The following is a 144,179-nucleotide window of genomic DNA, read 5'->3' as shown; positions in this document are numbered from 1 at the left end:
CAATTATATAAATATGAAAGAAATATTCCTTACAAAATTGTTTTGCAGATAGCTAAACAAAATATATTTTTAAAGTGAATTTTGAAAGTTTTGGGGGTTTTAATACTCTAACCTCGTACTTTAAGTTATCATAGGAATTTTTCATCCGCACACCATGACCCTCAATTTGTTACATAGTATTATTCTCTTTACTACATTTTATGAGTATCGATTCACAATTAACCGCCACCTTTTTATATCCTACACCACGTTAGTGGGGAGGGTACATTTAGCTATATCCGTCCGTCTGTTCGTCCGTCCATGTAAACCTTATATTGAAACGACAGATCGTATTTTAAAATAATTTTAATAAAATTTGATACATAATATTCTATTATCCAAGAGACAAAGGCAATTGAAAATGATTAAGATCGGTCCATTATTTCACCTAGCCCCAAACACAACTGAATAGGGCTTGTTAACCTGGTAATCAAACTACAGGTCGCAATTTTGAAGATAATTCAATGAAATTTGGCACTGATGGTACCGTAGACGAAGTCTATTGAAAATGGTTAATATTGATCCATTATTTCACCTAGCCCCCATACAACTGAACCCGCCGAATAGGGCTTTTAGGTTTATAATTATATTTAATATACTCGCTGCAAAACCAAGTTCCATATTAGCCTTTATTTCCCTGATGACTTTTATAATTATAGTCATCAGGGTAATAAAGGCCTGATGACTACAATGTGTCTTAAATGTCCACAGTTTTATTCAACCATAAATGGCTTATGTATATCTGAGCAAGGTACGATTCAACTTAAATGTTTTATTATGAAAACTAATTCACATTTTACTTTTGTAACAGGTGTATGGTTTTATATCGCAGCCTCGCCCAACTATATTTTTTTTAAAGAATCAGTTTGTTGTTAACAATACTTTTAAACTTTTTTTTAAATTTAATCACTATATAAAATTATGTATAACTCAACACAATAGTAAGTATGTATTAAGTAATCGAATTGTAATCCCCACTGAAGAGCAATATTTAATAATACAGAAGGTTTAAGATTCTGTGTATATATGTAACACTCTTAAAGGCCAAATAGACTACATGTTCATACAATTTTCATTTTTCCAAACCTGTTGTATAGTGTGAAAGGGTGTTTCGAGTTTGAACAGCCGCTTGTGATTTGGGGAATTTGAACAAAAATAAAAAAATTTTATTTGTAACCAAACATATTGAATTTTTATCAGTTTGTATTGTTTATATTAAAATGGATCACAAAATTTATATTTCTAAGCTAAATTGACGACTTCATTATTGCGTAAAAAATCGGTATTTTAACGACAACGTTTATGCAATCAGTTTGCAAGTGAAAAAATTGTATTTATCAAGCCGCTTGTGTAGTAGAATGCACAGTGGGGCAGAATGGAAATTTTTTGGAAATAAATCTGGCATTTCTAAACGGCTGATCCGATCGGCATAAAATTTGGCGTGAGCGTAACTCGTATTCGAGTTTAAGTTTTGAAGATGAACCCCGCAGATGCCCCAGGGACGGAGCTGTGGCGGCTCAAAGTAGGGTACCTACGACATGTAAAATTTTTAAACTCGTGCCATTTTTTTGTTTTTCACCCAAATACAAAGATTTTTATATTTTCTGAAAGCGCTCGACGAGATGTTGAAAAACATGCATTATCTCTTATAATATCCGAGTTATAGGCATTTAAAAATTTAGTGATACAAAATTTACCATACCTTGGTCCGCCTTTTTTTGAATACCGGGCGTAATTTTAAACCAAATGGACTCAATTTTTTCTTGTCAGTTAGACAACAGTTAGACAAATTTCCAACAATATACAAAAAATTTCAGATCAATATCATTAACAGATCCAAAAATATACGTTTTTTAATTTAAAAATTCAAAAAATTTTAGATTCTTGCCGTTTTTTTTTTTGCCCAAAATGTGTCTTAACTCTTTTATTAATAAAATAAAACTTTCTTTAAGAATATATAACAATTTAATAGTTTTCTTTGGCGTAAAAAACTTGTCCTATTTTTTGAAAATGTTGCCACTGCGTCCTTTCGAATATGACCTATTTTTTATCAAAACTTCAACTTTGGGTGACATGTTCTAAAATCCCAAAGCTGGGATCAGAAAACTGAAAGCAGTTTTGGAAACCTCAATATGTTTTCTATTTACTCCAAAATTATTTTCCCAGCCCTGAGAGAAATGTGGACCCTATGGGCAAAAATGTAAAAAATCCCATTTTTGGGATTTTCATTTCTATTTTTGGGAATTGCGGGATGCTCTTTGACTTTTATTTTGCATTTTCTTATTTGAAATGACAAATTTAACAAGCGTTGAAGTTTTCGTTGAGTTTTGTTCATAAATAAAGATTTTGTCATATATTACATATTTGTTAAATTTCTAAAACTATGATTTATATCAAAATTTTAATAGGGTCGCTGATAGCTACAACAATTTAGTCCATATTTATCCCTTAATATATTTTTTAGTTAGATATGGAAATTCTCGACCCTTTACAAAAAATTTCAAGCCAATATCTCAATTACATTCAAAAATATGTTCATTTAAACCTGTGTCCTTTAATTTCATCTTTTTCATATTTTAGTATTAAGTATGACAGAACATACATTTGGTGTTGAATAAAATATTTGGACAATTTTTAAAAATTATTTAGTTAATTATTTTATTAAAGACTATAACATTGTATATACAATAAAAAAAATATAATTTTATTATGAGCCACGCACAACAACACCTAAATCACCTCACACAAACCACCTTTCCCGCCAACCGAAATATAAAACACAATTTAATACAATATCATCAGTTAGTATAATAGCTTTTTTTATTTGAACTGTTTATCTTAAACATAATACAATTAATTCTTACAACCTACTTATATAGTTAATTCCTAACACTACTTATTTTCTATAAAATAATCTGTCATATCGGTATACATATCCAGAAGGTAATATAAGTCCTTTAAATCCTCCTCGTTTTGAGATGATAGAGTTTCATAACAAATCCATCTTTTTCGCATAGTTGAAAGAACAGGATCAGAAGATAGAAGTAAACTATTAAAAATATCTTCATTCTGTGATTGCCTGGAGCATTTTCTTGAGCTGAAAAGTTGACCATGCTTAAAATCTCGATTCTTCGCTTCCTGGGCTTCTTCCGTTAACTCTCCAAGTGGAAGAATATTCGATTCAATTATTATTTGACCATGACACAATACTTTGTGTACTGTTGGTGTTAGTTCCCTCCATGGATACAGAGATACAAGAAATTTAGAAATTTCAGATGTATATTCCCCAAATCGATTTCCATTAATTTTATGTTTACTATTCAGTGCCATTAAAATAGTGTTAACTCTTCGAAGGAACTCCTTGTCGATTCCAGTTATTTTTGAAGTAATTTCAAAATCACGAAAAAACCTTCTCGCCGTATTACCGTCATTTGTACTACCGCAACTTGGAAGTGGTTTGTCAATGTTTAATCCCATCTGAACTTTAAATTCTTCTTGGATTCTGCTTTTTTCCGCAGCTCTCAGTACTTTCATATTGAGCATCTCCAGAAGGAAGAAGTTTCTGTTATGGCATTGCTGACCTTTCCATCAATCATTGTTAAGCTTAGCTGATATGATACGTTAATAGAGAATTCCTTTATTTTTATGCAAATGGGCTCCAGTGCATTTATTTCTTCTTTTAAATATTCCACTAAATCTTTTGTTGTTTTCTTTGACTCCTTTATATATTCAAATCCAATGGGTCTACAAAAATTTTTTGAACCCGGAGTTGTATTGGTCCATATATCTTCAAATGAATTTCCGATGCTTGACGATGATGGATTAAGGGAATATGAACGAATTCGAAATGGCACTAATGATGATATAAATACACTTTTGTAGTCTGCTAATGTCCGACTTCCACAAGCTTGTTTGTATTCTGGAAGTGCTGATAAACCGTCACATCCCCACTCACACATTAAGACAACACACAGTTATGAATTTTCCTTAGTTGGTCTTCTGAAAAGTCGGACACAATTCTTGATGCTGTGTTTTCAAAACAGAACGAAATGATCTGTCGAAAAAATTTAGGTTAAAAATAGTTATAAATTTCTGAAAATAATAATAAGCATAATAGGACCTTTCAATTATAAGGATAAGCAAACAAATAGAAAATAGGTAAATATAAGATTTAAACATGTTCTGTCATATTTAATACTAAAATATGAAAAATATGAAATTAAAGGATACAGGTTTAAATGAACATATTTTTGAATGTAATTGAGATATTGGCTTGAAATTTTTTGTAAAGGGTCGAGAATTTCCATATCTAACTAAAAAAAGATATTAAGGGATAAATATGGACTAAATTGCTGCAGCTATCTTCGACCCTATTAAAATTTTGATATAAATCATAGTTTTAGAAATTTAACAAATATGTAATATATGACAAAATCTTTATTTATGAACAAAACTCAATGAAATCTTCAACGCTTATTAAATTTGTCATTTCAAATAAGAAATTGCAAAAAAAGAAAACTGAAAAGGTCAAAGGGCATCCCGCAATTCCCTAAAATAGGAATGAAAATCCCAAAAATGGGATTTTATACATTTTTGCCCATAGGGTCCACATTTCTCTCAGGGCTGGAAAAATACTTTTGGAGTAAATAGAAAACATATTGAGGTTTCCAAAACTGCTTTCAGTTTTCTGATCCCAGCTTTGGGATTTTAAAATATGTCGCCCAAAGTTGAAGTTTTGATAAAAAATAGGTCATATTCGGAAGGACGCAGTGGCAAAATTTTCAAAAAATAGGATAAGTCTTTTACGCCAAAGCGTTCTGCGTAAAGATACCTTTTAGAAAACTATAAAATTGTTATATGTTTTATAAAATTGTTATAGTATTTTATTTAATTAATAAAAGAGTTAAGACACATTTTGGGCAAAAAAACGGCAAAAATCTAAAATTTTTTGAATTTTTAAATTAAAAAACGTATATTTTTGGATCTGTAAATGATATTGATCTGAAATTTTTTGTATATTATTGGAAATTTTGTTGTCTAACTAACAAGAAAAAGTTGAGTCCATTTGGTTTAAAATTACACCCGGTATTCAAAAAAAGGCGGACCAAGGTATGGTAAATTTTGTATCACTAAATTTTTATATATTATAAGAGATAAGTAGTATGTCCAAGCATGTTTTTCAAGATCTCGTCGAGCGCTTTCAGAAAATATAAAAATCTTTGTATTTGGGTGAAAAAAAAATGGCGCGATTTTAAAAATTTTACATGTCGTAGGTACAGTTCCGTCCTGGGGCATCTGCGGGGTTCATCTTCAAAATTTAAACTCGAATACTCTTTGGCTACGCTCACGCCAAATTTTATCCCGATCGGATCAGCCGTTTAGAAATGCCAGATTTATTTCCAAAAAATTTCCATTCTGCCCCACTGTGCGAATGTTTCGTGGACCGTGGGCGTGAATACGAAAAAAAATATTTTTTATATATTCAATAACTGCGATTGAAAATCTTTATCTTAATGGAAGAAAAATAGTTAAATTTTTTCTACAGTATTTCTGGTCCGTATATAAAATCCAAAATAATCTAAAAAATTCTGAAAGAACTAAATCAAATGCCAAAGAATTTCTTCAATATGATTCTGTATAGGCTAAAATTTACCCTAGTTTTAATACCTATTTCGAAAAAAAAACAAAAATACTATGGGTCTTATTCATAGACTTTTATCAAAGTTTTATAAATCAAAATTTCATACAAAATTTGTTCAATAAAACTTTGATAAATGTTTATGAATAAGGCTCTATATCTCTTCAAGCCACATAAAAATAAAAAAAATTTAAATTTTTTGAATTTTTAAGACCCATTTTAAAAAAATGGAGATATTTTATTTTTCACAAGTTATACTGAGATCAGGATTTTCAATCAATGGTAGGGAACTTAAGACCCTTACGAAATAATATTTTTTTCTCATGTTTAGTAACTTTTTATTGGTTTTAATGCATTTTTATACCCTACACCAGTATAGTGAAAGAGTACTATGCGGAATTAATTTCTGAGACGATTTAGATATGTCCGTCTATCCATCCGTCTATGTAAAGCTTGTGCGCAATTTGCAATATAATTTGACGAAATTTGGCTCATGCTCAAAAAAGAACACAATTGATAACGGTCGAAATCGGTCCATTAACTTGGATAGAACTTATACAACCATACCCCTTGAATAGGGCTTTTAAACCCTACCCACTTATGAGCTCTCTTGTAGAAAAATCTCTTTTGTAATTTCTAACATACTGACTGGTGTAGGTTATCATATGGTCGTCCATGCCCGACTATGCTTTCCTACTTGTTTATTATTACCGTTATAAATACCAATTACTTTTAACTATTACTTTTATACCGATACCGTTAAATTAAAATGGCGATACCGAAGTAATAAAATATTTGTTACCGATACCGTTATTCGTTTCGGTTGCCAATCTTGTTTTTACTTATTACACAATGAACCAAATTTTGAGTCTTCAAATCTTTCCCGAACAAGACCAACGGAAAATGAAAGTAAACAATTAATAGACCCAACTCCCAAAGGGTTTTAAAAGGTTATCTCGTATTGTTAATTTATACACGCAAAGAAAAAACATGGTTGTACATTTTCATTGCGATCAAAATATATTCCTAAATGTTTCATATGACTATTACAATAAAACCTTAATTTATATAACAATTTAACAAATCATATTATATAATTACATGATCCTCAATTATGAAATTTATTTTATTTTTCTATCAAACATTTCAAATTATTCCTATAAAAATTAATTTATTTTTCAAATTTGTAAACATATTTTAATTAAAATTTACTCTTTTAAAGAGTAAACAGTGTGTATGTTCTCAAATTAATTTAATATTAAAAGTAAAAATTAAATAAAACAAGTATGAATGTATAGTCGGGCGAGGCCGACCATATGATACCCTACACCAGTCAGTATGTATGTTAAAAATGGGGATTATTTAAAAAAAATAAAGCATTTGGTTTATTTTTTTAACTTTATTTCGGAATTTTTTTACTTTTTTTTTTTGGCAAAAAAAGAGATTTTTTAAGAGGGCTTAAAGGGGAGTAGGGCAAAATATGGCCCTATCCTTAAAAATGTTGGAAGGGGGAGTTAAGTCTTCTTCAATATTATTTATGTAGAATTTAAAAGTGTTATTAGTGTTTGTAAGTGAATTTTGACCTTTAAGTCATTTTCTGAAGGGGAGTTTGTATGGGGGATAGGGTCAAATGAAGCCCGATCATTAAAAAAATCGGTAGTGTCATTTAAAGTTCTATAAAACTAAGTTTTGTCGACTTTTGTTAACATAATGGATCATTTAAATTAATTATAAGCCAAAAGGCCATATTTGGGGGGTACGGTTGTATGGGGGCTAGTCGAAATAATGGACCGATTTTAACCATTTTCAATAGGCTTCGTCCTTGGGCCAAAAGAAGCGTGTTTGCCAAATTATCTTGAAAATTGCGGCCTGTACCTTGCGCACAATCGACTCAGAAAATGATTCTAAGCCGATTGGTATACTTTAAGGTGGGTATAGGACGAATATTTTTGTATGTTACAAACATCAGCACAAACCCAATATACCCTCCCCACTAAAGTGGTGTAGGGTATAACAAAATATATGTTATTAAAGGTAAGTATAAATGTGAATTTAAAATAGCGATTGCGTTTCCTATTCCTTTCATTTGTTTAGATAAATAACTTAAAAGGGCACCTTTTCTTATTTGAAGAGAAAAAAATGTATATTTGAGTTTAATTGACATTTTTACTGTGACTTCATTGTTAAAACAAAAAAAGTTGAAGTTCAAACATGTATTGCTTACTGTTTTTATGTATTTTCAATATTAAACTTTCAATATTTATACGAATCATTTAATTTTTGAAGGCACAACATCATTGTTGAATATGCCATTTTTCTCTCTAAAACGCCACAGAGCGTCATTTGATAATAAGAACTTGAAGATTAAAGAGGTGTAAGAAACAAGTAATTGAAATTAAAATAAAAAAACTAATTGAATTAAAAAAATACATATTCTTATAAAACTATGTGAGTGTAAAATATAAAAGGTGATTATTTAATTAATAAAGTATAAGAAATTTTCTATTTTTACATATTTTATAATTTTTCTTTTTAATTGTTGTAAACATATCTTTTTTGTGAAATGTCACAAAATTATTTTTTTAATATCCATAGTCAACGAGTAAATCTAATTTGGATGTATTTTTCGTGTCCGCAGAACAAAAGAATCGTATAACAGACTCGTATACCAGACCGTTTGATCACCTTTAATCAGTTTAAGCAGAAGTACCACTTTACTACGAATAGGTATATCGACATTACAAATGTTAGCAGATCTTCCATATATTGATGGTAATGTAATACTGTACGTATAAATTACGTAATTAAAATAAATTAAAAAAGCTGTTTTTGATTTTTGTTTTTGATTCAGATGTTTTCAACGTCAATCAAATCAACTATTTAATGGACTTGGTCAGATAAATTCAATAAAATAAGAGACTGAAAAAATATACATATAAAAACATTTTTTATTTTTTTACGAAGAAAACCAAATTCCCCAAATTAGTTTCATTTTCTGATGGAAAAAATAAAATTCCTCAAATAATTTTTATTTTATGACGGAAAATAAATAAAGCTCATTTTTATACTGTTTCAATCAGACTTTTGTTTTCCGTTAAAAAATAACAGTTATTTGTGGAGCTAAGATCGTTTTTTTAAATCACCATATATTTTGAAAAAGCACATCAATACGAGTATATTGGTATATAATAGTATAGGTCTACGTTGACTCCAACATAGAGATTTTTTGGGTTAAAAATTCAGAATAACAGTTATTTACAGTCCCTGAAATAGACAACTAAAAATCAGCTGCCTTAACAATTCCGTCTTAAGGCCCAACTATAATGACAAAAGCGAACGAAAAGTTCCCGATTTTTGTAATGATCGGGCCATACAAACTCCCTTCAGAAAATAACTTGAAGGTCAAAACTCTCCTATAAACACTAATAAGACTTTCAAATTCTACATAAATAACTTTGAAGAAGACGTGAATTCCACTACCAATATTTATAAGGATAGGCCCATATTTTCCCCTACTCCCCTTTGAGCCCTCTTGTAAAAAGTCTCTTATACTTGTTTTACTTGTAAAACGTTATATATAAAAATGTATGGCTGATGTACACAGAAAAAAGTTTTAGCATAAATATTATGAACTGCTCTCATTGACAAAAGTAAATAATATTTAAGAATAAGTTTCTAAATTGTATGAATGTTTTCATATTAATGTTTTTAAACAAAATCTAGAAGACTTGACTTTAAATATTTGAAATTTAAATTATATTTTTCTTTTTGTTAAAAATGTTTGAAATTTTCTATGGAATTATTTTTTTATTTATTCATGATTTTTAAATTGAAATCGATTAAATATTCGCGAAATTAGCCGGATGTTTTGTTGTTTTAAGAATTTGTTTTTCAACATTTTAATTTATATTTTTTATTATACAAAATTTCTTAATATAGGATTACTATCTACTAAAATTGGAAACATATTAGTAGATAATGGACTTCTTTTGCAATCTTTTCATAAATATTGTAGAAAAAAGTGAAAATTAAAAAAAATCCGTCATGTACAAAATCGTACATTTTATGAACATTTAATATTCTGAATGAAAATGGTTTGGGAAAAAATACATGTTCAATTCATAATACTTATTACCAAATTCATTCCAGATATAAATTAATTTTTTCTGTGTACAAAATTTCTGAGATATATTTTATTTATTAAGAAATTATTTGGTTTGAATATGTATTTAGATTTCAATAAGGAGTAAACCAAAGTGTTTAAACGCGTTGATGTGTTGGAAAAAATTGCAATTATTTTATTGTGCCATAACTTGCCCATTTAATAAAAATACACATTATTTAAACATAGTTTTCGCTTAAAATTTTATTTTTTTTCAAAAATAATTTTTGGTTCGAATTTTTAAATTAAGAATAAATCAAACCGGTTACAATGTTAAGAAAAATATAAAAATTGAAATTATATCAATATTTTGGCAAATATTTTCCATCAATTAATTTTTATATATCTTGCCAGTTTAGTTAAAAATTTAAATAATAATAATATAATTTAAAAAAAATCAAAATTAGACCATTCTGTTGGAAAATTATTGTCATCAATTAGTTTTAACATAACTTGTTCGTTGAGTTAATAATTTACATTTAAAAAAATATTTTTTAGAGATTTTAATTACGTATAAAACTAATATTTTTAAAAACCAGAAATTGGGTCAAAATATTGCCATATAAACTTGCCTGAGTAATTGAAATATGCATTTACAAATATATTGCAATATTTTTTTGGTTCGAATTCTTATAGGGTCTTTAATTAAAAATAAAACAAAATGGTTAAAAGTGTTGAGAAAAATATAATAAATCCAAATTAGACCAATTTGTTTGGAAATATTTACCATTAATTAATTTCAGCAATAGACTGTTTTAAAAGCAAATTTTTGCTTAAAAAACAAATTTTATCAAAAAACTTCAAATAATTTAATTGGTCACAAAGGGGTTAAAAACGCGAAAATTTATATAAACCTAGTTTTGGCCAAAAAAACATGATAAGTCAGATAGGTTAGTGATAGACCAGAGGTAGTGGTTTCAATTATCATCTGAGGCCAAGGCGTATTTCTTCGGATTTGATGTATGTACATACATACGTGTGTATTAGAGTATTCAAACGATTAATCGTTGTTCGGTTAATCGATTAATTTTTGACGATTAATCGTTCGAATAAATGAAAATTGTCAAATTTCAAATAACGAATAATCCGAATAATTTCTATCAATTAACCGATTAAGAAAAACTCACTATTTAGCAGTAAAATTACTATGTATTTTCTACAAATTTAAAATTTTTAAAATAAATTTTTTTCATAATTTCTTAATCAATTTTCTATAATAAAGAAAATATATTTGATGATTTTTGAAAAGAAATCATGGAAATAATTATATCGCTTTATTTTTTACAACCAATTTTTTTGGGAACATTGTTGTGTTCTTAAGGATTTCTAATAAGTTTTTAGCAACAGTTATAGTTGAACTAGTGTTCAATGGAACGTATGAATTCTAGAACTCGTTGAAAATCTTAAAAACAGTAATGTCTTTGTATAGAAAAGCATTTCACATAAACTGAAATAATTTCTAGTATTTGATAAAAAACTAAACAAATAATTGAAGTGAAAATAATATTTTTGTTTATAAACCGTGAAAAAGTTATTTTCAAACATGAAAAAATCTATGCGTACAGGAAACTGTGGACCATTAGTATTAGCTCTGTGTACTTAGTTTTTCATAATCAGCTGTTATGCTCCTGTAAAATGACTTTAAAGTTTAAAAGACATCCAATTTCAAAAAATGGAATTCCAAATTTATATTAAAAAGTTGGTATTAATATTAATTTCAAATGAAGCTGAGTTCCTCTGCTTCGAAATAATATAATTTATTTCAAATCATCAAGATCATCAAGAAAGAATTGGAAATCTTAAATAAAATTTGTCACAAAAAAGTAGTTAAAAGTTTTTGAATCGAAAATGAAACATTTTTGTATTTAATTTATTTTTCCTTTTTCTCTAAGTGATACCAATATTAGCATTATAAAATACATATAAATATTTTAAATATACGTTTGTAATCCTTTAAACTTTGAAATCCTTGTATAAGGTCATAAAAATCGGAGTACGCAATTCTGTAAGTGGAATTTATATTCACATGCCTATCAACTTTTCCATGTGTGAATGCTTTTTTCAAAACTGTTACATGGAGAAAATTATTGTTAAAAGCAATAATAACATCTAGTTTCCTTTTATTCGAATAACCGAATAATTTTTAATTATCCGATTATTAACCGGCTAACGTAAAACCTCAAATAATTATTTGTCAAATAAACCGAATAAGACAAAATCCGAATAATTGAATACTCTAGTGTGTATATAAGTAAATTTAAATTTTAGATAATATAATATTTAAAAAAAACAAGATTTATGCGAATTAAAATTGGCCTTAGTCCACTGCCAAAAGTAACAGCTTAAACTAGAACAACCACAACAACAGCAACTACAATGAAAAACACAACCACTAGATAAAATATGTATAAAATAACAGATGCAACTAACTTTACCACACATTTTAGCACACACATACATACTTAAGAACAGTATGGTAGCCCCAATAAGAAATTTTTAAAATATTTTTAAGTGCATTAACTAAAATTAATATAAATTATCATAAACGAAACGTTTAAATTAAAACTGCCAAAAACAGTCCCTGCAGGAAATGGAACTAGAACCAAACTAGTATTTAAATAGTACCAAAATCACCAGTACTAGTTCTCAACTGTAAACTTTCCTATACCATCGTAATGTTAAAATTAACATTGAGTGTGTTTGAAAAATTACTAGTACCATTAGTTCTAGACTCATACTAGTACACTTGGACCCAATTGGGTTCTTTAGAACCAGTTTGATACTAGTTCTAATATTCATAAAAAGTCGCCATAATTGGTGGTTTGCTCTTCTGCAATCCTCCTGCATAATTCCAAGGGAAAATTACTTCACAACAATTTTTTATACGGCTTTATTTCTAAAGATAAAAAATGCTATAAAAAATGTTGTAAACACATTTACCTAACAAGTCAACATGAAAGTTTGAAGAAATTCTGGTTCTATCGGATTTTATTGTGTCCAAAAATCCTATTCAATTACTTATCTCCATTTCATAATAAAAACATTTGCTGTACGATAAAACAAATATTCAACTTATTGCAGTTTTTATATTTAATAGACGCAACTGGACCTAAATTTGAATGCACTATTTATTCTCTCATTTGAAGGGATATATTTGAAAATATCGTTTTTATGCAAAATTTTTCAAAATTATATATTAATAATTTAAAAAAATTAATTTATTCCAACACATTTCAAACAAAAATTAGTCTACAAGTGGTGCCATTCAACTACTGCTAGTACTAGTATTTTTCCATATAAACTCTAACCCGATTTGTCTGCTGTTCTAGTAATAGTACTAGTGGCATTAAGACAATTATCGCTTCATTTCCTTTAGGGGTGTTATAAATTTTTGTATGGTAAATGATGTAAATACTTCAATAAAATGCAAACAGACTGTACAAAGTATACAAGGGTCTCAATTTTGACATTCAAAAATGTCGAAAATACACTTTTTTTATTTGCTAATTTTCGTCATTGTTCCATGTTTTGTCTAGAATTTTCAGCCTCTCTTTCACCGTTAAGGTTTCTGCAAACTATTCCAGAATATGGCATTATACTATGTAGGGTCTTAGCACCTTCCTTAAGATTTTTATTGAAACAATTTTAACAAAACTTTCATGGCCTTAAAAAATATCTTTACTCTGCCAGTTGATATTTTTAATTCTCAATCTTTAGAATCTTTTAACTCGACTCTTAAACACTTTAATGCTACGAAATTATTAAAGATAGACAAATCTGTGGGTATATCAAAAATTAAGTCAACCTTGGATACAAAATGAGTAAATATTTTAGGCATGTATCTATCCTGTTTAAAACGTTTATCATAAGCGAAGCTGTTTGTCAAATTTCATTGTTTGATGGTCACCTTACAACGTCGATAACCTATTTTCAAAAAATCAGTTATAAATTCAATTTTATATTTTTTCAATATTCTATTTAGGGAGATTATATTAGTGGGCTTACGGGAAACTGAAGGATCAACTGCATCAACATAAACTATGAAAGGTTCTCGCTATTCGTGTTACTAGAGCTTATATCACAGAAAGTGAGCCCCAGTCTCGACTCTTTCTATGTTCTAACGGGGTGCAGGTCCTTATATGCTATGGTGGACCACTTTTTGGGAGGAATACCTCTAAAACGATGAGTTTTAATGTACTAAAAACAAGCAAATTAAAAAGCGATGTTCAAAAAATTGTTTGTTGAATTGGCTGTTAAAAATTCAGTAATTTTGAACTTTTCGCGGGGAAGATAATTAACATTTTAGTTAGTCAAAAAAAACTACTTTTGTTATTACAAAAGGCACATAAATTTAAAAAAATTCTAAAAAAAATCTGAAATGGGCTAAATCAAATGCCAAACTATTTGTTAACTAATATTCTGCATGAGCTAAAAATTACGACAATTTTAACATCCATTTCGATAAAAAGAGAAAACTTTGCGAAAATAAGCCACTAAAAATCATATTGTGGACCATTTATATTCTACAAAATTTTTTTAAATTTTTTTGGCCGTAGTCAGCTCAAGATTACGGAATTTTTTAGATCCTTTTCGAAAAAATCTAAAATATTTTATTTTTCCAAAATTATACTGAAGTCTGTATTTTCAATCGCTGGTAGAGAACTAAGGATCATTCCAAAAATAATATTTTTTTATTTTTCTCGTGTTAAGTACATTAAAACTCATCAATTTAGTGGTATTCCTACATGAAATTCTTAAAAAGGCTGTTCCTCGGGACACATAAAACGAAACTTTCAAAAAAAATTGTATGGAAAAAATATAAATTTAAAAAAGTTTTCCAGTATTCTTTATAAAAATTTGTTACGTTAACGAAAGATTCCTTTTATAAAATGAGGGGGCAATGAACACCTTGAGACCCTTAGTTTTTTTAAACTGAAAATTGTAAAAATACAATTTATAAATTTTAAGCAATGTTCCCAAATAAAAACAAGTAAGAGTTCTATATTCGGCTGTGCCGAATCTTATATACCCTTCACCATGATGTGTTTAAAGCCTTTTGTACCTTTTGAAGAACGAAAAAGTACCTTAAATAATGTTAGAATATTTCTTTAACACTAACTAAATTTATTTTTGAATCCAATTTGTTTCAATTATTTTTTATAATTTGAATTCATTTTTAGTTCAGCGATTAGAAATTTTTATTATATGCAAATTATATAAAAAATTGCCAACAAATTAATCTATATATATAAAATTCTAACGTTACTGACTGACTGACTGATTGACTGATTCATCATCGCACAGCCTAAACGGTTAAAGCTAAAGAGCTGAAATTTGGACAGGGGGTTGGTCTCCCACCAAATAGATCCACTAAGGCGGGATTTTTGGAAATTCGAATGTTTAGGGGGCCAAAAATGGTAAAAACGGGTAAAATCGGTAACCTTATATCTCCTAAACTAGAAAAGATACAAAAATAGTTTTAAAGCTTATCGTCGTTCATTTAAAAAATAAGCGGACAGGTGTCTGGTACTTTTTTCAATTTCGGCCCCTTTAGGGAATAAACGGGTAAAAACTGTATTTTGGTACTTTTTTTGCACCCCATGTATCTTTTAAACCAGTGAACATTCAAACAATATTTTTGACTCCTTCATAACTTGACGAAAAAATAAAAATACAAATTTAGTACTTTTTGGTTATTCGGATGTTTAAGGGGTGAAAATTGTACCTATTTTGGTACTTTTTTCATAAAACATTGATTTTGGTTTATTAACTTATATACATAAATACGTAATAACGGGCTCCCACTACGATGTTGCATCATTTTGGAATAGAATTTTTATTTCGTTACTTTTTGAATTTCCTATAATATTGAACCTAGAAACATGAAATTAAGTATGTAGAGGATGGATTAAGTGAGAACCTATAAAAGGGGACTTTTGGTACTTTTTCGTTCTTCAAAAGGTACTTTTTGGATTTTTGTATAATATTGAACCTAGAAACATGAAATTAAGCATGTAGAGCCCGGAGTAAATGAGAATATATAAAAGGAGACTTTTTGGTACTGTTTCGTTCTACAAAGGTACTTTTTATGAGAATCTATAAAAGGGGACTTTTTGGTATTTTTTCGTTCTTCAAAAGGTACTTTTTGAATTTCCTATAATATTGAACCTAGAAACATGAAATTAAGTATGTAGAGTATGGATTAAGTGAGAACATATAAAAGTCCCCTTTTGAAACCTTTTCGTTCTTCAAATGGTACTTTTTGGATTTTTGTATAATATTGAACCTAGAAACATGAAATTAAGCACGTAGAGCCCGTAGTAAATGAGAATCTATAAAATGAGACTTTTTGGTACTGTTTCGTTCTACAAAAGGTACTTTTTGAGTTTTTCTATAAAATTTAACCTAGAAACATGAAATTAAGCATGTAGAGCCCGGAGTAAATGAGAATCTATAAAAGGGGACTTTTTGGTACTTTTTCGTTCTTCAAAAGGTACTTTTTGAATTTCCTATAATATTGAACCTAGAAACATGAAATTAAGTATGTAGAGCCGGAGTAAATGAGAATCTATAAAAGGGGACTTTTTGGTACATTTTCCTTATCGTCGTTCATTTAAAAAATAAGCGAACAGGTGTCTGGTACTTTTTTCAATTTCGGCCCCTTTAGGGAATAAACGGGTAAAAACTGTATTTTGGTACTTTTTTTTGCACCGTATGTATCTTTTAAACCAGTGAACATCCAAACAATATTTTTGACTCCTTCATAACTTGACGAAAAAATAAAAATATAAATTTAGTACTTTTGGTTATTCGGATGTTTAAGGGATGAAAAAAAGTACCAAAAGGGGTAAAAACTGGAAATTTGATTTTATTCAAACACAATGATCCAGTTTAGATAAAATTTTTAGATTTAGAAACTCTAAATATGCTAATGAGGTGTTATTTGGAAACCCGGTACCAAGTGATATTTTTTGGTACTTTTTCATTCTCCATCTGGTAGTTTTTGAGTTTTCTTTGATATTGAAATCGAAACATGAAATTAATAATAAAGAGACTTTTCGGTACTTTTTCGTTCTACACAGGTATTTTCTTGAGTTTTCTTTAAAATTAAACCTAGAAGCATGAAATTAAGCATGTAGAGCCCGGAGTAAGTGAGAATCTATAAAAGGGGACTTTTTAGTACTTTTTCGTACTTCGACTGGTACTTTTTGAATTTTCTATAATATTGAACCTAGAAACATGAAATTAAGCATGTAGAGCACGTAGTAAATGAGAATCTATAAAAGCGGACTTTTTGGTACTTTTTCGTTCTACAAAAGGTACTTTTTGAGTTTTCTATAAAATTTAACCTAGAAAAATGAAATTAAGCATGTAGAGCCCGGAGTAAATAAGAATCTATAAAAGGGGACATTTTGGTACTTTTTCGTTCTTCAAAAGGTACTTTTTGAATTTCCTATAATATTGAACCTAGAAACATGAAATTAAGTATGTAGAGCCCGGGGTAAATGAGAATCTATAAAAGAGGACTTTTTGGTACTTTTTCGTTCTTCAAAAGGTACTTTTTGAATTTCCTATAATATTGAACCTAGAAACATGAAATTAAGCATGTAGAGCCCGGAGTAAGTGAGAATCTATAAAAGGGGACTTTTTGGTACTTTTTCGTTCTTCAAAAGGTACTTTTTGGATTTTTGTATAATATTGAACCTAGCAATATGAAATTAAGCATGTAGAGCCCGGAGTAAATGAGAATCTATAAAAGGAGACTTTTTGGTACTGTTTCGTTCTACAAAAGGTACTTTTTGAGTTTTATATAAAATTTAACCTAGAAACATGAAATTAAGCATGTAGCCTGGAGTAAATGAGAATCTATAAAAGGGGACTTTTTGTACTTTTTCGTTCTTCAAAAGGTACTTTTTGAATTTCCTATAATATTGAACCAAGAAACATGAAATTAAGAATGTAGAGCCGGAGTAAATGAGAATCTATAAAAGGGACTTTTTGGTATTTTTTCATTCTTCAAAAGGTACTTTTTGAATTTCTATAATATTGAACCTAGAAACATGAAATTAAGTATGTAGAGGATGGATTAAGTGAAAACCTATAAAAGGGGACTTTTGGTACTTTTTCGTTCTTCAAAAGGTACTTTTTGGATTTTTGTATAATATTGAACCTAGAAACATGAAATTAAGCATGTAGAGCCCGGAGTAAATGAGAATCTATAAAAAGGGGATTTTTTGGTACTTTTTCGTTCTTCAAAAGATACTTTTTGAATTTCCTATAATATTGAACCAAGAAACATGAAATTAAGAATGTAGAGCCCGGAGTAAATGAGAATCTATAAAAGGGGACTTTTTGGTATTTTTTCGTTCTACAAAAGGTACCTTCCATTTTTACACCTAATTCGCCGAAAAAAGGAAAAATGGAAGAACACATTTCTTTAAAAAATACCCCATCCTCAAAAGGTCGACCTTTTTTCGCCAATGCCAAAGGATCAGCGTAAGTTGCCTTTGCTTGGCTATTTGGTAAAAAAATTGTATCCTTGTAATTATAATTATTCAATATTTCCTTGTTTTTAATTTCCAAATCTTTTTTTAATTTTGAAATTAATTGATTTCTATCAATTCCAACTACTGCGTGAAGATTCGAATGTAACTATCATGTCGCTTAAGTGTGTATGCAGTAATCTTTTTTAATTTTTTATTGCATACAAGGCATTCAGCGTCCTTAAATATATTAAAAAAATTCTTTTCCCATTCAATATTCCACATATTGGCTTGTTTTATTATATTTAAGTATAATAATAACAAAAGCATTCATAAAAATGTTTACTTGTAACGGTTTTTGATTGAATGCTTGAATTGTTTTGAATTGAATTGTTTTTGTTTTGTGTTTACTGAGTGATTTTGCTGAGAAAATTCGTATTGCATGTGTATAAGTGAGAATAACACATTGCCCGCAAGGGCATGTTTGGCCGCCTATGATCTATACGTACAAAAAACTGTGGGCCGACGATTTCAAGAAAAAAAATTACACATTTATGTAATTAATTTTATATTAACGGAGAGAAAAAACTGTAAAATTACAAAAAAATAAAAAGGGACCTTTTTTGTAATCGCCCCAAATCACGAACTTATTCATTTTTCTAAACGTCTCTGTCAACTACTTTAACAAACCATTTTATATGAGTTTATGAGGGGCACCTTGTATGGAGTAGAGTCAATTGTTTGGCTATCCTTATAAAATTACTCAGAGAGATTTTGACTCGTAAGAAACTTGCTTATGCGAAATTTCAGAGCTATACTCTTAAAACATTATATGATGGTTATGGAGCAATTTGGCTTATTTATGGCGAATTTCATTGCTATACTCGCATTTATAAAACAGTTATCACTGTTAAAGCCGATTTTTGGGGATAATAAACATATCTGATATTTCCACCAATTTTTAATTCTTTAGTACAACTGTCGAGAATTTTTATTAATTAATTTCGATTGATTTTAGTTGGTATTGTCTGCATAATTTGACAAATATACTTAAAAATTTCTTATATTAAATTCTTGTAAACTAAGATATGATATTCAGCGAATATGTGTATATGCGATTTTTTTAAATCTTTTTGCTGGCGCTGCGATAAATGATAGCAGAAAAAATTAACCCAAAGACAAAATCGAAAAATTGTCCCAAATAATATACAAGTTACATAAACACGAAACATAAAATTTTTTTAATTTATATTATTATTTTGTTATTACTTTAGATGAAATAAAATAAGGGCCCTAAAATTGTATAATGAAAAAATACCCGAATTTGCGTATTTAATTTTAAAATTTAATAAAATTGTTATATTTTTGAGAATGTAAAATTTTCCAAAAACTTTCTCAAAAAAAGCATACAAAAATTTTAGGTGAAATTTCTTTACATATACGAAATATTTTCCTAAAATTGGTATCACTTTATTCTTGGGGCAATATTTCACTTACATTGCCGTAAAGTTTCATTTAAAAAATGGGCGTTTGTTTCATAAAGCAATATTGCCCTAAAACTAGGGCTAGTTTTTCATAAATAAATAAGTACGCATATTTTTTTCTTAGAATATTTCAAATGTAACTAGATTTTCTTTTAGATAATTCAATGAAATTTGGTACATGATATTCGATTGTTCCAGGGACAAAGCCTATTGAAAATGATTAATTATTTTTATTTCACCTGACCCCCATACAACTGTTAACCTTGTAATCAAACTTGTTAACCTTGTAATCAAACTGCAGGCAATTTTGGATGTAAGTCAATGAAATTTGCACATAATCTTTTATTGTACCATAGAAGAAGCCTATTGAAAATAGTTAACATCGGTCCATTATGTCACCTAGGCCCCATACAAAAAAAAGCTGCAAAACCAATTTCTATACTAGCCTTGATGACCCTCATGAATTTTATAATTATAGGGCCTCATTTGACTCTAGTGCCTATAAAAATGCTTTATTTACAGGTGTAGTGTATTATATGGTCGGCCTCGCCTGACTATAATTTCTTACTTGTTTTAAATTATATGTAACACCACTGGATTTCTTACACTTACAAACCAAAGAATAATAAGAAATTAGACTATGACATTGTTTTACAGCAATAATATATCCTCTCCACACAGACGAGTTCTGTGAGAATTTAACACACTGGTGAAAGCATAGCAGAAATATAGAAGGTAGTGTCAATCTCTGATTATTTTTTTAAATTCTCTATCTGACATGCTTAAGGATTTTGAAGTTTTCGTTAAATTAGTGATACCATATACATTTTAATTTTTCCCATTTTATAATGAAATTTCTATATATACTTTGAAGTTTATGTAAAAAATTTATAAAAATAATTTCAATTCAGTTAGAAAATATTATAAAAATTGTTCTTTTGAATAAAATCACATTTATATTAAAATCTTTGAAAACTAATTTATAAAATTAATTAGAAAATAAATATGAGCTGCATTTTCCCGAACTGCGAAAATACGAAATACTTCTGCAAAATTCCAATGCAAGATTTTTTAAAGTCCCTATATTACCTGGTAAACGCCAACAGTGGCTTGAAAGATGCAAAACCAACGAAGAAAATTTGCCAAAAGAGCCTATGGTCTGTTCAGATCATTTCTTTAAAAGTGACATTACAATCAATTCAAAACGTGCAAGATTGGATAGAGATGCTATCCCAATAACTACTAAGTATATTATATAAGCCAAATACCAACTTTTTGAACCATTTGGAATACTTAAATTCAATTTTTTTAAGATATAATGAAAATTCACTGTCAAGTAATGCAAATTATATATCAAATTTGTTAAATTTATCTAAAATTGATTTAGATAAGAAAATTGTTAAACGATTTTATCTAGGCCGGACATTTTTCCGAATTAGGTTTTTAAACAGTCATTTAAAAGAAAACAAAAATTCACACATCAATAAAAAAAAATGAAAAAAATTCTCACTTAATAAACTTGAAATGTGTTTTATTTATAAGTTTGTAGAGGAAATCAGCAATTTAATTAACTTCCTTTAATATAACATAAATTTTATTTAGATAAATTAACTACACATTTTTTGTAAAATATTTCTTGAAATCCATTATTATTTTTAACATGTGGCAACTCTGTATATAAAGTTTAAAATAAGGAAATCGTCAAAAAACCTTATTTAAATTTAATTTTTTGATTGAGACTACCTTCTACATATAGTAGTATATAGGCGAAACTAATTGTCAAGGACCTAAGTCCTGGGGTTCTATAGTTGAAACGAAAAGTCGACTTTTTGCATTTAGTTAAAAGTCGACTTTTCGACTTTTTGCATTTAGTTAAAAGTCGACTTTTCGACTTTTTGCATTTTATGAAAAGTCGACTTTTCGACTTTTGCATTTTATGAAAAGTCGACTTTTCAACTTTTCGACTTTTTGCATTTAATTAAAAGTCGACTTTTTCCGACTTTTCGACTTTTTTTGACTTTTCGAATATTTTCGACTTTTCCGACTATTTTCGACTTTTCGACTTTTTCCGACTTTTTTCGACCTTTTTCGACTTTTCGACTTTTCGACTTTTTCCGACTTTTTTGACTTTTCGACTTTTTCCGATTTTTCGACTTTTTTCGACTATTTTCGACTTTTTCCGACTTTTCGACTTTTTTCGACATTTCGACTTTTTCCGACTTTTCGACTTTTAATTCATTAATTTTTTAATTTTAATTCATTAATTTGCAAAGTGGCCAGAGTTAAAAATTTGTAATGTTGCCAGAAGCGTAAATTTATAATGTTGCCATTTATATATTATATTATTAATAATAATAATAATAATAATAATAATAATATGTTATTATTATTATTATTATTAATAATAATAATAATACAAAATTTTATTTATATTTTTTCTATTTGTTGCAACTTTTCGAGTTTTTCAGACTTTTTTCCGACTTCTTCCGACTTTTCGACTATTTTCGATATTTTTCGACTTTTCGACTATTTTCGATATTCCGACATTTCTAGTTTTTTCGACTTTTCTAGTTTTTTCGACTATTTTCGACTTTTTTCTACTTCTAGACTTTTTTCGACTTTTTCCGACTTTTCGACTATTTTCGACTTTTCGACTTTTCGAATATTTTTGACTTTTCCGACTATTTTCGACTTTTTCCGACTTTTTACGACTTTTCGACTTTTTTCGACTTTTCGACTTTTCCGACTATTTTCGACTTTTTCCGACTTTTTTCGACCTTTTTCGACTTTTTTCGACTTTTTTCAACTTTTTCCGACTTTTCGACTATTTCCGACTTTTCGACTCTTTCGGCTTTCCGACTTTTCGACTTTTATTTACAAAGTCGACTTTTCGACTTTTTTCATAGACGATAGTCGAGTTATCGACTTTTTTGGAACAAAATAGTCGACTTCGACTTTTCGACTTTTTTCGACAAAAAGTCGATTGTTCGATTATTCGAAAGTCGATTTATAGAACCCTACTAAGTCTCCTGTCAAAAACTTAACTGGTGAGAATGTATTAGTAGAAGCACAAATATAAACACAGTTGTTCAAAAGGTGCTAAATAAAAAATGTATTTCTTGGACGTTATCCTTTGTGTGTTATTAATGAAATTTTATATGGTAGTGAATGAAAATATTAGTTATTTATTTTTTTGAAAAGATATTTTATCTCAAAACATATTATAAACACGTTTTTTTTTGTAATTTTTTTGTTGAATTAAAAAAAGTATGTAAAATACTTTTTTAATTTTCAATACTAAAATGTACAGCTTTTCATTTTTCAATTTTAATTAAAATAAAATGTCAAAGAATAAAAAATATTTTTTTTCGTTTGTAAAATATAAATTATTTTCGAGGTTTTAAATAAATGAATAGTGTTGAAAAAATAATAAATATTAAGTTTAAGTGATAAGAAAAACTAATAAGTGGTAATATCCTCGCAATTTTGCGAAGAAAATTTGATGTTTAGTGAGTGTGTTTAGTTCTCTTTTATTCTCTCAGAGCTCGTCTGTGTGAAGAGAATAAAAATTTTTCTTTGAAAACCCCTTCAGTTTCGCCTATATGTACTACTATATGACCTTCCTTATGCTATGGGTAAAAGTCCGACTCTCTCACAATACGTCAAAACTTTTTCGCGAAAATATAAAGATAATTTACCCTCTTGCACCTTTTCTTAAGACTTAAACACACAACAGATTCTTTATTTTTTTGCACACTTTTACACTATTAAAGAGCCCGAAATTGTCGTATTTTTTGTAAACGAGAAATATATTTTTTTAATTTTTTGACAATTAATTTTTGAGGAATTTTAATAAAACTAGAAAAAAACGAAGTTGTAAATTTTGGTATTGAAAATGGGAAATAAATAAACATAATGTTTAGCAAATATGAGAATAAACAAATTAAAAAATATATTTATTAAATGTTTACAGATCAAATAAAAAGAAAAAAATCTGCGAAAGTATACATTTAAATGTTTTATATTTTTCCTAAAAAATAAGTACGTTTTTATGCAACAACGTAGGTTTGAATCCTCATCTAAATTTTCTTATTTGAAAACTTTTTATAAACATTTTAAATCATAAATTAATTTTTGTTTCTTTAAAAACCCAAATATATTTTTGAAAATCTTAAAAACAGTAATGTCTGTTTTAAGACATTACAGGAATAATTTCTAGTATTTGATAAAAAACTAAACAAAGAATTGAAGTGAAAATAATATTTTTGTGTATAAACCGTGAAAAAGTTATTTTCAAACATGAAAAAATCTATGCGTGCAGGAAACTGTGGACCATTAGTATTATCTCTGTTCTCAGTTTTTCATAATCAGCTCTTATGCTCCTGTAAAAGGACTTCAAAGTTTAAAAGACATCCAATTTCAAAAGATGGAATTCCAAATTTATATTAAAAAGTTGGTGTTAATATTAATTTCAAATGAAGCTGAGTTCCTCTGCTTCGAAATAATATAATTTATTTCAAATTATCAAGAAAGAATTGGAAATCTTAAAGAAAATTTGTCACAAAAAAGTAGTTAAAAGTTTTTGAGTCGATAATGAAACCTTTTTATATATAATTTCTTTTACGTTTTTTCTCTAAGTGAGACAGATAAATTATATAGATAGAATGTACAGATTCCCCGCTTTCATTTGATACCAATATTAGCATTATAAAATACACATAAATATTTTAAATATTCGTTTGTAGTCCTTTAAACTTTGAAATATTTTTATAAGGACATAAAAATCGGAGTACGCAATTCTATAAGAGGAATTTATTTTCACATGCTTATCAACATTTCCATGTGCGATCAACATTTCAAGCTGTATATGAAGAAAATTATTGTTAAAAGTAATAATAACATCTAGATTCCTTTTATTCGAATAACCGAATAATTTTTAATTATCCGATTATTAACCGGCTAACGTAAAACCTCAAATAATTATTTGTCGAATAAACCGAATAAGGTTAGGCCCATATTTACAATTACCCCCATATTAGCCCTCTTTTAGAAAATCTCTTATTTGGTCAACAATAAGTAAAAATAAACACTTTTACTGTTTGAAAAACCAAAATTTTAAGTTTATTAAATTTTATGTGTCCATTTCATAGCTCGTTTGCGAAGACTGAAAATACACACATTCTTATTCTCTTTGTTGAGTCGTCCCTCAGCCAGTGACTAAAGGCCCAAACCACTGAACACTAAGAAGTGAAACGCTGTAATTTTTTTACAACAACAACGTTACGCTCTTCTCACAGACGAGTTCTGTGTAACTCCAACACATATGTAAGAAACTTACTCTCTCTCCAAACTTCAAAACTTTGTCGCGAAAATTCGTGGCTTATAGAACTTGAAAATATTTTTTATCACTTAACGTTATATTTTATTATTTTTTTGCACACTTTAAATATATTTAATAGCCCGAAAAGATTTAATTTTTTACAAACGAAAAAAATATTTTTTATTTTTTTGACATTTAATTTTTTTGGTTGAAATTAAAAAGAAAAAAGAACAATGTTGTAAATTTTCGTATGGTACAAGAAAAAAATATTTCAACTAACTTAATTATTATTTCAATATTGCAGATTAAAAAGCAAAGATACGTTCATATATAATGTTTATAGATAAATTATGTTGCAAAATATTTAAAGAAATCTTTTAAAATAGAAATTCAAATGAAATATTTTTTTTTTTTAAATTTTTAAATCCGTTTTTTGCAACTATGTTGGCTTGAGAATTCTACTAATACATTCTTAGAGTTATGTACCGACTGACAGTAGACTTAGGTACTTTTTGACAGCGTTTCACTTCTTATTTATTCTTTGGCCCAAACACACAATACTTTGCGTCGAACTGCAACTGACAGGTCATGTTTACTGTGTGTGTTTAATTGATAGCGGTCACAATCAAAACGTCAAACTTGTGCATGATGTACAAAAGTTAAAAAATATTCAACTTTGGCGTACGAAATAGAAATGAAAGAGAAAATCAAAACAAAACTGTCAAAAATATTGTTTATAATTTTTAATTGTGATTTGAGCGTGTGAAAAACACCATTTTTAAATTAAATATTTTTATATTAAATATTGAATTTTTTATATAATTTAAACATATTTAATTATTTTTTACACTTTATCAACGCAACGTTGCGTAGCTATCAGTCGCAGTTCGACGCAAAGTATTGTATGTGTTTGGGCCTTAATGCACATGCGTAGCGGGTGTAATATTTTTAATATTTTGTAATATTTTTTGTTTAAAGCACCGAAAAACTTTTACTATGTCATATGAAAAATATTTTATGATAAAACATGCATTTGGTGATGCTCAATGTATTTTATGTAAACATTGAAGAAATGTAGAGAATATCTTTAAAAAGGCACTTTTGTTCATTTTCATTTCACAGTGATATGGATAATGATGATGATTTAAATTTTTAAATTTTATAAAAATATATAGATATTTTTCTTAAAGCTACTTTATACATATTTTGTTATTAACAAAATTCAGAATCATTAAAATAAATTTTTATTTTTCACAAAATATGTAGTTGTTTTCCATTTTTATTTTCATTTTTTATTTATACATACATATATTTCAACTTTTATTGTAAATTCCGCTTTTTGGTATTTTTTCGGTACATTTTATTTCAGTTTACACAACTTTTCGTTCAGTGCAGTTCTCTCTCGCTCACCAGCCTTGGACATCCCTGTTATAAAACGAAACTTTCGTAAAAAAATTTATCAAGAATACTGGGAAATGGTTAAAAATAAAAGAAAAATCAATTTACAAATTAAAATCCAAAAGAAAATTACAAATAAATTGTGTATTTTGTACAGAAATAGATTTTAAAAATTTTTTAAAAGCTTAATACATTTCAAACTACAAATAATACTTTGTATTAATATAAAATCAGATAATGTAAAGTACCTTTAATTATAAATTTCATGTTTTGTGTACCAATACTTAATAATAAAAATTTGTAACATAATCACTGGTAGGGTTCTATAGTTGAAACGAAAAGTCGACTTTTCGACTTTTTGCATTTTATAAAAAGTCGATTTTTCGACTTTTTTCATTTAATTTAAAGTCGACTTTTAGACTTTTCGACTATAAGTATTTTATAAATAGTCGACTTTTTTCGACTTATCGACTTTTTCCAATTTTAGACTATTTTCGACTTTTTTCAACTATTTTTGACTTTTTTCGAGTTTTTCCGACTATTTTAGACTTTTTGACATTTTATCCACTTTTTTAAAATTGTCGACTATTTTTGAGTTTTCAACTTTTTCCGACTTTTCGACTTTTTCCGATTTTTCGACTTTTTACGACTTTTCGACTTTTTTCGACTTTCAGACTTTTTTCGACTTTTCACTGCTGTAGTAATTTTTACTAGTTTATTACTGTTAATAATTGTTTTATTGTGTAATAACGACCATTATGGTTGTACTTGTGCCACCCAGTGTAAAACAGCTGTTTCAATAATATTTTTGACATTTATTCACTTTTGTACCTTGACATCATAATACAGTATTCTTATTTTTTATTATTACGAAAAAATTTTATGTGCACGCGCTGGGAAATTGTAAATGAGCTTTACAATAAATTAATTTAATTGAAATAAGTAATTAATTTCCCACAACATCAGGATTGCTTGAGTGTACATGAATGCGATTGCTTTTTCCATCCAGAGAACAGTTGTAACCCAGTTCGGTTTTGGGGCTTCGAATAGAAAATGTTACGCTTGATTGTGAACAATTGCGGGCGCAGTGATAACAGGTGAGTGGATATGAAAATATGAATGAATTGTTTACACACAATGGAATGTTTACTATTGCACTTGTTATGTCACAACCAGTAAATATAAAACATTGATTTATCTATCATTTTTGAAACTTTAGTCGCCTTTTATTGCAACAAATTCCAAAGTTTCATATCAACACAACTCTAGTAAAGAAATCTTTAAAAGATTGCACACAACTGAAGAACATCCACAGTACAGTGCGAAATGCTGAACTGAGAAGTAGTTGTCCAAAGTCCACATCAAAATCTGCTAAAAATGCTGCAAAAATCAGAGCACTCTTACTGGGAGGTGGAGGTGTTACTGTTGGTTTGGCAGCACGCACCCTCTTACAGCAGAGCCGTAATAGAGTTCAGTGTGAAGGAAACCGATTGGCCGGCGTCATACAGAAAACTCTACAACAAGAAGATGGAAAATTTGATTGGAAACGTTTTTGGTCTTATCTTGAACCCCATTTGTGGCAGTTTCTTGGTGCTATTGCGGTAAGTTCTAAGATAATAAATAGGAAGACACTACGCAAATCAGGCCGGATATATTGTAATCTAATCTTTAACATTTTAAAATAAATTTCCCTATTATAATTTATCAACTCATACCTACATATATACATATTTATATTGAACTGTTTGTTGTGTAAAATTTATCAGTAAGATTAATTTAGTTTTAATTTTAGGCAGCCCTTGTAGTGGCCTTCATCAATATACGCATACCAAATTTGTTGGGTGATTTAATAAATATATTAGCACGATATGCCAATACTTATGTCAAGGATCCCTTGAATAATTCCTTTTTTAAGGATGTGAGTAAGCCTGCCTCAAATCTACTCAGTTTATATGTAATGCAATCGGGTTTCACGTTCCTCTATATCTACCTCTTAAGTCGTATTGGAGAGCAAATGGCTGCAAAGTTGCGCCAAGATCTTTTCCGTCAAATTATTATACAAGACATTGAATTTTTCGATAAGAATCGCACTGGCGAGCTGGTTAATCGTTTGACAGCCGATGTTCAAGATTTCAAATCGTGCTTTAAACAATTCGTGTCACAAGGTTTGCGCAGCGTGGCGCAACTAATTGGTGGAGGCGTGTCACTATTTATGATTTCGCCCCATATGGCAGCTATTGCGTTGGCTTCAGTACCCTGTGTTGTCATGTTTATGACATATTTAGGCAAAAAGCTGCGCCACTTGAGTAAAAATTCTCAAGCCCAATCAGAGCGTGCAACATCTGTGTGTGAAGAGGCTTTATCGAATGTGCGCACAGTACGTTCAAGTGCTTGTGAATATCGTGAAATGGAGTTGTTTGAACATGAAACCAACGAGGCTGCCCTCTTAGCTCAAGAGCTGGGCTATGGTATAGCTGTATTCCAGGGTCTGACAAACTTCTTCCTAAATGGTCTAGTTCTTTCAACATTGTTTATGGGTGGACATTTAATGTCAACTGAAAGCTTAACGCCAGGTTCCCTAATGGCTTTCTTAGTAGCAGCTCAAGGCGTTCAACGCTCTCTAGCCCAGGGTTCTGTGTTATTGGGTACAATGATTCGTGGCATGACTGCTGGATCACGAGTATTTGAGGTATAATTTCTTAAATATTTCACAGAGAAATTAATTAATTTATTTGTTTTAATTATTTCATTAGTATTTACAACTTCAGCCTAAAGTTGAGCTTTTAAGAGGTTATGAAATTCCCACAGAACGTTTAAAGGGCGAAATACGCTTTGAAAACGTTTCTTTTGCATATCCAACCAGGCCAGATCATGTAAGTTTATGATTAAATATCACTTTATAATGTAAACAAAAGTCATTCTATTTCCTTACAGATTGTCCTTAAAAACTTCAGTTTGACACTTCGACCTGGGGAAACAGTTGCTTTAGTAGGAGCCAGTGGTTCTGGCAAATCAACTATAGCATCTTTAGTAGAACGTTTCTACGAACCCACTTCAGGTACCATTAAAATCGATGGCTATAAATTAGAAGACATTTCACCTCATTGGTTACGAGGTAATGTTTTGGGTTTCATAGAACAACAACCTGTTTTGTTTGCCACCACTATTTTGGAAAATATACGTTACGGTAGACCTGGATCGAAAGAAGACGAAGTATATGCCGCTGCCAAATTGTCACAATCGCATGATTTTGTTTCGGCCCTTCCGGACGGCTATCAGACCAACGTAGGTGAACGTGGTACACAATTAAGTGGTGGTCAACGTCAGCGCATTGCTATAGCCCGTGCTCTCCTAAAAAATCCAAAAGTTTTAATACTTGACGAAGCTACCAGTGCTTTAGATGCTACAAGTGAGGCTGAAGTCCAAAAGGCTTTGGACACAGCTGTTTTGAATCGTACCACCTTAGTTATTGCCCATCGTCTGTCTACCATACGCAACGCTGACCTAATAGTTGTATTAGACAATGGATGCGTAGTGGAGGTAGGTTTAATTAAAGCTAACAATAATATTTTAAGATTTCAAAATGTTTTTCTTTTAAATTCTTCAGACTGGAAAACATGATGAACTTATGGCTAAGCGGGGACTTTACTATGATTTAGTGCGACAACAAGAAAGACATAGTAAAAACGAAGAAATTTCTCTTACCACCCAAAATACTGCCGACAGTGAAAATGCCAGAGAATCGTTTAATACTAGCAGAGGAAATAGTCCTAATCATATCGATTCACGGCAAGAAACGGCTTACGCTTTTGATTCTCAAAGTACTGCCAATAGTAGGAATATTAACAGTGACACCAGTAGTGATTATAAAACTCACCAACGTCCCAATATGACCCAGGGTTAAAAGAGTTCTACCCTTAGACAATAATAAATAAATTTAGTTAATTTTTTTAAGCTTAAATTTATTTTTTTGTTTTTATTTAATCTTAATTTCCCTTTTTAATATATTAATTTGATTTCTTTGAAAATATGTAAAATTTTAATTGAAACTAAAAACGTAAAGTGCAGGAGAAATTTTATTTATGTAAATTGTACATGCATACATATGTTTGTATAAATATCCTAATAAATTGTTGGTCATTTGTTGAAATTGAAAATAAAAACAAAGATGTTTAATACTTATGCTTAAAAATAAAACTTGGGTATTGTTTAATAAATTGTCTTGCATATATGTATAATATAATCCTAGCTGTAAAATTTCGATTACGATTAATAATCAATTAACAATTACTTACTGAAAATAAGCAAAAAATAATCAGAATTAAATAATTAATATGACTATTTTCAAGGATTAATTTTGATTAATTTCAATATATTTGGTGCAATTCTCTATCTTTTTACATTACGTGTAATGGAAAACTATTTTTCAAGTTACACACTGTTCGATTTATAGCTGTAAAATTGCGATTACGATCAATAATCAATTAAATTATTTTTCAAAAATAATCGTAATGATTAATTAATTCTCTGGTATAAAATTTCTGACTATTAATTGATTACGATTAAAATTAATCTAAAAATAATCAGGATTAATTAAAATTAATGAAAATAATCAAAAATAATCAGAATTACCTACTATTCGAATTTATGACTGTTTTATTGAAAACAATATATTTATCAAGTTTAATTCGATTGAAAATATTGATCTCAGTACAAGATATTATAAAAAATTACTGCAATCATCTCGAAATGGGTCTCAAAAAATCCGTAATTTTTAGCGGATTGCCGGAAAAATAATTAAATTTTTCTTAGAGTTTTTCTTGGAGGAAATTGTACTAAATATATGGAAAATAATCAAAATTAATCCTTAAAAAAATCAACCAAATTTTTGATAAATTTTGATTTTTTTATTATTTTCATTAATTCCAATTAATCCCTGATTATTTTTAATCGTAATCAATAACTAATTAAAAAAAATTGAAAATAATCGTTAATTAATCATTAATTTTACCTATTTAATAAAAATAATCTAATTACTGAAGTTTACGATTATTAATCATTATTTTACATTATGAATATAATTATAATTATGAATATAATTATAATTATTGAAGCAGAAATTGTATCAAAATATATGTATGTACATTGTTCGGCTTTTTATATCGTAATCCTATATTCAATAAGGGCCAACTAAAATACAGGCCTGACACAGAATTCCATTTCGAAATTGATATTATTTGCGTATATTCTTCAGAAAAATAAAACAAAAAATTCGTTCTTAATGAAAAACACTTTCAGTTTTTAAAGTGAATTGAATTATTTTTTCAATAACAATAAACTTTACTACGATTCTAGCTTTAATAATCTAAACGGAATCAATTTTAAATAAAATCAATATAATTTTAATTAGTTTGTAAACTAAATACAAAATTCGGAATTAAGAGAAACTAAAACAAAATTGACCGGAATAATAATACAGAATTGAAACTATTCCGATCGAATGTGTGACATATCTGATTGTGAAATTTTAATTCGTGAAATATTATATAAATTGAAAATGTTAATTCCATAATTCTTAAAATGATGGTTTATTTCATTAGAGTGTCCCGAAAACAGTTTTTTTAAGAATTTCATTTAGGAATACCTCTCGATTAATACGTATAAATATTAATATCAAATAAAGCTTAGAACCTCTACTTCAAAATAACATGATTTATTTCAATTCATCGGAATTAAAAAAAATGATGCTTAAAGAAAATTTGTCGCAAAAAGAAGTTAAACATTTTTGTTTTGAAAATAAGACCTTTATTAAATTTAATATCTTTTTCGATTTTTTTAAGTGAGTCAAATATGTAGAATGTACAGATACATTTTTATTTGATACCAATATTAGCATCATCATACAATAAATATGTATAAATATTTTAAATAATCGTTTGAAATTGTAAGTACTTTCAATATTGAAGTACTTTTATAGAGACATATGAGCTGATTATAAAAATAGTAGTATGCTGAATTGCTATAAATGGAATCTATTTTCACATGCATATCAACTTTTCCATGTGTGAAAGCTTTTTTCAAAATTGTTACATGGTGTTATAATACACTTACCTCGAATATCTGGTTATATTTTATCGTAAGGTTAAATTGACAATTTTTATACAAAAAATATTTTGACAATATCTAAAGGTTAAACGATTTTAAATCATCCATTCTTATATACATACATGTATTAGCTTTTGTACATTTTATATTATTCATATATTCTAGAAATGTACAACTTCAAAATTAGAATTATTCTTTTTATAACAAATGGCTTCCGGGCAGCATATTACTATATCATTATGGTTTAACTCTAAAATATTGATATCTGGGTCCAATTTCTGGCATTCGAATAATAAAGTATTTTAAAATTCTATTGAGGTTTCGATCAATATCGAATGCCAAAATTTGCCGTGCTACGAAAATATAACAAAAATTATTATTTTTAAATACCTTATCGGATTTTATATCAGATATGTCATCGCGCAGTGATAATTTCACCAAAAAACTAATATAATGGATAAATTCTGAGGACATTTTAACTTAGCAATTTAATTTGAATTTCGGCAACGACGGTTATAAATGTCTTCGGCGGCTAAACTAAGTCTTCAGCTATAATAAGATGCAGGCTTCTGAACAGCTGTTGTCCAGTGTTGTATTTTTCAATCTATTGTTGTTTCCTCTTGTTTTTTATTCAACACACTCACACACACCTTCCTTCCCTGTTTTCACCATATTTTTCAACATTCATTTGTCAATTTGTTGTTGGTGTCGTTGCGTCTCGTCTCGTTTGTATTTCTGCACAGAAATGGCAAAGTATTTTAGAAAATTAAACGGGAAATAAATCAAAATATTTAATTAATTTCGTTTTTTGTTTATTTTTGTGGAGTAAATTATAATTAAAGTTATTGTGAGTTGAGAACATAAATAGCATTTTTTAGTTAATTTTCTTGTGTATAATGAGTGATTGTGTGTATGTGAGTGCGTATGTGTTTGACAGAGTATGAGGTGGAGCAACGTATCTGCTAAATGGCACAATAAGAAGAAACATAGAAAAATTAAAGAAAAGAAAATTAAAATAGAATAGCGACATCAAAAAGAAATAAAAAATTAAAAAACCAAAAAGCACAATATAAAAATAATAAAAATTGTGCCTGTGTGTGAAGAAAGTGAAATAAAAATTAGTTTTTATGTATGCGTCCGTAAAAAAATTTTTTTTAATAAAAAAAAACAACAATTGTCCAAAAAATAAAAACTTATACAGAAATTAAATTGTGCTTACAAAATTAATATGAAATAATATTGTGCATTAAAATGTATGAACAAGTTTCACTTGTCTATGTTTATGGCCCTCCTGTTTTTCTTTTACAACAACAAAAAACAACCGACGAGGAGTCAACTGATGCATCATCAAATTTATTGAGAATTAGAAATGAAATACAAATATGAAAACATTGATAAAGAACCATCAACATAAAAAATATTTTATTATGGATATCTCTTTGTGTTGTTTTTTTTTAGTTTGATGTGCAATAATTGATTTAATGTAAAAGAATTCTTACACTCTATTGTGAATGATTTATTCCTTTTACTTTTTCATTTTGCCTGTTTTTCTTTCTCCCTTCTTCTACCTCCATAAAATAGACTTGAATTAAAGTTGTGCTTTTGTAGCAACAACTAGTTTTTTTAGTTTATTTTACCACTTGTCTTTGTTGTGTATTTGGAATTTTTAGTGTAGAAACCAATAACAGAAGTAAAATATTTGAATTTCATTCATTTATGATAATTTTAATTTGTGTTGCCTTTTATGTTTTTAAACATGTTTATTCTGCAATATTAGATATACATTAATAAATTGAAATATTTAGCATAGGAGGTACCTATTTAAAATTTTTCATATCAAAAATTTTTGTTTAATATTATGAAAAACAAATTAGGAAAAACATTGCGGCGAAATTTAAATTTGTACGTAATGTTCTTTGAATTCAGGTCAAAATATTAGCACAACTTCTGCAATTTTATCTATTACTCTGTAACACTTTTCAAATAATGTCATACCTCCTATTGCATATTTTTACTTAATTTTAAAAAAACAAGTTTCTTATTTTGTATACAATATATTGTATCTTTGTAAAGACAAAATTAAAATAAAAAACTTGTATTTATTATATGTAGATATACTTTTATATACATATCCATACATATGTATGTACATACTCTATGTTTGATTTCCAAAATATTAACAATTTTTGATACCTAGGAGGAAGTAAAAGTAAATACTGAATTATCAGTGATATTTTTTTCAAAATATAGATATATGTATCTATCTTCAACTATGAGTTGGTAGGTTAATAGAACTGCCCATCCAAAAAAAAAATCGTTCTATTTTAACCACCTCTTTTGAACATAAGTACCTACATAAATATATTTTCTAAAGGAACTTAATTATTAGCCTGTTGTCAAGTTTATTAATGACTAAGTCCACATTAAACAAGTCCCGAAGAAACTCGATTATGTTTTTTTATATACATATTTGCTAAAATTCAATTTCCAATCAGATTACTTCGATACCCTTTACCTTTATAAGACGATTATTATGCATATGTACATACATCTATTATGTAATTATGTATATGTACATTTGTCATTGCGCTTGTAATTTTTATAATTTTTGTAATTCATTAATTAATTAAAAAATGTTAAAAACTAACAAGCAAATGATACTGATCTGTCTAAAAAATATAAATCAGATTTATACCAAAAAAGCATTTTCTACTTTAGCTATATTGTCACATTGCACAAATACCTATGTATTTTTTATCATTTGAAATTTTCAAGAAATAAATAGGAAAAATATATATTTATAATCAATCACCCCGCATCTTTTTTCCAGAGTAAAAATATAAAATTAAAACAATGCAAGTTTAAACTTACAATTTAAATCAAATGAGAAAAAACAGAACTAATTTAAATTGTTTACAATAAATAGAAACAAAATAAAGAATAAAAATAAAAAATAAAACAAAATAAATGGAAACTAAAATTAAACATCCGGAATTATATCGACAACAACATCAATTACAACAAAAACAAGCAGATAAATACAACAAAGTGCCAACACCCTAGTAGGAAACAAATCAAATCTTCAAATCATTAGAGTCATCAAAGTCACCATCATTAACAAGTATAACAAAATAACAAAACAACAATAATATCACAATCAAAAATACAAAATAAGAAAAAGACAACAACGACAACATTCTCTCAAGTGCTTCTATTTGTGTCTCCTAGTATTTACATATATTTTTTAATTGTTGTAAACAAGGTTAGGTTTTACTTAGTTAGACTTGTGTTCTAATCTAAACTATTCTGTAATAAAGTGCATTTTTCTATTTTTGGATCTACATAGACTCTTTTTTTACACTTCCTTACCACGGCTATTTAAGTTTATTGTCGTTATCAACGATATTGTTATCTTTGTTGGTTGTTGTCGCTCGTTCGCCATTTCTAATCATTCATAATGGGCAACTGTTTACGCACAGAAAAATCCGACATCGATAAGACGCATGTCGATCAACGTATACCACTTGATGATGCTGCTGCTGTTGGTGTAACGGGTGTTCCTCAAATAGCGTTGCCTATAGGTCAGCCACAGGAGCAGATTCGTCCTGTGCCTCAGATACCGGAGAATGAGACTTCGAATGCGAATGCAAAGATATTTGTTGCTTTGTACGATTATGATGCTCGTACCGATGAGGATTTAAGTTTCCGCAAAGGAGAACATTTGGAAATTTTAAACGATACACAGGTAAGTTAAACATACAGAAAATATATGTATTTCATTTTAAGTAGGATACAATAAAAATTATTATTAATTAATATTTATTTTAATTAAATCAAAAGCCTTTATTATGAAGCGATATAAATTTGACTCTTTCATATTTTATTTCTATCAGAGAATTAAATAAAATAACATTTATATAAATAAGTATGGAAAAACTTTAATTGTTGGTGCTATTTGGCAGGGCACATTTTTATCTTATCATTTGTTGTATTAAAAGTTACATTTTTGGTTAATTGTTATACAAAAACTAGAAAGAACGCTATTGTTATTTAATCAAATTATCTACCATGTTTTACAATAATTAAATTTTATTATTATTCAAATTGTACACAGAAATTTAAGGAAAGGTGATGAAATTGGGAAATTTTAGATATTTTTTGCATAATCATTTATTATAGAACAAATTTTGTATGAAAAATTGTTTTTTAAACCTGTGATAGAATGCAGAATTTTTATTTTGATGCCAACTTTGACTCATGATTTCACGTTACACCCATACAAGTGCTCCTGGAGTATAGATCCGTACACATAAGTACATATACCGCCTTCCGAAAATCATTAGTACAAATGAGCAAAATCAAAAATTTTTAAGACTGAATTAAATTGCCTCGTATTTTGTTTTCCTTTTAAAATATGTAAATGTTTTGATACATTTTCTTATAATATACCGTATAATTAAGAACATTTAAAATTTTAAAAATTAAAAAAAGCTTTGAAATTTATCAGAGTTTGTTGATTTATTTCAAAACTGTATTTTTAGTTTATAACTTATAGAGCGATGCTTTATAAACAAGAGTCCATGTGCGCGCATTAACACCTTCAAGACAAATGTGCATTAAAAAATTTTAAATGCAAACTTTTAATGATAATTTTTGCAAAATTAAAATTTATTCTTGTAGATATTGCGAAATAAAAATAAAATTTCTTCTTTATAGAGGTCCTAGCAGCGTTTATCTGAAAAAAATTTTGCTTTCAGACAACTATAGTGCCATTTGATTTGCGGAAATATTAGTGGCAGATAAAAGACTTATTTTTGTATTATTCGAAAATCAGGTCCGCATTAAAATATTTTATCAATCTACAATTTTACGACCTGAATACCGATTTTATAACCTCAAAAATAAATTCACATATATAGCAACATTTTTAGTAACTTCAACATTAACTATGTAATATAAGACTATATTAATATTTTAAATTAAATCGAAATAAAAATACACGAGAAAGCTACTTCAAATACTTATTTTTTTCAAATCGACTGAGATATTACTTAGTTCATTTTGCAATGCATTGAAAATCATCTCGAATTTTAGGACAATTTTTTCGATTTTTTTATTTGCAAAATTTTGAGTTTGTAAAGAAGTTGCAAAAAAATTAAAATAATTTTTTTAAATGAATAGTATATTTTCTGAAATTAGAAATTTTCAATAACTATTTAACATACGATGATAGTACTTTGTAATGTTTACTAACAGGTTCTTATTTTATTTGTAAATAGCTAAACCCAGATTTTTAACGATTTTTTTAATTTCATTGTTTTAAAACGCTATAACTTTTGCGCGCACGAATAATACCTCTTATTCTCTCCTATATATAAAATATGCAAAAGGGAATAAACTTTAGGCAAATTATTTTTTTATATAAAATGTTTTAACTGTAATTTATTTCAGAACTATTAGTAGTAGTATAAAGAACGTAGTTTTTTCGAACAGTTTTTTATTTTTATTATTAATAATTTTCCATGAAATTAGTATTTTTTACTAAATTATCTTCAGTGAAAATCAATCCTATAAGTAATAAATAAAACCCAAAGTATTATTAATTATAAATTTATATAAACTATAACTAATTAGTATTTTTTTCTATTAATTTCACTTTGAATTTAATTTGAAATGTATGTAAGTTAAGTTAGCTGGCTGTTCGGTTGGTTTATAATATTGGAAACATTCGTTTTTACGTACATATTTACTTATAGTTATATTGTATCTGTTTAAGTACTTAATAATCATACTTGTATATGTTAGTTCGTTTGTATTGTTTTAAGTAATACAATAAATAACGTTAATTTTTTTGTTAGTTTCCATTCAATGAGCACAGGTTAGCAAATCGGATACAAAAATAATATTTAACAATATGTATATTTTCTCAATAAAAAATGTTTTAATGCACATTATTTTCACTTTAAATATTAATGAGGATTTTCGTTAAATAATAAAAAAAATTATCTAGAATTTGTTCAAGTTATTACAACTTATAAACATAAATATTTGTAACAATCTTTGATAAAATCACAATAGTATCTACAATTTAGTAAACCGGTCAAAATAATTCACTAAAATCAACTCAAAAGTACGACTGCTCGTTATGTTGCAGTAGGAAATAGCATTATTATAACCAGGGAAACCAAAATATGCAAATGCATGTTTTTTGTGGTGCGTCGTATGGACTCATGGATAAGATATTTATACGTTTCAGACCAATTTAAGAATTTTGGCATCGATTTGTTAGAGCATATTTTTGCATATTTTACCCATAAGAGCATAATTTTGCATGATTTGACTTTTTTAGCATATTTAAGGCATATTTTCGAGTTTTTAGAGCATATTTTACTCTTTTAGTGCATATTTTGATATTTTCGCTTTTTTTCGTTTTTGTACATTTTCAAAACTTTATTTAAAAAAAATAAAATTGAATTTTTTTATTTTTAATTTTTCAGCCTATTTTACAATTTTGAAAAAAATTCGTTTGTAGAACTTAAAAACTGCAAAAAATACATTACTCTCACGAAAACCAATGTTATAGTTTTTTGTTCAATAAAGCATTACATTTTAAATCAGACATAAAACCTATTACTTTTGATTTCATGAGACCAATCCATTTTTATAGTTTAAAAAACTAATTATTGTAATTTATGACAACACCGATTAAAATGTCAGTTTAGAAGCTATGAATACAATTGGTAGAAATGTGTCAAACTTTGTCGTTTGAAATATGTTTTTTGGGATCCAAATGGTTTCATGTTATTTATTGGTTATCTGAACGTAAAACGGAATTCTATTAAACTAGTTCTTCAAACTATGAGGTGAATCAATTATAAAAAATCTTGTAGGATGAAATATGACACTAAACATTTATTATTTCATTACAATTTCTGTCTTTTTGAGCTTTTCAATGTTAAAAAATAATGAAAAATTTTATTTTTAGAGCATTTTTTTTAAATTTTAAGAGTATATTTTGAGTTTTTTACGGCATATTTAAAGCGCTTAAAACACTTTTTTTAGAGCATGTTTTCGGTTTCCCTGATTATAACACAGCTTCAATAAATAATATTATATGTGAAATGCATTTTGCTTTGAATTAATATTTATGCTCATTTAATGCCCAAAAGAAAGCTTAGGCCATTTAAAAGCATTTTTCTAATAATAACCCTGTAATTAACAACCCATCAAAAAAATATCAAGAGCATAATCATCATAACCATATAAAACAAGTATGAATGTATAGTCGGGCATAGCCGACCATGTGAAACCTTACAACAGTCAATATGTGGATTATTTTTTAAATAATAAAGCATTTAATTTGTTTTTCCTCCTTATTCCGGAATATTTTTACTTATGGTTGATAAAAAAGGAAATTTTCTACAAAAAGGCACATAGAGGAGTAGGGTCCTATCCTTATACTTTTGATAGAGTAGTTAACGTCTAATTCAAAGTTATTTATGTAGAATATGATGGTGTTATTTTTCTTTATTAGTGAATTTTAACCTTCAAGTCATTTTCTGAAGGGGTGTTTGTATGAGTGCTAGGGTCAAATGATAATTACAAAAATTGCTAGAGTCATTTAAAGAGTATGGCTAAATTTAATCAAGGAAAATTACGATCGGAAAGACATAGCTAAATCGACTGATTCTCGAGTCGAGTGATTCTGAGCCATTTAGTATACTTATGATGTAGGACCAATACTTATGGGTATTACAAACATCAGCACAAACGCATAATAAAGTGTTCCTCTGAGTGAAAACACAGTCAAACATATCCAAAGTACTTTCAATTTTATTGAAAAACTAGTAAAATATACAGAAGAGTGTCATACGAAGAATTCGTTTATTTTGATATCCAAAATCGGATTTATACTTCTCCAAAAAAATTAGACTTTGTTAAATAAAAGTAGTCAAAAATGAACAAAACACCTTCAATGAGACACCAATGTATAATTAGTAGATTTTGCATACCAAGATGAAAGTTTTTACAGAAAAGGCATCCGTTATTAATAAATTTTATTAAAAGTAATTATTATCTAAAAACATAAATTTAAAAATTCTGACTTTCCAAAGTTTTTAAACACTTTTTTTGTAAAATAATTTCTTTACCTTCCATTTCTTTTTAAATCCCGATGAATTAAAATGAATAATATTATTTTGAAGGAGAGATTTATATTAGATTATTCACAATATTTTGTAATTTCTTTATTTGAAATCATACATTATTGATGATTATAAAAAATTTAAAACACAGAGTAAAGTAAATGATCCACATTTGTACATATAGTTTTTTATGTGTGAAAATTTCTGTTGCACGGTGTAATTATAAGAATTTAATTAAATAATTTTTATCTATTCTGTCGAAAAACATAGAAGTAATATAAAGTAAATGTTCCAACCTATATAAGTCTTTGTCTTTAGTGAATTTCACAGATATTGCAAATATAAAAACTGTTTTTTGTAAAAAAATATAATAAAAATTTAAATTATAATAAACAATTTTTGTTGATGTATTGTGACGTTATAATTTTTAAGTGACACAATCTAGAGTGAAAGAACATTAACCTTCCGCAACAAAAACACAAAGTTTATTTATAAACTCAATCACATAAGAAAAAATGTTTGTATTTCGTCAGCGCTGCATGAAGGCGTTGGTTGTTGGGCTGGCACACAATATATACAATACCCTATCCTACCTCTTTTTCTCCTTTTCTTTTACTTTTTCATTGCACTCTCTACAGTGATGTACAAGTGTGATTATTTGTGATTGTTTTATAGTTACAGATAACGATGGCTAATTGATGTCTCGACTGAAAAATCAAATAAGTTGTACTAGAAATATAAATAAATAAAAAATAAAATTATTGCAGATGTTGCATTTATTATTGCATTATTCAAAAATTGTGGGAACTTTAATGTTTTTAAACAGATGGCGCTTATAACCATGACAACAATTCAACTACTTAACTGACTTAAGTCCAAATTAAATATAAAAATTTCTTCAGATATATAAACAAATTTATCTGTAATTATATTTAAAATAGAAATAGACACATATTTTAACGCTAAAAATTAGTTTAATGTATTTTTGCAATTATATTGAACACAATTTGACATTTTCAAAAATATTCTCTACTTCTCTACTACAATTTTGTTCAGCTAAAAATAATTTTTGATTATTAAAATTCAATATTGTGTTATGTTGCTAGCTAAATTACCATCTCTGCATCTACCAAAACATAGTATGTAATGTAAATAAAACTAATAGAAATTTAACTTTTAAGTAATTAAAACATATATTATTATTTTATAATTTTGTGGAATAATATTAGGAAGCTCTAATGAGGAATTGTGTCATGCTATTAGATCTCATGAGACATTTCCAACATTTTACAAAAATTTATAATTTAAATTGTTATACATATGTATGTACATTAGATCGACTCACAAAAAAAAAAAAAGAGATTGAGTTACCCTCCTCAAAATATTTCCCGTTATATAATATGATGTTGCCCAAAATGTGTTGGGTTTAGTGTTGAACATTCGTGAGCTGGACAGATTTCACCTTTTCAATTATTTTTTTAAATTTTACAGTTTTTTCTTTAACAATATTTACGATATGAGGTATCGTTTGAAAGGTTTTATTGTTTCAAAGAAAACTTAAATTTAAAAAAATAATTCAAAAATATCTTTTTTTTTTAATTTTGGCCATCGCTAGGCATAAAATATTTTGGGAATGTACATACATATTTATGTATATAGATAAATGTTTTAGTTTTTTTCTTCAAAATTTATAAATACCTATAAATAATAAAAAATTAAAAACAATTATTAAACATGATTATTAAATGCATTTAAATTGATATAAAGAATTAATTGAGTCAATGAGGAATTATATTTTTTCATAATTTTTTGCTATCTTGGTTGAGATAATGGCCCTTAGATGGTTAATACACGATTTTTTATTTCAAAAACTTGTGTTATAAAATTATAATAATATTTACTAATGGCGGGTTTCTTACTCCTCTGTTAAACTAGGCTTAACTTGCTGTTAGATTAAACTTGGAACAAATTTAGGTGGACTTTAAACGATGATTTTTTGCAAACAATACTTTTGTAAAATTGAAAATTTTGCAACAATGTTAAATAAACATTTAAAACAATAATAAATAAAACAAAATAAATCAGAAAATTGCAATTTACTTAAAATATCAAGTTTTTGTTCTTCCGAAATCATTGTTTTATTGTTTTATTGTTTTTTTGTTAATTGTGTTTTCTCACTTATAACTTGAGTTTAATTGGCAAATTACACTCAGTTAAACTAATATAATAAGTAACTTTACTGAAAACTGAAAAACACGAAACATATATTAAACCAGGTTTAACCAAAGAATGGAGATTATCTTTATAAGAAAAACTCGATCTAAGTTTATTTTAGAAACAAAAGATAAAACGTGACCAAAGTAAAGATTTTTTACAAAATAACCCTATAATCATTAAAATATTTTGCCTGAAATGCAACCAAAAATAAAAAATTAAAAGAGGGAGAGGAGAGTTCAAAGATTATAACTGATTATATTCATTCATGTTCTAGTATTTCATAGAATATTTTATATAAATGGAACAATTACAAAATATTTAGGTTGTAGCATTTTATATGCATACATCTTGTTGTTTACTTATGCTTTCATTTTATGTGGGGTAGTCTCATCAAAATAAATACAAAAAAAGCCCATTATGTTTAGAGTTTGCTTAGAACACATTGCTTGAATGCACTCTTGGTCGATTAGATGATTTTTATCAAATCTGAAAATGTTAGCATATTCTTTTTGTAAATTACTTCTAAGCAACTAATATAAGATTCATGTGTTTTATTAAGGGTATAAATATAATGTTTTTTTAATATAGGCATTTCCACTGAAAAAAATCAATATGGTGGCTCGTATGGACTAATGCATAAGATATTTTCAAGTTTTAGACTGATTTAAGAATATTAGCATTCCTATTTAAGCGCACATTATTGCATATTTTAGCCATATAATAGTATAATTTTGGACGATTTTTATTTATTTATTTATTTATTTATTTATTTATTAATTTATAGCAGTGAATTACGTGATTCTTAACATATTTTATGAGAAATACTTATAATAACTTAGACCTATATTTTAAAGTTATTTTAAGTTATGTAGCATTCGTGAATTGGAAACATGCAGAAGGAAACCTTGCTATTAAAAACCTTCACTAGTTTGCATGATTTGGCATTAATATCATTATTAACGCATATGTTCGAGTTTTTCATTTTTGATTATTTCTAAAAAATTTTTTTCTTAAATTTTATTTTTGATTAAATGTCTGTTTTATAATTTTGCAAAAAGAAAATCGTTAAAAGTACAATAATTTCATGAAATACAATATTAAAGTTTTTTTCAATTAATCATTAGGTTTTAAATCAGGACATAAAACCGAAAACTTTTGATTTCATGGTATTTCTATCACAGCTTATTTGGCATTTGCCAGCTTTTTCATTAGTGTGTAAATGACAAAGGCGAATATTGACAACTTACTTGTTTTTTTTTTTATTAATCACTTCAAAAAAAAAAAAAATGTGGGCAAGTTTCGTTATTGGGCCAAGCTTTCATATTAAATATATAAAACTTTAAATTAGCATCCAAGCAAATAATTTAAAGTTATTCAAGAAGAAGGGAAATTTTAATGATTTCTTTAGTACGTATTCCAGTTAATGCGTTTTAAATACATGCCTTAATTCTAATAAATTGGTCATAAGTGAAAGCATGAAAAATTTCATTTAATTCACTTATGTAACTCTAATATAGCAATTTTAATATTTCGCTGTAATTAGCGATTCTCTTATGATTTAAAAAAAATGTGCATTTTATACAAAAAAATTAAAATAATTATTTTTAATGTTAACATTAAATTTTTTAGATTTTTTATTTTAAATTTGTTAAAATTAGTAAAATTAACTCTTTTTAAAAGTGCTTTGTTATATGGTACAAATTTTGTAACTGAATTTTCGACCAGTTCGCGTAGCCCAATTTGCCTGAAACTTGGCACACATAAAGACACTTGAAGACAATGAAGACAATTGAAAGGTTGTTTGTGAATTTAAAGAAATGAAATTGTCAAATATTAAAATTTCAAAGCAAATTGGAAAAATATTTGTTTGAATTTTCTTGGTTTGAGCTCAAATTAAGTAAAAACTGAAACAGTTGAAAATTTTATTTAATCTAATGTGATTAACAGATTTTAAAATATTAATATTAATTAAATTCGCATGAAAATCATCGAATGTTTATTGGTTAGAGGCACTCAGTTTAATGGCGAACTTTCCAAATACGAACTTGCTCGCCAATGACAAGCTAACGTTAAAATCATCCATGTTTCACCTAGAAATGATAGGGATAATATAGCGAAACTTCCTGAAATTGATGGTGAAATCTAATATACGCAAATATGTATGCGTTAACAAGTAGGAAAGTATAGTCGGGCATGGCCGACCCTACACCATAAGTATATTTTTAAAATTTTTATTTTTTTATAAAGAAACTTTTATGTTGAATATTACCATAATTCCAAAATATTTAAGCAATTTATTTATAAAATTTCTAAATGTGGCTTTATATAGGTCAAATATGAGCCGATCCTCGGTAAATTTGGGAAATGGATATATTTTTAAATAACAGTTAGTTTTGTTGAGTTTCATTGCGATACAAATGGTTACAAGTCAATTTTACACGTTTAGAACATTTTTTTGTATGGGGGCTAGGGTCAAATAAGGGCCGATCCTAACGAAAATCTGCAGTGTCATTTATATTTACATAAAACTTATTTGTTCCAATTTTTAAAGAGATAGTAGGCTTCGTCCCTGTGCCAAAAAACATGCTTGGTCCAAATTTCATCAAATTATCTTGAAAATTGCGGCCTGTACCTTGCGCACAAGGTTTACATGGACAGCCAGCCAGCCGGACAGACGGACAGACATGTCTTAATCGACTCAATAAATGATTCTGAATCGATCGGTATACTTAAAGATGGGTATTGGACCAATATTTTTGTATGTTACAAACATCAGCACAAACGAATAATACCCTCCCCACTATAGTGGTGTAGGGTATAATAATATTTCCATTTATATTTTATATAAATTATATGTCTGATTTTAATTTCTTACACTTCAAAAGTGTGCTTCTTTTTGTGTTGTAACATTTCCAACATTTACTTTAGTCATATGCTATTGCTAAGTAACTACCTGTACGAAATTGTTTTCAAATTACTTTCTACAAAATATTAAATATATGTAAAAAACAAAATAAAACAAAACAAGGCTGCAAAAAAAATAACAGTATTTTGTAGTACACAAACTGGGTTCTTCGTGCCATTTATTTTGTTTATGTTGTTATTGTTGCTTTTCATGAAAAAATAATAAAACGTGCAAAATTCAATAAGTTTTTTCTTTTCAGTTTTGTTTAATTTTTTTTAATTTTGTTTAATAAAAAATAGCGAATTGTTCCAATCTAAATGTATAGTAAAAATTAAAACACTTCTTTTGCAAGAAATAATATGTAATTAATTTTATTTAATTTTATTTTCCTAATATTTATTTAATCTCTGATAATTATTTATACAAGTTTTATATTTTTACTTTAAGTTAAAGACAATTACAGACATTTTAGTTTACAACCATTATAACCATAATTTTTGGTTTATCACAAACACATTATGATTACGAAAATAATACTACGTGTAAAGATACTATGCAATTATTATAAAATAGTAAAAATAAACTAAAACAAGTAGGAAAGTATAGTCGGGCATGGCCGACCATATAATACCCTACACCATGAGTATATTTTTACAATTTTTACTTTTATAAAATTTTTATTTTTTGTAAAGAAATTTTTATGTTAAATATTATCATAATTCCAAAATATTTAAGCCATTTATTGATAAAAAACTAAAATTTCTAAATGAGGCTTTATATAGGTCAAATATGGGCCGATCCTCGGTAAATTTGGGAAAAGAAACCAAATTTAATATTTTTTTTTGCTGCAAAATAAATAAATAAATTTGTTATATTATCTAGACAGTCCTTAGGTTTCATATCACCCTTTTTAAAATTTCAAAAATTTACATTTACTTAAATTAATTAAGCTTTTTTTAAAAAAAAGTCCATAAAATTACCTCACTAAAGTATTCGAATTTTTCCTGTATTTTACATTTCATCATCGATCGGTATACTTTAAGGTGGGTATTGGACCAATATTTTTGTATGTTACAAACATCAGCACAAACGTATAATGCCCTCCCCACTATAGTGGTGTAGGGTATAAATATAAATATAAAAAATAAAATCTTAATATTAATATTATTTTACACTATTAGTTTGATTTTAATAAATGAACTTGCTAATTATTTCTTTTAATTCATTTGTCTTTTAAGTTTTTGTAGCGGCTTAGTTTGGTCATTGTTTTGTTATACGTTCTTGTATAATTCTGTTTTGAATACAAATGGCCATCGTATTTCCATAATAAACCATTAAATTGGCCAACAAAAACGTACTTGTAGATTTTTGTCTTTGCTTTCAACCTGTATTCTTGGTTACGCACATTCACTTGTAAATGAACATATTTTTACATACATTCATATATTTATAAATAGATATCGACACCTAAAACGCAAACGTCTGGTATAATACAGCACTTTTATAAAAAAAATTATTTCGATTGGTTTTTCTATAAAAATCTTAAGTATTGAATTGAAGTTATGCCTACTAGAAAACAATTTTGTTTAAAGAAAAAAATGAATCTTCATACAACTATTAATAAAAAACAAATTACTTTCACGGTCTGGTAGACCAGAGGTTGTGAGTTGGATTCCCACCTGAGGTACTGGTTAAGGAGCGCGCAAGAGGGATGATAGAGGACTATGTGTATTTCTTCGGATTTGATGTATATACATCCTCCTTTCAAACTAACTTTTGGTTACTGTCTATGTATAAATACTTTGTATAAATATGAAAGACTTTAAAACGGTGCAAATTTTGTAGTATTCTATTATAAAATATAACTTTGATTTATGCCAGTCTTCTAGTAAATAAACGATGTGTTAATTAAGATCATTTTCGTTTTAGCTGACGTTAGTTATTTTAATAAGTATGTGTGTACATTAGACCGACTTGCAGAAAAGTGTTGTCCATTCGTGAGCTGGACAGTTTTCTAGAAAATATCGTATGGGGACACGATTTTTCATGTTAAATTCAATATTTCAGCCAGTTTAAAATAATCTTTCTTATGTTTTATAATGGTTTCCAAAATATTTCATGTCTATCAATGGCCGTTCGCGAGCTGGACCGTGTACAAAAAAGTACCTTTTTAGTTATTTTTTTAAATTTTACAGTATTTTTTAAACAAAATACATATACAATATTTGGTATCATTTGAATTATAAATATTTAGGAATATGACAATTTTTAGCAGACGTTGATTTATGATTAATACATCATTGAACGCGGCCTAAACCTCCTTTCAAACGATACGTTATATTAGATATTTTGTTATAAAACAAAACAAAAATTTGAAAAAAATAATTCCAAAATAGCTTTTTTTAATTTGGTCCACGAACGGTTTTTGCTAGACTTAAAATATTTTGGGAATCATCATAAAACAAAGCAAGGTAAATCTTAAGAGGGGTAACAAAAATACGTTTTAGCTTTCCATACAAAGTGAGTCGGTCTAATGTACTTACATACAGTGTCTCTCATAAGTATTCGAATTTATGTATAGTATGAAAAGAAACCAAATTTAATAACATATTTTGTATGCAAAATTAGTAAATTAATTTGTTAAATTCTTTAGACAGTCCTTATCTTTAATATCACGCTTTTTAAAACTTTAAAAATTCACATTTACTTAAATTAATTTAGCTTTATTTAAAAAAAGTCCATAAAATTACCTCACAAAAGTATACGAATTTTTTCTGTATTTCATATTTGACTATATTATACGAAACACAAAAATTAGAATCGGATGATTTGCTAAAAATTGTTTTAAGGCGTAACTATCAACCGAATGGATATATTTTTGGACCATTTGGTCCACAATTTTGGGGCATTTGTACCATCTTTATATGTAATATCATTAAAATGGCGGTTTTTGGCAATATTTGTATTTTTTTTCTACTTTTTCCCAGAGATAAAACCAAAATTTGTTATTGGGATTTAATATACCCCTTGGGGTATTTAAAAATAATATTTTTTATTACAAGAATCTGTATTTAAACGTTTCAAGATATATTATTGGAATCATTCTTCTATCGCTAATTCAATTTATTGGAACTCAAGTCCATTTTTATAATACTAGGGTCAAAAATTTTCAGGGAAACTTGTCTTCTATATATTGTTTTAGATATCAGCTGTTATACATTTTAAGTTTTCAATATATTGTGGAAGTTTATAACTCCAAAGCATGCCTCGAAGAAACGCCATTCAATATAGTGGAATCATTATTTTTATAACCAATGGCGTCTAGGCTGAATGTCACCATATCATTATGGTCTAACTCAAAAATATTGATATCTGTTTTAATATTATCTACTATGATCAAAATAAGCCCAAAATTTTTTACATACAATGTTGTTGTAATGGGCAACATAATCGTGAATGTTATGAGTAGTAAAAACTAAAATCTACTGTATAGGATGACGTTTTGTTAAGGCATGTTTTGTAGTTGTACACCGCTACGATGTATTGAAAATTTAAAATATATTAATGCTAATATCTACAATTATATATACTAGCCAACTTTGTTGGAAAATATCGATCCTAGTGGTACGAAAAGGGACTTAAGATCCAGATAATTCAATTAGAAACAGAAGAACGATACCAAAAATATATCATGAAATGTTTAAAAACAAATCCTTATAACAAAGATTATTATTTTTAGATACCTAAAGGAATCTATTGAATCCCAATATTAAATTTTGGTTTTATCTCTTGAAAAAGAGAAAAGAATGTCAAATATGGTCAAAAATCGTAATTTTAATGATATTGTATGAAAAGATGGTACAAATGTCCCAAAATTGTGGACCAAATGGTCCAAAAATATATCCATTCTGTTGATAGTTACACCTTAAAACAATTTTTAGTAAAAAACATTCGATTCTAATTTTTGTGTTTTGTATAATATAGTCAAATATGAAATACAGAAAAAATTCGTATACTTTTGTAAGGTAATTTTATGGACTATTTTTAAATAAAGCTAAATTAATTTAAGTAAGTGTGAATTTTTAATGTTTTAAAAAGCGTCATATAAAAGCTAAGGACTGTCTAGAGAATTTAACAAATTAATTTATTCATTTAGCATACAAAATGTTATTAAATTCAGTTTCTTTTTATATTATACCTAAATTATTACTATTATTATTATTATTATTAATATTATTATTTATTAATTAGTATTTCAAATACTTTATCTTTAGAGCTATATTACATTTTGATTTACTTTAATATTAATTTAAAATTATTAAAAACTCTGATATATATTATTTTTCACAAAATTTACACAATTTCTTTTAAATATATTAAAATTTTGTTCATTCTTGGTCTCCGTTGGTAGCAGATTAAACAGTTGCAGTCCTTTGTAGAATAGGGCCCTCTTCATTTTATTGCTTGTAGCTTTGTGCAGTCTAAAATCGTTCGCATTTCGTAGATTATAGGGCTGTATTTGGCTGACATAAGTTATTTGATCTGTTAGGTATTCTGGTGCATTTCCCATTTTCATTTTGTATATAAATATCAATGTATTAAGTTGAAGCCGCTGCCTAATATTTAACCATTTTAAAGTGTCCAGCATAAGTTGTATTGGTGTAAACCTATTGCACTTTATAATTGACCTCATAGCCTTGTTTTGTAGCTTTTGTAGTCTCTCAATTTGATTACTTGTAAGACATGAATATAGAATTGTAGAACCGAATTCAAAGTGTGGTTATAGTTATAGTTGAAATTTTATTTCTTATTCTCCTAAAGAAACCAATTTTTTTCCCGATCTTTTTGCATATGTATTCTACGTGGTCTTTAAAGTTCATATTTTTATCAATTATAAAACCTAAGTATTTTATATAGTCTACTTTTTTAATTATTGTATTATTAATTTCGAAATTTAAGTTATTGTCCATGTTTATTTCTAGTATTTTTGTTTTATTTTCATTTAGTTTAAGTTTATTCATTTTGAGCCAATTATTTATAGTTATCATATCTTCCATTAAATTATTTACACATTCCTCATTCGTATCCGATTCATTGAAAATTAGAGTATCGTCCGCGTATAATACTATCTCACATTTTTTTAGTATATTTGGCATGTCATTTATATAAATAATGAATAGAAGAGCCCCTAGAATTGATCCTTGTGGAACCCCGTATTCATTTTCAATTTCGATTGATTTAATGTTGTTCACTTTAGTTATTTGTTTTCTATTTGTTAAATATGATTCAAACCATTTCAATTCTTTATTTTGAATTCCATAATTGTATAATTTCTGTATAAGGATGTTTCTATCGATAGTCTCAAATGCTCTTTTAAAATCTAGAAAAATCGCCATAATTTTTTTATTTTTATTAATATTTTTCCACCTGTTTATGATATAATTGACCGTTGTTTCACATGAAAAACTTTTTCGAAATCCGGATTGATATTTGGATAATATATTATTTGTTTCTAAAAATTCTTCAAGTTGGTTTTTTACAATTTTTTCCAAAATTTTTTCACATAATTTTAATGTATCAATCGGACGAAATTCTTCACATTTATTCGTTTTTGGTATTTTTTCGATTGGAGTTATCATTGAGGTTTTCCAATTATCCGGGAAGATTCCAGTTTCCAATGATTTATTTACAATTTTTAGTATATTACAACCAATTAAATTCCAATTATCTATTATCATTTGGATATTAATGTTATTAAAGTCTGGTTTATTTTTGATTTGTTTACATATTTGTTTAAGTTCTATACTTGATATTGCACGAAAATTAAATCTAGCATTTATCACATTCATTTGATTATTATATTGCACATGTTCTATATTATCTCTTATATCCTTAATACTATTCACGAAGTATTCGTTAAATTGTTTTGATATATCACAGTTATTCTTATACTCTATATTATTAAAAATCACAGATTGTATCACAGATCGGTTTTTCTTTAGGACTAAGTCTTTAATATTTTTCCACATTTGTTTTTGGTCTTTGATGTTGCTTATTTGTTTATTAATATAATCGTTTTTTTCATTTTCTAGTTTTATTTTGTATATATTTCTAGCACTTTTATATTCATTCCAGGCATGATGTGTATTTTCTATTTTAGCAATATTATACTTTATAATTTTTTCTTTCTTTAAAATTTGTAATTGTCTGTTAAACCATTTATTTTTAATACTTCTTTCATTTATCGATTTTTTAATTGTTAGTCTCTTAATAGAATCTTCTAAAGCTTTATCAAAAAGATTTACATTGTAGTTTATGTCTTGGTCTTCTTCAAATTTTAATCTGCCATTTATTTCTCTTTGGAATTTAAGTTTATTATATTTAAAGTATTCTATTTCTCTTTTATTTATATGATTAGTTTTTTCATCATTGATTTTTATTTCAATTATCTCATGATCGGATATTTTATTTATTTTACTGTTATTTATTATTGTGTTTGTTTTGTTCGTAATGACATAATCAATTATTGTTCTTGAGTTACGCGTAATTCTTGTATATTCAGTTACCATCTGTTTTAGTCCATTATCATTTATTATCTGTTTCAACTTATTCTTGTATATACTGTCCTTGGACCAATCTATATTAAAATCTCCTGCAATAATGATATCCGTTGTTTTTTCGTTAAGTTCTTCTATTGTTTCTTCAAATGTTTCATAGAATTCAGATTCTTGACTACTAGGAGATCTATAAACTGCAGCTATTATCATTGAAATTTGATTATATTTAATATTATAAGCACTTATCCAGAATTTCGATTCACATATTTTTTCTTGTAATAGTTTCACTTGCCAATTTTTATTAAAATAAACTATTAATCCACCGGTTCTTGTTGAGTTTGAAAGTGTTGCAAAATGTTGATAATTATCGAGTAGTATTTCATTTTCGTCTATTTTATCCGTTAGGTGTGTCTCTGTTAGAATTATAAAATCAAACTTCTTGGATCTGCTATTGCTTCCAATTGGTTGAAGTTATTTGTTAGTCCTTGTATGTTTGAGTACATTCCTTGTATATTCTTTCGTTGTTAATCTACCAAGCCCATTCTTCGTTCCTTCATTTTTAGCTTATTCTGGTATACTGGACATTCTCTGCTTATGGTTGCATGATTTTCATCAAGTCCTAGGTTCAATCGTTTATTGGTTCTTATACAGTTTATGCATTTATTTATATATTCTTTATTACACTCTTTTGTCTTGTGGTTTCCGTTACATTTAAAGCACACTTCTTCATTTTTGCAGTTTAGTGACTTATGATTAAATCCTTTACATTTATAGCATTGTGTTATTTCTGTTCCGTCAAATATTCTACATTTTTCCCATCCAATATTTAATTTTTGTACCGATAGTATTTTTGGGTATGCTTCATTATCTACTTTTATTTTAGCATTAAATATTTTTCTATTATTTCTCTTAATTTCATATATTTTTATAATTTCCATTTTGCTTCCTTCTAGAATTTGATTTTGTTTCTTCATTTTTTCAATTAGTTCATTATTTCCGTATTTGAAACTCATATCCGTAACAACAATTGACTTGTCGATTTCATTTGGTACTTTAATTTCATATTCTTCACTCATTTCATTTTCAATTGCAGTTTTGATTTTTTCCCGTTCATTTGTGTTCTCACTTTGTATCACTAAGGCACCATTTCTTTTATTTTCAATATTTATAATTTTAAAGTTTACAGGGTCTACCTTTTTATTTAAATCATCTTTGGTTTTTTCTATTTTTTGTTTTTCTTTTGGTTTTATAATTAAAGGAGCCTGATTTTTAACTTCTGGCAACACCATATTATTTTTCAATGCATCTGAGAATGATAGTTTGTTTTGTTTGACACTTGTTTCTTTTATAGCTTTTTTTATTTCATTACACATTTTGACGTTTGATTGTTCTATATTGTTACATACTTCTTGGTTTTTATTTTCATGTTCTTTTATTGTGCCGTAAAGTTTCTTAATTTCTTCAACGTTTTTTTCACATGATTTTTGTGTTTTATCTATTATTTTGAGTCTCTCCTCGTACCTATTTTCAATAGCTTGCAATAGTTGTTTTATTTCATTTTCATTTTGTTTTAGTGATGTCTCAAATTCTCTTTTATATTCTTTTAAATTCTGTTTGTTTATTCTTACTCCGTCTTGTATTTCTCCTAAAACAAGATCAACATTCCTTATGTATTGCATGCAGTCCTCGCAAATGAACCTTATAAAATTATTTGCCTCTAGCATTCCCATTGAGTATTGATCCACTCCTGAGCATTTTTTTGTACAGTGATATATTTTATCACATACACCACTGCATCTAATGCCAGTCTCACCTCTAATGGCTGACTTGCACGTATTGCAATCAGTCATTGTTGGGCTGTTTTAAATTAGTTTTTATCCAATAATATGATTTATTTTTAATAAACTTGATTATTCACTGTTGGGTATATAAATAATATGTATTTTAATAGTCTTTTTTCTATTTTTTTAAACCTTATTATATATATTTTTTTAATTTCACTCAGAGTTTTTCGTTTTTGCTTCTTATCGCGCTTTCGCTTTTCATTCAAATACTTATGAGAGACACTGTATGTATGTATGTATGTATGTATGTATGTATGTATGTATGTATGTATGTATGTATTTATGTATGTATGTATGTATGTGTGTATGTATGTATGTATGTATGTATGTATGTATGTATGTATGTATGTATGTATGTATGTATGTATGTATGTATGTATGTATGTATGTATGTATGTATGTATGTATGTATGTATGTATATATGTATGTATATATGTTCAAATAAATAAACACTAAGCTGTTGACCATTACAACTTGAATATTTCATTACTAAACTGTCTGTAAAAATACATATTTATATTTATTATTATTTTTTTACTTTAAAATGTTCTTAACCAAAAAAAGAGTTTCCTGTTGTTTGTTTTTTATTTCTAAACTAATATTTTTATTTACAAAAACATATTAAGAAAAATTAATAAATAATATTTGGCTTAATTTAGGACGGTTTTAAAGCGTCCCTATGAAAAAATTACACTTTTGAAATTATACGAAATTTATAAAACTTATATACAATTTGTTTCCTTCATGCGAATTATTATATTTATTATTATAAAGTGTACCTTACACCTTTCGTAATTTTGTTAATATAATAGAATTAATCAAAATCGAAAATTTCAATGGAAATATGTTCCTTTTTTCTTCTTCCAAGATCATTTGCTTTCAATGAACATTTAACTAATGAAATAATAAACCGGAAACATTTGGAAAATTAAATTCTTTTTAAGTTACATGAAGAACATGTTAAAAATTACTTATTTTTAAAAAATTTTATAAAATTTTGAATGGAATTTAGAAAATTTATTTGTCATAGAAAGTTTTTGTTGTAAAATGAATGTTCAGATGACATTTTAATGTATAATGTATAATTTAAGGTATAACTGCCTTATGCAAAAACGATTACTATAGTTAACAATGGTTTACTACACAGTTTTTCCATATAAAAACAGGTTTTAACAACCATTATTAACTTAATAATCGTTTTTGCATAACGCAGTAAATATTTTTTATTAAATGGGTCTTGTCTATAGGTCTTATTTTAGTATGAAAATGTTTTTTATAAAAGTTTAATAAAATAATATGAATTATGCCCATGTGTATATGAAAGAAAATCTTATTCAATACATAACTAAGTAAATACAAAATCAAATAATTGAATATTCTAACTGTAAGCAAAAGCTTTTTAGTTTGTTTACATCGTACAGAATGTGTTTTGTTTAATTTGTTTATTGCAAAAAAAACTTAAAGCTTTTCTATCAACAACACAACATGCTAATGTTAATTTTACAATATGTACTGTAGTAATTTGTTTTTGGTTAATTGTCGTTATGATGCACCAATGTTAGGCACATTTGCTAACACCCAGTCAAAATTATAATAAATGGATTTTTATATAACAAGGTACTTAATTTAAAAAGTATAAACATATAATTTTACTCCTTATTCATAAAAAACTTCCAATCAAAAAAGTGTCAAAAAATATACAGTAACCAGAATTGTTTTAAATTCAGGTGAAAATCCTCTGAATTTAATATTAGCATGTCATTGAAGAATGTTGTTCATTTTTGACAACTTTGAACTACATGTTATCTTATTATATTGGAAGCAGTAAAAATTCGATATTTAAATGTCAAAAATAAATCACATTCTTTCAAAGACGCACTTAAGTTGTTGTTGTAACAGCTCGACTATGGCCGATAGTTCTTTCCTGTGGCCGATAGTTCTTTCCGGAGCGAAGATCCAATTGTCATGGGAACGACGCACTTATGTCAATTACATTGCTTTCTCACCAAAATTGATGTGCTTCGAATGTTATTTGTAACATTCGCTGTTCACTATGCTCAACTGGCTCTCGGTCGATCTCCTTGCAAGAAAATTGGCTATGTCAACTGCGGACAGATTGAGTGTAACTGGCAAGTGGAATCAATGCTCCATAGGCCATGCTAGGATCATAAGGAGTGAGATCGAAAAATTCTTAACACACGTTTTTCATTACATTTTTCAACCAAAGTATTATTTGATTTTTTTTTGATCAAGTTACCTTTGAAAAACATGTCAGTTATTATGTGTAATGTCAATTATATTATTTTTTTGTTAATCTGATTAAAATGAGTGACCAGAAAAAAGTGCGTACTAAAATTATTAAATATTTTCAACTAAACCCAACTTGGTCTTTCAAAAAGTTGGCCAAGCATACAAAGGTCTGCCGTCAAACTGTTTCCAATGTTATTAAACAGTACCGGGAGAACTTGTCAGTTGATAGAAAACCTGGTTCAGGTAGAAGGAATGGTCCACATGATGTTTCTAAAGCCAAAAAAATAGAACGCATTTTCAAAAGAGCTCCCAACACATCCGGTAGGAAAGCAGCTCGGTTAGCTCAGTGCTCGGACTATTTGGTACGAAAAGTTAAAGCTAATGCAGGTTTAAAAACATACAAGGCTCAAAAAGTTCCTGTCAGGAACGCTGCTAAAAATTTAGAGGCCAAAAACAGAGCACGGAAATTGAAGTCAAGTTTTATAAAAAATATTCTTGCTGCATAATGGATGACGAAACGTATGTTCTGGCAGATTTTTCGCAACTTCCAGGTCAAAAGTTTTATGTTGCTGATGCTCGAGAGAATGTTGAAGAAAAGTTTAGGACCCAAAAGCAGACAAAATTTCCCAGAAAGTTCTTGGTATGACAAGCAATATGCAGTTGCGGCAAAAGAAGCCAATCATTTGTTACAACGGGCTCTATAAATACCGAAATTTACATCAAGGAATGTTTACAAAAAAGGCTGCTTCCATTCATAAGACTTCATAATGTGTCCACTTATTTTTGGCCTGACTTGGCATCCTGTCACTATGGTAAACAAGCACTTGAGTGGTACAAGAACAATAATGTGGTATTTGTACCAAGAGAGGCAAATCCTCCAAACTGCCCGGAGCTAAGGCCAGTGGAGAGATATTGGGCTCTTGTTAAAAGAGAATTGAAGAGTACAAAAAAGGTGTCCAAAAGTGTGGTAGATTTTAAACGGAGATGGACTACATGTTCGAGCAAAGTGACAGAAAGCACTATAAAAACGTTAATGGAAGGGTTTCCGAAAAGGGTTCAAAATTTCATCACTAGTGATTAAAACTATAAAAATATTTTTTTTTTGTAAATTGTAATAATAATTTGAATCAAATAAAAAAAAAATAAACCTGTAAGTTTAGTGGTTTCTTTTTTATAAACATATATGTATGTTAAGAATTTTTCGATCTCACTCCTTAGATCTTATACCGGATAATCAGTACATTGTTGATTATTGTATTCCAGTACCGTCTCTAGTGAGAAAGTTCCAATATCATATCTCTTCGGAGTCTGAGGAATCCCTCCTTCCGCCAATTAATTGCTTCCGAGTGTATACATACGGATCCAAGACGACGAAAGGAGTTGGTGGTGGCATTTTTATTGAGGAATTTGGAACGAAAATCTCCTTCCGACTTAATGATGAATGTAGTATTCTTCGGGCTGAAATATCGGCGATAAGGAGGGCGGTAAATTGGCTAAGGTACTATCGGATATCTAATAGAGATATCAGAATTTATACTGATAGTCAAGCTGCTATTAAATCCCTAACTGGTGTGTTCTCCACATCCAAAATTGTCCATGAATGCCGGACGTCTCTCAATGAGATGGCGAGACATTCGAACATCACCCTAATTTGGGTAAAGAGACATGGGAATTCGTATGGCAACGGTATTGCTGACTCATTGGCAAGAGCTGGCACTATGCTTAGCAGAATGGACATATATCAGTTCTGCGGTATACCACTACTTGCAGTTAAGAGGCAAATCAGTGAAAAATGCCTCTGCATCGCGTGAACATACGTGCGCAACATGTAGAGTACTGTGGCCACAAATGGATCCTCAAAGGTCTAAATATCTTCTTGGTCTCCAAATACCGCAGTTAAGTAGGCTGATATCGATAATCACTGGCCACTGTAAATTTAGGAACCATGCCAGACGCATTGGTCTCCTGTTCAACGATTACTGTAGGATTTTGTCAAAATGGGTGTGAATCCTATTACTCACACTACTCATCCACGGCAGCTGCCATGGCTTTCTCGTTTCTCATCATCTCCTTCTCTTTGCAACTGTTTCTGTTCTTTCACTCTCCTCTATTTCTCCCTCTCTTCTCTTTTCTTCTTCTTACAGGTATTTTTACAAAGGGATCAACATGGACCCAAGTAAAGCCGAAATTGGCTACCTGTGTAAACCTAACCTAACCTATGTTATTTGTAGTCACTTTTCTACATCTATTTCCTCTCGTTATACTTGGGTTTCATTTGTAAACAAATATATGGTTAAAAAAAAAAAACGAAAAATATGTAATCGCATTTTTAGATTTAGGACCTCATTTTATAAAACGAACCGACAAACGTTAAAAAAATTTGTATGGGAAAAATTAAAAAAATGAGGGGGTTAATTTTATAAAAGGTTTATAAAACAAAATTTCCATATTTGATTTATTAATCATTTATAAAATAAAATTTTAAATGAGGGACGTTCTTTAAAAGAAGTGTTAAATCATAGAATGTATAAAAGGCTACTCATAAAACACATAAAGTTTAGGCTGATCCTATTTACTAAAAAAAGTTTTTATATTAAAATTTTTAAATATAAATACACAAACAAAAATTTTTGCATCAGGATCATTTTATAAAACGAAACGACAAACGTTCAAAAATTTGTATGGAAAAAATACAAATTTTAAAAAAAAAATTCCCAGTATACAAATTTTTTACGTTAACGAAAGTTTCTTTTTTATAAAATAATACTATACTTTCACTGATACTGTGTCCAGCTCTAATAACAAATTTAGCATTTTTTAATAATATTAAATTATGTACTTATTTTCATTTCAGGGTGATTGGTGGTTGGCACGTAGCAAGAAGACTCGACAAGAAGGTTATATACCCTCCAATTATGTTGCCAAATTAAAATCGATAGAAGCTGAACCGTAAGTTTATATATTTTATTATTTTTTATCGACAGTTTTTCATAACAATTTATTTATAATATAGATCAAATTTTGTATGAAAAATTGTCTTAGGGCGGGTTTTACAGATAAGGATAATCTACATGCTCTGCTTAAATCTAGTTTAATATATGTTTTGTGTTTTTCAGTAAACAGTAACGTTACTTATTATATTAGTTTATCTGAATGATGAAAAATTATCAAAAACAATAAAATAATAAATAATAATAAATTGTAATTTTATGATTTATTTTATTTATTATTGTTTTAAATGTTTATTTAAAATTTTTTCCAAAATTTTTCAATTTACAAAACTGATATTTGCAAAAAACAGCTGTTTATTGTTTATATTTTTTACTGAAAAGTTGGCAATACTAACAAAGTTAACTGAACTTAAATTCAAAACTGAAAAACACAATCATCGGTTAAAGTCCGGCCAAATTTATTCCGAGTTTAATTTAACAGCAAGTAAAGCCTAGTTTAACTGAGTAGTAAGAAACCTGCCCTTAGAAACCTTTGATAAATCAATCATCGTCTTTAAAAAAAAACTCCCATCTCTGCAATACAATTGGGTATACAATAATATTACCTGTAAATGGTTTGTGAATTTGCTAAAATATAACCTACAGCCTTAAGTTATACTACATGTTTTATTTATTGTTAGTACTAATTTCTCCAGTGTTGCCAGAAAAAATTTGACTCATCTCCCCAATATTAAGTTGAAAGAATTTTAAACCACCTCCATTGGTCGCTTTAACTAGTAACTAAAATTAACTAATTGAGTACTCAAAAAACAACTTTCGAGGATTATTGTTAATATAATCCTTCACCTAAAGATTGGCCCAAAGTTGAAAATGTGCAATTTTTTTGCTTTAAACCGCAAAACAACAGTACGACAAATTAAAAAAGTAAATCTATATAAAAATGGGTAAAAGTGTTATCTGTTAAAAAAATCATCAAAAATAACATAAAAATTTATTTATTTTTGCGATAATCAGCCGTCACAACATATTTGAAATTCCCAATTTGGTAACAAATCTCCACTTTCGATAACACTGATTAGTACAAATTTCTTTAAATAATTGACTTGTGATGCAAAAAACGGGAAAAATAATAACGTAAAAAGTACTATCTATCCAGAGTAAACAATGTTTATTTAAAATACCCAGAAATTTTAATTTTATATATGTAGATATGTACAAATATAAATATGTAAATTGATAGGTATTAGTGTAGAAAGACAGATTCACATGTTTGTTTTATTAGCAAATATTCGTAAATAAAAACAGATTTAAATACTAAAAATAAAACTCTTTTTTTTCAACAGATTAATTTATGCAAATATGTATTTTGTTTTAAGTTCGGGTTTGCTTTCGTATGAATTTTAAAAGTTTTCTGTTTGTTATTAAATTAATAAAAATGCCAAAATTATAAATTTCTATTGAAAATTTCTAATAAAAATTATTTAAAACGGCAATAGATGTTTATATAATGGCAAATATTTGTAATAGTTGTGTGTAGTTTTTTTTATTTTAATTTAAGTAATAATAGATTTTTACAAATTGAAATTAATATTCTTATGACTAAATAAAACAAACAATTGTTATTGAGATTTATTTAACTACAGCCAGGCAGTCAGTTAGCCATTATTCATATTTATACTTTACAAATGTTGTATGTACAACGTTTGTAGGTATGTTTTTTCTGTATGAATATTGTATCTATGAATTATAATGAAATTTAGTATTTATAGGGGTTTTTTGTTTTATTTTATGAATTTTATTGTTTAAAAAGTAATAAAAGTGTCGCGTAGATTAAAAGTAAATATGTATGTAATACATATTCAATAAAACAAAATAATTATATACTTTTAAGGGCATTTTGTTTTTGTTTCGGAATGAGTCAGTAATTAACAATCAATTACAAAATCTGTACGAAAAAAAACAAACAAATTATTCTAAATTCAACACAGGCTTTCCAAATGCCTGTCTTTTCAATGTTAACTGGGTTATTAAAATAGAATAAATATTGTTCTATTTATCGAAAGGTTTTGTTTTAGTTTTTACACACATTTTCCATTGAATACATTCTTACTTCTTATTTTACAAATTTGTCTTCGTGTGTATGTGTGTTTCTCGTCGAATGTTTGTATTCCCTGTTCGAAAAATTCACAAGTGTAAATATGAAGGTCTTTGAGTATAATTTGACCTAAAATAATATTCAAATTTTTGTTTTTATTGATTACATTTTGTAAATAATGTTTGTTTGTATTCATTGTATCGTTGTGTGTTTATCGCAAAAATTTGAAAAATTAACAAATTAATTATCATATGTATTTTTATTGGTTAAAATTAACCTGAATAAAAAAAATTTAAACTCAGTTGGGGTTTAAAAACAGTGAATTTTTATGACTTTTTTAAATTTATTGATTGAGGGAGGGGGTTTGAAAGAAATTTTCAATATTTAAATCCTGAAGTAATATTTTATGTTTATTATTTTAAGGAAATGATGATAATTTAAAAAAAAATATTAAAACAAGTTTGTATTTTCTAAAGTAGTTAAATCAATTATTAGATAGGATTTAAGGTTTTACTAAAAAAAAAAATATATTTTATAAATCGTTTTAAAATCAATTTTTGAATTGAAGTTTTGTGTAATAAACCTTTTAGAGTAGAAAATAGAAGATTGTTTTCATATCAACTGTAACTGTATAGTGAATAACACTAGTTTACAACGATTTTGCTCATGATATAAAACTTATATGAATTTCTTTATTTTGGTAGTCTAAGTCCAGAAAAATATCTAAAAAAATCTAAGACGTAAAATTTTTGAATTATTCATAAAGAAAGTAAATGTTAAAAAAAGGATTAAATTAGGAAGACATTTAAATATTTATTAATAGTAGTATGTAGTTATTTTGTATACAAAAAATTTTACTGGTCTTCTTCACAACTTGCAACAATGGATTCCTGTCACAAAAATATTAAAAATTACGTTGCAATAATCTTAAATCTTGGTGAATAAATGCAATTTTTACTACACACACTTTCAAGAGTTTTTCGGAAATAGTATAAATGGGAATGTAAGAAATGAAATTTGAGGGTAAATTTAGATCCGTAAGTTCGTAATTCAGGAATAAAATGTCAATCATTTTTTCAAATTTAATTTTTTTTAATTTAAAAAAATTATCAAAATTACTAAAAATCTGTCAAAAAATAAAGAAATCTGATAAAAAGTGGGTTAATGAAGACGTAAATTTTATATTATTGTTTTTTTTTAGTTGATTGTTAGGTTCCCAAAACAGGTGCAAGCACCCAAAAGTCCATTCTCATTTTCAAATTTTTTTCCATAAGTACTTAAGAAGGATTTTAAATTTAAATCCAGTTATTCTGTAATTTAATACAAATTTTGTTATTTACATTTTATGTTCGCTTGCTGCTGGCACGCGTCTCCTGTTGCTCGTAAATGTCGTCAATCATCTCGATTGTCTTCATTGCAGAAATCATTAACCAGGCAGCAACTAAATCTTTTTTATTTCACCTTTATAAATTTTAACCTTATTTTATGAAAGTTTGTTGTGGTTTTTTATTTTGTTTTCATTGATTCCTTTATTTTTTCACTTTAGTAATTTGTTTTTGTCTCGAAGAAACTTAAAAAAAAAGAAAAAAATTCCAAAAGTCCGATTGTTAAATTTAAATATGGAAAATTTTCAAAATTAAAAAAAGAAAATAATAATAACTCATTGGATCTGCAGTGAAATGTTGGTTAAATTTCGTTATTCTTCGAAAATCGAAAACTACCAAAATCAGGTAGAGATACAAATACTAACAAAAAGAAGATGACGAGGAAGAATAAAAAGTAGTCATCGACATCATCAGACGAATACATACTGTATGTATTAAGATTAAATACAGCTTTTGTACTTCGATTTTTATTTCTGGCGATACATTCATGACCATTTTTTATTAAATATCTTAAAGTGTAATATAAAAATTGATTGAACCATTAATATTGTTCATTTGCCATTTGTTATTGTTGGTAACTGTTGTTTTTGTTAATGATAATGGCCAAATCAAATTGGTCGATTAATAATTGAACATAAATAAAACAAAAGAGACTTGTCTGTACCACAAATGTCACTGTTATAATTTTATTGTGTGAATAAGACTATAAAATTAAATTTAAACGTTATTTTCGAAATAAATTTAAAAAATAAGGTTTTTTTGTGTCAATTCCTTAGCAAGTACCTACAATGTATGTATGTATGTATGTATGTATGTATGTATGTATGTATGTATGTATGTATGTATGTATGTATGTATGTATGTGTGTATGTATGTATGCATGTATGTATGTAATTTAAGTAATTACGAACTTTTATTATTTTCAATATCTTTTTAATAATTATAAACATATTTTCCATTGATGTTGTTGAAATAAAACTATGTACGAACATTCCAAAGGATTATTGAGAACACTATGTCATATAATAACAATTTATTTTTATTATTAAGCTATGTCCATCCATCTGTCCTTCATCATGTAAACCTTGTCAAAATATACAGGTCGCAATTTAAGAGATAATTCCACAAAATTTTGGACCAACATAACTTTAACATAACACAGTTGGATACTCCCCCGAGACATGTCATGATCAATTAGATCAGTCCTCGTATACGCAGCTTTGAACGACCTTCATAGAAACGCCATAAATTCCGCGACCGCAGGATACCGCATGAATGTCGTACTTGGCAGTTATATAAGAAAACCTGCTGCTGAAAACAAGAGTAGTTCTGGCACAACTAATTCCTAATGCCTGCTAGTCACGACGTCTTTTAACGAATGTCCTTCATGTGGTCAAGATCCTCATGACAGCCACTACACATATTCAATTGCTCAGCCAACATTTCTTCACTTTGTTCAATGGATTTATGGAAGCATCCAGTTATCAATGTCAAAGTCCTGGACATTGAAACGACCCTAGTTATACTCGGCCAAGGATTTATATAAAAATTCCTTATCAGTTAGTTCATAAATTTTTTCGGAAAAGATACTCTAGTCCATATACCGGCGGATAGAGAGGCAGATAAAAAAATCACCACTACACACACAATATTGGCATTTTTTCATTGAAATTGCACTGAAAAACATATTTGGTAATTTTTAATTTTGAAGATTAAATTGCATTACTGTAAAATGCGAATATTTATAAACAATGTGTAATCAATGTACTTAAGAATGATAATTTCTTTACATAGAAACAACATTTCTAATTAAAATGTACAAAAAAAGTATGAAACAAGACTAACTTATTTACTTTCATTGTTATGCATTCTAGAAAATTATTTAGAGTGTACGTTGGTTTTGTAAATTATGCTCTTGCTTTTGCAAGTTGTTTTTGTTTTTTCAAGTTGTGTTTGCAATTTTGCAATTCCAATCAATTTGGAATTGATTGCATAAATATTGAAAAATTTTAAATTTTAATTATAAATTTTCCGCAGAGAATATTCAATATTCATTAATCATCTTAATTTTCCCAGATTTGTTGAATGATAATGAAGTCATTTTAAACCATTATGTATGTAATTGTTATAAACGTCACAAATGTTGAATGTATTTAGCAAGTGTTACGCAATTTAACTGTTTATATGTACAAAGGTACATATGTAAATACTACATATGTATGTATGGCTGCAGATATATATCTGCGTATTTCAGTATGTACAATTGAATGATAATTGAATGAAAACATTTAAATTCCCGTCTTGTTAATCATGTAAATTTAAAAATAATAATGATAATCAAATTATTTATTTGTAAAAAATATTAACAACATTGATATAGTTAATATATTATTGTGTTAATAAACATATGAAACGAATAAAGGCATAACCATTTACCAAAAACTCATATCTATAGATAAAAGTGTTGCGTTACTGATTGATCATCGCACATCCTAAACGGCTGAACCTAGAAACATGATATTTTAACACTAAATGTATTTTTGGTTATGTAGATCCACTAAGAAAGGATTTTTAGAAATTCAAATTTTTAGGGGGTAAAAAAGGGTAAAATTGGTAACGTAATATCTCCTCACTACAAAAAAGTAACACTTATCGTTGTTAATTCAAAAAATAAGCGGACAGGTGTCTGGTACCTTTTAGAAATTCGGTTCATTCGATCGGTAAAAACTGAATTTTGGTACTTTTTTAACCATATGTTATTTTTGGTACTTTTTTGTAAAACATTTGGAAATCTTAATCTAGAAAAGTTTGTTAAATGATTCACTGTGTGTTCCTCTATATCTGAAGGAACAATAGGTTACTTTTTTATTTGAAATTTCAAGTAGGCGAGATGCCACGAAAATAAAATGAAGAAAATACAAAATTCGTATACTTAAGATATTGTAAGAGTTAGAGTCCTCAAATTTTGTCGTATCGACTTTAGTGTGTGTATGATTATTTAGGATAAAAAGTGGGCGGACTGGCATTTAATTAAAAACAAAATTTAGTTTATCTGGGAAACTAATAGAACATGATTCTTTAAATTTTGCAAGAAGAACTTTATTATATATCTGAACATTTTGAAGAAGAAAGGCCGGACTGTGAATCCCATATGAATTAATCTGAAAAATTCGTATATCTGAGAAACTATTAGAGATAGAATCTTCAAATTCTACATGAAGAACTTTGACATTCATTTGAATGTCTTGGCACTTCCTATATGAATTAAATAAAAAATCTTGTTTATCTGAGAAACTATAAGATTTTTTAAAATTGTTCATCGATTACATTAAAATCTTAATAAATTAGCGAATTGTAACAAATTATACATCCGGAAAACTATTACATTTAGAATCTTGAAAATTAATAAATGTGTTTTTTCTTTATTTTGCTTTTAGGGTAGCGAAGCACACTGGGTATAGCTAGAATCCTTATAAAATATCGAGAATATTTTTGTAAATATTTGCAAAAATTCAGTTAAAATTTTTCGATTCAAAAATTGATATTTAAAATGTTTGTTTTATATATACATATGTACCTTAAAAAATTGAATTATTTATTAAAAACTAAGACAGCCTTTACATGAGATAGTCCGCAAAAGTCCATTATTTTTTGTCCTAAAAATCTTTAAAATGATAATATTCACAGTATAAAAACGCGCTTTGAAAATATGTATTTACGCCCTTTTTTGCATTAATGCTTAATTTGTTTGTTGTTTATAGGTACATTTGTTAGTGTAAATAATAGTAATAATGTAAATAATAAACATTGAATTATTTTAACAAAGTGGACAAATATTTAGAGAAATAAAAACTAATAGTAAATTTACAAAATATTTTTTTCGACATTTATTGTCGCCTTCATATAGCATTGACAAAAATAAAAATCTATTTGTAATTTTTTATTTTCAAAATCAATGGACTATTAAATAGTCCAATCCATTTATTTTAGACTAGTTCACTGATTAGTCCATAGAATAAACCTTAGAAAATTTAGTTCTTAGGCTCATCAGTCCCCAATACGATCCGATTGAGTACCGATCTAATCTACATGATCGGGTAATAAATTTATTAAATATTATTGAAATTTCTTCTAAAGTACTATTAAAAAAATTTTAATTTTCTTTTCCTGATATAAATTTTGTTACTAAATATTGAACTCTGCACTCTGAACTCTAATCCGTTTTCAATGCACATTAATGTTTAATGTGATTGGCAGTTTCCGGCTTTATTTATATTTTATTTCTTTTTAAGAAGAAAATATGTTTTTTTTTCTAATAAAAGCAATAATGCAAGTGTAACATAATTATTTGGCCACAGGTGTATGTATGTATGTATGTATGTATGTATGTATGTATGTATGTATGTATGTATGTATGTATGTATGTATGTATGCATTTATTTCTGTTTGCGTATGTATTTATGTACATAAATATTTATATATACATATACAGTAATAATAACAACAACAATGTAATTTTTGGATGCTGTAAAATGATGTACTTAATTGGGTTTTCTATGTGCGTCTTATGATTATTAACATTTGCACATTATTCAAGGTCTTTCAAGGTTTGACCTAAATTTAACTCTAACACTATTTGTAGTCACTTAAAATATTGATTGAAAAGAAAGCACAAGAAAGGTAAAATAAAACTGTCAAAATTAAATATTTAATTAAATTGAATAAACAACTAGATATAAAAATAGATTATTGATCTTTGCTAAAACGAATTAGTTTTTACCTGAACCATCAAAAAAGATTTAATCATTCTATTGTTGTTTCAAAGACTTTATTTGGAAATTAAATCAGAATTTTGTAATTAATTACACAATATTAATCTGTGAATATTTTAATTAAGATAATTTTCAATTAAATTTATGTTTGAAATAAAACTTTCTAATTTGGTTTTTCGTTTTTAATTGGTCTAAAGTAACATTTTATAGGTTTGATATGAAATCAATCATTTCTGTTTCTTTCATCGAAAATAATAAGTTGTAGAATTGCATGTGTGTGTGTGTAGTTATTTGTATAACATTCCTGGCCACGCCAGGTGCACATGTATTTTGGATGTTTGAGCATCTTTTTTAATTGGGTCACACAAATGCTTTTTCTTTTTTTTGTTTTCCATCTCTTTGTTAGACTTTTGTGGCTGCTGGTTGTAAAATTTAAAACTCAATTCCCTGCACATAAATAATATGACCGTTTATCTGTCTGTCTGCTGATGTCAAAAATTAACCTGTGGTTTTTTCTCTTTTTTTTAATCCAGTTTAAAAGTCTTTTATAGATTTCATTGAAATTTTTTTTACAGATTTTTGTTTGTTTATTTATTTATTTATTTTCTTAATAAAAATATTAAAATAATTAAAATTTTAACCGAGAATTTCAAAAATTTCTGCGAATTAATACGTAATATATATTAATTTATTTTCATATTTCTTTTGTTGTCGTGTTTTTTTCATAAACACCCTACACAATATTTCTTTAGGTTCATGACATTGCGTTTCTCACATTCCAGTATTGCAGTCCGTTGTTTATAGTTTTGTTAAAAACGTTAATTTATTTCATTATTATTGAGTTATTTGTTGTAAAATAGTTTTGTTTTTGTTAATAAATATATTGTTATTTTGTAATATTGTTAATTTTTTTACATAAGTTTAAGCGTCTTTTTATATTATGAGTTACGGAGTTAAAAATTAGAAAATCTTAAAAATTTAAACTGCTAACTCAAGACCTCTACTTATTCGATATGTGTTTTACGGTTAATGGAAATTTCCATAGAAATCATTAAAATTTGTAGGTGATATGGAGAGATCGTTTAATATTGTCATAAATTAATATATAATTGAAGTGGAATTGTGTTCTTTTTAATCGCCAACCTTAATGACCATGGTAACTAACAGTGATATGAACGGCAGCAAGAGCTTCAAAGACAGACAATATGAGCAAATTGTTTGACCATTGTGTTGGAATCATCACATCACTTGAATGGATTTGATGCCAGTGGTGGCACCACTCACCACTACTCAGCACATTGATTTGTGCTTTTGTTTTTAGTTTTTCGTTGAAAGGGGGAAATCCATTTAAAATTTAGTTTTTAGCATTAATTTACTTAATTTCTGTGTTATTTAAAACAAGTTTAGTTTTGTACGCAAGTATTTCAAAAATGATTCATTTTATTTATATGATTTTTGAAGCATTTATTAAATAAATATCAGTAAAATAAACCTAAATAGTACGTCATATTAAATATGCATAATTTGTTTATTTGATATTTTGTCTATGTGCTTTTTCTCACTAATAAAATAAAAATGTCATAATTTTCGTAGTAGTTTACACAGTAACATTCAAAGAAGCGTTAATTATTAGATAAAATGTTAAAATATTTACCGAAATATTTTAACATATGGGTCACTGCCTTAATGCGAGTATTAAATACATGATATGGGGTTTTGTTGTCGAATTATTATAGATAATATTTCATCTCTTGTGTCGAGGGGTGTGTCTCTATATGTATATGTTTTTTTTACACGTTTAAATGGTCAGTAATATTTAGTACTAGCTATACCCAGTGTGCTTCGCTACCCTCATCGTAATGGAATAAAATAAATATCATTATTGTAAATGTATATATCTGCAATATCAAAAATTCCCCTTTTAGAGAACTCTTTAAGTTTGATTTTATGATTCTAGTCTCAATATTACAGAAAATTAGAAAAAACAGTTGAAGAACGAAATAGTACCAGACAGTGCCTTTTTATACATTTTCATTAAATCAGGATGACGCATGTTTAATTTTCAACCAGAAACCAAAAAAAATCACATAAAGATTTTTATACAATCAGGAAGCTACATGTCCAATTTAATGTTTTTAGGTTCAATATTATAGAAAATTCGAAAAGTATTAGTAAAAGAACAAAAAAGTACCAGAGTATGCTTTTTCAATTTTCGTTCAATTGGGATACTGCGTGTTTAATTTTATGTTTATATATTCAATATTTTTGAAAGCTCTAAAAGTACCAGTACCAGTGAAGTACGAAAAAGTACCAAAGGACCTATTTTATTATTTTCATGTTCCTAAGTTCAATATTATAGAAAATTCAAAAAGTACCAGAAAATATTCCAGTTTAAATTTTCATTCACTCAAGTCCCTGATTGCTTTTATAGATTCTAATTAACTCCGGACTCCACATGCTTAATTTCATGTTTCTAGGATCAATATTATAAAAAACGCAAAAAGTACCTTTTTGAAGAACGAAAAAGTACCAAAAAGTGCCCTTTTATAGGTTCTCACTTAATCCACGCTCTAAACGCTTAATTTCATGTTTCTAGGTTCAATATTATAGAAAATTCAAAATGTACCTTTTAAAGAACGGAAAAGTACCAAAAAGTCCCCTTTTATAGGTCCCCACCTAATCCGGGCTCTACATGCTTAATTTCACGTTTCTAGGTTCAATATTATACAAAAATCCAAAAAGTACCTTTTGAAGGACGAAAAGGTTTCAAAAAGTCCCCTTTTATATGTTCTCACTTAATCCAGGCTCTACATACTTAATTTCATGTTTCTAGGTTCAATATTATAAAAAATTCAAAAAGTACCTTTTAATGAACGAAAAGTCCCCTTTTATAGATTATCATTTACTCCGGGCTCTACATGCTTAATTTCATGTTTCTAGGTTAAATTTTATATAAAACTCAAAAAGTACCTTTTGTAGAACGAAACAGTACCAAAAAGTCTCCTTTTATAGATTCTCATTTATTCCGGACTCTACATGCTTAATTTCATGTTTCTAGGTTCAATATTATAGGAAATTCAAAAAGTACCTTTTGAAGAACGAAAATGTACCAAAAAGTCCCCTTTTATAGATTCTCATTTACTCCGGGCTCTACATGCTTAATTTCATTTTTCTAGGTTAAATTTTATATAAAACTCAAAAAGTACCTTTTGTAGAACGAAAAAGTACCAAAAAGTCCGCTTTTATAGATTCTCATTTACTACGTGCTCTACATGCTTAATTTCATGTTTCTAGGTTCAATATTATAGAAAATTCAAAAAGTACCGGTCGAAGTACGAAAAAGTCCCCTTTTATAGATTCTCACTTACTCCGGGCTCTACATGCTTATTTTCATGCTTCTAGGTTTAATTTTAAAGAAAACTCAAGAAAATACCTGTGTAGAACGAAAAAGTACCGAAAAGTCTCTTTATTATTAATTTCATGCTTCGATTTCAATATCAAAAAAACTCAAAAACTACCAGATGGAGAATGAAAAAGTACCAAAAAATATCACTTGGTACCGGGTTTCCAAATAACACCTCATTAGCATATTTAGTGTTTCTAAATCTAAAAATTTTATCTAAATTGGATCATTGTGTTTGAATAAAATCAAATTTCCAGTTTTTACCCCTTTTGGTACATTTTTTCTACCCATAAACGAAATAAAAAATGTTGCAACATCGTAGTGCGAACCCGTTATTACGTATTTATATGTATAAGTTAATAAACCAAAATCAATGTTTTATGAAAAAAGTACCAAAAATAGATTTTATAGATTCTCATTTACTACGTGCTCTACATGCTTAATTTCATATTTCTAGGTTCAATATTATAGAAAATTCAAAAAGTACCAGTCGAAGTACGAAAAAGTACCAAAAAGTCCCCTTTTATAGATTCTCACTTACTCCGGGCTCTATATGCTTAATTTCATGCTTCTAGGTTTAATTTTAAAGAAAACTCAAGAAAATACCTGTGTAGAACGAAAAGTACCAAAAAGTCTCTTTATTATTAATTTCATGTTTCGATTTCAATATCAAAGAAAACTCAAAAACTATCAGATGGAGAATGAAAAAGTACATTAGCATATTTTGTGTTTCTAAATCTAAAAATTTTATCTAAATTGGATCATTGTGTTTGAATAAAATCAAATTTCCAGTTTTTACCCCTTTCGGTACTTTTTTTCTACCCATAAACGAAATAAAAATTCTATTCCAAAATGTTGCAACATCGTAGTGGGAGCCCGTTATTACCTATTTATATGTATAAGTTAATAAACCAAAATCAATGTTTTATGAAAAAAGTACCAAAAATAGGTACAATTTTCACCCCTTAAACATCCGAATAACCAAAAAGTACTAAATTTATATTTTTATTTTTTCGTCAAGTTATGAAGGAGTCAACAATATTGTTTGAATGTTCACTGGTTTAAAAGATACATGGGGCGCAAAAAAAGTACCAAAATACAGTTTTTACCCGTTTATTCCCTAAAGGGGCCGAAATTGAAAAAAAGTACCAGACACCTGTCCGCTTATTTTTTAAATGAACGACGATAAGCTTTAAACTATTTTTGTATCTTTTCTAGTTTAGGAGATACGAAGTTACCGATTTTACCCGTTTTACCCTTTTTACCCCCTAAACATTCGAATTTTCAAAAATCCCTTCTTAGTGGATCTATTTGGTGGGAGACCAACCCCCTGTCCAAATTTCAGCTCTTTAGCTTTAACCGTTTAGGCTGTGCGATGATGAATCAGTCAATCAGTCAATCAGTCAGTCAGTCAGTAACGTTAGAATTTTATATATATAGATTAGTAAAAGGCAATCTTAATAATTATTAAAAAAGTTAACAAACGAATGCGAAAGAAATATTTGATTTAGAGTTTGAACATGTGCAAATATAAGCGATTTACAAATTTCAGGAATAAATATATCTATCTTTCAAAATTTTATTTTTTATAAATTCTTTTAGAAGTAATCAAAAGGGCTTAGGTTGCAAAGATCTGTGTTTCTATAAGGAATAATTTGTTTAAGACATATGACTCTATATGAAATAATGGATAGACCTACATTGCACTATGGACTACAAATAGTATAATCATATTTTCACAGCTAATAAATGAAGTAAATGTCTAATGAGGAATTAGTTAGTGTTTTTTTTTTTGGTCATCGTCGAACGAAAATATGTAGTTATTCTTCCAAAAAGTAACTACTTATACTTTTCTTCAATATTACTTGCCTACTTAACGGGTAAGTAAAGATTTTGCTGGAGTACTATGAAAGAGTAAGATAAGCCAATATGATGGCTGTACAAAACTAAGATGTGCCAATTTTTGCAGAATTCCTAGATAATTCAATAATTTCACGCAAAAAAACTAAACGGCTGGTTTTTTTATGGAATTGAATGAACACTTTTATTTTCAAATTTTTTTCTCCAATTAGATAGAGCGTAATTTTGAGCTCTCAACTTGCTTCTAAAGGACTGTGCGGTTGTATGGGTGCTAGGTGAAATAACGGAATAATTTCAACAATTTATGTGCTAAATTTCATCAAAGAACAAACATTAAACTTTTATTTTATAGTTTATAACGATAAAATCTCAAAGCTGCTACATAAGGCAACAATTTATGTGCTAAATTTCATCAAAGAACAAACATTAAACTTTTATTTTATAGTTTATAACGATAAAATCTCAAAGCTGCTACATAGGCAAACTATTATATATTAAGCGATGTATGTATGTTTACTTAATTCCAACATGTATTTACCCATATTCATTGCAATGCACATGTACATATATATAGATATGAATTTAATTGCATATAAATCACAGCAATTTCACTAGATAAAAAATAACCCGTAAAATGCAAATTATATTTCTCACATCCATATGTATATTATTTGTACTTCCGTAAGTAAATTAGTGTGAATTTGGTACTTCACCACATTCAGACGTATTTTCATCTGAATAAATGTCTAGAAATATTGAATCTATCGAACTTTGATTCTGAATTGAATGATCCGTTTTTATTTTAAAATTATCAATAACAAAATGATGTCATATTAATTACGTGTAGCAAAAGTTTAGTTTCTTTATACGAGAGAAATCTTTAATGACCTGACAAGTGGACATGGGTCCATTGTCCAAATTTTATAATTTATAAATATTTTGTTGATTTATTAATTTGTTTGCTAAACATTCATTCGACGATTTGGCAAATGTGTACGCATACGAACGACAAATCATCTTTATCAAAATACTTGAAATGATTAATTATTTATTCATTTAAATGAAACTGAGATTCGCATACAAACAATATTTTTATTACCGTACATCTCTCGCACATTTAAGTTTTGTATGTGCGTAAATGGTTAATTGTAGAGTTATTGTTGTTGTTGTTTAGTTTAATCAATTTATTGAAAACTATATTAAATTTGCATTAAAAATATATTAAATATACTGTACCCGGTGACTACAAATTAAGTTAATTGGAAGTATTTTATTAAAAAAAAATCGGAAGTAAAATTTGTATTTATTGCTGTCAATATTTATCACATGATTTTGCAAATTGTCTTCGGGTTTTTTATTGTTTTTGGCAAAATTAAGCCACTGAACTTTTAAAGATAATATCAAATTGTTGTTGTTGCTGCCTGTTCAATTTAATAATCAAAATAAATATGTACCAATGTATATTTCTATATACAAGATTGGAATTTAGAATTTTGTTATTGGATTTGACACAATTTTTAAATTTCTAATAAAATTAAAATGGGCAAATATAAAGTGTTATTTTAACGACTAATAAAATATATAAATTGATCGTAAATCACTTTAGTTCGTTCATCTTATATATTCGTTATTTATTTGAATTTTTAAAATATATTATTTTTTGGATTTTATTTTGATAGAAAATAAAATCTTATTATATTTAAATTCCTACTCAGCAAAATCTTTACTTATCCGGTAAGTAGCAAGTAATATTGGAGAAAAGTAAAATAGTAACTATATTTTGGTGAATAACTACTTTACAAGCCTGCTTACCCGAAACAGTCTACAAATTCTATTAAAAAAAATAATTTATGTTATTGATAACGACAACTCATTACTAAATAATGTATGAAATCAACACTACTCATTACCAAAATTTGAAAATATTTTACTGGGTAAGTCTTTGTTCGTAAACAAATTTTGGTCTTAGTTAAATAATATTTTGAATCTTAAGGAATTGAAAAAAGTCAAACAAAATAGTATGATTATAAATTTGTAAAATATTGTTGATATAGTTTTAATTTTAATTGTCACACTCTATTTATTCAACTATTTACGTGTTAACCTTTTCTAATAACAATCTCCTTACTCCCACACTGTATTAGTTCAGTAGAAAATGAATTTCCCTTAAATGTAACTGAGTCTACAGTAGTTCTATAATTTCAAATAAATATATAATTTACTACATGTATTTACTATACTCGCATTACAAAGGGGGCATATTTTAACAATTTTATTTATTTTTACTTTTTGTTTACGGAAGACATATTAAATACAATATTTTAGTTGACAACATTTTAGCTTTAATTTCGTTTTTTTCTTATTTATTAACAACGATCTTAATAAATTATATATATAATTTATATAATTATTAAAAATAAATTTACTAAATTTTCAATGTCACTTTAATTCTAAATCACATTTTGCATATTAAAATTCAATTTTATCGAAATGTGTGCGTGTTTGTGTATACAAATACAAACATATGTATAATAATGAGTGTAATATCTATAGCTCTATATAAATACCATTATATATAATCGTAGGTGTCTCTCTCACTCCTTTCCCGATAATTTGATTGATTCGTTTGTTTTTGTACACGTGATTCTAAAGAAGGTTGTAGCTGTTGTCGTAGTAGCTCTTGTTATTGTTATTGTTAATTTGTGTAAATTGTTGGAATTTTTTATTTTCCAATTGATTTTCCCCTGATACTTGACATTTTTAATACCCTTCAACTTGGAATATGTATTTGTAATTTCAGGGAACATTTAGTAATCATTCGTTAAAAAGAATATATTCTAAAGGCTGTGATACACGAAACGTTGCCAGAAAAAGCATCTCTGACAATGTTGCAAGACAAACATTGAAAGTTTAAAGTCTGCCAATATTGTAAGATTTAACAACCATAGCTTACATTAAAATATTGTAAAATTATTCAGGCTTCTTCAGGCACTTTAAAGAAGAAATATAATTTTCAAAGTCAACTGTAATTAAACTAGAGATTGAAATTTGAAGATAACACAGGCCGACCCAGTGACCAAAGTAGACTTTTGTAAAGGATTGAGCCGCGATGAATCCGAATTTGGCCTCAGAATTTCTCTATCACATCTGGGATTTGAGGTTTCGATCCTGAAGTTAGAACAAATTCTGAAATTATTACTGTGACATTATTTTTAAAAAAAGCTTTTATAATAAATCGTACATTTTTTTCTTTCTAATTAATCGGTTTATTAAAACAATCTAATAGGTTTATTCGTTATTTGAAATTCGACACTTTTTAATCGACGATAAATTCTTGAAATAAATACAACATCAGTTGCTTTCGGTCACTAGGTATACACCATAGTCACGTTTTAGGTGATGCTATTATGCATTCATTACATAAATTAGGGATCCAGCGTCTTTAATATATACATTACAATATTTATAGTCTTACATAAATTAAAATTACCTATTCTAACACATAAAGTAAATAATCAAAACAAAAAATCATCTCAATTAAATTGTTTTTTTTTTTTGTTTTTAATTTTCATGTAATCGGGCGCCAAATCGGCAAACAATATTGTCTGTTATATAAAATAGCAATAAGTTAAATGAATGTATTAAAATTATTTAACAAGAAAATAATTAAATAGTTTTCTTGCAATATTTGATTTATAACACACTGTAACAATTTTGAAAAGAACCTTTAAAACATAGAAATGTTAATGTCTTTAAAAAAGGACTCACAATATCATATCAATATGTTTTGTATAGTGCTTTTATTGGTATGAAATGAAACCTGGAAATATATGTGCATTCTATCTATATTATTTATTAGACATACAAGTTTAATTTCACTGTACGTAATATTTCAACTTTGAAAAAGACACAGAAAAACGCCGAAACATATGAACTTAATTTTTGGTCGTAGAGTCTAGTGACATACTCCGTTTTGAAATGTTGGGTAAAAATTGGGAGATATTGCATTTTAAAGTTTAATGTTTCTGAGGTGATTTTTGATTATTTAAATTTAAAAAACAAAACTCGCGCACATAGAAAAGTAAATAAATACATGAAAGTAGAGTCCATTTGAATTATAAAGCATATATATTTATGAATGAAAATTTTTTTTGAAAATTAAAAAAAATATCACCTCGTAAAAGTTCATACTTTTAAACGCAATATCTCCCGATCAACTATTCATGTATGCCACTATTCTGAGTATGCCACTAGATTCTACGACCCAAAATTAAGTCTAGGTGTCTCGAATTTTGTCTGTGTCTTTTTGACATACTTACAGTGTTTTGAAAGCAATAATTTTTAATTAGTTTTTTGTGGTAAATTAACTTAAAGCTTCCAATTATTTTTTAATCCCAATGAACTGAAAAAATTTATTATTTTAAAGCAGAGTATATATATATTATATATATATAATATATAATATATATATATATATATATATATATATATAATATAATTATAGATTATATATATATATATTCTATATATATATTATATATATAATATATATATATATATATATATATATATATAATATATATTCTATATATAATAATATATATATATATATATATATATATATATTATATATATATATATATTATATATAATATGTAATATATATATATATATATTATATATATATATATAATATATATATATATATATATATATAATATATATATATATATATATATATATATATAATATATTATATATATAATATATATATATATATTATAATTATTTTAATATATATATACCAACAGTTTCTTGTGCATTTAGAATTTTTCATATGGGAAAGTAGCTGTTGGACTGTTTAATAATAAAATACTTATTAAAAGGTTATATGTTTAAATTCCTAACACTATTTCAGACAGTTTTACCTTTAGTTTAAAATGTACATACACGTATGTACGAAATTAATTTAAGTACATATTTTAATTATATTATAAAGGGTGTCCCCAATGTAACTGGGTTTTTTTAACACATGATACTGTAGTGCTAAAAATATACTATGGATATTCCGCTGCAAATGCCGTTATTCAAATTTTATACTGATCAAACTCCATTTAAAATTTAGTTGCATATTAAAGAATCTTTATTAAATAAAAAACCTGGATATCAATATAACAAAGGAAACTCAAATCAAGATCCGAAATATTAATAATATAATACTTCATTTTTTGTTTAAGTTGGTTCCTATTATCTTATAACAACTCTCAATGATTTTTATAATTTGCCTTTAAACAATGCTATTATATCATACATCGTTATTGTAAATTTATTATAATCCACTATTACTAAACGTGTTGCCAGTGAGAGAATTATACATCTCAAAAACAAAAACAACCGTTTAATTAAATTAAGTAAAAAAAAATAATTAACATAGTTCAGTGACATGTGTTCGTCAGATTATTTAAATACAAATTTATTTCCAATACTAATTGCAACAAGTTACAATATAAATGAATTAATTTATAGTTTTTTTTTTTAATAATTTGTGATTGATTACATTTTTCTTAAATATTTAAACCATTTTATAGCTAAAAGTTTGTTTAAATGATCGGAAATTTTTTGTAATTTTTTTATTTTTGTAAATTATATATATAAGTATTTATACATAACAATTTATTTGACAGTTTTTGTTTAAATAACAAATTTAGTCATACAATGTTTTCAAAAATCTGGCCTTAGCAAGAAATCTATTTTAAATTTAAATCTAATTGATATATTTTTATTATTTAATAGTATTTAAATTTTATTATTCTTTCTTTTTTTTAGGTAAGTACCATGGATTTTTTAATAAATTTTTTTAAAAAAAGATACAAATGGTAATTAACAAGTAAGTAGAGTTTTTATTAACAGATACATATGTACATGTCACATTTTTTATAAATATCTTTCGGTAGTCTAAATTAAACCTAAATGTTTTATAAATAAATAGTAACAACCAAATACTACAGGTATCCTTCAAACGGTAGTTATTGTGCCAGTTAAGACAATTTTTATGTGAGAACAGTCAATATATATTTTAAAGTAAAAAGACATTGTGAAAATGGGTTATATATAAAAATTTTATAATCAACGAATCTCAAGAGAATCGCAAAATACTACGTTATAACTATGTATTAATGAAACCTTAATGTAACGAAATTTTAAGAAATACGAAAAAAATGTTATTGCTATAGTTTTTTATTAAAATTGTAATTTATTCGGGCCTGGCCAATCATATGAAACCCTACAGCAGTAATGAATATATGCTGCAATTTAATTTTTCTACAAAAGCATTTATTTCACTTTTCAGAGAGTCTTTCTTTAAAGCGGGCTGTGTATGCTTTGTATGAAATAATGGACATATTTATTAGTTTTCAATAGACTTCGTCCTTGGGTCATAAGAAGCGTACGCGTGTACTTTAAAATGGGTGTATAGTATATGCCAATATATTTGTGCATTACAAAACTTATCTCAAACGCATAAAACTCTCTCTCTACTACAGTGATGTAGGGTATAATAACTATTATCATAAATTAAATCCAGATAGTTGATTTAAATTTTGAATTGCTCTTTGGGGTTTTATTCGTAGATCTTGTTAATTGTTTCAATATTGCGTTTGGCGGCAAAAATTGCAAGTAGATAGATTTTAGTAATAAAACATTTTTGGGCTTCTTGATAACTTTTTGATTTTGCCCATTTTCAATTCTGAAGATTTCTGATCGTAACCAAATAAAGACAATTCTTGACGATCTATGAACTTTATAAAGATCTAGCAAATTAAATAGTTAGTTAGTTAGTTAGTTCGTTAGTTAGATCTGGCAAATTAAATAAAATACTTAAACATTTTCAATATATGAAAAAAGTAATCTTTTGAGTTTTTTTTTGCTCAGACTATCTTCTTTATAGCTCTGGTATTTTTTGAAAAACAAGGTTCGTAACATCGAAGTTTTACTGTATATTTTATTTCAAAAATTTCCGTTTTATGTTAAATAAATTTATAAAGCAATTTTCACTTCTTAATAATTATGTTATTGTATATCATGGAATATTCCCAATATCGGACCTTGATAAAATATATGCCTATTTTTATGTTTTAGATCTACTCATACTAACCTACTTACTTTAATAAGTAAGGTTTTTAGGTGAACATACTGGTGCTATAATAATATTTTATTTATTTACTTTTTTGAAAACGACATACACAATATGTATGTAAATAACAACATCCATCGTGTTTGTATCTCTTAACAGGGATGTTGATTACGGTCACGTATATTTTTTCCAATTTCTACAAATGTTTTATATGTATTTTACAAAAAACCTATTTTTGTATAGAATTTTTATCAAAAATGACAATTTTTTTATTCTTTATCATAAACAAATTTATTATTATTTTTATTCAATTAGCATTAAACAAATTAAGTTATTATTAAATTAAATTATTAAAATTAATCTTAATTCGCAATTGATTTGTGAATTTCGACAAAATTTCGTTAAATAAAAAATTAAAATCATCGTAATCGATAAACAAGCAGTAACAAGTTCAATAACGTTCATCCATGCCTACGTTAAGTTTTAAACTACAATTATTTATTAGTTAATGTTATTTTGTTGCTATTGTTTAAAATATATATATTTTTTTAATTTATAGCGAACGCATTTAAAATATATTATATGAGTGTTTTGTTTGTATTTATATACGGTTCCTATAAAATAATTTTAAATTTAATTTAACGTCATCATATTATACTTTTGACATTTTTTTCAATTAATTTACTGATTGAAAAATGTATATTCATTAATTGTTGTTAAACATTTACGCACATTTTCTAATATTTATTAATTTAATAAGTACATTGTCATATAGAATTATGTAGGTATTTTTCCTTCTGTTTGTGACCAGACCGAAACTCATAGATCAACTTTTCTAATAAATTGAGCAGCGCTGAATCCAAATCCCCTCAAAAATTACCCATTTAGAAATTTATAAAGTCCATAAAGTTGTAACAATTATCCATAAAATATGAAGGTATTGTCTATCATAATTCCGTATTCATAAAATTTGGTTATTATTAAACTTGTTTGCAGGAAGTTTTCTTGCTATTATTTATAGCTAGTATTTGATTTCGCCATATTTTATAGCTAGGATTGCATGATTAACATATTTAAAACTTAAATAATGTCTTATTAATAATGTGTTATATAAATACTTTCTAATTCAAAAGAATTTACTCCATGGAAGTACTGATAAAGACCTGAATGAGTAATGATTTTAATACATGCTTGTCATATTAGGAATGTCTTTTTATTTGTTTCAAAATTCACTACATCTGAAGTCAGCCTCATTAATTAATGTTCTTTTTCTGGAAGTTATTAGAAGGTGAAATTGTAGTATTGTAGAATACAACTCATTTGATTCAAATAATATTAAATAAATATATTACACACATTTATTGGTTTAATTAAAAAAAGTATAAAAAAGTATAAACTATAAAAAATAAACCTTAAATTAAAATGATTATTTTCGCTTCTTTTAATGTCAATAAACATCACTTCCGCATAAGGTAGAAACAAATCTCTTAGTGCTACTTTTGAAGTGGTGATAAATGTTATTCTTGTTGCTGAGTATAGAATCTGTATACGTTTTTTCATACTATTTTTCAAATTACTTGTAAGTGATTGTAGTATGTACTTTGCCTCCAATGATATTACCGTTTTAAAATAAATCATAATGTGGATTCAATCACCAAATCAGAGAATTTTTAGAGCAATAATCCATTAACAATCATAATCAAAGTCGATTTATAATTCCTAATAAGGTGTACGAAATGTGTTAATTTGTTTGTTATGTTTAATAACTGTCATGTTTAACATTTATAACAAATATAACAGTTTTATAATGATAAATAATTAATAACTTCTCTTACCTAAAATTGCGTTGCCAGTATACCATTTCCAATTGCTTTTTAGAACTTTTTGGTTGCAATTAAGAACTTTCCAATTGAATTTCAAAATTTACTAATTATGTTTTTAAAGTGTCAATTTTTATTTAAGAAACATGTTATTATGGCATTTCAGAACTTTTTAATTTATTTACGAAATTTATAATTGTTTAGTTAAAATTAATATCTGAAATACAATTGAAAATGGTGTAGATGATCTTTTAAATATGATTGCAATCGTAACAGCAATTATAATCTTAATCATTATTTAAGTAATATAAGTTTCTACATTTGAACGTCATCAGCAACATGAATAACGGGTGTTCCATAGTTTTCTTAACAATTTATTTTTCTTATATACTGTGACTATATAATACTTTGAATATAAAATGTCAAAAAATTCATTTGGAACAATAGGAAACAAGAAAGTACAATTTGTAATGCGCTTTTGTACAATTTGAAAATTATATATGCCAACCCTGGTCTAAGATACCAAATTGTTACGAATTATGGAAAGTAAGTTTATTTTTTTACATACATATATTGGTTTCTATTCAATATTTCTACTGAAGACACGAAATATAACAAAAGAATGCAATTAAAAATAAAAACATATTTTATTGCTACCTTAAAACTAATACCTTTTGTTTAATATTTTAGATTGATAGTATTATTGGCAGCACCCCATATTTGTACGTAGATACATATGTAGCGAAAAATTTAGTTAAGCTCAAATTCTAAAGTACGCATAACTTTAACGTCATAAAATATAAATTGCATCACTAAAATCATGATCATGATCTTCTCATTAACATTTCTTTCCTACTGAACTTTGCAAAATGTCAACGTTAGAGTGTACATATACACATTTGTATGTATGTATATATCTATGCATGTATGTATGTATGTATGAATGTATATATGTATATATGTAACTATTAGAAAAACGTGTGTAGCCGTAATAATTCCAAGTTTGTTTAACATTTCTTTATTAATGAAAATTTGAAATCGGAAGATGTTAGTTCTTGAGCAAAATGATACATGATTATTTCTATACATTATTATTTCTATTGTATAAATAAAAAAAGTTAAAAAATAATAAAATAATATACACTTGTGCAAACAAACATTAAAAACTACTTGTGTTTCGCCTTCTGATCGTTCAGCTTTGCAAATATGTACAGTTAATCACAAATCTCATTTATGGTGAAGCTAAATAGGTACAAAATTTACGTCACAAAAGTAAGTATACAGATTATTTCAATATATATTTGATTTTATGATATTAACAAAATTTATGAAAATTTTTGAATATAATTACTTTATAATAAAATATTTTTACTCAATAACATGGAAAAAATCCACTTTTAGTTCCGAAAAATTAAAATTTTTGGTAATTGACCTGAATATTACTTATAGGAGCATTTTTTCATATTGAAGGCCATCTTGCTATTTAAACCCTCGGAGTTTTGTATCGGGTATTCAATAATATTCCTTGTTTGTTCATTATGATATATTAGAAGACGAAAGTTTAACTTTTAAAGTAATTATTTCTTTACATTAATTGCAATCCATGTCAGTCCATTGTCGTTTTTAACAAGATATAGCGTTCATATTCGATATTTAATGAAGATTTCCTAAAATTTATTTCTTAAAATGCAAAATTATTAATACTTGTACTAGTTTCCATTAATTAAAACAAGTTTTTTGATTCCAATCATCCATTACACACTTCTAAATACTACCAATAATCGTCAGATGGTGTATTCTTTGGAAATCGGAGGATTTGAAGAAGCTGTTTCAATTAAAGAAATATATGAAATTATCAAAATTTTCAAGTATATGTTGTAAGTTTTAAGAAATCGGACTTAAATTTCAGATTAGAAGAACGTACTGTGTTCAAAATAGATAAATCCAAGCATATCGCATAATTTTAAAAATAACAACTCTATTTTTCAAATGTTAAAAATTCAACTTCTAATGCATCATTTGGAAGGTTCAATGACCACCTGATCCAAAATCCGGGTCTAAAGTGGGAAAATATTTCGTAGAAATGAGAAAAACTGTTCTACTAATTATTTCCTGAGCCATATTCAAAATTTCGGATCTAAAAGTGGATTTTTCCAAGTTATTGTGTACAAATATATAAAGTAATTTTATTCAAACAGGTAAAATTTTCATAAATTTTGTCAATATCATTAAACCAAATATATATTGAAATGATCTGTATACTTACTATTGTGACGTTAATTTTCCACATATTTAACTTCACCTTAAATGAGAACTCAAATAACAAAAATATCCGGAAAAAAATATTGTATAATAATTATTATAATTGTTTTTAATAAATAAATGTGTTACTTTTTTTGTTTTTTGAAAAAATAATATCCTTTTTTAAATAAAACTAATTGCCAGTATTTCTGTATACTTATTTTTGTGATTAACTGTATGTACTTCATTTCATTGTTTTTGCTCTGGAATATTCTTAGAATATATTTTTTTAATTGAACTGTTATTTTACAACATCCCAATATTTTTAAGTTTCTTTAAATATTTTAATAAAATATAATAATCTACTCAGATATTCGAGTTTTTTAATTAGATCTCTATGAATGACTGATTTCGTATAATTTTATTTTAGTAAATTTAGAACTTTTTGGGGATTAATGTCGTAAATTTCTTTCTATGTATTTTTTTATATTATTCTATAAAAGCGCTTTTTGGACAAATTTTGCTTATACATCCAAAGATAAAATAAATAACTTAATAAACAAATGTATGCGCATATTGTCAGGCTTTCGATCTAAATGTCTTAAGAGTAATAAGTAATATTCGGAATATAGCATCCCTCACGGACACTAATAAGAAATTTTTTGAAATTACGTGCAGTACACTTAGTTTCTAAATATAGGGAATAATACCTTCATTGATCACTATACATTTAAGGTTTTTGTTTTTACTAACAAACATTTTCCTTTAAAAGGAGCGCGAAACAGACCCAATCGTGAGACTGGTGCACTTCTTCGGATTTAATTTAGTGAACATCCTTCTATCAACCTATATGCCGAAATATGATAAAAGTATTTCTATATTATAATCTTTAGGGTTCGCGAGGTATTTTGCTGTGAAATTTGTATTGTGCGACAGTTGACATCGTAGTTTTTAATATTTAGTCAATTACATCTTAGCATCTAGCCGATCATTTTAAAGTTTAAGTACTACATATTTATATTCATTAGAGGAAAGATATATCGGCAATACACTAGCTAAATCGACTCCGCGTTACTTGTAAAATATAAAAGAATATCATATCATAAATAAAATATTTTTAATATATTGATGAAAACTGACTTCTGTTTATACTGTTCCAATTCAAGAACCAAACCACTCGCTTAAATATGCATAATCTAATGTTTAAATTTATTTGTTAAATTTTTTTGTCACAATGTTTATTGGTAGATAAATGAATATACATATAATTTATATTTATATGAATATCATTTATATATCGTATACATATTTTTTCTTCTTTTAATATCATTTATTATTTTTATTTATACTGTGTATCTCACAACTCTTTAAGAATCATAAACAAGAATTATGAAGACAGCGCAAAAAAGAATAAGGCGATAAGAAAACAGCAAAAAAGTAGAAAAAGAAAAATCGGCAGAATTTTACATTTAAATGGTGACTTTTGTATCACGACATTGGCATGAACTCGTACTCATAGTTTAGTAACCACCGCCACCATCACCACTATGCCAATGTCCAAACCAAGTTTTTTTTATTTTTTATGGAATTTTATTTTTTATATTTGGTTTGCTCTCCAACGACCAACAAACGGCAACTCAGTAAACCAAATACATATACTACTGTTTATAATCTACAAATCTCTACCAACAATACTGAGAGATTTACTCATTTGAGTTGTTTGCAGCTCAGCTCCAATAAGCCCGGCTCAAAGCGAGAAAACTTTAAACCAAATTTTAATACTGAGTTGAAAATAAGCTAACAAATGCTGCCAGAGCACAGTGAAAAAGTCAGTTAAACTCTTCTATAAAGTTTCGAAAACAATTCAGTTGTCTGCGAAACGGTGAAGAAATCGGACGTGTAATACGGAGAAAACTTTTAAATCTAAAGCAAAAAGAAAAAAATTAAGAGAATTCTAAAATACAAAACAATATCAGAAAACAAAAGAAAGAAAGAAAAAAGTAGTTTGTGTTGATTAAGAAGAAAATATAAATTTAAACTAAAGTAAAAAAGAAAAATATATATATTAAAATATTTTTATTGTAAATTTACAACGCAAGTGTTTTATTTTAACAATTTAAAAACAGTTCAGAATGGAAAACAAAAACCAATTGAGAAAAATGTGTATTCCTTTAAAATTGCACGGAAATTCGCATGACTGTTTTTTTTTTGTTTTTGTATTAGTTTTTTACGGTTACTAAACTATTTCCGTTGATTGAATAGCTTAAAAAAATAAAAAGATCGAAACAAAAAGACCATAATAATAAATGAAAAATAAAAAAACAAATACACGCACACAAACACATAGATTCACTAACATACTTACATATTGATCACTCATACATGAACATTTTTATGAATTAAACAATTGTTGCTGTTGGTTTTTGCAATTTTTATATTTTTTCTTCTTTTATAAATGCGATCACGAACGAATCTCTATAAATACGTTTGTTTTAATTTTTTATTGTTTTTGTTTGCAGCGGAAAACTTTAAAGAATAAATTCATTGTTTAAAATGCTTAATTAATAATTAAATATAAGCTATTTAATTAATATAATTAATTTGCAATTGCTCTTTAACTTCTAAAGCTCATTGCCAAACGTTTTCAAAGATTAAATGATTTCTCTTTTAATACATTTGATAATTGAGGGAAAACATTTTTGTATCTATAAATAAAAATGTAGAGAAAAGATGTTTATTTTATTATTCAGTTTTAATAATTACCTATTTTATCTAAAATTCAATGCTGCAGTTGAATTCAAATGTTAAATCATTGCAAAAGAATGATTACATAAAAATCATACAATTTTAAAAGTGCAACTTCAAATTAAAAATTTGTTGTTTTTTATGAATATTTAAAATCAAAAGGAATTAACTTATTTAAAAAACTGCCATTGTACATCATTGATTTGAAAAGATTGATGTTAGTAAATTTACAGTTTTGTCTTTTGCTTAACATATTTTTTATTATTGTTTTGTTTTAAACTTTGTCTAAAAGGTTTGCCAAACGCAATGAACAAGTTTTATTTTTTTAATTTTCTGGTTTAACATTTTGTATCAGATGATGAAAACAAAACCACAAATACTACATTAAAAACTTAAGCTTAACTGAAACAAATGAGACTAAAGGAAAACAAAACAAATGAAAAAAAAAAATAATAATCAAGAAAAAGATCTTAACTTAAAACTAAGTACATATGTATGTGTGTAGTTATGTCTGTATGTATGTAAATGTAAACAACTATGTATCTTAACTGAAACATACAGACAAGTTAATAAACAAACCAAGCTTCAAACACGATCATAACAAACACATAAACGAAACAAATAGAAAATAAAATACAAAAACAAAATTTGTTGGCTGTTGCCAAGGGCTTAAACCCGTCATATGTATTTACTATTTTACTGCAGTCAGTCAGTCAATCAGTCAGCCATCATAATCTTAGCCAAGAAAAAGACGAAAATAAAAATACCAAAACATGGCTTAAACACAATAACAAGTTAAAACGCGCGTCGTTAGTAATCTTTAGTTAACACAATACTCTCCTGTAGTTGTTGTAACTAATTTATTTAATTTTTTTATTTTTACTTATTAATAAATATTACGAAAACAAAGTATAAAATATTCAGAAATATCAAAACAACGAACAAGAATAATTGGAAATTTCAAACTCGAAAATCAGCTGATTTAGTAAACAAATGTGTGCGAGTGTGTTTTCCTTTAAAAAACTAAATTAAAAGTAATTTTTGTATTTTCATTACAGTGACCAATAAAATCGAACGTACTCGTATTCGTATATTTAAATGTATGTGTTTATGAAGTCAAACTGTGAAACTTTGATAACAGTATTTGTATTTGAAAATGTTTGAAAAGTTTAAAAAATACTAAAAAAATAACAAATGAAAATATAATAATAATATATAATAGTATTAACCAAACAAAGCGATTAAGAAGAAAAATAAAATAATAATAGAAAACAATCTAAACAAGTGTGTGTTAAAATATAAAACAATTTAATAGGTATCTAGTGTTGCAACAATGTGTTTTGTTTTGAACGTTATTTTATGCAACTTTATTAATGAATGCAGCAACATTGAATAAAGTAAAACAGAAAAACTTAAAACCAAAGTTTTTTACTTTCAACAATATTTCTTGTTTGCTTTGTTGCATTCCACCACTATTTATCATCATCATACACATAGTCGTCATCATCGTCATACAATCAATCCATTATTCTTCAAAAGAAACCAAGGTAAACTATTATTGAGTTGTTTTTGCACTTAGTTTTAGGTTTTTATTCTTATTTACAGTTTATTTTATTTTTCTTTCTGAGGTTACATTAAAGGTCAAAAGAATAAATACACCACCCTTCATCACATTTTTGCAGATTCTTAAAAAAATTTAACAATTTAATTTCGATTTATTTAAAAATTAATCTTGCTAAGATAAGCACAATTTAATTTTTTGAATTTCCATTTTATATTGTTTAGGCCTCAATTGTTTTCTGGAATATTTAATGTATTTTCGTTTATTAGAAAATATATTATGAATTTGTTAAAATTATATATAAAAATTGTATTTCTCAAAAATTCAAAAATTTCTTCTGATTCGTTATTTCGCATAATTTCATGTTAAAATTAAACCACTCCCAGCAATATTAACTTTCTTAAAATGAGAAAATGCAGTTTTTAACTCTGCGTCAAAAGGTGTGAGTGTATTTATTGTTTTATCCTACAGTGTATCTCTATAATATTATTTTTTATTTAAACAAACTACCAATGTATTTTACCAATGTTTCTGTTTTATTCTTTTTATTTTTTATGAAAATAAATGCAAAAAAATTCAGACAAAGCAAAAACCATTTATTTTATGTATCTAAGTTTTTATTATATGTTTGTTTGTATTACTTTTATGAAAAACTTCTATTGAAAACGAATTTTTTTATGATTAAAATATTTATTCTACATACAAGAGTGTCTATTGTAAAAACATATTAACACTTGTATACATATAAGCTTGTTAAGTTGTTAATATTTGATACACACATACATATGTATTTATACATACAAATACAAGTAATCCCCACGAAGGGGTCGTGTAGCTGCGACACATGAAGTTAAACGTACGTAGATATTATTCGCCCTGGTATTTAAAGGGATTTAGTTCCAGCGGAATAGGATTTGCCCTGCAGTTAAAGAGGTGATGACACACGCAGGACGAAGATATTTATACGACTCATACGAGTTCTCAAGTGGGACGTGGTAGGTTTTGTTTCAACGTTGCAACGTTGGAGGACGACCTCCCAGTATAATACTATCGCGGCAATTTTCTTTGCACCGGAACAAGTTGTTTGGAATTCAACGAACAAATACCAAACATTGTTAAACAGAAAGTCGACTTGTATTTTTTTGATTTTTAAAAACTCAACTTTCCGATAAATTTTGTTTTATTTTTTTTACAAAATCGTTTAGTCGATTTTATTATAACCAGAGCAAGGGTTTCTAGGCAAATGCATGTTTGTAGTCAGTAACTCAAAATAACTTTTACCTAGTTTTCTTTTCGAATCAAAGAATTTGCTAAAAAATGGCATCGATTTGTTGTTGCATACTTTTGCATATTTTGCATATTTTGCTTCAAATTGCATATATTGTGCATATTTCCAAAATTTTTTTAGCATATTTATTAATTTTTCTAAAACAAATTGTTTTGTTTTCTCTGTATTTCATATTTTTGCAACAAATTTGGTATTTATTAATTATATTAATTCACAAAATTTTATTACAATTGCTTTCCACTTTAGAAATGAATTATTTAATGTTGTTTCATAGACTTTATATTTGTCATTTTCAAGGTCATGGTTCAGTAAAAACCTGTATATTTGTTGTCAAAAACATAAGATTTAAATATATATTAATATGTACCTTCAAAGATTTTTTGGTGCATATTTTTCACATTTTTAATACATATTTTACCATTTTATAGTGCATATTATAAGCACATATTTTTAATTTTTTGTGCATCCTTGTCCCGATTATAACAAGTACATAAATTTATATTTGTTAGAAAAAATAGTCTAATTTAACTTGGCACACAGAAAAAATTATCGGTAGTTTATTTTCAATTAACATGTTTTAATTTTCCTTATTTTTTATTTAAACAAATTTTTATTTCTCTTAATTATCTCGTTTTTTGAAACTGTTTGAAACTTAAGTGTAAAATTTTGATTAAATTTTTAATTAATTCAATTAATTTTTTAATTGATTGAAAAAAATTTTCTGGCCTTCTTTTCTGTTTTAGGTTTATTTTTAATATTTTATTTTGAATTTTTGTGCTAGCAATATTTATAATTTTTAAATAGTCAATAAAATTTTAGGCATATAATATTCAAGTTTCTTGACAATTTATGAAACACTTTATATGTTAAATTATGACAATAAAGGGATAATTTTTGTAAATACTGAACGCATTGTTAATGGTCTAGTATTCCTATAACGTTGTGTGTAATCGATTAATAATTTGATTGTTTTAATCACCTTCTTAATTGATTTTTAAAAAATTCTCTATCAAACAGTTTAATTTATTTGATTAATAAATTAAAAAATATCAATTTTATATTTATTAAATATATAATATATACAATTAATGAATTAATCGATGTTAAATCTTTTTTCAATTATTGACATTAATTGTTCTGATTAATTCGTAATTTGGAAAAAAATATATATTTTTATTTTTTTACAAATTTGGTAATTGATATCATCATTTTGGTTATAGGTGCAAAACATGCTTGATACAAATATTTTGATAATTAAAACTCATTTTCAGTGCAATGACTTTTCAATGACTAATACAGATCGTCTGGATAACATAGAAGTAGTCTAATAAAGTCTTACTATAGTACTTTTTGCTTATAGTCCATTCCGTACTTTTTGCTTATAGTCCATTAAAGGCCAAAAACGGATGTAAGCCAAAACAACCCTATTCACTTGCAGGTTTTTTTCGAATTTCATACAAATTATTTGTTCTTAAGTCCACTTCGCCTAACAAATGATGTGTTTGCTAGTGCAGGGCTCCAAAAAGTCGACACAGCCAAATTTTAAGTTGTCGATATTTTATTTTTTTATTTATTTTTTGCATAAAGGAAACAAAGTCATTGTTTGTTGTTCGTAGTAGAGATCTTTGTTTTTTTCTTATACTATAACTTTAAATATTTCTTTATTATTTGTATTTCAATCTCTATATTTCTCTAACACTCATTTTCTTTCATGTTGTAGTTGTTGTTTTTTGGATAATTTAAAACGGCTCTTAGATCTCGTTATCATTTAACCAAGATCGTAAATTTAAATTTTACACACAGAACTTTCTATTTTATTTCCCATTTTTTTGTATGTTTGCCTCCCCATACGTATGTATCTGTCGACTGCGGCCATAATCATAGAAGTACATGGACGTACGTTATGCGGTTTTTGTTTTAGATTTTTTTGTAGAGTTTTTAGAGGTATCAATACGACATGCGAGTATTTATCTACATATTTGAGTTTTTAGGTGTTCATTTTTTTTATTTCCAACATTTTGCGAATTATACCGTTAGAATTTAAATTTATAATTTTAAATAAAAGCTAAAATTTGTGATTTTATTTTTGTTGTTTGAATACAAATTGTATAAAATCGAAAAAGTACATACAAATTTCATCGTATCCATTAGAATTTTATTTTATTTTTTAGTGCTTATTAGTTCTGTAGAATTTTGATCTATTAAATGAATCGAATAACGAATAAAAATAAAAAAGAATCACAAATACGTGTACAGTTACTAGTGGATTTTTCCAATGATGTAAGAGCACATAAAGGTTACAAAATAGTTTGCTGTTTTATTTTGATGTCCAAAGAATTGAATATATGTAGTTGTTAAATGGCGACTCAATACAAAGAAAGGCTTTAGTTTCAAAGAAAATACTTGAGTTTGTTTTTTTACTTTATTTTTTTTATAAATACAAGTATAGTAACTAGAAAAAATATTTTTTCCAACTACCAGCAGCAGGGTTATTGAAATGACTGGGTAAATATGTATAAATGCCAGCAATCAGCTGTAACACTTAGTGGTCAGCCAACCTAGTCAGCATTATTTGAAGCGATTTTGTATGAAAATCTGAGTTCGTATTTTTTAATTCTCACTAAATACGTGAATCTGAAGTAGAATAGACTGAAAATAATTAACAACACTAACATGTACAATGTTCAAATAAGTATTATTTTCGTGTTTAAAATTTTCATCAGAATCAAACCATGAATGCGGTAATTATTATTTTTTATTTGTATCTATTATATCTATATGTATCTGTTAGTATTATAATACATTAACGTTTTCGTATTTGTTTATATATATATGTATATATTTTTTTTGGTTATTATAAGGTCGACCGTTACGTTGACTCTTTAATATGTTTTATGTAATATTTTTAAATGTGACAATAGACAATAGTTCTTCTGACATAGTTTCTCTCAATAGAGTATTATATTCATTTTACCAGTTCGTATTGAACAACCGAATTAATGAAACCTTGTATATGAATCAGCTATTGTATCGATAGATTAAGAACAACTTTCTTCTTAATATTGTTAACAATAGTGACATGAATTAGACGTGCAATCAATATATCACACTTCCGATATGAAATACATATTTGGTTTGATAAAGAGTTTTTTGTAGTAAAATATATTAGATGTTTTTTTTTATTTGACCCTATCTAACATATTTTGATTTTAAAACCCGTGTTGTTTGTACGAAAAGAGAAAGTATAGCAACAAAATCTCGAAAAATGTACATATCATTTATAAATTTGTTAATTTTGGAAAATTAATTATGTGGAAATTTAAAAAAAAAACTAAGATTTATTAATTTCGGAAAGTTCTATTGTGTAATTAAATTTTAGCATTTAAACCTTACATTTCAATGTAAGTTTTTGTTGGGTATATTGTACATACATTTCTTCCATATACATATGTATGTTTAAATTTGCGACTTGTACATTGATCGTAATATTTACAAATCGACGGGCAACGTTAAATCTGCCATAAAATGATTCTATGTGAATTTTTAGACTTCAAAATCTATGTGATGGTTTAATTAAAAAGTGTTAAATAGCATTTTTAAATATTCTCGTGTCATTATTTTCAAATAAATAACCAGATACTTATTTATATACATTTAAATTAAACGATATATACATATACGAAATGATATCAAGCGAAATATGTAATTAGCTATACAATTTTTTATTTCAAAAAAATAAAAATCTCATTTAATGATTTTTATATTCACCCATTTATGGTAGATCGGCTTAATCGAAGCAAATAAAATTGGAAATATAAAATAAATAAAAGTATAATTCGTAATTAAAGTTTTATTTAAAATTTGATAACATATTTTGGCTAATGACTAAAAACTTTTTAATTTACTACAAACATTTGTTTTTAATTTGTTTAATAACAATTAAATTTATATGAGTCGTTTGTACTTTCTCTTAAACACAAATAAATATAAAATATATAAGACATATCGTTATCTAAAATGCAAAAGTGTGAATTAAAAAAGTTTATAATAATGATGAGTTTTACTTAAATAGTTACTTAGATTATGCAGAATTAATAAATATGAATAATATAAATAATGAAATATTTTTGGACATATGGGAGTTTTCTCGCACATCATATGCTGTAAAAAATCGTTTTTTAAGACTCTTTGAAGTTTATGCGACGTTACTTTTTAATTTAATAATTGATTCACTACAAAAGTGGCATATCTATATATAAAATATAAATATGTTTTAGGACATTTTATAGGACTTGAAAAATGAATCCAGATTCCTTTTTCAGAACGGCGCATATTTTTTAATAGTCAAATAAAATTTTGATATATGCCAGTCTTTTATCAAATGAGTGATATAATTGCAATAATTTCCATTACTTTTCTGTTATCCCTTAATTTTATGAATATTTAAAAAAATTACATATTTTTATTATATTTTTAATTAATTGGCATTTTCAATTTCTTTAAACATTGTGAATTACAAAAAATTTTAAATTTGTTTATGTTGATTTAAAATTAAATATTTCATAACTACAATTATTTAGATCATTGAACGAAGGGTAATTATAATTGAGTTTTACTTGTCATTGATTCTATAGAAAATTTAATATGCGATGGCAGAATTTAAAGTTTTACTACACCAGAACCATTTTGAAAAACTCCCATAATAATGTATATAATTACTAAAGCCCCTAGATAACCTTGCATGGAATAGTAATGATGTATTATAAAGTAGTAAAACTACTACTATTCATTGGTATTTTGATTTAGATACCATTCAAGGCAAGCACTTACCTTGCTCGCTTATAGATAATTACTGAAATAAGTCATTACAAATGGTAAAGTAGAAAGTAGTTTTGTTTCATGCAAAAAAATGTCGACACAAAATACAAACCTGGGTCTCGTGTTCGTAAGTCTGCTATATTACTTCCCAAACTAGAATACAATTATTTGTTAACTGGAATCAAAACAATTGGTAATATTAAAATTCAGACCCCATAAACGAAAAGTGGTTTTATGGAAAGTGTTTATGGGGATTTACATTAATTGCCAATTTAAAAAGTACTTTCAGAATTGCGCTCGTATTTTTACAATCATGTTTATTACTTTCAATAAATATAATATTAATTATTTTTTATATTGTGTAAAATTTAAATTAAAAAAATGTAATTAGAGTGTGAAATAATATTTTTCAACATCGAAAAACGAAAAAAATAATGATACAAACAAAGTTGAATGAACTTAAAGGCCACATTACAACTAAACGCAAGCAAATGACAAAAATACTATATTAACAAGAAGACAGACGGACAGTTACACGCATCATGATGTCTATGGAAAAGCATTAAAACGTATCCAAATACATTTAATGAAACTGTATCCCACCTATACAAACATATTTCATATGTATTCCTCATATCCATATATACTTCTTGAGGTATTTACGAGGGTTGTTTCATAAATATTATAAAATTTTTATAGGGAATTTATGAATATCAGAATAGCCATCAACAAATCTAAATTTCATCTAGCAAAACTTTAAAGCCCATGAATTATGAAAAAGTCCCTAATTGTTCCCACCAAAAAAGAACCATTCTTCATTATTTTTCGATAGTTTTTACACTACTATTCATTTAAATTCTTAAATTCGATATCAGTATTTTATGCTAATTGATAAATATTATAAATTCATTCTGGAAAAAACATGATATTGTGTAGTACCTAACATGTTATATATCAATGACTACTAATCCGTCTGCATTTTTTGGAAGGAGTCAAGTAATGACTTGCAAAAAACTAATGAATACTAATAGTAGACGCAGTTGACGTCTACTATTCCTTTTTCTTAAAAAACAAAACTACATACTTAAATCCTTATTTGCAGGGGACCGTAGTAAGTACTTACGTAACTACATATTTTTAAGCGATCATAGCAGGTACTTACATATCTCCAATTTCATCACCGTGTTAATATACTGTCTTAAAATTCTATTGTGTAAGAATTACATCTGTTAAAAAACACTTATGGATAGTGTTATAAATTAACCCTCGCATATAAGGAGGAATAATGCAATCAATAAATCTATTCGGAGAAACACCAACTAAAACAACATAAATAACTAAATAATCAATAAATCAAAAATAAAAACAAAACTCCACACAAAGGAATTTATTTTAACCTGGTCTGCTCCATTTATTTATTTAGTTTAAGTGTAAATTGTTGTTGGCTGTGTGTTTTTCTTAAAGTTGGTAAACTTTTAGATACATTTGCAAGACGACAATCAAACTTACTGACTAACTGAATGACAGAGTGTATGAGTGACAATTTGTCTGCGACAAGTGTGAGTCATAATCAGGAAATTTGTATTTTTATTTCGATATGTATGGATGTACATTGTACATACATGTGTATTTTCCTTTTGCTACACTGTTGTTTCTCATTTTGTATTTTATTTGTTTGTTTGTTTGTTTCTTTTTTATGGATCTATACAAATTGGACTCAGCTACAAACAGGTGACAATTTGTTCGTAAATTTTGCTTAAAAAGTTTCATTATGGAGAGAACAAGTGTGTATAATTTAAAAATAAATTTGATTTTAGATCAACAAAACTGTGAATGAAGACCATTTTACATCACTACCTTGTTCGACAAAGTTTGGAGTTATTGCTAGACTGAAGTATAGGATTTTAATATAAATTCTGCTGCTGAGACCAGATTAATACGTAGAAAAATAAGGGCGTTGTATTTGTTGAAAAAAAAAATAATGACACTCATTTACACCAGTTGCATTACATGAGCTTTTTAAAACGGAACTTTTTTAATTAAAAAATTCACATATTTTCTTTAATAGTATAGAATTACAAAACAAAAAATTCTATACAAAAAGCAATTATAATAAATTTTACACATACAAGTCTGTACACACAAAAGTACTTTTTGTGAATTACTTTTTTACTCATAACTTTATTTAAAATTGTTTTGAGTCACGTAAATTTTGATTGTATTTGGAAAAATACTATAAAATAATAAGGTACATTGTACTATATGAATGTATTTGGAAAACTATATACGAAATATATAGAGGTTAATTATTTCATTTAGCAAAAAACAAAAACTTCAACATGAAATATAGTATAATGTATAATGAAACTTTTGTGAATTTGTAAAACTTTTTTTTTACTTTCTCACCAAAAAATTACATTGAAAAGTAATGTTTTAAAACGTAAAAAAATCCCTTTTTCACAAGTTATCAATTCTTATTTTAAGGCACTCTTTGAAAACGGTGATGATTTAAGTGGCAATTACATACTACGCTCGCTTAGAAATATTTTCTTAAATACGTACTTGTACTTAGGCATAAAAAATACGAAACTGCTCTTCCACTCAAAATTATAGTTTTCATACAAAAAACATGTAATGTACTTACTACGTATCTTATTAAGGAGTGAGATCGAAAAATTCTTAACATACATATATGTTTATAAAAAAGAAACCACTAAACTTACAGCTTTATTTTTTTTATTTGATTCAAATTATTATTACAATTTACAAAAAAAAATATTTTTATAGTTTTAATCACTAGTGATGAAATTTTGAACCCTTTTCGGAAACCCTTCCATTAACGTTTTTATAGTGCTTTCTGTCACTTTGCTCGAACATGTAGTCCATCTCCGTTTAAAATCTACCACACTTTTGGACATCTTTTTTGTACTCTTCAATTCTCTTTTAACAAGAGCCCAATATCTGGCCTTAGCTCCGGGCAGTTTGGAGGATTTGCCTCTCTTGGTACAAATACCACATTATTGTTCTTGTACCACTCAAGGGCTTGTTTACCATAGTGACAGGATGCCAAGTCAGGCCAAAAATAAGTGGACACATTATGAAGTCTTATGAATGGAAGCAGCCTTTTTTGTAAACATTTCTTGATGTAAATTTCGGTATTTATAGAGCCCGTTGTAACAAATGATTGGCTTCTTTTGCCGCAACTGCATATTGCTTGCCATACCAAGAACTTTCTGGGAAATTTTGTCTGCTTTTGGGTCCTAAACTTTTCTTCAACATTCCCTCGAGCATCAGCAACATAAAACTTTTGACCTGGAAGTTGCGAAAAATCTGCCAGAACATACGTTTCGTCATCCATTATGCAGCAAGAATATTTTTTTATAAAACTTGACTTCAATTTCCGTGCTCTGTTTTTGGCCTCTAAATTTTTAGCAGCGTTCCTGTCAGGAACTTTTTGAACCTTGTATGATTTTAAACCTGCATTAGCTTTAACTTTTCGTACCAAATAGTCCGAGCACTGAGCTAACCGAGCTGCTTTCCTACCGGATGTGTTGGGAGCTCTTTTGAAAATGCGTTCTATTTTTTGGCTTTAGAAACATCATGTGGACCATTCCTTCTACCTGAACCAGGTTTTCTATCAACTGACAAGTTCTCCCGGTACTGTTTAATAACATTGGAAACAGTTTGACGGCAGACCTTTGTATGCTTGGCCAACTTTTTGTAAGACCAAGTTGGGTTTAGTTGAAAATATTTAATAATTTCAGTACGCACTTTTTTCTGGTCACTCATTTTAATCAGATTAACAAAAAAATTAATATAATTGACATTACACATAATAACTGACATGTTTTTCAAAGGTAACTTGATCAAAAAAAATCAAATAATACTTTGGTTGAAAAATGTAATGAAAAACGTGTGTTAAGAATTTTTCGATCTCACTCCTTATATTTAAGTCATTAAAAGGTTACTTAAAAATAATGAAGACGGCATTTAATAGTCATTGAAAAGTATGTAGTTCTAAAAGATCAATCAAAACAGATAATTATAAGTGAACAATTTAATAAAAAACCTTTCTTTACAACTTGTAAAATTTTTAGACAAGAACATTTGAAAACGGCTGTTTTCATCGTGTTCACGATCTGAGATGCAAATGATATATGTAATAATAACAACAAAATCGAATTCAATATTAAAATATTGCAATTACTGTAAAAAAAAAAACAGAATTTGGCAGCCATAAAAGTAGATTAAAATTTCGTGCTAAAATTGGAAAGAATTGAAGAAGGAGTGTTTGTTATGTTTGGCATATGAATCAACTTTAATTTATTTTCAATAAATAAATTATAATTCTTATTTAATCATTATCGGATTTTAAATTAAATTTATTTATTAGATAAAATTATTTATTAGATATTCTAATGGCAATTGTACTATGAGTATTTTCTAATAAAATAAATAATAAAGTCAAATTTGTTAAATTGTTAGGTGCCTCCAATATAATTTTTATTATATATATATTTTTTTATTTATGAACATACCTACAAGTTAAGATTATTTATGATGATACTTATTACATGGAAGAATAATAATAAAAGGAAGGAGTAACACCAGAACTGATGCTAAATCCCAAGAAAAATAAGATGAAGTAAAAACTGAAGATGTTTAAGATATGAGTACAAACCAATACTTACTTGGTTTAGGTTTACTGACCTTTCAACATTTGTACGTATGTATGTATGTACGTTTGGATATGTATTTGCAAAAAAGTTATTGTATATGTATTTAAGAGTGTTTATAAAATTGTGCTGGTTTGATGAAAACAAAAACCTATTGTGCTAAGAAACATACGTAAACATAAATATATATGTATGTATGTATGTATGTATGTATGTATGTATGCATGTATGTATGTATGTGTGTATGTATGTATACTTATTAGATCGACTCCTTGAAAAAGTACTTTTGTTTCTTTTCTCATAATTTTGTCTGAATCATAAAAAATCCAAAAAAAAAGCTTGATTATATTTTTTATAACAATATTTTTATCCCTACTAATGGATAATATACCTAAATTCTTTTTAATCTATTTACGTTTAAGAACTTACTTATTTTAAAGCCACACATTCTGTTTTACACAATTAACCAAAATACCTATAGTTCATCACCATTTTGAGAGAAAAATGAACCCTTTTTTATTTTCCATTCAATGTGAGTCCGTCTAATGTATGTATCTAAGTATGTTTGTACATTCCTAACAAGTTAATAGGGGCACTGTAGCATCAGCTTATATCTACTAGTACCGCCATGCCACAAATGATACCAAAGCTGTTTTTTAACTTTAACTTAAAAACAAAGCATTGTGTCTTGTTCAACAGAAGAAACTAAATAAAAAAAGAGTGAATCAAACATAAACGAAAACTATACGCAAACAAAGAAGAAGAAAAACACTTGTATCTAACAATGTAATGTGAAGATACTTTTTACATTTAAAACTTCAGATCAGATACATATTTAGTAAGTTGCACAAAGGCATATACATGAGTATTAGTACATTATATACATACTATACACGTAAAAAACACATTTATGCTCTTTTTATCAATACAATGTAATGTAGGTAGCATGTGGCACGTCTGTTTGTGCGACGACAAATGTATGTATTCACTACAAATGTATGTGCACTACGGATTCACAATTTAAAACCGGTTGAGTTTGAAATGTGCCATATTTATTTATATTGTTATTGCACCATTATTTACATTTTTCGCAAATGGTCGGGTAGTTGGGACTGGGTGGAAAGCAATCCATGTTTGCTTACAACCAAAGTTCAAATACAATTGTTAAATAAAATGTAACAATTTAGTTATTCTTATATGTATATGTGTAAGTAGAACAGGAACAGGTCTCTCTATTTTCTAAATCTATTAAAATACATTCTTGCAAAAATTTTCGTTTTTTGGTTGTGTAAAAATTTAAATTTTTGTAAAATGTTTACCAAATCTCAGATTTTTTACTATAAGCTAAGTATTTTAATTACTTTGCTCCTTAACAATTCCTGAACTTTATATTGACAATGGTATACAGACGGACATAGATCGACCATTCTACATCGAAATAAAGATAATTCAATTACAAATTTTTTTTTCCATTATATGTATTATATTGAAAATTGGTCCAAATACAATTTAGAAGTTTAAATCATTTAGACTAAATCAAATCAAAATAGACTATAATTTAAGTATTTTGCTAGATCGGACTATACAGTTTTAAATTATATTGTATTGATATAAGTGTAAGAAGGCATTTTAAAAAACATTATTAATAAAAATTATTGGTGTTACTTTTTGGCGACAGTTTTTCGAATGTCGTATATATTCGACATTTAACATTGATGTTCTATAACTCACTAGGGAGAACTCTAATTCAAAAAATATTATTTTTCTCAAATTCAGCATACTTAAATTATCTTAAATATAAGTTAAATATAAGTTGTTTTTTTTCTCGACATAAATTATTTTTGACCATGAAAGGGTTAAATTAATGCATTCTGAGTGACTGCCTTTATTTATTATATTTATTTTATTAAATATTTTCTAATTCATTATCATAACAAATTAAGTAGCATAAATGCGTTTTTTGCATTTAACACTTGTATATTGTTAAAAATTCAATATAAATATTTTGAATATTGGATTTTAATATTTAGTAAAATATATAGATGTATCCGTATCCCATTATCGACATCGTCATACTTGTATTATTATATTAATTTTGTTTAAGACAAACAAACAAAAAACATTTTAGAAATCATACCAGTTCAACTGGTTTCAATAGCAATCAGAATCTGTAGCAGCAGCAACAGCGGCGAACAGCAATCACACAACAGAATTAAACGTATAGCAGCACTGGATTGTTGTTTCATTTTTTTGTCAATTGTATTGCTGTTGTTGTTTTAACAGTAAACAGCAACGTCTAAACAGCTGTTCTGGGTAATTTTCTGTTGTATTGTCTCAAATTTCCATTTTTTTATTTATTTTATTTTGTTTTTGTATTGCAATATAATTGTCGTTATATATTTTTTTAATTTTATATCATATTTTATTTGTATTATGAGTGTGTAGCTGGGTTAAAATTATATTGATAGAAAATTTATTTGTTTCAAAAGAGTCATAATTGAATCCAAAATTAAAAATAATTATAATAAGAGTTGAAATATTTGAAGCTTCTTTTCTCAATACTACTAAAATCAATGAGTGATACAAATAGTCTATTTTAAAATTCGCATTATTGAATCGTATTATTTTCATGTCGCTGTATTTTTGAGGTTTTTGTTTTCATTTATTCTAAATTTTAAAAATTTATTCAGGTTTTCTTGTCTGTGAGTTTTTTATGGTAAATAGTCAAATATTTATATAAAAATAATTATTTTACAATTTATAACCAAAGCAAGTTTTCAAGATTTACTAGCTTTCAATTGAATAATTTTATTCTAAAAAGTAATCAATTCATTTTATACATATTTTCACTTTTATTTTGTTGTTTCATTTATTTATATGATTATTATGGTAATATTTATTTTTTTATTTTGACATTGACATTTGCTTGACAATACATATATTGATTCATTCATTCATTCATTCGATATAAACAAAATGTACAGAAGTATGAGTCGCTGGTTGTTTGTTCATTTATAAGATTCTGTATACATTAATTTTATATATTCTCTGCAAAAACTCTTTTAAGTACTCAGAGTTTTTTGTTAAGCAAAATTGTGTGTGTCATTGCTGCATATTTCGCCTTAACAATAACAAGAACAAGAAAAAAGCAAATGGGATAGAACTATGGGCTCTGAGTAAATTGTTATTATTGCTTTATATTTTCATATTGTTCTAATTATTGCTATATATTTGTATATGTATTGGTTTTATAACTTTAACTCTTATAACTTTATTTTAAATTTCAAATCGTTCCTATCCATTCCACAAAGAGTATAAACATAATATTACTTTTCCCGAGCAACAAAAAATTTCCGCAGCAAATGCCTTAAATTTTTTGATATTTATTTTAAAGGTTCTATTCGATATAAACAAATATCATTATTTGACCCTCGATATTTACACGGAGAAAAAACAAGAATATATCGGTTTATCCCTACTATAAAATGTTGGTTATTACCCTAATATCAATGTATGTATGTACCTATATATGTACGTATGTGGGTATGTATATATGTATGTAAGTATGCAAGTGCGAAGATATACTCTTTAAAACAAACAGTAATATTTAATTCTTTAGATTTGCATAACGAATTTGATTGATTTAAACATATTTAAAAATAGCTATTTTGAAAATTTTTAACAATACAAAATAAAGCAATATTTTAATAACACAAACATTGAGATTTCTTAAATTTTAAACCTCAAAACTAAAAAGAGTACACTCTTTTAAATAAATAATGTTAAATATGTTCAAAATTATTGTTGTCAACTACCAGATATCAATTAACAACGCACAGTGGTATAGGAAAAAAAAAAGAGGGAAATAATTCGGTAACTTCTAAACGGTTAATCCGATTTTAATGAAATTTGGTATGCACAAAGAGGAGGTGTTGTCGAGTTTAGGTTTTGAATTTGGACCTTATAGGCCAACCAGGGGCCCGGCGGGGGTCCTCAAATTAGGACACCTCGGCTATTTCTTCCTATTTCTTCATTTGAGTTCCGATTTAAAAAAATTTCGTATATAGAATCTCCTCATCGAGCACTATAAAAAATGTCGTCATAGCAGTAAATTATCTCTTATAGTTTAGGAGATATTCGCATTTGAAAATTAAAATTTTAAAATTTTTACCGTCCTTACTTTAGTTTTTTGATAATAGCGGGTCCAAATATTCCCGATTTTCGCCATTTTTTTATTCGCTTAACAACAAGTTTATATATCAAGCAGTGAAAGAATTATGTAAAAATCATGACTGAGTCCAAAGTTATAGGCATTTTAATTTAAAAAATTAAAAAAAAGGCGATTTTTTGCCATTTTTTTGGGAAAAAAGTATCTTTTTCTTTTTAAGTTATCTAAAAAGTTTCTAAGAAGATGTATATAGAATTTATACTTTTTGAAAAGCTGACTTTACATAAAATACGATAAATGAAACAAAACCTAAAAATTTTTGATACCGAGGGGACCAGGTCCATCCAAAAAACCCTATTTTTTTTATAGAAAATTCAATTTTGAGCAAAAATTCTCAAATCGCATAGTCGATATCAAATTATAGTGACCTGTTTTATATGACCCAATATGTTCTTAATCATTTTGTAACGGGTTTCGATAACCCCGCCCCTGGTATGGATATAATAGGCAAAAAACCAAAAAAATCCCATTTTTGGGATTTTTTAAAACTTTTTTGGGAATTCCGGGATTTCTAATAAGAAAATTCGAACTTTTTATTTAATTTTAGATTTTGAGTAAAAAAATCTACCTAACTGTAAAATTTCATCAAAAAATATTCATAAATAAAATTTTTATTGCAATTTGAAAAATTTGTATCTTCGCAAAAACTGAATAAATTTTTAATTTTTTAATTTTTTTAAAAAAAGTATTCCGCGAATTTTTTAATTTTCAAAAATTATATACAGTTTTGAAAAATAGACAAAATTACCTTTCCATTGATATAACATGCCTACCTCATGAATTCGACTCCAGGATCCAAAGCTTTTTGTAGGCCAATAAGCTTTGAGTATATAAAGGAATCCAAAACAACAACGCAAGATTTGATAAATCGTATTGAAGCAGAAATTAAAAACTTGGAACCTATAACAATCGAAATAGAAAATTATTCGTTTAACATGTCCTATGATTTAAAACTTACAATGATTGATGGGAAAGTTGGAAATGCCATTACAGGAACATCATCTACTTGGTACTGCTACATATGTGGTGATAAAAAATCAGAATTTTCGAATATTTCCAAGCAAAGATCAATAAATGAGGAAACATTACAATTTGGAATATCCCCCCTACATGCTCGCATACGATTTCTGGAACATTTTCTACATTTAGCATATGATTTAAAGTACAGAAGCATACCGGAAAATGCAAACAAAAGTGCAAATAACAATAAGGAGTTAATGGAAATGAGAGCCAGTGAGAAACGAAGAATTCAAGAGGAATTTAAAAAGCGGATGGGATTAAATATTGATAAACCACTCACAGGATATGGAAGCACAAACGATGGTAATACCGCTAGACGTTTTTTTAAACATTTTGAAACTACTTCCGAAATAACCGGAATTAGTATGGATTTACTGCAAAAGGTCAATATTATTCTAATGGCGATAAATAGCAAGCATAAAGTGAACGCAACAAAATTTGGAGAGTATTCTACAAAAGTTTCTAAATTACTTTTGGAATTATATCCCTGGAAAGAAATGACACCTACAGTTCACAAGATATTATGTCATGGAAAGGTCATCATAGAACATAATATTCTGCCTTTAGGAGAGCTTACAGAAGAACCCCAAGAATCGAGGAATAGAGACTTTAAGCATATTCATCAGTTTAGCTCAAGGAAGTGTTCTAGGCAGTCTCAAAATGAAGATATTTTTAATAATCTGATTCTATCTTCTGATCCTGTTTTATCTACTATAAGGAAACGTTGGATTTGCTACAAAACGTTAGCATTTGAAAATATTCATGAATTTAAAGATTTACTTTATCTTTTAGATATGGACTACTGTGATACCGATTATTTTACAAAATTATATTAATTTATAAAAAAAAATAAATAAAGACTATTTTTATATAAAATAAATACTTGTTAATTTTTTTTAGGGATAAAGAATAAAAGATTAATCGTAAAAAGTGGCTGTAAAAATTCATAAAAATTTAGGTAGTAAAACATGCCTAACAAATGTATGGATGAAAATAATAGTACTAGGTAAATTCTCTAAAAGATGTTGAGTTTTCCCTAATTAATTTGTCACTTAAAAAACATTAGGTAGGCATGTTATATATCAATGGAAAGGTAATTTTGTCTATTTTTCAAAACTGTATATAATTTTTGAAAATTAAAAAATTCGCGGAATACTTTTTAAAAAAAATTAAAAAATGTTTTTTATTCAGTTTTTGCGAAGATACAAATTTTTCAAATTGCAATAAAAATTTTATTTATGAATATTTTTTGATGAAATTTTACAGTTAGGTAGATTTTTTACTCAAAATCCAAAATTAAATAAAAATTTCGAATTTTCTTATTAGAAATCCCGGAATTCCCAAAAAAGTTTTAAAAAATCCCAAAAATGGGATTTTTTGGTTTTTTGCCTATTATATCCATACCAGGGGCGGGGTTATCGAAACCCGTTACAAAATGATTAAGAACATATTGGGCCATATAAAACAGGTCACTATAATTTGATATCGGCTATGCGATTTGAGAATTTTTGCTCAAAATTGAATTTTATATAAAAAATAGGGTTTTTTTGGATGGATCTGGTCCCCTCGGTATCAAAAATTTTTAGGTTTTGTTTCATTTATCGTATTTTATGTACAGTCAGCTTTTCAAAAAGTATAAATTCTATATACATCTTCTTAGAAACTTTTTAGATAACTTAAAAAGAAAAAGATACTTTTTTCCCCAAAAAATGGCAAAAAATCGCCTTTTTTTAATTTTTTAAATTAAAATGCCTATAACTTTGGACTCAGTCATGATTTTTACATAATTCTTTCACTGCTTGATATATAGACTTGTTGTTAAGCGAATAAAAAAAAAAATGGCGAAAATCGGGAATATTTGGACCCGCTATTATCAAAAAACTAAAGTAAGGACGGTAAAAATTTTAAAATTTTAATTTTCAAATGCGAATATCTCCTAAACTATAAGAGATAATTTACTGCTACGACGACATTTTAAATCGGAACTCAAATGAAGAAATAAGATCGTTTTAAAAATTTAACATAGCCGAGGTGTCCTAATTTGAGGACCCCCCGCCGGGCCCCTGGTTGGCCTATAAGGTCCAAATTCAAAACCTAAACTCGACAACACCTCCTTTTTGTGCATACCAAATTTCATTAAAATCGGATTAACCGTTTAGAAGTTACCGAATTATTTCCCTCTTTTTTTTTTCCTATACCACTGTGCAACGCTCGCACACCTACTTTCGACTAAAAATAAAATAAAAAACATTTACAGCATTATCGTCATTATTATTGCAATCAATTAAATGAAATTAACAAAATAATTATTAATTGCACCAATTTAATAAAACACTTAACACGGTTTTGTTTTCAAATAAATTTAATACTTATTTATTATGTCACAATATCATCTCAACGTACACATGTACATATGTATATACGTGCGGTACGTTCACTCACTCATTCGGTCACTCAGTCAGTCAGTCATTTACACCTACAAAAAGCTGTTGATGACGTTTTTACTGAAACTTCGAGAAATAATGACAATTTTTTAAAAGTATGTGTATGTGTCAGTCATCTAAGTATGCAAGAGGATTTTTAAATTTGCAATAACAAGATGCTGACAAAAAATATGTAGAAGAAAAACAAATCAAATATTTATTAAAAAAACTTGTTTTTTTTTAATAAGACAAAGATTTTATTATGTATAAATAGTTTATTACATACAGTTAAAACTTTCTACTGTGAAGATTCATTATCAATGATACAACACAATCTCTACTATTTTTTAAAAATTCTAAGAGTTTTTTATTATTTTTATTAAAACCGCATAATTATTTTGTTTTGCCTTTTGCAAAAATTATTTTTTAAAAAAATTTGGTACTAATATTTACTTCGATTCCCGCCTCAATATTATAAAAGAGATCGACCATGTTTTTCTGCTGCTTAAATATTATTTTTTATGATTTACTTCTATTACAAACTTTTTTAAATTTATATATTACTTCATATAAAAAAAACTAAAACAGGTCGACTTCCTATTATAAATTCTAACTGTAATCTTGAAGAAAAAAGTTATTCCATTTGGCGCCATCCTAATGAACCAACAACAATTTGTATGAATTTGCTAGGTGTGAGTTTTACAAAAATACATTTGTTAAAAAATACACAATCTCATCAATTATGTCGAATTTATACAAATTCAATATTTATACAATTTTAAAATGAAATGCAACCTTGATATTAACGAAAATTCAAATTGCGTTGGTATCATTTAAATTGCCATTTAACGTGTTACTTTTTTCTAATTGTCAACAAAATATATACTTACTATACACATACACATTTGGAAAAAAATAGCAAATCGTAAAACTAGTTAACAATAGACAAATACAATGACAAAGTGGAAAAGCATAAAATGTTCATAAAAATTGTTGTAAAACGTTCAAACAAAAGACTGATCAAACCAGCAAAAACAACATGAATGAACAGTAATCACACGTTGAAATAAATGGTAATAAAAAGTGTGGGACTTAAAATTTGCTTCTTTTTGATTTTGTTTTTATATAAAAACAAATCAAAATAAAAATATTTATTTTTAAAGTTTGTTTTGGATTTTTTTGCAAAAATTTGCGTCATTTACAACAACTGAATACACACATGCAGTTGCAAACACACATTTATTTATTCATTATTATTGTCGAAATTTATTTCATTCATTCGTTCATTCATTGAGTACAAACATAAATTTCTTATAGCTATTTTATTATTTTTGCATGTAAATTAGACCGCTTCATAGATCATGCGAAAAAACCGTGTTTGAAGTCACCTTTTAAATAAGTAAAATTTCATTACATTTTTGACACCATTTTGTGTCTCTTTTGTTCTAAATGTCTTCACAGCTTGTTATAAATAAGAGAATAATGTTACATTTAGCTAAAAAGAGAACAGGAAATAGATAATTTTAAAATAGTAAATAAACTCGTAGTGCTATTTTCAAAGAACTATTTATGTATTTAAATAATCCTTAAATGATTATTTTATGAAAAATAATAAATTTTTATTGCATTACATAATACATATTTATAATTTACGAATTTATATGAAAGAAGACAAGTCTTTGTTCGAATCAACAGAAACATTGGTAAACTGCGTTCATATTAATTTTATTAGATACAACTAACTATATTATTTCTCTTACTTCCCCCTCTCCCGTTCTTATTCGAAACATGCAGTTAAATTAATAAAGCTTTTCAAAACCTTCGCTGCTTGCTTTGCTTACAAGCTTAGAGAGAGATATATAGAACATGCTGATGAAAAAATCAACAAAGAACATTAAATTTTAAACCTCACTCAACAATTTATAAGACTGTCAAATGAACTTGCCTCCCTTAATACCCCGTTCCACGACCTCAGATAATAAACGTAATATTAATACTTTTAATAACAACGATACAATTAAGTTGTATTTATTGGTTTGAGAAAAAGAAAACCAGATAAAAAGAAACACAAACAATATGGCAACAATGCCAGTCGTTTGGTGCACTGATCCCAATTCGGTCAACAATAAACCCACAGCATTCGCTCTACACGGCATTCAATTACAAGGTAATGTCACCGAAAAACAAGTCTTAGCTTTACGAGAATTGGTCAATGCAGCTGCAGAGGGCCGTTTAATCCTTCCCTCAGATGGTACATTTATGCTTTTGGACAGTGGTATAAGCATCGAAAGTTCTATTGTCAATAATGGTAGTGTTGCTACTACTCCTACAACAGCATCAACAACAGCAGCTACATCATCAGCAACGGCAACAACAACATCGACATCTTCAATGCAAATGGATGGCGGTGGCAACAAAGAAAATATTGATGAAAATTATCGAGAAAGAACTCAAGGTACCGATACAAACAGTGGCAGTGCTCACAGTGTACATCGACATTTGAAAAATACTTATATTCTAATGCCAGTTACTACAACAGCTCAGAAAAATGCCATCGCTAACTTGCCAATATTAACGCCACCCACATCAATGTCTACCACACCCACATTTGAGTTGGAAGAACCACCAACATACGAATTAGAACCAAAATATTCAACTTTCACGCCTCCACCGTCAACAACTGAAGATGACGATGTTCTCTATGAGTTTTTGTGTTGCGCAAAATGCATGAACGATCCTAATACTTCGCGTTGCTCTAGAAGGACTCCAACAGTATCACAGCAACGCAAGTCTCAATCACAACAAATGTTACAACGTTTGTTAAAGTCATGTGAACGTTCTTCCTCAAATCGCCAGGGGGCTGGTGGAGTAGAACCTTATACTGTATCAGTTCGTGGCTGCAATAACGGCAAAGTCAACGAACCGCATCAGCTGTACGATCCGACATACAATATTGCCAATAAGTACACGCGTCGATATCAACGCAAACACTGCAATATGTCGGCCGCCACTATTGCACGTAATCGTCATCACAATCATCGTCACAAATTACCGATGCAAAGTGTTAAAATCTTTCACAATCGCAACCACGCGTGCAGTAATGGAGGTGGAGGTAATAGTGCTGGTAGTTGTGGTGGTGGTGCCAGTATTAGCGCTAGTGCCAGTGGCAATGGCGATTTCGGCGGTGGTATTTTAACAATATCCACCACAACAACCACTACTACTACTACTACTACGACGAGCAGTGTTATTAGTAATGGAAACATTAACGGTAACAGTAACTGTAGCGACAATAGTATTAGTGACAGTTGTAGTAAAACAGCAACAGTTATGACAAACATACCATTAGTAGTCAATCAGCTATCGTCGTTAACGCCTGCTCTACAACTGCCTATGTATGCAACGGTTAATAAAATTAACGGTAAAACCAAAATGACGATGGAATTGAGTGCGTCCAAACGACCCAACTCCGAAAAGGTGGTTACGGTTAGCGCAATTGTCCATGAACCTCCGCTAAGTAAAACAACCGATCAGCGTAAAAAACTCCCAGAAGCCGCTGAACACACGGTACGCCAGCGCAAACTGGGTGCCGTACAAGGCGGCCTACAAGATACAGTTCAAATTGAACTGGACAGTTTCGTTCAGAAATTACAAAACTCCCACGATCAGAAAATAAACTGTGATATTGTAATGGACACTTTACCAGTTGTAAAGGATTTAATTAGTTTCGATGACGATGATGATTCCGACAAGAATTTAATGTCCAATACTTGTGATAACAATAGTCAAATTGTAGATTTACTCTCACAACCTAACGTCGATTTACCTACCGTAGCAGAGGAAGTATGTGAAGATTTGGTAGAAAACTTACCTACAAATAAATCTCCTCCTCCAGTACGCAGTAATGCATCTAGTCGAAAAACTAGTTTCGATTCGACATGCACCATTAGTTCAATGGATTCTGGTTTTATTGAAATGCAAAATAAACTAGAAAATCCACAACAACCATCGTCGTCTAACCGTCCAACGTTGGCTAGTATTTTTACCGGTCTCGCTTTGGCTAATTCTTCAAATGTGTCGACGCGTGAGACTAGAGGTCATGCTCAAGGAGGTGAAAAGATTGCTCGTCTCAACTATAAGGAGTGTTTAACACAGTCGCGCAATCGTCGTAAATCTTATGAAGAATTTAAAGCCATGTTTGCCAACTCAAGCTCCAACTTGGAAACGGCAACAACGACATCGTCATTTCCAGGAGACGTTGGTGCCGCAAATGAAAATAAAATACAAATAAGACGAAAAACATTTCAAGATTTTAGAAAATCATACGACAACGACATGCAATGTGATTCTGTTCACCAGCAGTCAGCCGCAACAAGTAACCTACAACAACAACAGCAAAAGAACCAAACGGAAATAATAACAACAGCAATATTAAACGGCTTAGAATCAATCACAGAACAAGAATGTGCGACAACAACGTCTCCAACGGCTGTACCAGCTTCTGATACAATGACGTTAGATATAGACAACAGAGTTGGACTAACAACACTAGTAGATTTAAATGCTGCTGTTGACGTTAGTTGTCGTAGTGTTGGTGCCGTTGTTGATGTTAATGATGTTGGTGCTGGCGTTGTTGGCAGTAGTAATAAACCGGCTTTTCCAAACGAGTTTGCTGTTAAGACCGTACCAGGTACTACACATGAAATGGATACTGCTTCACATTGTGGTGGTAATGATGGTGTTGTTGATAATAATGATAATGACAAAACTAATACATGTTGTAGTCTAGCTTTAAACACCAACAACTGTGAGTGTAATAACAACATCGATTGTAGTCACACCATCAACGCAGCCACCACAGATATTTTACGTAAAAATTCTGATTTTCTATCGAAAATTCTCGATCGTCAATTACTAACTAATGAAAAGGAAAAAGCACACATGCGTCGTAAATCTTATGAAGAATTTAAGCGTCTGGTGCGCGAATGTGAGATGGTTACTGATAAGCCATCTGTTGCAAGTACAGATGCTGCCGTCTCCGCAACTACACCATTTAAAAGACAAAACTCAAAGCATCGCAAAAGTTATGCTTCATTTCTGTTGATGCGCCGAAATTCAAATTCGAAAGATCAAAACACTGAAAGGTTTAAAAAATCAATCACTTCTTCGAACGAGACAAAGAACGATACTAACAAAGTGAAATTGGAATTGCAGCAAGTTACTGGACAAATGCCAGAATCCACTGCTAATAGCAATTACCGTCACAATTTCAAAATCTACGATAAGCTTGTATACGGAACCATCTACGATATAATTCAACGTAAAAACGATATTTACAATTTGACATGTCAACGGTACGACAAATACATGACTTATGGAACCATTTATGAAATACTACATCGCAAATCATCCCAGCCGTCACCACTTACCACTTCCAATAGCTACAACGGCTGTAATAGCGAAAAACTGTTTCAGAGAAAAAGTTTGTCTGCTATATTGGAAAGGGACTTTGCCACTGATAAATGCAATAAGAAAGATTTGGAGAAAATCAAGAAATCTGGCATGATTTATGACATTATACAAAAACAGCATCAGCAACATCAACAATCGGAGATGAACACAACATTTAAGGACACCGCCATACAACAAGTTATCGATAAGAATCAGGTATCAAATATGGGGACAACTACATCAGTTCCAACAATTGATGCTAATGTTGCTGACAAAGAGAATGTTTTAACTGTTGTGACCACAAATGTTGGCTACAAATATGGCACCATATATGACATCTTACAAGGAGAGAAATTAGATGCCAATGGTGAAGCTGCTACTATAATAACACAGCAAAACCAACAGCAGCAGCCACTTAAATGCCTTGTTAACAATCGTTTTGTTGTCAGTAGAATCGACGAACCATTAAAGGTGACTGACGTCAAGACGAACAAAGCACAGCATACTGCCGAACAGGATGAAGAGAAAGGAGTGGTTACTAAAAACGTGCTGCTTAAAGCTACAAAACCAAATAAAATGAGAAGACTGTCTAATATGTTAAACTATAAAGGAGGCGATGCAAAATCATCATCAACGGATAAACCGAACACAAACTCGGAACAATTAGAAAATATGAAAGAACCATCCAAAGAGTTAATATTACATTCAAACCTTATACCGGTCGACAGTGAGGAATTATATTCGAGAATAGTTGCTAAAAATCGTGAAAATGTAGGCACAATTGCAAGAAGTCCCATACAAAAGTCAAACTCGCTTGATGCAATATCAACATCGGTAATAATATCTCCACCGGCCTCACCCTCCCCACCACGACCTCGTCGCAGCCTAAAGCAACACAATTGCTTGCTGCGCGACCACCAGAAACCAAAACAACTACAGCTAATTAAAAAACTATCGCTCGATAACTCAACCAGTCACTCAACAACTAAAGATAAAGAGGTCAAACTACGTCGCTGGTCGAATCAAATTCCCCTTAAATGTAACTGTGATTTTACGTTTTCAACGAACAGCAACGAAAATTCCCCCTCAACAAATAGGGATTTATGTAATTCCTGGGAGTTATCAATCAAAATGACTTCGAATTGCTCCTGCAATGAAGCGTTCTCTCCAAATGCTTCGAAATCCCAATTCCATGCCACTATTGCAAGCAACAACAATAATAACAGTAACAGCAATAATAATAATAAAAATAATGGCAGTGGTGTCATTGAAACATTAAGTGCCGAATTGTCATCTAATAACGCATTCTTCTCCCCCTCATCCGCCCAGTTGGTGTGCAATACGTGCTCAATTCATTCAGACACAAAGTGCCTGTGTTTGGCAAGCAGAAATACCACAAACTTAATAACAACAACATCTACTACAACGCCTGCTGCGACGTCTAATGGTAGCAATAGCAAAACTTCGGCCAAGAAAGGTAAATCACGGCGGCTATCGGAATTTACGCGGGGAGAATTTTTAAATGAAAAACTGTAAGTATTTTTGTTTGTTTAAATTATTTTTATTTTATTTGTTTATTAATTTCTTTGTTTTATTTTTGTTTGGTTGGTTAATAAAGTTGTATTTGCATTTTCGTTTCATTCACTAAATTTTTTAACATTGGTCTGCGTTAACGTTTACCTTTACACCTTCTTCGTCTTTCAATTCAATTAATGAAGAGCAACGACGAGAAATTGAGGTGAAGAAACGATTGCGTTGAGTTGTGGATTGATAGAAAAAATATTTCATTTTATCACTCCGCAAACTCTTCAACCAGCACACTTCCTCACTTATTTTTACTTTTTTATTAATATTTTTTGTTTTCATTTATATTAATCGTAATGAAAGTGCGAGTTTATTTTCTACATAAACAACTATCGGTGGTCGGGCATTTCCTAATAGGAATGGATATTTAGGGAAACGTAAATATGAGTCTATTTAAGTTTTATGTTATCCATATTATCTTTAAATGGTTATTCGGTTTTTGTGACTAATTGTTGTAGTTATATTTGGAGAACCATAAAGAAATCGAAAGTTGAACATCATATAAGGCAAGTAATTCTTGTCGGGAAAGGGGACACAAAAAAATATTTGTAGATTTTTTCTTTTTGAATTGATTTATTATCAAAATTTTTGAAATTAATATCTGTTTGCGATTGTTTTTAGTGATTTTGTTTAGCTTTTCACTTAGAATGAATATTTGTTCTTAAAAAAATATCTAAAGTAAGATATCAGATGTTTTATTCATGCAGTAAACTGCGATATCAGTTTTAGATTTACTAATTTACTACTCGATCCAAGTTCTCTGTTGATTGGAATGCAATAAATTTTGTTATGAAAAAATTTAAATATTTTCTGCTTTTATACTAGAAAAATCCGTATTTAACTGCTTGTACTTGTACCCTTTAAGAAAAAATACTTTTATTAGAATTAAAAACTATACATTTTCTTTTAACACTCACTGTATGTTAAAATTTATGAATTTTATTTTGGCTTCAGTATTTTTCTTATTTATACCATAAATAAAAATTAATATGCACTAACTGCACTTGGCTTTAGGAATCAATGTTAATTCAAAGCACCATTTTTAACATAATTTCAATCAGTTGTTGTACAGGTAGTTAATTATAATTTCCTCCTATATTCCATTCGATGTCATTAATATTTATAATTAATAAATTGTAACAATAACAATTGTAAACAAAATTATTGTTTATAAAAAGAGTTTTTATGTAATTTCAATTTGTAGCAATTAAAAAAATGTGAACCAGTGTGAACAAATATATCATAATGGTTTCATAACTTACTATATATATCTGGATCTATACTAAATGATGTATTAAAAGTTTTAGTCTTCAGATACATTTTAACAAAAGCATACATATGAAGTGTTAATGGAGTTGTTTTTGGGTTTGTTTGAAGTCTATAGACCGATTTTATTGAAATTTTCAAAATATTATCTTGTATTTCCTCTTATTTCCAAATTTAAAGAAGAGAAGAGCCTCAGCTTGAGCCCTTAAATTTTGTATATACAACTTTGACACCCATATAAATCCATATAAACACTTTAGTTCAGTTTGAATATTTGAGACAAAAAATGAGGCCCATTTTATTTGTACGATTAATTACTACAGAAAGGTGTATGCAATGCAAACTTATAACGATAACTGATATCTTCATAAAGTCAATGTGGTGTTCACATTAACCTTTTGAACAGACGTTGCTGACATTAAATATTTTTTTGAATTTTCAGCAATAACAGCTGGTGATAGTACCACATTACACCAGATGTTGTAATTGATCTCGCAAACCAAATATAAATTCGTTACAACTGATTTTTTGTTATACATATCTGGCTCAGGGTGGTCCCGTTTGTATAGAGGAAAAACATTTATTTAAATTTATCGAAGCCTCTGTACGCTACCAAAGCATTGCGAATAAAGAATAAAGAAGCAATCCTAACAAATAAGTAGATGTTTGGTATAAATTGTATTAATATTTCAGTTAAACTGAAAAATTTTATTGATAATAGAATGAAAACATTAAGTGTTATATATAATTGTAAAGTTAAAGAAATTACGTGTATGTATGTTAGATAAATATAGCTAGCAGAAAACCAGGGGCAAAATAGAGTTTAAAAAATAAAATACAAAACATAACGAAAAATAGAAAGAACAATTTCAGTGAAATTGTATGAGGTTTATAATGTAATAATTTCAATTTTAAAAACTAAAAAATTTTCCGAAAAAATTATGACATTTGTAATAATTTTGGAGTTGTATACAAATGTGTTATGTCATTAATCAAATCGCCTCCCAAAGACCTTTTATTTGATACTAAATTTGCAAATGGTTTGTATTTATGTATATTAAAGCGACTCATAAAAATGTTGCTTGATTTACCCCCGTCAAAATATTCGCTGTTATGTAAGATGATGTTACCCAAAATATTTTCGGTTAAGTGTTGTCCATTCGTGAGCTGTAGAAATATATTTTTTAGAAATTGGGTTTCAAAAAAATGCATAAATAGTGTATGTATGCATGTATGTAAAGTGGGAAAAAAGGGCATTTAATTGACCAGACTAAATGGCAGCCAAAGAGATAAGAATAGGCCAATAACACATGTAAACATGTCTTGAAATAAATTGGCAACTAAAATCACCTTTTTCTATTAAAAAGAAAACAATACTCGAATTTGGAAGTAAACATTAACTTTACCAACCAACCGACCGATAAACCATACAATCAATCATAAAACCTTATAATTTCATATATTTTATTTATTTTAAACAATTAATAGTAAAAAATAGAATTAATAAAATTACTAAGTTAAATATGTACTACAGCTTTTAAGATCTATACAATTTTCATTATAAATCAATTTTTCCATTTTTAATATCAAGCAATGCTAAATTGGCTAATACGTCTTAAATTTTCACATTGATATTATGAAATTAAACTTATATTTTTGGAAACTATTTTTAAACTCGGCTTTTAACTTGTTTTAACATTGTTGTAGTACATTTGCATTTTTCGTTTCGTTTTTTTTTTTTAATTGCAAAGCTGTAAATATTTTTCAATTAACAGTTTTAGACTTTAGATGGCAAAACAAAATTTGCTTGCTTTTAATTAAAAGTTCTTGACTTTACGATTTGTAACGACTAGATGTTTTTTGTTTAATCATAAAACCAGTTAAATACGCTATAAATACAATTTAATTTGGCCATTGAATTTAAGTGGTCGCACAATTTTCAAGGAAAATATAAAATCTGCCAGATAAAAAACTGTTTATAGCAAATTAATGCTTTTTTTGTTAATTTAAATATCACTTCAATACTTTCATGAACACTCAGACTCCCATTAGGGTATTGAGTTGCAGAATAACTTTCAGGAAGAAACTTTTAGAAATGGCAAAAAACAAAATCATAAAATGTGCATTTATACAATTGTTAGAAAATTTGAAAAAGAAATAAAATGAAAATAAAACAGTAACCACACGAAATATTTTTTTTATTATTTGTGTAATAGAATATAGAATTTCTGCATTGTTTTCCTCTATTGTCACGTTTCACGTTGCCGAGTACGTTTTTAATTTCAAACGTTAGTAAAATTTAATAGATTTAATAAATATTCGATTCTATTGTTTTATATGTACATACATTTGGGTTTAGAAAAATAGTTTCATTGTACAACTTATATTGTTTTGTCTAACACCCACAATTTGTAGACTAGCCCGTTCTGATCTAATTTTATTAGGTGTATCCCTGAAGTTTTATATACCGTTTGAAATGTTAAACATTTTTAGTTGCATGTATAAAAATGACTTGTTCATTTGTATAACGAAAGTTAATCCAATTTGATTTAATATTTTAAAATTGATATTTATTTTTATTTTCATTGCACAGTGGTGCAAATTATATAGTAAAAGGTAGAATAACGTCTTACAACTTCTCAAGTATTTTGATAAAATAGTGACCACGACTACTTTATATAAAAAAACAATGCATTATTTCGATAGAGGATAATCGTTGTTGACATTTACAAAACTAATTAATCAATTAAAATGAAAAAATATTTTGAATATGCTATAATCTCCTAATTTTCTTAAATTATAAATTAAAAGTTCTGTATCCACATATATATGTATGTAGATTTAGAGATGCCCTGAATTTGTTTTGAAAAATTATAAATTAATTTCTAAAAAAATAATATACATATCTTGTAAAATTTACTTTTCAAAAAGTATATGCTTGTAAATAAAATAAATAAACAAGTAAGTATGTAGTATATGAATATAAATACACAGTATAACATGTACGGATGTATCTATTTTTATTTTGAAAATTTGTTAATTGGTTTTTAACCTGTTATTTGTTAAAACAATGCAAAAGTTAATGATTGTCATTATAAACACTAGTTACTCACTCACTCCATGATATTTATAAAGTTGCTGCTGGTGTTTTTTGCTGTTGAATAATGATGTTGTTTGGAAATTATTTTATTTTCAATTTTGATGCTGTGGCTGTTGAAAGTTTTTCTTCTTGTTATAAATATTAAAGTTGTAGCTTGGCGCCATCATCAATTAACTTCTAAAAAATAACATTCAATCATTCACTCACTCTCCGGTGGTGCCACTGTTTTTTTTTTTTTTTTTTTTTTTTTTTTTTTTTTTTTTTTTTTTTTTTTTTTTTTTTTTTTTGTTATGAGGAGAAACATACGTTCAGTCCATCATCACTAATTAATATTTTTAATTGAAATTGATCTGCACACTTTTTAAACAACATGTTACATACATAAATGTGTCAGTGAATACTAATTTGTATGTAAATTTTTTCTTAGACACATTTAATAAAATGTACATTTAAGATTTATATATAATTTTTACGTCGTCTATACTTTAAATATTTAATTAAAGGTGCATCAGTAATGAAGTGATTTAATTTTGACTATTGTATGGAGAAATTTAATAAAACCAATTCATATCCATAAATTTAAAAAAATATATCTTATTTACTTTTAGAACAACCTTCGTACCCAGTATTCATATGAACATATGTATATGCATTCGATAACTGTTGCATGTTAAAAATTTTATTTTTTTTTTATAATTTTGGCAAGTCGTGATTATATTTCTGTAATTGTTTATTATTAGAGAAATAGTTGTTATATCTTTGAATACATAAGTATTTCATTTTAAAGGAAATTCAAAAACTGTAATTAATATTTATATTACAATACAATGCACCTTTTACGAACAAATTTTTTGTCATTATTAGTACAATAATGTTAAATTAAGCCTAAGTATTATAAATTGTTATTAAAGTAGTGACTTTAAAACTAGTTCTTTCTAAAAATTGTAAAAAAAAACAATTGTCAAATTTTATAATTTTTGTAGCAAAAGGCTATTTAAAAAATGTTGTCTTAAGTAAGGTCTTACTCATAACAATTCATCAAAAAATTGTTATTAACTATTTTTATACAAAGTTATATATTACAACATTGTTTTTTAAAAAGAAATATTCAGAAATCACCATTAGTTGTATTATAACTAAATGATTCTAAAACATGTATTAATCAATTAAAAAAAGAAAACTATATTTTATAAAATGTGACAGTATTTATGTGTTTGTTAATAAACCAATCATTCAGACAATTAAATTGACAAATTGCATTTGTTTGAGCAGCTTTTATTTATTGTTTATACACAAATACTTTGTAATCGAATTGTCAATAAATATTATTGACGCATTTAATGTTTCTATTTAAGTATTTTGGTTGTTAAACAATAAATAATTTTTTAATTAAACAATAATCTATAAAAAAATCTACATAAAATATTGTATATATTTGATAAATTGTATTAATTTTATTTATTTCTTTTCTTTTTCAGGTAAGTGTCAGATGTAACAATGTTATTGAAATTAATTACAATAAGGATAAGTATTATAATAAATTTGAGTTCTATTATATTTTTTGTGTTATAGACATGACAATCAGTCAAACATTGTCTGATGTTCTTTTTATATGCTATCAAGCTGTCAAAATTTGTTTTTGTTTTTCTACGTTTTAAAAGAAATAATCAGATGTATTTATGAGTCCACTGTATTAAAACACTTTGAACTCTGGTTTGACAGCGTCAGTTGCGTAAATTTTCCATCTGTATTAAAAATACTAAATTACATACGATTTTCATGTCTCCAAAAATACGTTATTTTTAACTTATAATGACTCGATTAACAGATCACAGACTAAATGACAAATTCTACTCGTAATTGAAAAGATCCCAGCAAACAATAAATATTAGCTTCGTCATTAGTTTATCTGAATAACTGAAATAGCTAGAATGTTTAACCTATCATACTCCACTCTAGAGTGAAATAAAACGAGACTGTCAAATTAAAAATATTGTTAATGAAAAGAAAAAGAAAAGCAATTTTCTGGATAAACGGATCAATAATAGTGGGCGTGACTAGGTTCACCCATAGTAAATACTTGTTGTAGGTAGTGCGAAAATATAATTCCGACCGCAAAATAATTCTGTTTGTAATAATCTGGAAAAGTTTTTCCATTAAATTTCTATTGCACTTTGCACAATAAATATATTGTATAAAGAAATAAAATTATTAATTTATTAATTTAAGATGATGATTTGTATGTCATTTTTATTATAAAGATGTTAAAAATACGATTTTATGCCCCAAACACGCACAATAAAAGTGCTAAAAGGAAATCATTATTAATTGTATTTGGCGTGAAATGTTTTATATGTATGTCAGCAAATATTTAATTTATTATTTCAGTTTTATTGACAGTACAAACAAAAAGCGTGTGTGCAACGTCATATAAAGAGAGTTGCCGTTTTGACATATTAGTTAAATATTTCCCTTTAAGTTGCTTGTAAGTTAGACTTTCCACATGTTCTATTTGTATTATAATAAGCATAATATTACATATATACTGATAGATATATTGGTAATACTTTACTATTGTTTTGAAAATGTATGATATTAAACTGAAATTTTCTGGCAACTCTCTGTGCAAGTATTTTTTTGTCTCATCTTCATATTATACACTTCTCTATCTACTCTTTGCTCATGAATCACCACCAATCAGACCAATTTATTCAAATGCAAACAAACAACGAATTGAGTAGATTATAAATGCGAATTGAATTTGTTGTACTTTTTTATTTAATATTTAAAAGCCATATTAACAGTTATTTTATTATTTTTTGTTCATGGACATAATGACGCTAATAAATTCTTGAGGTTGTTAATAAAATATAAAATATATAAACAACTCAAAAAAGTACGATATTAATTCGCTTATATCTGTTAATAAAATTCTTTAAAATACTTGAATATAATTTTGCTAAATAAATGTATTCAAATACAGGCCTCAAATTTGAGCAAATATTTAAAAATTGACATTGAACTGAATGTATGAATATTTTTAATGAATATATACGCAATATTGTAACATATTAGACACACAGCAATTGTGAGCAATTGAATACAAAATAGGTTAAATGAAAACTCAAGATCACAGTTAGCAGAACCTTCGATGGTCCTTCTATATATTCTGATCATTGCAATATTAACATTACTATTTTTATTTTAGAAGCAAAGTGCACAAATTTAAATCATAATTGTGTTTGATCAAGAAAATGTGTTCTTTATTTTTGTGGCATACATACATATTTCTTTCTTAACGCTTAGTATAAATATATAAGAATAGGCACAAATTAGTATTCTAACGTTTTATTTCTTTTAAATTCCACAATTGTTGACCTATTTCATATGTAATAAATTTTTTTTTCTAATTGTTTCTGTTTTTCTTTTGATCCAAAAACTTGAAAAAATGTAATGTACGTGTTGTTCTTAATTGTAGAAAATGTTGTGTCACAATTTGCAACATTTAGTTAAACATTTTTATAAAACTATCAAATGTTATTGTGACTAGTAATGTCACTTGTCTGGACAAAAGAATGGATGATGTGTGTTTATCATTAACATTTTATAAGTTTTACTTTATATACAATCTTACGTTCTTATTTCGAAATACAATTTTTGTTTTATAATTAAATTTAAAATAGAACCAAATGAATGAATGCATTGTAAAAAAAATATTTAGAAACAACTTGGTTTAAATGTATTTTATTATTTATACTTTTCTTGGAAAGTTGAATATAAAAATGTTTTATTTAAAATAGATTAAGGTGAGGTTAACGGCATTTGTTGCACACAAAATATAAGCTTGTGGGTGTCAATCAAAAAGCGACGAGAAGTACAATTTAATGTTGTTGCTGCAACAAAAACAAAACTCCTAACACATTTTCACAAATGTAGAAAATAGGTTAAATGTATTACATATGAATGTACATATGTACACAATGTAGTTCAGTGATGTAAGATTTTGTATGTTTTACAAAACTCCAAAAAATTTTAGATTTACAGCAGGGCTGCCAAGTATTTTGTTTTTTATACAATAGATAGTATAGTAACTATATTGTAGGAGCAAATATGTTAACAGAAGTTTTTACTATATCGATTAATCTTTGTCAGAAGTTCGGAATGTTAGTTGTTTCCTTGTATGTATGTAGAGTAACACTAGACAACATTGAAAATACCTTTTAAATAAAAATAGCTCATTTCAATGTATTTCACCCGCTGAATTCAAAAGTGTGAAGCCTTAGAAAAAAAAGATCCTCGAAAACATCAAGACAATCAATTACAAATATCAACAAGCATAGATTTTAAAAGAAAAGGCATCGTTTTTTTTATAAAATTATATTATCGTTGTATTATGTGTCATTAATAATTCACAGACATTTTTTTTTCGAAACAAGACGAATTTCCAATTTTAATCGAAATATATATAAAGTTAAGTAAATAATATTTTTACCAAAATCGAAATATCTCGGAAACTAGAGCTAACCGGAAACTCCATAACAATTTTTAAAATCAGCGGGTAGAAATACTAAGGAATTAGCTATTCTTATTTACACACACACATAAAAAGTTGACTTGTGTAATTACTAATTAATTGTAAATTTGTTATTTTTGTAATGATGTCTAAACATTAAACATGTTAAATTATAATTTAATTATACATGAGGAATTCATTACATTGGTATATACATATGTATCATTTGATTTTTACTCCTTCGTTCTAGTGATTGCTTCCAACTCCTCAGAATTCATAAATATTTAAGTAATAGACATTGTAAATGTTATTTATTTAACGACTCTTGTGGTTTTATTTATAAACTACGAACATAATTAAAATTTTCCCCTAGAGATAAAAATAAAAAAACCTCAGCTCAGATACTTCATAATTATTCAGAAATAATACTTACAGATTCACGATGGCATTTAGTTTGATTTTATAGAGATGGTGTTGTTGATTAGTAGTCTAACTGATAATAACAATATCAGCAGCAGAGAGCAATAGTAGGGGCGATTATTTAAAGTATATACTATATATACTTAAGTATATACTTTATATAAGTATATACTGTATATACTTTCTTCACATAAAATACTTTCTAATTTACGAACTAATTTAAAAATAGTGACTTGACATTTTCCAGCCACATTTGCACGAAAATGCACTTTTAAACGTATAGTGTTTACTAAAATTTTCAATATTTTCCTCTTCGGAATTTGAAATACCGTGAAACATTCCAATAAAAGTCTTCATCTTTCAGAAGAATTAATGTGATCTACATAAATATATGTATTGCAATGTTCAAGGTTATCCCTAATGCCAATGCAAAAGGTAATATTATCCGACATGCATACATACAAACATACATACATACATACATACATACATACATACATACATACATACATACACACATATTCTTAACCATCCTCCATCCAACTCCACAAAAGTTAAAAAAGAGCAAAAAACAATACCCTAATGAATATACAATTTATGAATGCATTTTAATGTAACATCAAATATGCAAGTAACAATGTTTGTTAGTCGGTTGTTGTATGTACATAAATTTGTGTTTAAGTTGTTTGTTATATTTTTAGAAAAACCACATTTGGTATTGGTTTAAAAATAGTATTAATGGGTAAAACTGAAGAAAAAACAGATTCAAAGCGCTTACAATCTTAAAATAGAAATAATAATAGTAGTGGTGGTATGATTAGTATGGACATAGTTAAAGAAACAATTTTTCTTTGCAAACAAGTGTTTTAATTTTAAGCAAAGACTTGTTCGTACTTGCGTGTACTTGTATGTACATTCATCCATCGATCTATACCGATCGTCATTCGTCCAGGCATATACACGTAACGATAATACAGATTTGTAAAGAGTGAGTAGAGTTAGTGAGTACATTTGTAGCTTGTTAGCCATTTCTTGTTGGTCTACACTTTTGTGGTATAATCGTCATGAATGCGTGAGCGCCTGCGCATTGGTATGCATTTGATTTTTGTTAAATAAAACATAAAAAAGACGCTCAGCTAGCTCAAACTTTTAAGGTCGTCTTTTAGTCATATATACGTATCTATGTATCTGTGTCTTATATGTAGACATTTTTTTGCATTTGTTAGTTAGTTGTTGTCAGTTTTGTGTGCTGTTCATTGCTATCTAAAAATATCGACAAAATAACAACATAAATAAACATGAGTTTTTTTCGAGATACCACGTCTATGAAGAAAAATTAAGTTTCTGTACAAATCAAAGTGCAAACAGCAGCAGCAACACCAACAACATGAAAATTACATGACTAAAACAGCAACTAGCCACAACAACTAAAATCGTAACACATCTCAAATGTGGCTTGTTACATTGGCAAACTAATGATGGCGCCAAACATCCATCTATAACATGCTTAAACTGCTAGATACACTTGCGCGGATTCACACACACTTGACCAGCAGATATCTAAAGAATGACTTTTTAAACGCTCACTGGAAGTGATTTTATTTAGATAGATATGTATCTGTATGTACTACTCGTACAATTATTTAATTTCCTCCTTTCCATTGGTTTAACAATTAAGAATTCTTTGTGAATTCGTTCCTTCTTTATTTATAACCCAATAAATCCCATGTATGTATGTATGTATTTATATGTAGAATTTTATGCTCACAGCTTTGAGATTTCATTTTAATACTAATGAATAAAAATAATAAAGAAACTTAAACTTGAAACCGCATATAAACCCTTATTTGATTACTAAATGTAATTTGCAGTGTTATCCCCAAACAATTTTAAACCTCTGACCAAGTCCACTTTTTGTTAAACTAAACTATTTCGGATCATTGAGAAACTGTAAATACAGAAAATTTTTTGAAAGCCTGATTAAAAATTATTTACACGTACAATAATATCAATAAAACATAAATTATTTAATTCAAACAATGCGTAAATTTATTCAAATGTTTTAGAATTTTACATTTAAATATTGGCATAATACTCGATTGTCATTATTATTTCGAATACCATTTAAGAGTTTTTTTCCAATAGTGACATGATGTCAAATCGGTGCAAAAATATAACGACACTCTGAGATATTTTAACGATAAGTAGGTAAACCCCTTATTTAGGCTCACTGTAATAGATAGTTATACAAATTTTGATCTGAAATTGTGAAAAGTCTCCCAATAGATTTTTGTTCCTAAGTCATTTTTTTTCCCCATCCAAGTTCTCTTTCTGACATACGTCTACTAACTGGCACACGTTTTCAAGTGAACGTTTTGGATAGAAAAGTTTATATTATAAATAAAAAAAAACAATTAGTTCTGATCAAAAACGCTTTTAATAAGTGACATAAGAAATATATTAAAAAACGCTTTAAACAAATTTTTTACAAACATTAAATTAGTTTCAAATTCAGAAGAAGTTTTGATCTCCTGAATTTGAAACTAATTTCCGATAGTAAATTTAAAGTTGTGTTCGAAAATTAAATGTATTTAAGAAAAGGGTTCTCTCATGACTTGACTCATGACTTAGTTGCCGATTGAAAATTCAATATTATTTTCGAAAATGTTTATTTATTTTATAAAGGAATAGTCACAAAAATATTTTCATTATTTTTTTAATGTAGTTTAAGAATAACGGTATTTTTAATTATCAATGTTGTGCCCAAATTCAGAAAAAAATAAAATACATATTTTTAAAAATTCCGTTTATACAAATTTTAGATATTGTTTAATTGTCTGGGCCTAAAATTCTTATTTATAAGTTAAAAAATTTAGACACTGATTAAGAGAGAGTGTTCTTTAATATCTCTGCTTTTTATAAAACAACATACAAATACTGCAACATTAACTTGTGGTAAACTCTATATTGTTGGTGTAAAAATAGTTTAACTAAACATTCGATTCCAAAGAAATAATAATAAATTTAAATCAAGCACGTTTTATCCAGGTTTTTTCTTATTTTTTTTTTTTTTTTGTTAATTAAGTTTTTATAGCAACATCGTAACAATAGCTGTGATACGGGAGATATTTTTGTAATCGGGGTTGGAGTTTTATTATTTAGAAAATTAAAAAAAAATACACATTTCATAAATTATTATCATCTTATTATTGGAGTTGAAGATTTATTATTTTGAGAAATTAAAAAATATATATTGTACATATTTCATAAAATATTACCAATTATTGGTACATTGTTATCTACAATTCTTTAAAACAAAAAATATTCGTTTTCAATTTCAAAATTTTTTCCTAGGTGTATTTCTTTGAATTTGATGTAGTATACATCCTTCTATCAACCTAACCTATAATATGCAACATTTTTATTAAAATACCAATTGTTCGATATTGTAAAAATAAACATTTATAAAAACTTCGAAGTGGCCTGTTTCTCCAAATGCGAAGGAACATTTCTTTCTCATTTTATATAACAATAACAATTTTTCGAATTTATTTGTTGTTTTCAATTTGTTCGCATAAAGAGGAACAGAACCAGAAAAACTGATTCTATCTATAAACCTAGTACACGTGCGTATATGTAGTCCTAGAAACGTTTGCATATTTATAACTTTTGTGGGTATTTGTGTATTTATATAAATAATGATCAATCATAATGATGTAGCATTTCTTTTAATCTATACATAAATTGTTAAGATGTATTTATCTGTCATTGTTATTATGCGTTAAAAATCAAAAATACAAAATAATAATACATTACAAACAAAATATGAACTCGTAATAAACTGTAAAATAAAATGTGTGCCATTGACTTCGCTTAAACTCTTCTTTTCAATCGAGACATTTTTGATTTTTTTTCCAATATTAAGGTCAATGTTAAATTAACGTTTTTTGTTATTACGTTAGTTTTTACATTACAGTTGTAAATAATTACTGTCTCAATTATGCCGAAGTTACGGAAGTATTTTGTGTTTATTTGTTGCTTATTTCATATTTCTCTCTCACCTCTCTTCATCGCCCTTTTGATTTGAATTAACAATAATAATGAATTAAATCACATTTAATAACACATGCATCTATTAATTTAAACATGATAATAAAAATTAAACCGTATAATTTGTTTCTGCTAAATTTTCAAATTTTATAAAAATTTACTATCCATTTTTATGAAACTCTAGAAGTAATTCTTTGGTGTATAATTTCAGAACTCAGCAATACTTTATTTCTAAAATTAGAATTTGGCACATCGGGTTAAAAAATAAAATATTTTACAAAGTTGTAGTACGATTCGGTATAAAAATTATGAAAATTTAATTTTCATTATTTCTAAATACCTCAAGCGAAGCCAAATATCTTGGCATAATCTTAGACTATAAGCTCACGTAGAAACCTAATACTGAGAGTCGAATGAAGAAGGAATTATGTGCCTTCTTTATATGTATTGTATTCAATAATTGGCACAACTGACACAATATCACGTTGAGCTGATATGTGTTCCAGGACATGAGGGCATCCGGGGAAATTAAATATCTGATGAATGCGCAATCAAAGGGTCGTCCCTAGATTTAACCCTTGCACAAAAGGATATTCACACTCCCCTGACGATCCTATAAAATTGATAGATAAATGGCTTTGAGTGAGGCGGAACTCAATAATCTGTTAAACAAACTACCAAAGCCGAATATACATATATTTTTCCTAATTTTGAATCCAGCTATTAAATCTTAAGATATTTTAAATGTTTAAATAAGATTTCTTGTAAATGGTATAATTACAAAGTATACAAAATGGCGTCATTTACTAAAACTAGAGCGTTTAGAATGATTTCTTGTGCGGCACCTTGTACACGACAACATTGCTGGAATAAAAACAGAAATCAATATTAACAGTAATTGGCGAAGATCTTAATGATTAGTTAGTTGTTGGTCAATGTTAAAATATACGTTTATAGCCTTGTTGTAATTGTTAGAGAGTTTTTTAAAATGTTGCAATTTACGGGCGCCAGATGTTTATTTGAAAAGTTGAACAAGAATGAATGGTCAATTGTAGTGACGACTATAAATACATTCGTAAATCAATCCAAACAACATTTAAATTGGAAGCAATATTTCTTTCTTTTCTTGATGAATAGATGAATAAATGTATAGATAGATATTCATGTACATCAAGTTGTGCATCCAATCATTCAACCGCACCTCCATCCGTTAAGGTGATTGATACACGATTAGACAACAATACAAGCAATAACTGACTGATGTCTTAAATTCAGCTTCTAGATGATGTTGTAGCACCATTAACGACTATGGTCGTTAAACACTAAAAAGCAAAAACAAACAATTGAAACCACATTTCCAAAGCGGATGAGGCTAATATGTATTCGGACACAACTCTACTCATCTTACTTGTTGAATTTTTAAGCTAAAAATAGATAAAAAAAGTATAACACACAAAAATAATCTATTTGTTTTAGATATTATAATTTTTAATGTCAAATTCTTCACATAAAACTTTCACCAAATTTAACATTTTTAACTAAATATACAAGAATTTGTACCATATCTACTATACTTCTGAACCGATTTTATTTGTTTTAAAATTATTAATCTAAAATGTTTGCATTCAAAAGAGATCTTGGCTTCCGAAAAAGCTGCTTTTAATAAACAGACGGACATATGCATATTAGCAATTTCGTGCCAAGTGACCCAGATTAGTATTATTGGATAGTAAGCCGGACACAAACTATTGGTCTATTGGTCAATAACTGCCAGACTTAGAGAGGGTCAAAGTTGAACATTTTAGTCAAACAGGGTTTTATTCAATTCAGTGAAAGATTTCTCCTATAGATCCTAACAAAAATTGTACAAAGCAGTCCAGATAGCTATTTCTTCATTGTTTATTTTTTAAGACGTTATTATTTTCATTGTTTATCATCAGGGAATTGAATGATTTAAAAAATCCTGGAAATTTTGTTAATCTTTATTTTATACAAAAATATTGTCTTAATTTTCTAATTCCTAATTAATTTTTATTTTTTATTATTTTATTGTCATTTGAAAAGCCGCATGTCATCATCCATGAATGCATTAAAATAATATTCACAAGCTAAACGAAGTTTACAAATAAATTTATTTAATTACGTTTTATTATTTTCATTATTTTTGTAATTCACTTTTTTGTGCAAATAGTTTTATAATTAGCATTTATAAAATGTATGCAGCTAATGAAGCAAATCGAAAAAAATACGTTAATACCAAAACAACATTGTAAAAATTTTGCAATGAAAAAAATATTTTTCTTTCTAGAATCATTAGTAAATGTCCAACACCTTTTAGTGGAATTTAGATTTTTTTTATATTCAATTAACAATTCACATTATAAATTAGTAAGAAATTGTATTTTTTGTAATTAATCGCAAATTTCCCACTAGGAAATCATGGTTGTGAAGTTACTAAAAAAAGAAACTTTTAATATACATGGGTGGCAAAAAATTACATACATGTTTATTTAGTATTTATTTTTTGAAGATTGACCAAATTTACGAATATATGTAGATCAGATAAAAAAGTTAAGTATGAATTGGTTCGAATATGTTAAGATCTATAGCAAATAATCTATTATTTTTAAGGTCAACAAATTTTAGAAATATGTTTTTCCGAAATCCAGAACCAAGTACATATTATTCCCTTTGATTTAAGTTAAAACTAACGCAAATGGATTTAAAGACGAAATTCCAATAAAAACTTTCCAGTTCAAATTGTGTCTTTTGTATGTAGTGCAAAGTATATAAAAATATAATTGGATGTGATAAAAACGGGTTTATATAGTTTTAATGGACTTAACGTTTGAACATTTTATCAATATTTTAAAGTGATTTTCTAAATACATATATATTTTCCCTTTGTCTCACATAATATTTCCATAGCCTCCAACAAATTAACATATTCTACTGTTTACATGAAAATATCTAAAAGTCAATAGCATTTATTGATTATTAACATTACGTGAACGTTTAATTAAGTTCAATTACAGTTTTTAAAATTGAAAGGAACCCGACAGTGTCATTTAGACTTCAATAACACTAAGTTTTGCCGATTTTTGTTGCCATACTTGAACATTTAACATAATTATGAGCCAAAAACCCTATTCGGAGGTACAGCAAAATAATAGTCCGATTTTAACCATTTTCAAAAGCGTTCGTCCTTGGGTCAAAATAAGAGTATGTGTCAAATTTCATGAAATTTTCTTAATCATGCAGCAAATGTCAATAGTGAAACTGTACTGACCCACTATTGACGCAGTCATATGACATACAATGCTATCTGCTGTGCAGATTCTGCACTATAGTGGTGTAGGGTATAAATAATATAAAATGTATTTTAAACATTGTTATTTTATAGTTATTTAGATATAAGGACTATATAATTCGAATATAATACTAATTATTTTATTTTGTATCTTGTATTTCTTTGCAGTTGGTACTTCCGTAAAATTAAACGTATTGAGGCTGAAAAGAAATTATTACTGCCAGAAAATGAGCATGGAGCATTTTTAATTAGAGACTCTGAGAGTCGTCATAATGATTATTCACTATCAGGTAAGATTAAATTATGATTTTATTTAACAGTAACAAAACATTTTTTAAAATTTATTTATTTATTTATTTATTTATTTATTTATTTATTTATTTATTTAATTATTTATTTATTTTTGTATTTATTAATTATTCCACTAAATTACATTTAAATCCATAAATATTTTACATATTTTTATTCAAAAAGAATGATTCTATACAGTTACTCTCAAATAAAGATGCTTTTGCTAATCTTTGGTCAAATTTACAATTGCTACAAATGCCCATATATCCAATAAAGTTGTTCTTAAATATTAAAAGACATCTTTCCAAAATTACATTTAATAAATATTTTCATTTTTAATTCTTTTTATAGTTCGTGATGGTGATACAGTAAAGCATTATCGCATTCGACAACTAGACGAAGGCGGTTTCTTTATAGCAAGACGCACAACATTCAGGTATGTTTTCTAAACGGACTTATTTTTATTACTTTTAAGGCGAAAATAATTAGGAATATTAGATATATGTATAACTCCTACATCAGAAAGCTATAATAAACCCGAATCTTTTTCCTGTATTTGTAAAATTTACCAGATTTTTTACATTTTTAATTGTGCATTTTTTCTGAACCACGTCATTTTACGAAATGTGGACAGATTGTTACCAAATTTCAAAATTAATATAAAAATTATGCGTACTGAATTAAAAATTTTTGATTTTTATGAATGACATATTTATGTACGTATGTATTAAGGTTTTATAAAACAAAATTTCCCCTAACATTTTTTAAACAACCTTTGATTTCTTCTTGTCCATGACAAACATATTTTTTATTTAAAGAAATACTTAATAAACGAGCTATACAAATTTTGGCAAACTTTAAGTTATGTTTCATTCGTGTTAACTGATTTTAAATCAGTTTTGTTCGAAAGCTTTTTACAGCACTTTGAAATAAAAATCTGAAGAAGGAATTGGTAAAAATAGGCGCAATATATAAAAATTGGATTAAAAGTGAACTATTATTTGAGCAACGGTGTATTTAATTTTAATTACCCATTAATTATTAACGATTTTATATTTTTGTTGCAGAACTCTCCAAGAACTGGTTGAACACTATTCTAAGGATTCCGATGGCCTGTGTGTTAATTTATGCAAACCGTGTGTACAGGTAAGTTCGACATGTATGAATATCTACAAAATAATACATCGTATGGATATACTTGTGTTTATGTGCATACGTTCTTATCTACGTAGTAAAACGAAAAAAATAAGCATTTCCATTGCACTTTGATAATATTTCAAAAAAGTACCAAAAGTGTTTTTTTTTTTCATAAAACGCCCTAATATATATCATACAAATATGCATCAATTGTGTACATATTATTTACAACTAATAAAATTGAAGAAAATCCTCCACATTCAATATACATTTTTACCAAAGCAGCGGTACACTTTACCGCTTTTTATTTATTGGCTTTTTATTATATTGAACACAATGTGGAGAGTAGATTAACCGTTATGTCAATACACACATACCCGGGTGTGTTTTTCATTTTAAAGTGATATATCTCGAGATCTATATATCGTATCTTGAAATTTGGACTATGCTTTCAGAAAAATGTTTTTTATACATTTTCCAAAAACTAGTTAGATATATATATTTAAATCCGATTTATGACCGATTTTTACCTCGTGCAACAATAGCCAACATACCCTGGTATGTACAAACATTATATGTCAATTATCGGACAAAAATTAAGTTTCGTTATAAATTTTATGTTTTATTATTAAAATTATATAAATTCTATTATCTTATGAAAAAATTAACCAAACAACAAATTTATTTCAAATACAGAGTCATGTGTTTTTATTCATAAATTTGAATGTTAAATATTTGTGGACCCCGTAAAATTAACGAATATGGTCCAATTTTGGTAAAATATTTTTTATTGTATATTACTTAGTAACGTAAAATTATGCGTACTATAATCATTTTATTCTCATATAAACAAAAATATTTAAGTTTAAATTTTAATTTTTGTTCTTCCTTTGGCAAAAAAAGTTCCCTACTTGTGAAAGCAAAAAATAATTTCTTTAATGATTACTATTTTATACATCTTAATAAATAATATATAAAAAGTTTTGTTAAATTGTCTTTCCCGGACACTTCTTGAAGTCAAAATTTTACAAAGTGAAATTCTGCATAATGTACAGTATACGTTATGAAGGCGTTTTTCTTTTTGCACATAATATTTTTGTTAACAGGAAAACAATAAGAAAACTTAAAAAAATTGTATGACATACTTGGGTATGTTGGGTATTAATGTACGTAATTTTGCTCGGGTATAGACAAGACGGTTAAACTTCAACAAATTCACAGATACATACTTTTATTTCCAATAATTTTCATTCTTCTGTTTTTATATTTCTCTTATTATAAATTTGTATTACTAACCTTTAACTAACAATTAATAATGTTTGTTATTATAATTTAAAAAAATAAAAAAATACACATAACAAAAAAGACCAGTCAATTTGCGGGTATATTCGAGGTAGGATTGTTGGAAAACTTAAATAAGTATAATTGTCGTTGTAATACTTTTATTTTTTACTATTGTTGTAACCACAATCTGCAGCCACAAAATCACAATAACTTATTGTCATCCATGCATACCTCCATAACCACCAAAAACACCATCAGTACCTGTAATTTTGCTAGTTGCTGTCACGTATTCCAAACAGCTTCCATTTCTTTTTATGGTATCAAAATATGAATTAAAATGAGTGTTTGCAATTATATAACTCTTAGAATTTGTGTCTAAAAATTTAACACTATAACGTTTATTTGCAACAATGCAATGTGAAATTTTTTAAAGCAATATAAATAATAAAATTTTAAATTTTAGCCACTAAAATAGTTAAATACATATTGGGGAAGGTACATAGTCGCTTTGTTCAACACTTCGTTTAATAAACTGTTTTTCATTATTCCAAAAAATTTTTTTGAAATTAGTTAGTTAAATCGAAATTTCCAAAAAGAAATTATTACTTTAAAAATTAATGGGTTAAAAAACTAATATAACCACTTTTCACTACTTATACATTGGTACATTTTACCCAATTCGCTTGCAAATAAGTACATAAATAAGTCATTACAATAGGTTGTTCTGTTTTTCATAAGCATATAATAGTTTTGTTTGTGTAAAAAGTAATTGCATCTAACGCCAAATAACAACACTCTAAAGTATATACATATGTATGTATTAAGATTATATATAAGTAATTACTAGATGGTATGAAGTAATCATTGTAATGTAAGTTGCTCAGTACCAAGATTTTACTAGGATCATAAAGATTATTGCTCTGCTAATGTTTTTGGTAATTTTTATTACAAAATATCAAATTTTGAGTTCTGTCGTTTTTGTTCGACTATCGTTAGATTTAAAACAGTATTGAATTAAAAAAACACCGTATTTGGAAATTTTTTAATAATCTCTGATATAATTAAAACTTTCAATGTGAATACCGTTCGAAGTTTTAAATATTTACTACCATTTTTAAAAGAACCAAAAATAAAAATTACATCTGAAGGTAATGTGTATATTATATGCTCTAGTTTTTATAGTAGAATCTAGAATAATGCTGTTTGTATCACAAAACGTAAAAACAAATAATTTGATGGTTCATTATCATTCCAAATTATCGTACAAGCCTAATTTCATAAAACTATTTTGTTATTTTCCCCAAAAATATTGAGCTGTATTCATGATCTCAAATCATTTAAATGTTCATTAAACTTAAATATCCAATCAGCACAATAAACATCAACTTAACAACATTTATACTTCCTCCTCTAAATTTAGATAATAATGCTAAAGAATAATAAAAAAAAACATAAAAATCTATATATATAGTTACTGACTGAAAATATTTATTAATTTTTTGTATAGATTGAAAAACCTGTCACCGAAGGATTATCACATCGAACTCGTGATCAATGGGAAATTGATAGAACCTCTCTTAAGTTCGTACGTAAATTGGGTTCTGGTCAGTTTGGTGAGGTATGGGAGGGTCTATGGAATAATACCACATCGGTAGCTATAAAGACTCTTAAATCAGGTAAACTATATTTTTACAATCGATTTAAATACGTTTTTATAACTCTCTGTTACGCATTGTTAGGCACAATGGATCCAAAAGACTTTTTAGCAGAAGCTCAAATTATGAAAAAACTCCGCCACAATAAACTTATACAATTGTATGCGGTATGCACAGTTGAGGAACCGATTTATATTATAACCGAATTGATGAAGCACGGTTCTCTTCTGGAATATTTGCAAGGTAAATTTGAAATAAATTATTTTACTATTAAATTTATATTATGCCCACATAAAAATCTCCTATTTAATTAAAACGAAATGCTTAAATCTGTTGTTGAAACATCATGCATATTGCGAATAACATTTCAGTACTTTCGATCGTTAGTAAATATGTATTTGTATAACTGGGATTTTTCTTATTCAATTACCAAACAAGTGCGAGAGCCGTTCAAAAATCGTCCATAATCATCACCTTTAGTTGAGAAGCTCATACTGAGAGACATGCATACTCGTACATACTTATGTAAATAGACATACATAAAAACATAATACATGTGATTTGGTCTGGTCTAATTATATTTTGCAACATATCATTTCATTCATTACTCCATTGTCGTGTATAATTTTGTCAGTGTAATTTCATTTGTTCAGCTATTGCAGGAAAAGGTCGCAGTCTGAAAATGCCGGTGCTAATTGATATGGCTGCTCAAATAGCTGCTGGTATGGCTTACTTGGAATCTCAGAATTACATTCACAGAGATTTGGCTGCGAGAAATGTATTAGTGGGGGATAACAATATTGTTAAAATAGCCGATTTTGGTTTGGCACGGTAAGTTTTTCATATAACTTGTGCAAATAGTTGGATTACATTTAAATTAAATTTATTTTATAATTTTAAAGACTTATTAAAGAAGATGAGTATGAAGCCCGCGTTGGTGCTAGATTCCCTATTAAATGGACTGCTCCAGAAGCTGCAAACTATTCCAAGTTTTCCATTAAATCTGATGTTTGGAGTTTTGGCATATTACTTACTGAATTAGTAACCTATGGACGTATTCCATATCCAGGCAAGTTTATTAAATGTTACTAATTATTTACTTTAAATTGTGAAATTAACATTAAATAATGAACAAAACATTTGTTACTTTTTTACTTTTTGCAGGAATGACCAATGCGGAAGTATTAACGCAAGTCGAGCATGGTTATCGTATGCCACAGCCGCCAAATTGCGATCAAAGACTTTATGAGATTATGTTAGAATGTTGGCACAAAGACCCCATGAGACGACCCACATTTGAAACTCTACAGTGGAAGTTGGAGGATTTCTTTACATCAGACCAGAGTGATTACAAAGAAGCGCAAGCCTACTGATAAATGCTTTATGCTGCTTCCAAACAACAAGCACCCACAAAATCGCGAAATCCTAACATAAACACGATGTCATCTCCATCTCCAACAACAATAACAAAACCAAAACTAACTACATCACCAACTGCAATGAAAACAACTGTAGCAACAGCTATAATGAAAAACTACAAGTGAAAGGAGTTTTCTTTTTCAAACTCTTAACTTGTTTTACACACACGTATTTCATATGCAATTAATTCTAATCCAATTTAAATGGACAATTAACTAAGACACAGTTAAATTTTATGTAATTCCAAACTCTAAACTAATTTAACGGACTACCAATAATTAACTCTTAGACAAGATATTGAAAATAGTTGCGAAGAAAGAAATAAGAACAAGATGAGAACTAAATAAAAAAAATATGAAAAGAATTAGTATTAGTTATACATAAATGGTAATATACAAACTATTGTATATGGAAAACGCTTTTCTAAACACACAAATAAAAGAATAAGAATTATTAACTATATAAAATAGAAAATCAAAAAAGCGTTTGTGGAAATAATAATTATAATAATAAGCAAAACATACACAGACATAAAAAAACAACAAACGGCGTTTAATATTTATTAATCACACACATAAATGTAATAATGTAATAATTTAAATAATTTTTTATGAATTTTATTTAATAATCGACACACATACAAGCATATAGAACATACATACATACATATGTATGTATATGTATAAATAAAACACAAACAAACGCCACATTTATAAATGTATGTATATTGATCTTTCGTTATTGTTTCTTTTGAATTACATGTTCTTGTTAAGCAAACAGTTTTCTTTTTCAACAAACATACATACATACATACATATATTTTATAATAAATAATAATTTACCGTAATAAGTTAACTTTCAAATTCGTTTTATATTTTTTGTTTGTTTGTCTAATTATAATAAATATAATAATGTATTATTTATAAATATACCTAGTATATATATACATTTATACATATATTAATAATAATTAATTATTATTAATATTTAATATTAATTATTAAATATAAATATATTTTCATTATAGAGTCACCCTTTTCTTTTCTAAATATTATTAATATATAATATACATACATAATATATACATAAAGGAAAATACTATATTCATATACAAACATTCATCATTTATATAGTAAACGATATTCTCATATTCATTTATATATTAGCAATTTATTTAAATTTCAATTTTGATATAAAATATTAATTAAACAAAATATTAAAAACAAATAAAATCGATTAATAAAAGTGTAATAAATGTATGTGCAATTATTTTTTAAATATGAACGAATATGTACGTTCACATCTTAGTTAGGACATGGGATATGGACTTTAGGGAAATAACTAATTTTGGCGAAATTTTTATCTGTAACAGGGGCAATATGCCAACGTTTAGAAATAAAGATAGGGAATAGGGTTGCCAGATTTCGAGTCGCAAAAAGCTGAAAATTAGGTTTGAAGTCCCCTAAAATGATAAAATTATTCTGAGTGAACACACAGGACTACGAGCACATCTATGCAAAATTGGACGCGAGGATTCAGACGTATGTAGATCATGCGGAGAGGACAGTGAAACTGTGGAGCATTTTCTTTACCACTGCCAGGCATTCGTCGAAGTTAGATCCAAGTATCTTGGAAGGAATGTTATTCCGGATATGAATTCCTGACTAACACTGGTTAAAAGATTCTAAGGAATTACGTTAGGAAACTGAGTTTCTGAACACTGAAAAATAATTCATTCAGTTTCCTTTTTTTCATGATAAGGACGCACAATAGGCCCGATAGTGGCCTAGGTGTATTTCTTCGCATTCTTCACAACCTAGGATTGCTCATCAAAATCTCCCGACTCAAATTCCTTAAAGATGCTGTTCGGCATTTTGACGCGCTGGGTCGGAACTCGCCGTTTTAGAAAACATTTCAGGGCGAATAGCTCAAAATCCGATTGGGATTCATTACGATCTACACTAGTAACTTATCTATTCCATAAAGGATTAAAAATTTTTATAAGATGATCAAAAAGTTGCTTCAGTTTTGAACAGCTATTTATGGAGTTAATTCAGTTATTTTTTTTTCTTGTTACTTACAGCGAAATGGAATTAAACTTTTGTTGTAGTTATTATAATGTAGACACATAATATTATTACACTCAAACTTCGTTTTATGCGATTAATTCGTTTTGCAGAAAAACGCATAATTCGAATTCGCACACCAGCTCTATACAAAATATAGCAATTGGGTTTTTAATAAAAAAGCGCACTATTTCAAATTTCAAAAGTCAAACAAAATCGCATAAAAAAATCAACAAAAATTTAATTCTTTACTGAAACTATTAAAAAAAATGATGAAAAATAAACTGAAAATATTAAAAAATTATGAAAAAAGGTAACACAATACAAATTCCAAATAATGAAGTATATGTACAAAATTTCTTAAAAATAAAAATAATTATGTACAATGGATTTGAACAATATGTACCAAAGAATAAATAAGAAGTGAAACGCTGTCGAAACTACCTAAGTCTACTGTCAGTCGGTACCTAACTCTAAGAATGTATTAGTAGAATTCTCAAGCCAACATAGTTGCAAAAAATCGGATTTAAAAATTAAAAAAAAAATAATTATTTCATATGAATTTATATTTTAGAAGATTTCTATAAATATTTTGCAACATAATTTATCTATAAACATTATATATGAACGTATCTTTGCATTTTAATCTGCAATATTGAAATAATAATTAAGTTAGTTGAAATATTATTTTCTTGTACCATACGAAAATTTACAACATTGTTCTTTTTTCGTTTTAATTTCAACAACAAAAATTAAATGTCAAAAAAATAAAAAATATTTTTTTTTTCGTTTGTAAAAAATTAAATCTTTTCGGGCTATTAAATATATTTAAAGTGTGCAAAAAAATAATAAAATATAACGTTAAGTGATAAAAAATATTTTCAAGTTCTATAAGCCACGAATTTTCGCGACAAAGTTTTGAAGGAGAGAGAGTAAGTTTCTTACATATGTGTTGGAGTTACACAGAACTCGTCTGTGAGAAGAGCGTAACGTTGTTGTTGTAAAAAAATGACAGCGTTTCACTTCTTAGTGTTCAGTGATATGTACTTTATATATCCGAACCGGAATTGGTAAAAAATCAGTAGTTGTACTTTGTTGAGAAATTTTTTCGATGTATGTGGACCAACATTTTTCTCAAAATTATTTTTACAAAAAAATTTTAGAATTTTGAAACCGCGCTAATTCAAATTCCCATAAAATAAATACGCATAAACCAAGGTTTGAGTGTATTCTCAATTATATAATTTTGAATAAATCAATTCCCTACAAGCAATAAGATACGAAAACGATACGAATTCGTATTGCTTAGAAGAAAAAAATTATTGCGGCTACAATCATATTCGTATTGCGGAAGATACCTCCTTCGGAAGATATTGTGCGGCCAGGGGGATACTTCTAAGCAATACGAAAGCAATACTCCTAGAAGACAAAAAAGAGACATTGCTAGATAATCAGCATGGTGAAAATAAGAAGATATCTTCAGATAATCGTCTGGAAGATATATTGGAGATATTCTCCTAGAAAATGCGGTGGAAACGGTAAATCACGTTTTTGAACACGCGACTTCACTGGCATGTGAACAAAAGACCTACAATGGCAGAAGCAGACCTCCATGGTGGTCTGCGGACAATGCGAAATCTCGAAGAGAATCGCGAAGGCTATTTAATGAGGCAAAGAAAACAGGAAACTGGATTTCTTACAAGACCTCTGTTAATAGATTCAAAAATCTGATAAGAAATGCAAAGCGCAAATCTTGGAGAACCTTCTGTAGCGGCGTGAAAGGTTCCTCCGAGACCAGTCGACTTCGCAAAGTCTTATCGTCAACTCCTCCAGTCCCGATTTTCATTCAGAAATCATGTGGAAACTGGACGACCAGCAGCCAGGAAACCTTGGAAGTTCTAATGGCTACGCATTTTCCAGGCTGTCAATCTCCTGAAAACAGAATTGACATGCAGCTCTCAAATCTTCCAGCTGATACCAAAATATCCATAAATGAAGATAGGATCAACTGGGCAATTAAGAGTTTTGACCCATTTAAATCACCGGGTCCTGATGGTATTATACCTGCGGATTTGCAACATAATGCTGTCCATCTAATGCCTTGGCTAATTCGGTTATATACTGACTGCCTTAAATGGTCGTATATACCAGAACCCTGGAACAAGTGTAAAGTGGTCTTTATCCCTCTCACACGAAGCCAAAGGACTTCAGACCAATTAGTCTGTCCTCCTTTCTTCTCAAAACACTGGAAAGGATCATTGATATACATCTGAGAATGAGTATCAATCCTGACCTCTTATCAGCGTCCCAACATGCCTATATGAAAGGTAAATCCGTTGAGACTGCGCTACACTCGCTAGTGGGTCACATAGAAAAGACTCTAGAGCAAGGGGAGTACACACTTGTTGCCTTTCTTGATATTGAGGGGGCTTTCAATAATGTACACCCTGAGTCGATAATATCGGCTTTACATGGCCTGGGAATAAACCAGCCTATTCAAGCTTTCATAAAGAGACTACTGACTAAAAGGGTCATCGTCTCGGAAATGGGAGCAGCAAATGTCACGAAAGTGGCTAGTCGCGGAACTCCACAAGATGGACTTCTGTCTCCATTACTATGGAACCTTGCATTGAATCCCCTTCTCATGGAACTTAGGTCCAAGGGCTTTGGGGTCATTGCGTATGCGGACGACGTGTCTGTCATAGTATCTGGAAAATACCTGGACACTATATCGCATAGAATGGAAACTGCCCTTAGATCACTTAGTACCTGGAGTACAAACAGCGGACTAAGCGTAAATCCATCTAAAACGGAACTTGTTCTCTTCACCAGGTAATACAAGTTACCCACTTTCACTCTCCCTCGTTTGAATGGGGTCGAGTTAAAGTTATCTGATAGTGCAAAATATCTAGGAGTCATCCTGGATTCAAAACTATCATGGCATCTGAACACTGAATCCAGAGTGGACAAAGCGGCTGCGGCCCTATACTCATGTAGGAGAGCAATAGGCAAATCCTGGGGTATTAATCCCAAGAATACCAAATGGCTCTTCGACATGGTAGTCAAGCCCATACTGATGTATGGAGCACTCTTCTGGTGGAAATCCCTACTATTGGACGTCCACCGAAAGAGATTTGAAGGTATCCTTCGCGCGGCGGCGCTAATGATAACAGGTGCCCTTCGTACCACTCCATCAAAGGCTCTCTGTCATGATGAATTGGTTACCTGTTGATCTAATGGCTCAGGAGGTTGCCCTCAACTCAGCAATTAGACTCAGTACAATCGGTAGGTGGCAAATGACTAAGTCAGGCCACTCTACCATAATCAACTTCCTAGGAGCAATGCCAGGAAACATTGATTATTGCATCCCCAAACCATCTTTTGATATAAGCTTTTCAGTGTCGATTCAACACGACCCAAATGAGATGGAATCTATCCTCCGTGACGGTTCGTATCAGGTCTTCACCGATGGCTCTAAATCGAAAGATGGCGTGGGCGGTGGCTTCTATATTGCACATACTGGAACGGAAGTTTCTTTTAAACTTCCTGACCAATGTAGCGTACTTCAGGCTTAATTATCAGTCATAAAACGGGCTGTAAACTGGCTCAGGTTCTATCGAATATACCAGGAAGATATTCGAATTTATACCGACAGTCAGGCTGCCCTAAGGGCTATAAGTGGTGTTTATACAACATCACACTTGGTCCTAGAATGCCGGGCATCTCTAAACGAGATGGCGAAACATTCCACAGTGGGACTGTATTGGATTCCAGGTCATCGACAGATACCTGGTAATACCATCGCGGACTCTCTTGCGAAAGTGGGTTCCTCACTAGCGACAGAGTACACCGACAATTTCGTTGGCATTCCGCTTTCAAGCTGCAAGCGCTCGATTCGCGAAAAACTCCACGAGCTTGCGCAACACAGATGGTCGACTGAGGCTACCTGTAGACTGGCGAGGATCATGTGGCCGTCTTATGACCCACGAAGATCACGAGTCCTAATTCAGTTTCCGAGAGCAAATCTTCGAAACTTGATTGCAGTGGTGACTGGCCACTGGCCTTTTGGGCTCCATGCTAGAAGACTAGACCTTCCTAGTAATGACTTCTGCAGGAGCTGTCAAGACGAAGAGGAAGAGGAGAGTACTGTTCACTTCCTCTGTCAGTGTCCTGCCCTAGCGGAGCATAGATCGAATCTGCTAGGAGCAAATGTCATGCACGATTTAACGGACCTATCTGAGGCTGACATCCGAAGGATAGACTCCTTTATTCGTGCGACAAAACCAGAGTAGATGGGTCGAAGTGTAATAATACGCCGACCGTTTTCTTTCTCTTTTCAGGTACCACAAAGGGATCATAACATGGACCCAAGTGTGCCCCTAATGCGAACTGCAAGGGACAGCCTGCAAACCTAACCTAACCTATTCTCCTATTATCTTTAGGAAGAAAAGTATAAGAAATTAAAAAAATTGGCAATTTGAATACACATTTATTAGTGTTAGCAATAAAATATTACAATATTGAAAATATATTAATATAAATATGCCAAATTAACGTTTCTCCAGCTCAATTTTGTTTTACCCACAGGAAGATTCTTTTAATATTGATTTCTTTTAAGTACTCTGAAAACCAAAACATCATGACTATCCATTTTTTATGTGAAAATAAAGATAAACTTACATTTTTCCAAGCATAAATTACCATTTTAATGATGTCGTCTTGATTTTTCGTGTATTAACTTATTGTAGTAAGATTTATTTAAAAAATTAGTTTTTTTCTTATTTTGAAAATATTTTGAAGTTTGAAAAAAATATTTTTATTGCTTTAATATCATCTATGCGATAACATAACGATATCCTAAACGTATTGCGTAGGATGAAAATCCTCTTACAGAAATAAACACAACAATTTGGCAACAAAAAATACTTCACAAAATCAAAAAATATTAATTTAAATATTTTTATTGTTTATTGCCGATTTTACTTTTAAATATTAACATTGCGATATCAAAAAAATATTGCTTGGGTGATTTTCTTCCAAATTATAAAAATTTAATATTGCTTTGATATCTTCTATTGACGATATCTTCCAAATGTTTGTAGGGATTAAAATAAAAAATATAGCACTTTGTATACAATGCCAAAAAAAGTTGCTTAGGTTTCGTACAATACACAGTGGTAGACATTCGTTTGTACGCAACATATTTTTTTAACTTTTGAAAGAAAGTAAATAGTGTTTTAAGAAAAAAAGTTTCCGAAATAGTTTGATACTATCTTCGTTACAAAATAATAATATAAAATTGTAATATTTTTTGCTCTATTAGCAATTCCGCTAAAAAAGAATGTTTTTTGTTTATAGATTATTTCAGCTAAGATTTTAAGAATGATTTTGATTGATTGTGTCTTAAAAGTCCACCTGGTTAAGGAAGAGAATTAAAATCTTTGTCGGAAAATCAATCCAAACCCTTGTCAAATTTGAATAGAAATTGTATCTCAAGTCGCAATTTTTCATTATTTTTTCTGCTAAACAATCTTCTAATAAATCAAAGAATATTCCAAATCTTATTTTGGGTGAAAAAATTCCGATGGAAATCTGTATTTGTATAAGAAACATGCACCACAATTTTACAATCGAAATGTAATTTGTACTTTTAGCGGCGTTTTGGTTC

The 144,179-nt window shown here is 27.7% G+C and overlaps 2 protein-coding genes across 8 annotated transcripts; both read left to right on the top strand.

Annotated features, from left to right (window-relative positions):
- Positions 1-27,341: 27,341 nt before the first annotated feature.
- On the top strand, positions 27,342-30,674 carry LOC111675343 (mitochondrial potassium channel ATP-binding subunit). The gene is made up of 6 exons (XM_023436088.2): positions 27,342-27,621; positions 27,744-28,125; positions 28,317-29,213; positions 29,278-29,397; positions 29,459-30,064; positions 30,132-30,674. Exons 1-6 carry the CDS (start codon positions 27,578-27,580, stop codon positions 30,426-30,428), a joined length of 2,346 nt encoding a protein of 781 aa, XP_023291856.2. The 5' UTR covers positions 27,342-27,577; the 3' UTR covers positions 30,429-30,674.
- A 4,799-nt stretch (positions 30,675-35,473) lies between these two features.
- Positions 35,474-137,262, top strand: LOC111675348 (tyrosine-protein kinase Src42A). 7 transcript variants are annotated; one of them, XM_046954925.1, is made up of 12 exons: positions 85,611-86,249; positions 88,010-88,498; positions 108,760-113,948; positions 130,828-130,949; positions 131,302-131,386; positions 132,018-132,096; positions 133,454-133,480; positions 134,879-135,047; positions 135,111-135,269; positions 135,689-135,857; positions 135,929-136,095; positions 136,191-137,262. In XM_046954925.1, the coding sequence occupies exons 3-12, from the start codon at positions 109,042-109,044 to the stop codon at positions 136,397-136,399; spliced, it is 6,093 nt and encodes a 2,030-aa protein (XP_046810881.1). In that variant the 5' UTR covers positions 85,611-86,249; positions 88,010-88,498; positions 108,760-109,041; the 3' UTR covers positions 136,400-137,262. The 7 variants fall into 7 exon arrangements, with proteins under 7 accessions (XP_023291864.2, XP_046810882.1, XP_023291863.2 ...); XM_046954923.1 differs by having other exon boundaries at positions 85,640-86,249; positions 135,680-135,857; XM_046954926.1 differs by lacking the exons at positions 85,611-86,249; positions 88,010-88,498; positions 108,760-113,948 and adding exons at positions 35,475-36,374; positions 59,402-59,496 and having other exon boundaries at positions 135,680-135,857.
- Positions 137,263-144,179: the final 6,917 nt, after the last annotated feature.

The sequence above is a fragment of the Lucilia cuprina genome, chromosome 6 (assembly GCF_022045245.1).
Source record: "Lucilia cuprina isolate Lc7/37 chromosome 6, ASM2204524v1, whole genome shotgun sequence".
Taxonomy (NCBI): domain Eukaryota; kingdom Metazoa; phylum Arthropoda; class Insecta; order Diptera; family Calliphoridae; genus Lucilia; species Lucilia cuprina.
The sequence above is the reverse complement of the archived record's forward strand: the minus strand, read 5'-3'. Positions and strand labels throughout refer to the sequence as shown.

Bases quoted from the DNA above. Each gene is read 5' to 3' on its own strand.
- LOC111675343 (XM_023436088.2), top strand. From the start codon at position 27,578: ATGTTACGCTTGATTGTGAACAATTGCGGGCGCAGTGATAACAG. The intron at 27,622-27,743 runs GTGAGTGGATAT...TTGAAACTTTAG, and splicing joins TGCGGGCGCAGTGATAACAG to TCGCCTTTTATTGCAACAAA. The intron at 29,398-29,458 runs GTAAGTTTATGA...ATTTCCTTACAG, and splicing joins ATCCAACCAGGCCAGATCAT to ATTGTCCTTAAAAACTTCAG.
- LOC111675348 (XM_046954923.1), top strand. From the start codon at position 109,042: ATGGCAACAATGCCAGTCGTTTGGTGCACTGATCCCAATTCGGTCAAC. The intron at 131,387-132,017 runs GTATGTTTTCTA...TTTTTGTTGCAG, and splicing joins GCAAGACGCACAACATTCAG to AACTCTCCAAGAACTGGTTG. The intron at 136,096-136,190 runs GCAAGTTTATTA...TACTTTTTGCAG, and splicing joins TGGACGTATTCCATATCCAG to GAATGACCAATGCGGAAGTA.